The sequence below is a fragment of the Megalobrama amblycephala genome, linkage group LG14 (assembly GCF_018812025.1).
Source record: "Megalobrama amblycephala isolate DHTTF-2021 linkage group LG14, ASM1881202v1, whole genome shotgun sequence".
NCBI lineage: Eukaryota > Metazoa > Chordata > Actinopteri > Cypriniformes > Xenocyprididae > Megalobrama > Megalobrama amblycephala.
This window is the reverse complement of record NC_063057.1, coordinates 38,378,705-38,522,883: the sequence shown is the minus strand read 5'-3', so window position 1 is coordinate 38,522,883 and position 144,179 is coordinate 38,378,705. Positions and strand designations below refer to the sequence as shown.

The window sequence follows — 144,179 nt, the reverse complement described above, 5'->3', positions numbered from 1 at the left end:
AAAGTTAAACTAAACATTGCTGTATAGTTTACTGCACTGTCACAAATGTTATGTTTGTCAAATCCTGGTGTCTCCTTTACCGCCTCAATGACCTTCATAAAGTTGCTTGGTTTTATAGCATCCTCTAGAGACTGGATTGAGGACTTTCTGCACAAAGTCTGTAAGAAACGTCCAAGTTGGCGGGTTTTTTGACGTATATAGTCATGCTTTGATGCCTCATGACCATGTTTGCTATAAAGAGACTCTGCAAACCCTAACAGGCAAATGTTGTTGCGAACAATACCTGAAATCTCGTCGTCATGCAGACGACTTAATTTAATATTAGTTTACTCATATTTCAATTTAATAACAATTAAAATGTATGAGTACAAAATAAAAATCTTCCCGTTCTGCTTTGAATTTCTTAACTTGGATGCCCTGGAGGTAAGCAGATAAACATCAAATTTGAATTTTTGGGTGAACTATCCCTTTAAATATTTGTTTATTCCTACTAGGATTCTTAGTATTTTCTTACCGAAGTTGTTCCTCTGTAGTGATTTGTGTTTTATAGCATTTGCCTGTTTTAGAGACTGTTGGAACTTTGTTAGTACCATGACCTGCCATCTCAACCAAACCTTGCCATTGAGTGTCCTGGCATCACCCCAGATCCTGTCACTGGCACCAGCTGGATCTTGTCATTACCAGAAGATCCCTGTTGAACTGCGTTTTCACAACCCATAGCTAGCATAGTGCTGATTGTGACACTGACCACTCACTGGTTGGGCATAAATGTATGTATGAGGGCATGAAGAAAGCCTCTGGCCCAAGTACCATCAAGATCGCTCCCCTGAGGTCCACTACAGGCGTCGTCATCACGGACTGCGGTAAGTAGATGGAGAGATGGGTGGAGCACTACCAGCAGCTATACTCGTGGGAGAACGTTGTCACTGACACTGTAATGGAGAGCACCACCTCCTTGCCTGAGATGGAAGAACTTGATGCTTTGCCCACTGTGGACGAGCTCAGTAAGGCTACTGACCTTTTAGCATGTGGCAAAGATACTACATTGTCTCCAGAGACAGAAGGATGCCAGACAGAGTTGTAATTCCACTTCGTCAGATGAAATAAATATATATAGTCATGTGAAACTATTAAAGTTTTAGTGGAATATCTGGAAAACAAGACATAAAAACTGAGGATGAACAAAACGTTCTTCCAGTTATCTGGGTTTTAATAATGTTCTCAAAACATCGGCAAAAAAAACAAACAAAAAACATTAAGTATACAGCGTTCTTGGTTTTCCGAAATGTTATTGTCGATGGTCTGATGTTTTTAGTCCCATAATGTTTGAAGAATAGTGAATGGAGATTCATAGGCCTGTCATCACTCCTCTATTACAATAGCCATATTATTCTCCCACTTTTCCAGACACTGACCCATTGAATATACATGTTAAATGTACAGCCTCTTTAAATGGTTACATATAGTGAAAAGCACAACACAAATACCCTGCGTATAAAGTAATCACACAGCCATTGTGTAACATCATGTCAATTATGTCTTGAGGTTTACTTGACAAAAGTTCTAAAAAGGTCCAAAATCGGTCACATGTACATCACACATAATAACATTTGTAGACTTAAGCAAATCAAGAGTGTTCTGATTTAGCATATTTTATTGTGGATATAACATTTTTGAACAGAAAAATTTTTTCTTCGGTTTTACATTAATTTTTAGCATCCGTTAACCAAATAACAAAATAAAACTACAAAAACAAAGATTTTTTTTTTTTTTTGATGTAACCTCATTTATTTTTCCCATTCCAGGGTGTTAAAAAAAACCCATTTAATATACTTTTTTTTCTAAATTAAATGTGATGTTAAAAGTTGACATTTATCCCTGTCAGTTTAAACATAAACCTTGAATGTTTATATATATATTTATAGGGAGTAATAAATAATTAAATCTAGAGTACACTGTTACACAATCTGTGTAAAATAATTCACTCACTTTTGAAAGTGTTACATGGACACTGGTGGGACTCATATATACACCAGAAAAGAGTGAAATTTAACACCTGTGGAGTTTATAATAAGATAATTAATGTGTTGGTCAATTTATCGATATTAAGATTTGTGATTATTTAATGCAACCAATATATATAACATGAACATTTAATAGAGTTCTCTGACAATTGCACTTCGTGTACCCCAAGTGGGACAGGTTGAACATGTTAAAGTAGTATTAATACTATATTAGACAATTATTTCACAACATTTATTATATGCACCTCTGAAAAATCCCAGAGTATCCCCATAGTTAGGGCCATGACAGTGATAATAAAGAGAACGATAGTTGATCGCTTTCTGTATGTAAATGATCACCATATAGGAAACAGATGGCTTTAGGGACACACTTAAACTCAGGACATTAGTACACGGTGACAATAAAAAACAACAACAATGGACCAGAATGGAAGATCAAACTGCAAGTTACCATATAGAGAAAAGCTCAACCAGGAAGCAAAGGAGCTCAATCTGTACGAACACAAAGAGTGGTCTGGTGATCTCAACAAGCAACCACACGTAACATTCCCCAATGTGTTTTCCTATCTTGTTTGTGGTATAATCGCTTACACATTTAAGCAATTAAGAAAATCTCTCAAGGCCCACCTACTGTTTACAAATGGATGGGTGCAGGACCTGCAGATTTTCTGTATAAATGACCAGAAAACCATAGTTTGCACAAAGGTACAGTACAGTCCAAAAGTTTGGAACCACTAAGATTTTTAATGTTTTTAAAAGAAGTTTCATCTGCTCACCAAGGCTACATTTATTTAATTAAAAATACAGTAAAAAACAGTAATATTGTGAAATATTATTACAATTTAAAATAACTGTGAACTATTTAAATATATTTCACAAAGTAATTTATTCCTGTGATGCAAAGCTGAATTTTCAGCATCGTTACTCCAGTCTTCAGTGTCACATGATCCTTCAGAAATCATTCTAATATGCTGATTTGCTGCTCAATAAACACTTATGGTTATTTTCAATGTTGAAAACAGTTGTGTACTTTTTTTTTTTCAGGATTCCTTGATGAATAGAAAGTTCAAAAGAACAGCATTTATCTGAAATACAAAGCTTCTGTAGCATTATACACTACCGTTCAAAAGTTTGGGGTCAGTAAGAATTTTTATTTTTATTTTTGAAAAGAAATTAAAGAAATGAATACTTTTATTCAGCATGGATGCATTAAATCAATCAAAAGTGGCAGTAAAGACATTTATAATGTTACAAAAGATTAGATTTCAGATAAACACTGTTCTTTTGAACTTTCTATTCATCAAATAATCCTGAAAAAAAATATTGTACACAAATATTTTGTACAATTGTACACATTAAATGTTTCTTGAGCAGCAGATCAGCATATTAGAATGATTTCTGAAGGATCATGTGACACTGAAGACTGGAGTAATGATGCTGAAAATTCAGCTTTGCATCACAGGAATAAATTACTTTGTGAAATATATTCAAATAGAAAACAGTTATTTTAAATTGTAATAATATTTCACAATATTACTGTTTTTTACTGTATTTTTAATTAAATAAATGTAGCCTTGGTGAGCAGACGAAACTTCTTTTAAAAACATTAAAAATCTTAGTGGTTCCAAACTTTTGGACTGTACTGTATGTAACAAACACACCTGTGTCACTACCTTATTTTTCATTACTGCAGCACCTTTAGTCATGACAGTTTGTTTTTTTTTACTTGCTGTTACTTTTTCTTGCTGTTGCTGATGTTGTTTAGACTAATCTGGGATTATGTTATTGTTATTATTAATTTTATTTTTATTTTAGGTAACTGTGATGTTCCAGCCTACTGGACAATGCCCACTAGTGGTTCAAATGGAGATGGGCTACAAGATTGACTTCTCCTCTGGTGCAGCTTAGGCTGGACACAAACTTGATGATTTTAAGGACAATTATGAGCCCGATTTGCACCCCCCAGTGATCTGGGGGTGTAGCCCGATTTGAGGCTTGTCGCAACTGACTTTTTGTCCACAAAAAATCTTCAATTATGTGGTGTCATTACGGTTATTTTACTGCCCCGATCACGTGAAAACCTCCACAATCCCAAATCATAAATATCACACATGTTTCATATTTACAACTCTTCATCGGGCTAATCTCTGCCTCCTTTTACTGTAAAACAGAACACGCTCCAGGAGAACCAGCTGACAACGTCTATTGTTCTCCATTTGTTTTTTTTCTCTCAAGTCACATTTGATCTCACCTCACTGTGAAATCATTCCTACAGTCAACAAGTGTGTGGTCTCGTTGCCCCGCCTAAATTATCAGGGGCCAGTTGTTCAAAAGTAATCTGATTAAGATTGGATTAAATCTTGAAAATTGGTCATTTTAAAGGATTCTAAAATCCGATTAGATCACAAAATCCAATCTTGGCTTTGATCTGGATAAAATCAGTTTGTGTTCAAAACTTTTTAGTAACATTGGGATACCTTTGATAAAAAAAAATAAATTAAAAAAAAATCTGGATTATACTGATTCCATCAGAAGGGTGGATTTCAGGAACAAAAATTTAATAAAACTTTAAAAAAGGTAAAACAAATATAACATTTTTATCATGTATTCTACATTGACATTTTTTATTTTGCTCTTGATTAGTTTAACTGTTAAAGTAATCAATTAGAAGTAGATGTTAGGCTGCGTACTGTTTTATGTTGCATATTTAAAATCCCTTCACCTAACTTTTATCATTCTTAGGCTAGTTAAGTAAGTAGAGTGTGACCTAAATTACAAGCATTATAAAATACAGAAGACTTCTCTGTGGTCTGTTCTGGTTCAACATCATAAATAATACCATGGGAGGCAAACATTGTTATAAAATATAAGTCAGTTTATTTACTACTATTACTATTTTGACCAGTACATGTATTCTACAAACATATATAAGATATACAACAAGTATTAAATAAAGTATAAATATTAAAAATGTCTTCAGTCAAGACAATATCAGCAATGGTTCTGGTGCCAGAGAAGCTCTCCAGATGGTCCCGAAGCATCATCTGCTGCAATCTTCACATTTCTGCCTTTTATAGACGATCTGAATTCTTGGTCATCAGCTTTAAAAATCCCCTCATAATCTCAGTCTTTTATAGACAATTTGTCAAATCTTGAGGTGTCATGAGATTTTGGAATCCCCTCAAGACTTGTCTAAAGCCGTTCACCCTTTTTGTTTCCCTTTTTCTGACCCTTCTCCTTTGCTGTCTTCTCTGACTTATCTGCAACATATCATCCGAAGGTAATATCTACGGTGACCGGGAGGGGACATGTTCGGTTCACTTAGTTTTGTCGTGGCCACAACATATAAACTCGTGGGAACGTGATAATATGTCGTGGCTACAAGATATTATTTCGTGGGAACGTGATAATAAGTCGTGGCCACGAGATCGTTTTGTCGAGGTAACGACATCCTTATGTCGTGGCCACGCGATGTAAAGTCGTGGCCTCGAGATCATATGGTGAGGCAACGAGATATTTTTCTCGTGGCCACGACTTCATTATGTTGAGGGAACGACATCTATTTCTCGTGGCCACGAGTTACATGTGTAAACAACGCGCGCTACCATAGCAACCTGAACTATCAGAAATGGATAAGATTATAATAGGCCTACTATTTATTTTTAATTAAGAAAAAGCGCGGAATTAATAAGTTATTATTAACATGCCTATTGTGTTGTGTGCGATGCCTACAGTAGAATTCTAATGAAGTTTATCAATAAATATTAGAATATGCCGTGTATATTTTTATCACATCCAACAGTCTTTTAAATCCATTCACTTATTGTTAATTTTTTTATTTCATATTTTTACATAATTTATTATTATTATTAGGCTATCATTATCAGTTAAATGTTTTTTATTCATTGTTATGTAGCCCTGTTTGCTTTATTTTCCCCTTTTCGTGTATCCTTTCTGTAGGCCTATATTATATGTTGTTAGCTATATTTTGTAAATACTTTAAATGCCAGATCATGCCAATAAAATGTGACTTTATGACTGTATTGTAGCCGTGAATATAGGATAAATGAGCGTCTGTTATCATTTGTAGACCCTCGTGCCCATGACAGCATTTGAATGAAGTTCGAATAATTTATTATTATTAATTGGTTGTTAAAAGAATATTTAAGCTAAAAAAATAAAATAAAATCCATTCACTGATATAGCCTAGACAAAAACTTAATTTTGTTCATCATTTTATTTAGGTTTAATAGGCATATTAATAATAATAATACTAATTATTATTATTATTATTATTATTATAAAGACACGATCAGAAGGCTGTGAGATGGGATGGATAAATGTTCATTATCATTAAATAAAGTTTGTTATCAAATTGATAATAACAAACTTCATTTGAATGCTATAGTGGCAACATCTCGCGCAATATTATAGTTTACATTGCGCGCAATGTTGACTATATAGACAGCATTCAAATAATAATAATTTCTTAATTCCGCACTTATTTTATCATTCTTAATTCCAGGTTGCTATGGTAGCGCGCGTTGTTTACACATGTAACTCGTGGCCACGAGAAATAGATGTCGTTCCCTCAACATAATGAAGTCGTGGCCACGAGAAAAAATATGTCGTTGCCTCACCATATGATCTCGAGGCCACGACATAAGGATGTCGTTACCTCGACAAAACGATCTCATGGCCACGACTTATTATCACGTTCCCACGAATTAATATCTTGTGGCCACGACATATTATCACGTTCCCACAAGTTTATATGTCGTGGCCACGACAAAACTAAGTGAACCGAACATGTCCCCTCCCGGTCACCGTAAATATGGAATGCTTGCCTCTCCTCTGTCTTTAGCAAAGCTCTTTCTAATACAGTTTTTTCCCTCTCTACTCTACTTGCTGTTGTAACTGGAGTATGTTTGTTGTCTTTCTTAATAAACCACTTTCTTAAAAGCTTTTAAACAAAACAATTCTTGTCTTTTCTTAACATATTCTTAATAAAACATACAACATAATATATATTAGCTATTCTTATGCATATTACATACACAAAAATATTAACGTTTTGGTAACCTACTGTAAAGTAAAAAGAGATTTTGGTGCCATAAAAAAATTATTTGATTTAAAGCGTCTTTTTTTTTTTTTTTTCTCACTGTTTTTAAACTACATTGGCATGATCATAAGAGATGAACCAGTCAAAAGTTCAGAAAGTTTCTCAGGTGAACACTCCTGAAAAAGTGTGTATCTGGTTCAGGGTGATCCAATCCCAATTTTGCTTTGAAAACCAGCACAAAAGTAAGATGGATTACCTGATCCTGGATAGCAAAACATGGGATTTCCAAATCCAGATGATCCTGATCCAAATTAAACTTTTTGAACAACTGGCTCCTGGTTTGTGTGTTCAGAGAATTATAAAGGTAAAAACGGTAATTATGTTTGTGGTTTTCCACAGTTTTAAATCGGTTAAGATTTGAAATTCGTCTAGTGTGCATTGTGCATCAGTGGGGAGAGATGAATGCCAACAATATGTACTTGTGTTGGCTGGGCACATGCCCACACTCTCAGACCAGTCACCTCTGCTTCAGGTTTTGCATATTCACAGCAAGGCATTTTGTCTTTCTGTGATGGAGTATTACCATCATTACACAGACCCTGTTAAGTCATATTTAATGCCAAAGTCCCTACTGTACCTTTGTGATGCAGGAAAAGGATGGATGCAAACTATCTGTCCTGCTCCAGCATTGCAACGTCCTCACACTCCTGGTAGCACTAACAGAGACACTGGCAGCTGCACTGGAAGCTCAGACGAGACTGCAACATTGATTGCATGCTTGGTACACATCAAAAGCAGGACGATGAATATCAGCATCCAATATGCATGCCTTTGTGTCCACTAGTGTTGACAAACCAGCTAGACCAACTGTGATAAGAGAGTGCTATCCCAAAAAAAAACAACAACAGTAATCTCAGCTACCATCATATTGGGGGATAGATATCACACTGACAGCACAGGAACCTGAAAGTAGAGCAATTGGATTCATAATAAATCGATTATTTCCTGGAGGAGGGGCATCACCTGACAGGCTCATTCACTGCACATGTTGTGGGAACGGCTGTCTGGAAATGAAATGCGCATTTAAGTACCTCAGCAACTCAGTCCTGCAGGCCTGTGCAGATGACAGCAACATCTGTCTCCAGCTAACTGATGGGAGGTCACTCAAGTACTACAGCCAAGTAGAAACACAGATCTTTGCTACAGTTTTGTGACTTTGTTGTGTGAAGTGTTTGGATGACGCTGCGCTTGAATGTGAATTTCGCCAGTACATGCCCAGCAAGCCTGCCAAGTGCTGCATGAAGTTTTGTATCACCTGCAACATCACAACGTCCTACGTTAGGAAGATACAAATCTACACTGGGAAGTCTCCTGGAAGTCCTGTGGAGGGCTCCTGGGAAACACTGTGACCTGCAACAGTTTTTTCACCGCCTATGCACTTAGCTTATGAAGAGGAAGATGCCTTAGTCAGTACAATTCACAAGAACAAGCCAGAGCTTCCTCCACAGCTGCTGCAGACAAGGCTGTTCTCCCTCCTCATAAATTTAGTTAGCTAACACCAGGGGACGTCCTTCTTCAAAAGACTGTACATCAGAACAAGCAGTGTTGAGAGGTTTGTCAAGAACTGGTTATAAAAAATTAAACAGTCCCAAATATGCTTTCATCTCTGTTACTTTTCAACCGCAAACCACACTCCTCCAACACTTGATCCAGTGACCTCAAATGCTCCTGATCATCTCGTCCTGTCAGCAAGATATTGTCCAGATATACAGTTTCCTTTGGAATGTCTTTCAGGACCTCTTCCATAGCCCTCTGGAAGATTGCTGGACTGGAACTAACCCTGAAAGGTAATCTGGTGTCTGTGAACAATCCTTTATGTGTATTCACTGTCACATACTGCTTTAACTTCTCATCTAAAAGAATCTGTTGATATGCAGGACTCATATCTAACTTGCCGTGCATTTCTCCTCCAGCTAAAACTGCAAACATATCTTTCATTCGAGGAATGGGATACTGATCCAGCGTTGACTCTCTGTTGATGGTTACTCTGTAGTCTCCACAAAGTCTCACACTGTAAACCTGAATGTTGTCTTTACTTAAACAATCAAGTCATTTTGAGTAAACATTACTTAAAATTTAGCATTTTGGCCCCATTACTTAAAAATAGTTATAACTTCTTACCTTCAAAATGCATAAACGTAAGATTTAAAGTGTTGTGTGCTCAAAATCATGATTAATACTTTGCAAAAATAGGTCATTTTCACAAATGTTGTTTTCTTGACTGTAAAATTCTAATACATTGTGCAATCTTCAAGTGCAAGGTCTTTTTTCCCCAGAAAACAAATGGATTTCATCATATTACAATTATTTGTAATGATGGGTCAGTAGACAGTGGATCCATTTGCAGCTTTTATTAAAAGGCAATGGTAACAGACAGGGGCAAGACAGTACCGTAACCAGGGACAGGCAAATGTCGAGGCTGGCAGCAAAGGGACAGAGTCGGGTCACAGGCAAGGGTCGAGACAAGCGGCAAACAATCACAGAATCAGAGAACAGGCAGTAATCAAGGCAGGCGGCGGTGGTTCGGCAGAGATAAACAGTCCAGGTAATAACAGAAAATCAATCCACAAAGAAACGCTCAGAAATGATCACTTACAGCAAATCAAGACTTCGCGATGGTGTGTGTGTGTGTGAGTCTTAAATAGTGTGAGTGTGATCGGATGCAGGTGCGGAAGTGATCAGTCCCAGGAATGCGGGCCTATGGGTAATGGAGTCCAGATAGCTGTGAGTCAATATTCGGGTGATGGCTCCCTCCGGTGGCCCGGAGGATGCACCGGGGGAGCTGTATTCGTAACATTATTGATCATAATGGGAATAAATTTACTGATTTTTATTTAGAAAAAAAACTAAACACTTCAAAGTTGATAAACGAATATATATACATATATAACTGTTTTTGTGAAATATGTAATAAATAGACAACGCAGCCATAATTACAATATTTCCCAGTCAAACTTTGCTAACGTAGCCATTAATTAATGCTATTTTATTGATAGTTTTGTGATGGTATGATAACTGAGGTATCAAATGATTCTTTATTTGATTTGTAATACTGAAACACCATTTTAGTTAATAAACTTAATCATAGTGTAATTATGTATTTCATAGCAGCCACTTCTGAGACCAATTAGTGATTGTCAAACTTTGCCTACCCCACCATTATTTACCGCTATTTTCTTCATGATTTTGTGATGGTATGATTATTGAAATGTCAACTTATTTCTTACATTACCTGTGAGATATATACATATATTGATGGAAGTTTTAGGCCTAATCGTTTTTCTGTACAAAAAAGAACATGGCAGCTACTGGTTAGACCATGAGGGTTATTTTTCCCAGGCAAACTTTGTCAGTGTTCATAATAATTTTCTCAAGGTATTATTGTGAAATCAACTTATTTGATATTTTGACTTGTAAAACTCAGTATTTCGTAAAGTATTAATCATGGGTTAATCATGTGTTTTAAGAACATTGCTACTAAAGCTGAGGCAAATTAGTGATGTTTCGTACTTTGTGAAATTACAGTCCGTCTTCACACTCGCAACACTAATTAGTTACAAAGTGATTTACTTAGTTAAAGGGGCTATATGTAAGATTTTTACTTTAATAAAGAATAAAAATACCCCAATATGTTTGCAGATATTTAGGAAACATGCCAAGTTCACCTACTTATTCCTCAGAAAAACAATGCTACAGCCAGATATTCTACTTTGAAAATGTGTGTTCCGTGTCGGAATGTCTGTCTTTGTTTTGGTCTGTGTGAAACCGTGTGCTGCCAGTTTATCCAATAGTATTTCGACATCACAGGTTGCCAGTTGGCGGAAAACAATGCGTTTTGCAGCCATGGAAGCCAGCAAACAAACTGGGTTGGAGAATCGCAGATTCTACCTGACCTAAAAAGCCCTGCATCCATCTAAATATCTCTATGAACGACAGCATATTAAAACACAGATAAATCAACTCATCAGCTTACAGTGTGCAAGTCTCCTCAGCTTTTTATTGTCAATTGCGCTCCCTCTTGTTGTGTGTCCTCAAGCTGGCCACCAGCGTTTTTGAAGGAGGGGGTGGGGCAAACAATATTTTGAATTTGGACTGCAGTACCTATTTCGACCACTGGGTGTCATTATTACATAGAGCCCCTTTAATAGCCATATCTGTCTGATCTACCTTCCAGGATATGATTGTCACTTTTATTGCCTGCGACCTATATTTGCTTGTTTTATTGGATTTTGGATAACATTGTAAGATTACCATTGTATCCAATCTGTTAGGAACATCCAGCGGTAAACAAAATGTGTGCAGTTTACTGGGTTTTGGCAAACATACCTGTGAAAAACAGGTCAATGTTACGATATTTCCAACTTGGTCTTCTCTGTAATGCTGGTATAGTAAAGGAGTATGACTATGAAAAAGTCATTCAACAGGCTGGTTTATTCATTGATCAGTTGGGAGCAACTGTGAAAGGGACTGTCCTATACAGGTCCTTCTCAAAAAAATTAGCATATTGTGATAAAAGTTCATTATTTTCCATAATGTAATGATAAAAATTAAACTTTCATATATTTTAGATTAATTGCACACCAACTGAAATATTTCAGGTCTTTTATTGTTTTAATACTGATGATTTTGGCATACAGCTCATGAAAACCCAAAATTCCTATCTCAAAAAAATTAGCATATTTCATCCGACCAATAAAAGAAAATGTTTTTAATACAAAAAAAGTCAACCTTCAAATAATTATGTTCAGTTATGCACTCAATACTTGGTCGGGAATCCTTTTGCAGAAATGACTGCTTCAATGCGGCGTGGCATGGAGGCAATCAGCCTGTGAGGTGTTATGGAGGCCCAGGATGCTTCGATAGCGGCCTTAAGCTCATCCAGAGTGTTGGGTCTTGCGTCTCTCAACTTTCTCTTCACAATATCCCACAGATTCTCTATGGGGTTCAGGTCAGGAGAGTTGGCAGGCCAATTGAGCACAGTAATACCATGGTCAGTAAACCATTTACCAGTGGTTTTGGCACTGTGAGCAGGTGCCAGGTCGTGCTGAAAAACGAAATCTTCATCTCCATAAAGCTTTTCAGCAGATGGAAGCATGAAGTGCTCCAAAATCTCCTGATAGCTAGCTGCATTGACCCTGCCCTTGATAAAACACAGTGGACCAACACCAGCAGCTGACATGGCACCCCAGACCATCACTGACTGTGGGTACTTGACACTGGACTTCAGGCATTTTGGCATTTCCTTCTCCCCAGTCTTCCTCCAGACTCTGGCACCTTGATTTCCGAATGACATGCAAAACTGAGCAACAGTCCAGTGCTGCTTCTCTGTAGCCCAGGTCAGGCGCTTCTGCCGCTGTTTCTGGTTCAAAAGTGGCTTGACCTGGGGAATGCGGCACCTGTAGCCCATTTCCTGCACACGCCTGTGCACGGTGGCTCTGGATGTTTCTACTCCAGACTCAGTCCACTGCTTCCGCAGGTCCCCCAAGGTCTGGAATCGGTCCTTCTCCACAATCTTCCTCAGGGTCCGGTCACCTCTTCTCGTTGTGCAGCGTTTTTTGCCACACTTTTTCCTTCCCACAGACTTCCCACTGAGGTGCCTTGATACAGCACTCTGGGAACAGCCTATTCGTTCAGAAATTTCTTTCTGTGTCTTACCCTCTCGCTTGAGGGTGTCAATGATGGCCTTCTGGACAGCAGTCAGGTCGGCAGTCTTACCCATGATTGCGGTTTTGAGTAATGAACCAGGCTGGGAGTTTTTAAAAGCCTCAGGAATCTTTTGCAGGTGTTTAGAGTTAATTAGTTGATGATTAGGTTAATAGCTCGTTTAGAGAACCTTTTCATGATATGCTAATTTTTTGAGATTTTTTGAGGTTTTCATGAGCTGTATGCCAAAATCATCAGTATTAAAACAATAAAAGACCTGAAATATTTCAGTTGGTGTGCAATTAATCTAAAATATATGAAAGTTTAATTTTTATCATTACATTATGGAAAATAATGAACGTTTATCACAATATGCTAATTTTTTGAGAAGGACCTGTATATATCGGCTGATAACCTTGGTGCTCATCATATGGCAGGATTCCTTGAGGGTTTTACTGCGGATATATTCTGCCGTTTTTGCATGGCAACAAGAACTTCACAACAAGTTTCAGCACACAGAGGGCAGTCTCCAGCAACTTTGAACCTCGCACTAAAGACACTAATGACAGGCATGTTGAGGAGGTAAGGCAGGATCCTTCTTTGAGTAAGTTGTATGGAGATGAAGCTGTCCACTATGCAACATTTTCATGCTGTCACTGGCTACCCACCAGATGTTTTACATGACCTACTAGAGGGCATTGCACCAGCTGAACTCTGTCGCTGACTTTCGGAGATGATTGAAAAGAAATGCATCTCTCTTGAATCAGTGAACCATGCAGTAAAGACCTTTGCTTACATTTTCTGATAAAACCAACAGACCTCAGCCAACTCCAACGGCTTTTGCGACCAAAGGAACAATTGGTGGCAATGGCCACGAAAACTGGACATTACTTAGACTTCTTCGAATTTTAATTGGGGATGATGTCACAGAACGAGAGAGTTCATGGGAAATTTTGATGCTGCATAAAAATATAGCTGAATTGTATGTTTTGATGCCACAAAACAACCAGAGTCCATTGATTTCTTGAGTTGCAAAATAACGGAACACAGAACTGCTGCAATTAACATTCACTGGTTTTGGATTGAAACCAAAGCATAATTTCATTGAGCATTACCCCCAGCTGATAAAAGCCTGTGGCCCACTGTCTGATGTTTGGACAATGAGTTTTGAGGGCAAACACAAATTTAAAAAAAAAAAAGTAATTTGTGAATCTCAAACCTTCAAAAATGTGGCCCTCACACTGACTGTCCAACATCAGAGAATTATGAAATACTATCTGGACAACAGCTCATTTTTCAGACCCCCAATTGAACTTGAGCATATTCTATCATACGAACTTTGCAGTGTGGATATCAGAGCTCTATGAGGTTTTCCCTTGTAACGTCTGGATGGATCCGTTCAGAGTCAATAAACTTTGGAGTTTTCAGAACGCTTTTAACCTGATGAACTTTGTTTGTTAATCACTAACTCGGCTCCGGACGACTGTGACTTTCAGCAGGTTTGTGGACCTGTGAGGGTAAACAGAAAACTGCAACTTCCTCACTTTGGTGACTTCAAAAGGAGCACCCCCCCCCAGAGACTGACCAGATCCACATTCCAACACCCACACACACGGGCACACACACAAAACACAAACACAGACGCATACAGAAACACACAAACATACATTTTTGACTGTATATGTTAGATACAATTATGCCAACGTATACCCATCCTGTATTTTGAAGCGTATGCATGTTTCCTAGTGTTTAAATGAGGGTATTTGTGCTAGTGTTCATTTTAATGATAGAATTCTGTCTGTAAACCATAACTTCTTTTATAGGCATTTCTGATGTACCGAGTTTGATCTCTCCGTAAAGCTCCGGACACAAGCTATTCACTGAGATATGTCACACAGCTGACAAATGCATTTTTCTATGTGTTTAATGATACTGTGAAGAACGCACTCCATTTCGAAATCTGATCTGATAATCATAAATCATGCAGATTAAGTCGTGAGGCCAAACAAAGGGAAAGCTTTCCCGCCAACTTTGCACCCATGTTATTGGCTACCCCACCTCAAGGAGGTGTGTCGGCTTATCTGTCATAAAAGCAAAGACGCACAATTTCTTGGTGTGCTCTCCCGATTGTCTCACGAGCATCTCGTGCGCGTTTTTCCCGGACATCTCCGGTGACCACGCGCTGCCATCGCGCTCAGCTTCGGGACTGCCATCTTCCAGCGAAACTCACTCTCAAGTCCTCAGTTCAAACCTTCCCGCGGAACGGAAGAAGCCAACGAACTGCACCAGCGCTAAACTGAAATTCGACACGCCCAACCAATGCAAGTATACTGCCGTTTCTCAATCTTAGATGATGAAACTGATTTCCGCGCTGGCCTCAAGGACTGTTTTGTAAGTTTGCATATATTAAACACTTAATTCCTGCTCGATTGTTCTGTTTGTTCTTTCAACTAAAGACCAAGTCACTTTAACGTTTTTCGATCGTTTTATGCTTTGATGCTATAATAGGAATTTATTCTCATTGGCCAGAGAATAACTCCGTTCCTAATATTCTATAACATTCTGAGGAGCTGCAGTTTGCTGGACAAACCAACAGTTTCTCTAAATAATTAGTAAACCAGAACTAAACATATATGTAATTGATTATAATTCGTTGTAATTAATGCACAATATATGTTTAATTCCCCGTTGGGTCGATATATGAATCATAATTTATTCATAAGGCTTTATGAATTATTATATTCATATTTCATCCATAAATTGATTAATAACCGCTACATTCGTTACACCCTCTATCATGTTACACTGTAAAAGGCAGGATGGTGGTGACACCTAAATGTTATATCTTGAGTTAAGTGAATGATTCAATGTTTCATGTTTTTCCTGTTCTCTTTTTTTCCTTGACTTTTGGTTGCGGTGAAGTCCTAAAAACCCCTCGGGGGTTGTCATCAATCTTCATGTGGAATTTATGGTCATTCCAACTTAAAGGATTAGTTCACCAAGCCATGAAAATTATGAGTTATGCCCACGTCGGCACGCTGTTCGTCTTGCCTTTCTCGTAAGGGCTTGAGCGCTCAGTGCGATGTGTCATCAAGCTGCCGGCTGACAGCACACGTTGCCATGGCAACCAGCGCATTGTCTGGCGCTCTAGATGCACAGTCAAGACTCGAGTGCCTTAATTGAGGTGGAGTCCCCTCACTTATTCCCCGATCTAGTTTATTTTTCTGAATCAGAAAAATACTACTTTGGCGAATAAGCCTGGGTGACCAGAAGATCACAGTGGGGCAATACCCACCGAGCCATTCTCCGTGGGCCCCCCACTCCTCTAGTGCATCGCAAACATGTTGTGACTATGTTCGTGGGTGGTTCATGTTTAGTACAACATGGCCACGTCGGCGCCCAGTGCGCCGTGTGTCGTCCAGTTGGATGACCACGTTCACTGTCCAACATGGCTGGTAGCTTCTGGGTGGATTGCTGGTCCTTCTCATGGGGGACCTAGCATCTAGTCAGCGCTCCAGCAGAAGATCAGATGTCGACTGCTACATTGGAGAGAGGGTTGTTGGGCTCTGGACATGAAGACAAGGCTGAGCGTTCCACGGTTGTGATGTGCTCAGGCTGAATCAGATTCAGACTTAACAACCGTGCTTCCCGTGCCCCTGGGGGCGTTGTGCGACGTATGCTCGCCTTGCCCCGCCCCCTGTCTTTAGCCCGGATGTGCATTAAAAACTTGGCAGTTTGGAAGCCTTTTTTGGTGTCAAATATGGAACGCCAAAAGGGCCATAATCTGCATTAAGCTTTTTCTCTCTCACTACCCTCTGTGGTGGGGTGGCAGTGCTACGGGCACACCACCTCTGCCCCGCATGGGTCTTGGCCCCCGGCAAGTCCATGGATGGCCAAAGCACTCATTGCATATGGGTAGTTCTGAGTCGGGGTTGAGCTACGCATGATGCAAGTCATAGCGCAGGCCACTGGCCAGACACTGTCCACCGTGGTGGTCCAGAAACACCCCTGGCCAGTCTTGCAGAGGTGTGTCATCGTCAAAGTACGCTTTCTTGATGCTCTCATCTCTCAAGCTGGCCTAAAACCCAGGCCGCTCAGCCAACCCAGTTGGCAAGCGAGAAGCGGTCCTGGAGCAATGGCGACCTGGAGCTCAGGTAAAAAGTTCTTCGGGGGATGATGCTCGCATCGCTCCCTCCCCGGAGGAGGGCCGGGTGGAGAATTTTGGTCTGTTCCGCCGCTGGCTCTCCGGAGTCCAGCGGTACCCACGAAGTAGAACTGTTATCTGATTCTCCAGGTCCCAAGAGGGTGTGGCTGGCAGTGTGCAAGGCGCCGCCTCGCCACTCTCAGCCCCCTCTCACCAGGTTTCAGTGTGATGGTTCAGGCTGCACCCCATGTGCCATCTCCCATTCACAGTGCTACCTCACAGAGTCTGACCACACTCTGGGCCGCAACCATGCCGTCCGAGTCGGGTCCCCGTACTCTGCTTGCGGCTGTCAGCGTGCGAGGCCCTGCCTTGCCATGCGCAGCCCCCTCTCACATCGCCAGCAGGTGCCAGTGTGATGGTGCAGGCCGCGCCCCATGTGCCGTCTCCCATACGCACTGCTACCTTGCAGAGTCTGACCACACTACGGGCCGCTTCCATGCCGTCCGAGTCGGGTCCCCGTACTCTGCCTAGCTGCCCCACCCCCGGTATGTCTGTGGTGCCTTTGGTCCCACTGGTTCGGTGTCTAGAAGCGTGGACAGCGCTTTCCAGCCCGTCCCGCTGGCTCATTCGTACTATCAGACTGGGCTATGCGATTCAGTTCACCCGGCGTCCCCCGGTTTTCAGGGGTGTCCACTACACTCAGGTGTCACTGGACAATGCACCTGTTCTTCAGGCGGAGATTGCTGTCCTCCTGGCGAAGGATGCAATCGAGCCGGTCCCTCCAGCCGATATGAAGATGGGGTTTTGCAGCCCCTACTTCATTGTACCCTAAAAGGGTGGTGGGCTACGATTCACAGGCTGCCGTTCAAGATGCTCACGCAGAAGCGCATTCTCGAATTATAATTATCTGCCAAATTTATCCTCGATAATTAAATGTTGTTTTGGTTGAGTTTAATGATAATGCTGTCCTAAACCTATAGCGGACAAAAACATAACAGACTCAAAGCCCTAAAGAGCGAGCACACGCTTTCGACATGCAATTTTGAGAACACTAAGGAAAGAGCGCGTTCTGATGGACACTTCAAACACACGTTTGCACTGCCTGTTTGGTTTACCTGTTTACACATTCATAACGAGCGTTTTGTCTGACTCAAAACGCATGTATTCAACAGCAATTTTTGTTATGATAAACTCAGGTCAAAAACACGCATTTTTGGTCACTCCAAAGCGCACGTCAAAAACGCACGTTTTAATAGCAAATTACACATCGAGAATGCGCGTTTTGGTACATAAAAAGAACGCGCGTTCTTAGCGCAAATCACACGTCGAGGACGCGCGTTTTGACAGCAAAACGCACGCTTTTGACCCGTCAGTGTACAATCAGACGTCCGACCAGGCGTTTGTGAGTACTTTGGCTTGCCATACGAAACAGATAGCAACGTGCGCTATTTAGGTCTCACCTGCACTTGCGCTCTATCAATACCTGGGTGATGACCGCGTAAACGACTGGACATTAGAGCATACGACACTCGCAGTGAACCAAGTTTACAAAGAGTGACTGTTTTGTCCGCGCTTTTTGATGATCGTTGTTGTAACGTTTTGGGAAGCCAGAATGTGCATCCATCGACATCCATAATGAAACATACATTATCTGAACTCTGTCTGTCTTCCACATTGCTATTTTCAAGAAACCATATTAGATGCGTTGTCATTCGAACCGTAAGTGGAGAACGGTACGGATTTTTTTATTTATTTTTTTTTAACTGAGAACCGTTGCACCCCTAGTTCTCACTACACTCCCCTCCAGTGGACCCTTATCGTTGCTTATCCATTTCTTCAATATGAAAAATGAATATTTTGCAAAACTGGAAAGGTTTTTTTTTCATTTACAGATCACTTGGTGTAAGTAAAAATCACATGATCCTTCTTTAAAGATGGTGCAGTATGTTTGTGATGGAAGACGAGAGAGTTCTTTCTTAAACTCATAAAAGAGAAAAGAATTATGAGAATACTGGGTTATAAACAACTAAGAAATGCCACAATTTATTAAAGGTTAGTCTTTACTATCTGATAAAAGACTATTTATTAGGTGCACTGAAAGGAATAATATTAATATACATTATCTGTGCACAAGGTAGGGCCTTAAAAACATCAGCCAATCATTTATGTGATCATTGCATAAACAATTGGCCCTCTGGCTTGTCAATCACTGCCATTACGCGGATTGTCCCTCTTGGCCAATCATGGCAGTGATTGACAAGATGAGTGATTGACAGTGAGATGACTTGATGAGTAGCCTATCAATGTTCCTATAATTGCCGATACCTAATTTTACTGAGAGAAAAGTCATGAAAAACATCTGTGGTCGAATATTATGTCAGAATTAAATAAACGAGAAAGCAGGGATTCTTTAATTAATTCATCTCATTATAATGGTCGGGGGATGGCGCTAAACGCACATGATTAATTGTCTGAAAAGTGCTTGGACACGAGAGTTAAAGATACTAAAATGAATACAATACTTAAAAAATGCATACAATGTACAATTAATGTTATTATTGGTGTGAGTTTTTTTATTACGTTGATAGATTTTTTATACGTTGATAAGGTGACTGAGAGATGAATGAGTAATGATACTGTCCTTTGTGAATTGCAGGTGGTTATCCGTGGGAGATCGCTGGAGCTGTGGAGAGCTGGAAGACTGGAAACACTCACACACACGATGGATACACACAAGGTAACTGGGATGCACTGGAGACAGGTAAGTAACAACAGGAGTCCTTGAGGTAAGCATTCAGGAAGAGTCCTTTGTGCAAACGAGACCAAACAGTGAGTGAGTGAGTGTGTGTGAGTGTCTTTTATGTGTGTGCTGATTGCTGAGGTGATTGCGTGCAGGTGTGAGTGATCAGTACTCAGGAGAGGGAGTGCGCTGTGATTGGCTGATGTTGAAGCCTGCCGTTTCTGTGACATTAGGTCTATTTTCTTGACCTGGCCTAAGGACACTGCACATTTTGTATAGGTGCATTCCATTCGACCGTAAGTGGACTGCCAAGTGAACTTGACAGGGTATATCACCACAAAGAATCTGATTATTGATGCAGATCTATGTATTTCTTGATTAATGGAAATATTCTTGAGACTAACTATATTCTATTATAGTTGATGTAAGGATGAATCTATTATAATTAACATGAGGTCTATGTCATATCTCATCTCTAAATAGATGTGTTTTAAGGAAGCAACTGTGTGTATTTGTGTGTGTGAAGGTGTCTGTGGTTTCATGTGCAAAATGACCTCACAAATGTAAGAATATATAAAGATGTGAGATTCTTGTTTCTTCTGAAAGTTTGTGGCTTATTTTATTTTTACTCTTTCCTGCCTTCAGACTCACTCAATTACTTCAAACATGAGGCCAACAAAGACCTATAACTATACATAAATAAGCCATGCAGTATATAAACATAAAGCGGTCTAAAATGTTTTTGATTTATGACTTGTTTGATCGTTTTTATTTAAAGAATATTTGACCCCACACCACCAATATAGTCCTGTTTGATTATTTGCTTAAATATTGCTTAAATATGGGGGGAAAATTACAGAGATGTATCATGAAACAGGAAGTTGGAGTTTCAGAAAAGTAAGAGCTAACATGAACTAAAAAAAGAAAAGGAAAAAAAGAGCCATGCCATGCCAAAACAGAGTCGTGCCATTAGTGAGTGAGAACCAGTCATGATGGACCATTTATATCTTTTCTTCTTTATGATTCAATTTAGTACTGGTAAGTTGAGACGTTTATTTTATTTTTTTTAATTCATGAGGAACTGGTGTGAGATCAGTGTGATGTAGTTGTAGTTATTTAAAACATCAGTTTAAAACATATCTAAAAACAATTTTAAAAAAATAAAGTATAATAAACCATCTTTAAAGAAATTTGTGTTTTGTAGTTTTCCTAAGATAATTATCTTATCTATTAATTTGTCAATTGCAGAGATACTCAAACTTTGAATTCCTAAAGGATGAAATCAGGAGGGCTGCTTCTTTTCTTAAACAGTGAAATAATGCACACAGAAACTAAAAAATGTATTTGTGTACACAAATGAAAATAAATAAATAATAATAAAACTGAATGTGATGAGATTTGAGCAACATTGTCTTTCTGTGTTCATTAAAAGTTGCTAAGGTTTGAATAAAGGCCCTCACAACATTTTCAAAATCATGTTAATTTACATGAACATAACTTACATTGCATTAAACTACAAGTTTCTGATCAAAAATCCTTCAGAGATTAAGTTGTTGATATTAAATGTCCAGTTCGTTCAAAGAAGAGAATTACTGTGAGATCTAATAAACACAATAAAGTGCTGCTCATGAACACAAACCTGAAGCTCTTCTCAGCTTTTTCCTGATTATTATATATTCCAGTAAAGCCCATTTGTAAGTTTTTGACAAGCTCTCTTGTTTTCAGGCTGTATTCTTTCAAATGAGCGTAAGACAACACGCATAACAGGATACACAGGTGGATCAGTGGTGCTGCCCTGCTCCTGCGCTCATCCTCAGTCTACAGCCATCACATTCACATGGCAATTTCATCGCAGTAGACAAGGATGGATTAAAGTATTAGAGGATGAGAAGTACAGCGGCAGACGTGTGCTTTTTAATGAAAATACTCCACAAAATCTGTCTCTTTTCATTTCTGAACTCAGACAGGAAGATGAAGGGTACTATATGTGTATGACTGAACACGATAATATTACTATAACCATTTATTTAACAGTGAAGGGTAAGTGATGCTTCTTCTAGAAATATGAATCGCTCTTGTTAGACATGATTGACAGCTCAGGAATAGACATTCAATTGTTCTTTTTTCCAAAATTTATTTGAAAATGAAAAAAATAAACTAAGAAATTTGGAGAACCAGTGACAGTCTTTAAATTGTACATTCATTGACCTTTGAGTTTCACTTGTTCTCACTATAATGTAAGTCATTCATGGCTTTTTTCTTGTATTAATATTTTTTTAGGCTGTAATTTGGTTCAGAACACAAAGGCAACGATTGCGTTGACTGGATATGCAGGAGAGTCTGTGGTTCTGCCCTGCTCATGCTCTGAACTACTGACTAAACCTAAACAGATGCGATGGATGTATTTTGTAGAAAACACTTATAAGGAAATTTACCCAAAAGAAACGATTGAGAAGCACAAGAACAGAGTCAAACTGTTGAATCAAACATCTCCAGGAAATCTCTCTCTACACATATCAGCACTGACCGCAGAGGACGAAGGAGACTATTATTGTTCTGTCTCGTCTCAAAAAGTCTACTTCAGACTTCATGTTGAAGGTAGTTTTGTCCTGTTGATGTTACTTTGATCATCATTACTACTGATTTTATGAAGAATCTAAATATGTAGAGGAATGAAGTAAACTCGTAGGATGACATGCTGTTTACATTGTTATATTATCATTGACAGTTACTCTCGGGACAGAGAAACCACACATCCATACAGTTACTCTCAGGACAGAGAAACCACACATCCATACAGTTACTCTTGGGACAGAGAAACCACACATCCATACAGTTACTCTCGGGACAGAGAAACCACACATCCATACAGTTACTCTCAGGACAGAGAAACCACACATCCATACAGTTAATCTCGGGACAGAGAATCCACACATCCATACATCCATCAGTTTATCAATACTTCAACCTTCACACAAAACACAAGAACTTGAACCACCTCAACAACCACACGACACATCTCAATGTAAGTCATAGGCTTGATTTGCTTCTCATTATTCAACAATGATGATTACAATAATGTATTTTTCCCATGAACATGTCAACAGCCCTGTATGTTTCTCCACAGATCTCTTCATTCTAGTGGCAGTGTTTCCCTTAGCAGTTATTCTGACATTTCTGGCTTTATCTTCTAGATATGCAAAGGTACATAAACACATTCTTACAGTATATTGTAAATGACACCTAATGGACCCTAGCAAAATTCTGGTTTAAAAACTATTGGTTACTTTTTTTTGCCAAATGCGCATGCCTGTCTCCTTATTACAGTTTACTGCACTTTGATATTCTTTTCTTTAAAAATGCAAAAGTTTGCAAAACACTGTTGTCGTGTAAATTAATGGCAAAAATGCATAAAAAGTTTTCCATTTTTAGTTGAAAACAGTGTCGTGTAAACAGCCCCTATGAAAGTGGGGATTAAACACCAACACCTGACTTGAATGAACTTAACAAATGAGTTGGGGCTAAAGCAGTTTCATTAAAGATCATTGACGTTCATGCAATCCCACTAATTTGATCCAGGTTAACCTAGACAAGATAATTACACGTGCACACTTTTCTTAAACAGCCCTAGAGGTCGATTATGGATCATATCTATCCACCATAGGAAACAGCATATATTTTGTGCTATTTTAATGCGTTTGAAACATGGTGTTTTCCTCAGTGCATAACTTACATTTCACAGGTTTATTCTCCATCTGTAAATGTTAGAGAGTCATGCAAATATTTCAATTTCCCATGTGCACCAAACGGATGGAACGCAATAGAATAGGAGAACAATAATTCTGATTATTTTGCTAAAATATTTGTTGTTGGATATTAACTGTAAAGGGACTATTATAATGGGGTAAATCAAATGTAGTTTAATATAGCCTACTGTAGGCCAATTACTCAGCTCAGATTCATCTTACCAATTAAAATTTAGTCTGCTTTTGTTATTATTTATTTTAATTTTGTGATTTAAACTTCTGCAACTTTTTTTTATTATTATTTTAATGTTCTAATGTTCTTCTAATAACCATTGAAAGGTACTACAGCTGCCAAACAAAACCAGAGAGAAATGTATTCATATATTTTAAAACAATCTAATTAAATCTTTGGCACAAAACATTCAGCCAGTAAGAAAAATAAATCTGTATATTACACACACACACACACGCACGCACGCACGCACGCACGCACGCACGCACACACACACACACACTCACACTCACACACACACATTTCTCACCATCTGCTTGAAGCGGCTGTCATGGCTACACATACTATGCTTGTTGTACCACAAACTGTAGTTAAGAGTTTTTTTTAGGCGAGAATGTAGTTGTTTAGATATGAAATATGTGACTCCTATTATAGCACCTATTTTACAATTTAAAAGAAAAAATAATAAATGAAACAAACAAAAACATCGTGAAGAAGTACTCAACACAAGAAGGGATTGGGATGATTTTTTACAAGACTTTAGAGAAGTATGAGCGAGACTCTTTGACGTGGTGTGTGAATGTAGTTTTAGTGTGGACAAAAACCATGCATGTCACTTCTGCAGGCTGCTTCTTACTCTGTGAGATAAACAGTCACTCTTTTCATAGCTTTTGCAGGCTCTGAGACACTCGCTTGGTATTTCTCCTGCTCTACGTCTAGCAAAAAAATCCCTCATCACTAAATGAAAGCTAAAAATTAAGGCCTGATTATTTCAGGGGCCTTGTCACAAATACATTGTTTTTGAATTCCTGTGTTACTTTTGCTATATTTTCATACTTAAAACAATGATTTGGTAATCCTCTCGTACCACTGTCCTCTTTTGTGCTAGGAAATAAGTCTCCTAACAGTTCTCTTCCAAGTGGTTCCATTGTTGTCAGCATTAAGTCTGAGAATGATTCAGTGGAATGATTCAGTGGGCTATATAACACTTTTAATTGTCAAGAAATTACTTCTCTTTAAATGTTTTGGTTCAACATACTTACCTTTTGATCAAACATTGCCTTAAACTTACACCAGAAATTTTTTATTTAGTAACTTTTAAGAGGGTGTATTCATTTTTGCAACATAACATTTTATCACCTTGATAAGAAAATCTCATTTTCCTGAATAATTTTGATCATTGGTAATTGATTAAGCAGACTTGCTGGAAACATTATATCTCTAAAGAACCCTTACATGTCTTCTAAGTAACTGAGTAATTGCTGACTTTATATTATAAAGTCTATAATGATACAAGATAGACCTACAAACGTGTTCAATTATATTGTATAGTATCGATTGTTTATGTTAATATTTATTACAACGTTAACAACATTTGATATACAATTAAATTGAACATGTTTGTAGGTCTACATTGTATTATTTATCACTGTAGCCTTATTTAAGTTGATTTTCTATAAACTGTATATTTATTTTTGGACTGATAGTGGATAATAAAGTCAAATAATTGTATGTGAGAGAGTCAGCTGTAATATCATTGCGTTCCTATTGGTCAGTGTCACAGGAGCTCAGCTTTAGCCTGACAGTTAGCCTGCCCCGGACCAGGGAAACAGAATCCACTGACAATAAGTCTGACCAAAATAAGAATTTCTTGTATTCTAATGTTGTTTTATGGAACATCCCTCGGGATAAGATGGTTTTATTCTTTTGTTTTTGAAATAGCACCTCATTCTGAGTGGCAGAATTTAAGTTTATTTGAAGATATAAGACGTTTTAAGTTGAATTCTGATGTTAGAATGTTTCAAAACTTCCTGTCTGAGAATATTTATGGAAGCTTGTTTCTGCCACAGAATAAAAAATAAAACTGCAATTACAACCGGTTTCATGCAATGCTGTCTATGCAAGTGTAAATTCTGGTACGAACACTGTAAGAAAAAATTATGATGACGTTGAAAATCTTGATGAAGAAGTTTATTGCAGCGTAGCAGTGACAAAGTACACGTATCACCTTGGGTTCATCAGAGTCGGAATGAACCCAGAACATCCAAATCTCAAACCTTTTATCCTGTTTACAGTTTACCACTCTTCATGTAAATGTAGTTTCTTATGTTTTACCAGCTGTGGTCTGTATGTTAATGAAGTTGTGACACCTCATTGTCTGAGATGGTTCTCTGTGTCCCACACATATTCCCATTCTACAATTGATTACCATTTGCTCAGGATTTGATCAACCAAATGGTACATAAACAATATACCAGTTGACTTTCTTCTTCTCTATGATAATTAAGCCATTTTGGGGATGAGCTCATTCTAAAATATACTTTGGAGTGGAATCTGGGTCGAGGCAGACTACAATTTCTTACAACACAATCTTATCCTCTTTCTCCAGGATGAAGTGGCATGTTCTGCTATAGTCTATGTTGAAACAGCATTCCCACCTGATAACACACAGAATGACGCAGTGGAGCTCACCGAGTGTCAATACCAATGCTGAACGGACTTAACTTTTTTTTTTTTTTTTTCCCATTTTAAACAGAATTCACATTCAGTAATCAAGCTTATGTCCTTTACATGGTACATGGGCAAATGGGGAGATGATCTTCTAATTAACATGTCTGGCTATTACAGTAATTTCTGTTAGAAAAAGTCTTAATCTCTTTTCCTGTATGGATGTTGATGTGCTGGAACAGAGGAAGAACCTCACCAAACTGTTGACACACAGTTGAAAGCATAGTAAAGTGAGACACTGTTCATTTGTCATTGCATGCTAGTTTTATGATTGCCGCTGTATTTTTTTTCTTTTTAGCTTGTTTTTTATTTTAGTCCTCATTTGACTAATTTAGTCCCTCATACTGCTAATGAGCATTATTGATTTATGTATTGAAACAGCCTTGTACAGTATTTTTTGTGCAACACATCTAAAACTGCTAAAAAAAAATACTCATCACTCATAAGTCATACTCATAATCACTGTCATGTCATTTTTATTGAGAAATCCTGCTGTTAAAAGAACTATTGGATGAAGGAAGGAAGAAATGAGAGTCAACAAGAATAGAGGAACAAGGAAAATATTTATGTTTCTGGCACTTTGTGTGTGTTTTCATCAAACCATGAAGTTGGTTTTGTTGTACATAAAAATTTAATTGTTTTGTCAAGAGCAGATGGACTCTTTACACCTCAATTTATCATGGTCACATGATCAGATTCTTCTCCTATGCCAAAGACTTTTTTCTTAAATTGTTCAAATAGCAAATAATAATCAATAGGCTCTTTTGGTGTGTACTATAAAAGGAATACAAACGATTGTCCAATATTTTTTTTTAAGATTAGTTTGTTTAATGGGAATGAGTGACAGACAAAACTAATCATAAGAGGAATCATAAAGTGGTGGTGCAACTTTATTGAGTTGGCATGTGTGTGATAAACATCGGTTAAATTGGGATTTGTTTTGTCATCTAGATGCTGGCAGTGTGCAAATCTACATCTGATGACAATAACATTTTCTTATTTTCTGAGTCAGTATCAAATATAGAAATGATTTTTTTTTTTTTTTTTTTTTGTGTAAATATAATTTATTCTGCAATATTCTCATCAGTATTGTATTAGCTTTTACATATTTAAATCCACACATTAATGATATATTTACCATGAGGGCATTTTTTTCCTTTATAAAGGCCATTTTTCCTTAATCTTTTTAATGAATGCTTCATCTTTTATTTCAAATTCTTACATTTGTTCAATAAATTAGAATCAGTAAATTAATATCAAATTAAATCATTTACACTGAAAAACTACAAAAGTATTAAATAACATTATTCTTTAAGTATATTTGAATATACGTTACCAGCCAAAAGTTTTTTAACGGTAAGATTTTTTTACGGTAAGATTTTAATTCCTGTAGTTATGAGATTCTAGCTTGTAAAAAGCGTTCATGTCCTTGTAGAGCTCGTAATTACAATTTGTAATCTGGGAGTTTTCTGAAAGCTCCCAGATGTACCATGTGGCCGTTGTACCACCTGACCCCTGTAGATTAATTTAGGCGTTGATAGTGGTGTGTCACAGACACGCCAGGCTCTTCACTCACCCAATCACAGCGCACTCCCTCCCCTGAGTATTAACAAGCTCCACCTGACACTCATCACAGCCATCATCAGCAGCACTACAAAAGACACTCCAGTACAGTCAGTCACTGTCCGGTCTCGTTATTGCATACCTACCTGTTATGCTTACCTTAAGGACTCCTCTAATGCCTGCTTACCTGTCTCCAGTATTCTCCGTGACTCCTAGTGTCTCCGTGTCTCCGGTGAGTGTCATCGTGTCCTGTCTGCTCCATGTTCCCTTGGAAAGATAAGAAACATCATCAGATCCAGTCACAGCTACAGTCATGAACTTATCCTGCCTTTACTCACATGCATTCTGCCATTCATCCTCTGGTTGTTAAATAAACACTTCTTAACTATTACCTGTGTCTCCGTCCCCTTCTGTGTGTCAACACTGTCAACAACCAAGATGAGCCATTCGGATCCATTTCAAGACCTCGATGTACTTCGTCGCACTCTAACCAGCACTCCCACTCCGGCACATTCAGCGACCACTTCTGCATTCCCCGCTGCATCTCCTTCACCCGTTGCAGTCGCCAGTCCCATGGCCAAACCGGCGCCCTTCACCGGCTCGGCAGAGGACTGCAACGGATTCCTCCTGCAGTGTTCGCTGGTCCTGGAGATGCAACCACACCTGTATCCTGACGACAGCACTAAGGTGGCGTACATAATCTCTCAATTCGAAGGGGAAGCTCTCTGCTGGGCAGAACCGCTCTGGACACAGAAAAATCTCATTGTCAAGTCATTCTCAAGCTTCGTTAACCATGTCAAAGAAATGTTCGGGAAACCAGCCTGGGATTCATCAGTTGGTGAGAGATTATGTCAACTGAAGCAAGGTTTAATGTCTGTGTCTGATTATGCCCTTTAGTTCCGAACCTTAGCTGCAGCAATTGGCTGGAATTAACAAGCTCTTACTACCACCGATCGTCAAGGGCTCGATCCACGTGTGCATACAAGGATTCCATCGGGCTCGAAAAATTCATCCAGTTATCCATCAGGTTCGCCACTTGTATGCAGCCAGGGCCGTGCACAGACCTTTTGAGGGGCATGTGCCGAAACTAAAAAAGGGCACCCCCCCCCTCCAACCCCAATAAATAACACAAAATAATAGTATCAAAAGCTTTATATTTATTCACTATTAATGACAGTTATATAGATTTTATATATATAATATATATATATATATCAAATACTTAACATCGTAAACATTAACCATACTGTGTGACCATATATAATATGATTAAATGTTAATGAACTAAGTGTATCAGCAGATAGCCATCATAAATCAAATAAGAAATTTCTTAGAAATATATTTTACCTAGCTGACGAGGATCACTCGCTTTGTGTCAAAGTCAAATGCAGTTATATGTGTGGAAATGTGCAATGTGCAAAAACATCATCACATTAGGCTACGTCATCATCATAGGTTATGAGCGCTCAGTTTTTCCTGTTGTAAAATACGTTTGGCCAAAATCTCAATTTATAAAAGATGTAATACTACTGTTTTCACAGGCTATTTAAGGCTATTTGTATGCTATTGGCTATGACTAACTTAGATGGCAAATGCTAGCCCCTCTCTCTCTCTCCGCCGCCGGTCTCAGGCCTCAAATGCATAAAATATGAAACTTTATAGACATACTAGTGTTTCTTTAGTAAAGACAACGACTTGTAGCCTAATTATTCAAACAACAAGATATTTATTTACCGTTGCAAGACGTTCAGCTGCTCTGCTGTGGAAGTGGAACTTCAGTTCGCGGCACTCAGGGGGCGGAGTTAAGAGGTTTGACTGACAGTTTGAGCGGAACCAAAACGATTTTGTCACAAGCTCTTTTTAATACCTTTTATTAGGCTAAATATATTTGTAAATCAGTCAGACATGCTTAAAGGGTGACGAATAGCATTGATTTATTGAAGAAAATGAATAAATAAAATAAAACACCTCCAAAAAAAGGGCACTTCGGAGTGTAAGGACAAAAAGGGCATGTGATCTGCACAGGTTGAGCCCTACCTGTGCACGTGCCTGTATGCAGCTGTGTCTCGCCAGCTGCTATTTCCATCCATCCTCCACCAGCCAGAATCCATCAGCCACCCAGAACCAGCCAGCGAACCCATACATGTTGAGTATTCACATCTTACGTCTGCTGAGCGACAGAGGAGGCTGACCCAGAATCTTTGCATCTATGGTGGCCGTGCTGGGCATTTCATCTCTGAATGCCCCATTCGTCCAGTGCGACCAATGGTCAGTGTTATCATGCCTACGCTGAATAAGATGAAACCACTCACTATTGTTGTAAACCTTACTGCTGCTGATCTGTGTTCCTCGATTCTGGGTCAGCCAGAAACTTCATCTCCGGAACCCTCTTTTGCCAACTCAAGCTCAAAACCACTGCCAAGCCGAAGATTTACCAAATCCACTCAGTAACTGGAAAACCTCTTTGTCAAGTTCGCTTCAGTGTTGGACCTCTTCACCTCCAAATCGGTGTTCTCCACATGGAGGAAATCCATCTGCTGGTTCTGGAGGAATCAACGGCTGACGTGATTCTAGGGCGCCCCTGGCTTGAGCAGCACAACCCCATCACAACCCCATCATCTCCTGGAGGACAGGAGAGATCCTGAAGCGGGGTAACCAGTCCTTTAATGACTGTTTTCCTGAGTTTCCTGTTCCAAGTCCTGTTCCAAGTCTTCCAAGTTCTGAAGAAGTTCCAGTCTGCGCTACTTCGGTGGAAAGTCCCCTTGAGAAACGTTCAACGGACATCCCTGCCTGTTACTCCCACTTCAGTGATGTCTGAAGCCTCCAAGCTGCCTCCTCATCGGCCATGGGACTGTACAATCGACCTCATCCCCAGTGAGCCAGTGCCCAGAGGAAAGATATGCTCACTATCAATCCCTGAGGAGAAGGCCATGGAGGAGTACATTAACGAAGCTCTGGCACAAGGCTACATCCGCCCGTCTACTTCCTCTGCTGCTTCAAGTTTTTTCTCTGTGGCAAAGAAGGACGGAGGCGTGCGGCCATGCATCGATTACAGAGCTTTAAATAAAATCACCGTCAAGTTCAGGTATCCACTTCCTCTCATCCCATCAGCGTTGGAACAACTACGCGGCACCACTGTGTTCACCAAGTTGGACCTCTTCAGCGCCTAAAACCTCATCAGAATACATGAGGGGGACAAGTGGAAGACAGCTTTCGTGACCCCTACGGGCCACTACGAGTATCTTGTCATGCCGTATGGACTTGTCAACGCCCCCTCCATATTCCAAGACTTCATGCATGAGGTGCTCCGGGAGTTCCTCCACAAGTCAGTCCTGGTCTACATCGAAGACATTATGATATACTCCCGGAGCATGGCCGACCATCGCCGCCACATTGCGGAGGTCCTCCGAGAAGTGTACCTTCCACCAGTCCTCAGTGCATTTCCTGGGTTACATCATTGATCGCAGTGGCGTCCGCATGGACGAGAGGAAGGTCACTGCTGTCAAAGACTGGCCCATTCCTACATCCGTGAAAGAATTACAAAGGTTCCTGGGTTTTGCAAACTTCTATCATTGCTTCATCAAAGGTTACAGTTCCATCACCAGTTCTCTCACAAGCCTCCTCAAGAATAAGCCCAAGTCTCTGTCCTGGACTCCAACCACCACGCAAGCCTTCAACACCCTCAAGGAAGCCTTTACAACCGATCCCCTCCTGGCCCATCCAGATCCAGAACTCCCTTTTGTCGTCGAGGTAGACGGCTCAACCACAGGAGTGGGAGCGGTATTGTCACAGCAGCAGGAGAATCCCCGTAAGCTCCATCCATGTGCCTTCTTCTCCCACAAGCTCAACCTGGCGGAGGTCAACTATGACATCGGGAACCAGGAGCTTCTAGCCATCAATCTTGCCCTGGAGGAGTGGAGGCATTGGCTCGAGGGAGCTAAACACCCATTCACGGTTCTGACAGACCATAAGAACCTTGAGTATCTAGGGGACGCTAAGAGGCTGAATCCCCGCCAAGCAAGATGGGCGCTGTTCTTCACAAGGTTCAAGTTCACCATCTCATACCTCCCTGGATTTAAGAATGTGAAAGCTGATGCTCTGTTCCGTATCTATAGCCCTGAAGAAACCTCCGACGACCCCAAGCCAATCATCCCTGAGAACCTCTTTGTCAGCCCCATCACTTGGTCTGCTGAAACGCTCCCCGAGCCAAGTGCCTCCACCAACACCCCGCCGGGTTGCCCCCAGGGATTGTAGTATATCCCACGGACATGGAGCACTCCCCTTATTCATTCCACGCATTCATCACTGGGCACTGGCCACCCAGGGGTCAATGAAACCCTCTCACTGCTCAAACAGCACTTCTGGCCCAACATGGCATCCGACGTCAGGAGGTACATACAGGGGTGACGGGAATGTGCCATCTCCAAGAGCCCATGACATCTTCCCTCCGGGAAACTCCAACCTCTGCCCGTTCCCAACCACCCCTGGTCACACCTAGGAGTAGACTTCATAACAAGACTTCCAGTCTCCAACGGTTGTACCTGTGTATTGGTGGTAGTGGATCCACCACAGGTCTTACTCCGTTCCAATGCGTACTCGGTTTCTAACCCCCACTGTTCCCCTGGGATGGGGAACCATCGGACGTCCCTGCAGTAGATTACTGGTTCCGGGAGAGTGAGAGGGTCTGGGACTCAGCTCATCTCCAACTCCAGCGGGCCCTACGCAGGCACAGGACGACAGCGGACCTTCGGCGTTCCCAAGCACCTGATTACCAGCCAGGACAGAAGGTCTGGCTGTCGACCCAGGACATCAGGATGCGCCTGCCCTGTAGGAAGCTGAGTCCTAGATTCATTGGCCCCTTCACCATCACTCGGAGGCTCAACCCTGTCACCTATCACCTGCAGCTCCCTCCTGAGTATAAAATTCACCCAGTCTTCCACGTTTCTCTGTTGAAACCTCACCATCCCTCTGTTCTTCCCTCCACAGAGCCTGGCGAAGCCGAGGAACCCCCACCTTCTGCTCATCGTGGACGAAGGAGCGGCCTACACAGTTAACGATATCTTGGACTCCCGGTGCCGTGGTGGTCACCTGGAGTACTTGGTCGACTGGGAAGGCTATGGTCCCGAAGAGCGGTCATGGGTCCCCAAGAATGGTATTCTCGATCCCAGCCTTCTCGATGATTTCCATGCCAGACATCCTACCCGTCCAGCTCCACGCGGCAGGGGTCGACCACCACGACGTCGGGTGGGGGGTTAAGGGGGGTTATGTCACAGACACGACAGGCACTCCCTCCCCTGAGTATTAACAAGCTCCACCTGACACTCATCACAGCCATCATCAGCAGCACTACAAAAGACACTCCAGAACACTCAGTCACTGTCCGGTCTCGTTAACACATACCAACCTGTTATGCATACCTTAAGGACTCATTTAATGCCTGCTTACCTGTCTCAAGTATTCTCCATGACTCCTAGTGTCTCCGTGTCTCCAGTGAATGTCATTGTGTCCTGTCTGCTCCACGTCTGCCTGCATCCATGTTCCCTGGGAAAGATAAGAGACATCATCAGATCCAGTCACAGCTACAGTCACGAACGTATCCTGCCTTTACTCACCTGCATTCTACCATTCATACTCTGGTTGTTAAATAAACACTTCTTAACTATTACCTGTGTCTCCGTCCCCTTCTGTGTGTAACATGGTGCCATGGAAGCGCATAATTCCCAGTCCAAGGACGTGAACAGCTCCGAATATAACATCACGTGTTGTCATCTCAAGATTCTGGTAAATACGAGGTGGCGTGAACATACCATAAGTGTCTTCTGCTCACCAAGGTTTCATTTATTTGATCCAAAATACAGTAAAAACAGTAATATTGTGAAATATTTTTAACTAACTATTAACTGTTTTCTATTAGAATATATTTTAAAATGCAATTTATTTCTGCATTGGCAAACCTGTATTTTCAGCATCATTACTCCACTCTTCAGTGTCACATGACCCTTTAGAAATTGTTCTAATATGCTGATTTGCTGCTCAAGAAACATTTATTATTATTATCAATGTTGAAACAATTCGTTCAAGGGTCAAAGACAAATAGGGGGTCAAAGCGTTTCAGCGGTTTCAAGCGTCAAAAAAATAAAAGTGTAATACAGCTTTAAATGTAGTTTTTCCCTGTACATTAGAATGTGTCCTGTTTAATTTTATATTTTCTGAGCAAAAAATAATGACTTTGAATGACATTTTAGTGGGTGTTTTCTTTAAATCATGCTTAAAAAAAATGTATTAGTGTAACAATTTTTTTATATATAAAAAAATCATGTTCGGCATATTTGAACAATGATGTGATGACATATTAAAAGACTATTTAAGCATCACCACTAGGTTTTACACATTTGCAACAAGAAGTTTTTGTAGGGAATGAAAAATTATTTAAATAATAATAAAATGTAATATGATCACATATTATTGTAATAAGTATAGATCAAAATAAGTATATTGTTTAATTTTTACATAAATATTTCCATTACACTGAATGACTATGTTTTTTTTTTTTTGCCAAAAAGTGAGATACTATTGTTATTGTTCCCATAATTGCAATGTTTTTAGTATTAGTCTGTTAGTTTTAATAATATTCCTTTAATATAATTTGGAATATAATAATTTAATATTAAATATAAGCAGAAGCAGATGTTGAAAGATAATAAGCATTTTATTCTACCATTCTGTTCCTGCTCCTCTCATGTTAGCTTAGCTTGTCACTTGGTTTTGCCCCAAAAAATTGCAGCATTCAGCTATGTTTATGAATACTTTATGTTTGCAAACACAAGCAATGTTATTAAGATGAGTATTTTAGGTGATTAATCCCCTCAATGGTCTCTTTTGAACTTGTGACATAGGCTACTGTAGTGAAGGGGGAACTCTCTGTTCAGAAATATTAGATGATAAAGATATTATTCTGACAGTCACAATCCTGAATACCTTTCTCTTTTCCTTGCTAAAGGCCTGTTCATATGATAACTATAATGATAATGATAAACATATAGTTAAAAAAAATCATTCTAATTATTCTAAAGCAAAAAAAATTGTAAAGAATAGCAGTATCCACAACACACATCGATAACGGCACAGAGGAACAATATTGGAGTTCAGAGCGTTTTTTTCCTGCTAATGAACAATAAAACCATTGACAGCCAAGCAAAATCTATTACGCTTTAAAGAGCTCCAGCATTTAAAGTGGCAAATGACAAAACTGCAGCGCATGCTTACGGGTCTCTTCGGGTTTAGGTATGAATTTTTGGACCCGTGAAGACCTCTAGTTCAGGGTGTTATTTGATGATGTCACAGACTGTTGAATGACTATCAGTTTTTTTTTATTTGATTTCAGAATGGCTTCTTGATCCCGTTACATTGAATGACCTCTGACAAACTGAATATTCGGGACAAAAGTCCCCTGGTTATTTAAATACTTAAAAAAACAAAACAAAAAACAATATAGTCCTTTTAATATGTGACAGCCAACATTTGAAAATGGCAAGAACACAAATTTTAAATTGGTATTTTATGTTTATTTAAATATGTAATGGTAAAATCAAAGTCCAGACATTAAAGGTGCCATAGAATCAAAAATTGAATTTACCTTGGCATAGTTGAATAACAAGAGTTCAGTATATGGAAATGACATACAGTGAGTCTCAAACACCATTGTTTCCTCCTTCTTATATAAATCTCATTTGTTTAAAAGACCTCCGAAGAACAGGCGAATCTCAACATAACACCGACTGTGACGCAACAATCGGGATCATTAATATGTATGCCCCCAATATTTGCGTATGCCACCTCATGTTCAAGGCATTAGACAAGGGCAGGCAGTAATAACGTCTAGATCTGTGCACAGCTGAATCATCAGACTAGGTAATCAAGCAAGGACAATAGCGAAAAATGGCAGATGGAGCAATAATAACTGACATGATCCATGATTACATTATATTTTTAGTGATATTTGTAAATTGTCTTTCTAAATGTTTCGTTAGCATGTTGCTAATGTACTGTTAAATGTGGTTAAAGTTACCATTGTTTCTTACTGTATTCACGGAGACAAGAGCCGTCGCTATTTTCATTATTAAACGCTTGCAGTCTGTATAATTCATAAACACACTATCAAACTCATTCAGAATCAAATGTAAACATACAAATAAATACTATACTCACATGATCCGATGTATGCATGCAGCATGCATGACAAACACTTTGTAAAGATCCATTTGAGGGTTATATTAGCTGTGTAAACTTTGTTTATGCAATGTATTATAGAGTTGAGAGCTGGTTGAGGGCGGGGAGCGCGACGATTTAAAGGGAAAGCAGCCTGAATCGGCGCATATTTAATGATGCCCCAAAATAGGTAGTTAAAAAAATTAATAAAAAAAAATCTATGGGGTATTTTGAGCTGAAACTTCACAGACACATTCAGGGGACCTTAGACTTATATTACATGTGAAAAAGCGTTCTAGGGCACCTTTAAGCTGAATGATAATTTTACACTTTGGAACATTATTTCCCCCATATGTTGATATTTTATTTTATTTAAAATGTTAAGTAAACACACTGCTTGCATTTAACATGTTTTTTTTTTATGTACATAAAAAGGCTTTTGTAAATTTAATTTGATGCAGACACCAAAATGGTGGCATCTCAACTTTGACCCTCAAACTGCTGATTCATTCAAGAATGAGGCAGTTGTTTATGAATGAGTCATTGAATCTTTGACTCAACCGCTTTTTTCAAAATGCTGAATCATTCAGTAATACAACAATTGCTGTGAGAAATGGATGGTTCTGATGTGATCTTTGTATGGAACTATGCCTGTGTCTCAATGTGCATACTATCCATCCTAAACAGTATGTCACACTAGTAATATTCAATAATATTTAGGGCAGATAGGGTGGATAGTATGCACATTGGGATGCAGGGTATATTTTTTGCTGCTGAAATAGAGGCTGTGTCCAAAATCGCCCCCTATACCCTCATTCACTATTCCCTACATTAGTCCACTAACATAGTCCACTTGAAGAAGTGAATAAAACAAGAGTGAGTGAATTCGGACACTCAGTGCACTGGGAGGGCTGGCTGTTTAATAATCATTTAAAAATGTGCAAACAGCTCCAGTACTAGTAATGAAAAAATTATATTGAGCTCTGTCATGAAAACCAGCATGTATAAACCTTAATTAAACAATTTAATAAGAAAGTTAAAACAAATTTATGATATGTCACAAGATTTTCCTTTCAATATGCATTCAATACTGTTTTACAATTGTGCATACCAATGTTTCTAAAAATACATTAAAAAGGGTCTGCAAGGAGGTGATGGTTAAGTTTATACTGTTGTGTTTAATGCTCTTAAAGTTTAAGCGTATGGAGTTACTGCGATTTCTCCGTTTCTGTCCTTTTTGGCTTGTCTGTCTTCTCCGTCTTTCTCCCGAATGAAAGAGTGTTACTGATGTGTGAGCTGAGGCTGCCGTGAAGGCCTGTCTATATAAAAATACATTCTCTGTGCAGACCCAATCCGGCGATCTCCTGTCGTTCTTCACTCATTTTCAACACATTGCAGACCACAGAAACATATGGTTACAGATACACTGTAGGGAAGTGGATGGATGATTCAACTGTGTGCACCATCTTTGCCCCCTATACCCTTAAATAGGGCACTATTTGAGGGAACAGCCATTTGTACTGGTGTACAAAACCATAGTGCTCATTCAATCCCACAATTCACCGCAGTAACGAGTGTACAACCGGTGCACGCTCAATGGCTGGAGAATACCCACAATGCACCGTGGTTTCACACCGCATGAGTAAGCAGCGCATATATTTTTCGCCACCCATGTTAGCAGATGAGAGCATTCACACTGCATGTAGCAGGAGCAGTGCAGAAGTGACGCGATCGTTTTGGCGCTGGATCTATTTTGTGCTGTTAACGCTCAATTTAAAGTGAAAGACACCTTTGATGGACAAAATAAATTGGAGAATTTGAGTAGGAAAGAAAATTAATATTCAAACATATGTATAGAAGATTTACTCATTTAAACTTGTTTTTGATTATTCATTTTGGGTTAAAGTATGGCGTATTATAAAAAAGTAAACGAGCCAGAAAATATGATATTTAAACATTATTGTAGTTATTACACAGACAGCTGTATAGCATACCCAAATCAAACCCGAGTTTGCTGGCTTTTTTTGCCGAGTTTGCTGTCTTAACATGTGCACGCGGCAGATGATGTAAACCACAAATCTTACCTCATTCGTGTGCAGCAATGGATAACACAAGGCTTTTATTTATTTATTTATTTTTACGTTTATATGCGTGTTGTAGGCTACACATCCCCATGTTAACAAACTTAAAAAATCTTCATTTTGTTGTTCTCTCACCTATAATTTGAAGAAGAATAGATATAATTTCATGAAAGCACGACATAGTGAAGCAGCAACTCTTGCTAATACTAATTTTCGGGAAATACTCGTGAAGGTGTGTTACATAAAGAAATCACAACCATACTGTCCGATTTTTATTTTATTTTATTTATTTAACCAACAAGCAAAACACAAAGACAAAAAAGCATCACATCCGGCGCACTCAGTGTCCGAAGAGCGCTTGGAGATTATACGACATGCTTTTGATTCACTCTCGCAGTACTTTGATGCCATACGCTGATCAGTCTGCACAGCGCCGATGCACCTCAAACAAGCCTATTCTCTAGCTGTTGAATGTACATCGGTTGTACACTCGTTATAGCGATGCATTGTGGGATTGAGTGAGTGCACTCAATAACATCCACTATGGTTTCTGACACCACTAAAAATGGCTGTCCTCTCAAATAGTGCCCAATTTAAGTGTATAGGGGCTGATTTTGGACACAGCCAGAGAGTCGGTACATTGTTTCTCAAGCGTGCACGAGTCCTAAAAAAGTGAAGCCAAAGGCTCTCGATCGCCCCCAGGTGGCTGGAAGCAGTATAGGTCATAAACCCCGACCTCTCCACGAAATATAATGGAACATGAGACAAACTAAATCAATTTACACTTTAAACATTGTTTTTTCTAAAGACATTTTCTGCTATTTTAGGCACTAACACTGGTGTTAGTTATTTGATGATATAAAAATGACAGTGAGATTGACAGTTTCTCTGAGTGAAAACAGACTTTTTTCTGGATCTTTTCTTTTTTTTTGTGATGAGACTGGAGCTTTAACTTTAATTTCTACATTTCCATAATTGTAACACTTTAACACTTTATTTCACACTGGCATAATGAGTTGTTCTGAGTTTGGGCGAGAGCTTGATTATCTTGGCTCTACTTCGTGTTCACTACTGCACAGACTCGAGACTCAAGAAGCTGGACCATATTGACACACTGGCGGCTTCAGTTACTTCAATGGAAGAGAGTGAAGGTGCGTTGTTTATATTTTTTAATTTTTTTTGGTGTTTTTTGTCTGGTGTTTTTATTGAGCGCTTACAGGACATATTTATTTTATAAACTTATATTACTTTTACAGTTAAAGAATTTGAAAGCACTGAATAAAAAATAGTAAGACTGACATAATATATAGCTGTAGCTTTATCAAAAGCAAAGTGTCTGTATAAAAAAACTGCCTATGAGCACACCTTCAAATGAAATAAGGCGTAAAAACAACAATAAACAGTATTAAATTATAAAAGTGCCACAATTGTCCCACTGTCACGTGCAGGGGTGGCATTTTGCTCCTATAAATGGGTCATAGAACTACAAAAAGAATTTTAAATTCTTGATTTAAGTTTAATGATATTTTAATTTGTTATATTTTAATTATAGGTGTTTATGTAAATGATGCATGACGTGATGTTTTAAAGGGAACCCCTGATATTAAGACCTGTATGGCTTAATATAACGTAAATTATGTCTCTTACTGAAATATGTTGTAGAAAACCCATGAAAGATTTATGTTATTTAAAAAATCCATGACATATTTGGACAATGGGGGCACCATTTTGTCACTATCCTGTTGTTATTTTTACCACAACACAACTCTGAATACAATATATGATGCCACATTGTGCAGCTTTTGATTGTAATTTTCAGTTGAAGGGCAACGAGAGAAGCGATTTAAGTCTTTACTGCTTTACTACCGATGAGAGGAGAAAAGAATGGGAAGTTGTGCAGAATGTGGATGAACAAAACTTCCTAAAGACCGTGTCTTTGTTTTCTCCACTTAAGCTCTGATGCCTTTGATACTTTTTTTTTGCCGATGGATATAAGTGAAATGCTTTAACCAAATGCAGCGCCTGTCGTGGAGTCTGATGAGGGCAGCCCATAACACATCTCGACTGAGACAGACTGCCTCAAAGCTTGTGTGTGCTGATGAACGAGATAACTGTGATCGCATAGAACAGTAGCATCTTCTCTGCATGTTATCTGTGTGTAATGCATTCAGGTGATGGCTCAAACTGAAAAGGCCGATCTGGTTTTAAAAGTAACCCCACAGATATTAAGATTACTAGATTACTGTTGCACCAAAAGTATCAAAGGCATCAGGGCTAAAGTGGAGAGAACAAAGACACAGTTAGGATGTTTTATCCGTCCACATTCTTCACAACTTCTCATTATTCTCTCCTCTTATTTTTCTCCCTTGTAATGTTTAAGGCATTAAATGGTCTTGCGCCTCCATATCTGTCTGACCTACTCCACTCCTACTCTCCTGCCCGGTCCCTCATTCCGCTCTTTCGGCTGTCCACTGTAGGTGGTAGATCATTTAGTGTTAATGCTCCTAAATTATGGAATTCGCTACCTCTTAAACTTCATAACATATCATCTTTGCCTACCTTCAAGACTCAGCTAAAAACATATCTTTTCAATATGTATTGTGGATAATGTGGCTAAATCTGGCCTTATGTGTTTGTATTGTGTTCGTGGATGTGCAAATGCATTGTATAGCACTATGTGAAGCGACCTTGAGCTATGGAAAGGCCCTATATAAATAAACCTTATCGCTAGTAAAGCATTAAAGACTTGCATCGCTTCTCTCGTTGCCCTTCGACTGGAAATTACAACCAAAAGCTGCACAATGTTGTGTGGTTACTATATTCTGAGTTGTGCTGAAGTAAAAATAACAATATGACCGTGTCGGTAGAGCAGTGGAACCATTTGATGTCATCGACGTAGAACGCACTGTGTACCTAAACAAAATGGTGCCCCACATTGTCCAAATATGTCATGGATTTTTTAAATAACGTAAATCTTTCATGGGTTTTCTACTACATATTTCAGTAAGACATAATTTATGTTATATTAAGCCATACAAGTTTTAACACCAAGTTCCCTTTAAGGAAGCAACTGTGTGTATTTGTTTGTGTGTAGGCATCTGTGGTTTCATGTGCAAAATGACCTCACAAATGTGAGAAAATATAAAGATGTGAGATTCGCATGAGCTAATGATCTGCTTCACTCAGGCTTTTTACACAACAAACATGGCAAAGATGAGCTCATAAAACAGAGAATAATAAATGAAAAAAACAGGGGCAAGTTTTCATGAGAACCTGGAGAAATAACTGTGGCTTGTTTTAGTTTTAGACATGAGGCCAACCATGACCTATAACTACAAATAAATAAGCCATGTAGTATATAAACAAAGCAGTCTAAACTTTTAAAGGGAACCCCTGGTGTTAAGACTTGTATGGCTCAATATAATGTAAATGGTGTCTCTTACCGAAATATGTAGTGGAAAACCCATGAAAGATTTACATTATTTTAAAAAATCCATGACATATTTGGACAATGGGCGGCGCCATTTTGTTTGGCTGCACAGTGCATTCTAAAGGCCCCGATATATTTCAAACGAAATAGAAGAACGAACTGATGTGATGTCATTTCGAACAAAATCAGGCCAAAACGAAGTTTGTTTTATGTTCTTTTTGGAAGTTCGAAGCGGCTTGCCAAAGTGAACTTTCAGGAAAAGTTTGCTCCAGCTGCAAAACACCTTCGTACTACCATTGGTCAGTGGTGATAACGTAACAGGAGGTGTGCGCTGAGGCTTCGCCTTCACTCGCGTGGGACGCGTCTTTGACTCATTTCGTGTGTTTGAGTTCGTCGAGGTAAGAGCTCCGTGGGTGAAAACATGAGCCACTGTTTACTGTAAAGCTGCTTGATTTTAAGCAATCTATTGAATAAAGTGCTGTATGAAGACGTGACGTGACTGGAGTGCTAATTTGCAGAGCTCGTGCTAACATTCCCCTGCTGTTATGATCAGACGCTTTTCTTATGCTTTCTATAATAGATGCTTGCTGTTTTCTCATTTTTGTTGTGTTTATTTTGTTACTGAGAAGAAAGTGCACAGCACATATTTACATGTTCATGTAACCATCGCTCTCAGCAGTGTGGGCGGCGTCAGATGTTCGTTTACAGTATATCGCAGCTCACGCATTTTGAACTTCATTTTACCCCTAAACGAAGAACGAAAAAGAACTTTGTTTGAAGTATACCGGGGCCTTTAGTCGATGACGTCACTCTGTCAGCTACTTACATTACTCTATGGCTATTTTTACCGCAACACAACTTAGAATATAATATACGATGCCACATTGTGCAGCTTTTGGTTGTAATTTTCAGTCGATAAGCCACAAGAGAAGCGATGTAAGTCTTTACAGCTTTACCAGTGATAAGAGGAGAAAAGAATAGGAAGTTGTGAAGAATGTGGCACTCGAGACGGATATAAATCCGATCACTCAAACCACTTCAGGAGGTGGTCTGAGACGCATTCCAGTCAAAACTGAGCAAATCTAAGGCTACGTCCACACGAAGCCGGAGCTTACCCTAACCAATCTTTTTTTTTTTTTTTCTTGTCTCAAAATATCTGGGTCCACATGAAACCACTGAAACGACTCAAAACGATGTAGTATACATGCCAGACCAGTATGTGGCACTGTAATTCTGTCACAGAGATACAATTAAAACAGCGAATAAGACTTGGAGCATGCGCATAATCCTTGCGCGCTGAATACAAACTTCAGTAAAGCTTAGAAATAACGCTTTATTTTGGTTCAGCAGCTTCTGCAGCACGAACACAAGCATCTAGAGTCTGCTATTGCTGTTGTTGCTGTTTTGTGCTGTTAGCACGTCTGACTAGGGTCAACACGTGGGGTGATGACACATCATTTCAGATAATATATGGATATGCTGTCCACACGAAAACGCAAAGACATTTATCCACTCTGGGACCCGGTTTCAAAAAATAGCGGTGTCACCTTTCGAATACGCCAGATCCGTGTGGACGAAACGCCTGTCCGATACAAAATTTGTGCGTATTCACAAAAACGCATCTCCGTGAGGACGGGGCCTAAATGCATCTGTTTGTTGAAACTACATAAAATAACTCCTCTCAAAAAAATACTAAAAAATAAATGTGAGAGAGCGTGTTATAGGTTAAATAATGTTATAGTCAGATATGACAGCACTACTGCAGCACGCATCAGTGCAGATGTGCAGCTGATTTTCTATTCAGCAAGACAACGCACAAAATGCCGCAAATCAAAACTGAAAGTAAGTCGCAGGCGCTCAAAACACAATCATCTTCATCAAAAGTAATGAGACTGAATGATCTTACCGGTGCTGTTGCCGCTCTCTCTGACTGCTGTCTTGATTTTGACATTAGCTGATAATCAATATAATGCAGCTCATATTTGTTGCTTTCGGTGACGTGAACTCCATGATATCTGCATATAGCGCGGGAATTGAAGATCGGATATTTTGCGGAGACACATTTATGTGGCCAAGTGTAAATACAGTAGTTTTTATAAATAAAATATGATGTGTCACCTGAATGTATACACACAGTTAAACATGCAGAGAAGATGCTACTCTTTTATGCGATCACAGATATCTTGTGCATCAGTGCACACAAGCTTTGAGGCAGTCTGTTTCAATCAGGATGTGTTATGGGCTGCCCTCATCAGACTCCACGACAGACGCTGCATTTGGTTAAAGCATTTCACTTATATCCATCAGCAACTGTAAGCTTTTTCAGCTGTGGTCTTCTAAAAGCTTTAAAGGCACCAGGGCTAAAGTGAAGAGAACAAAAACACGGATCTTTAGGAAGTTTTATTCATCCACATTATTCACAACTTCCCATTCTTTTCTCCTCTTATCGCTAGTAAAGAATTAAAGACTTACATCGCTTCTCTTGTGGCTCATCGACTGAAAATTACAACCAAAAGCTGCACAATGCATCGTATATTATATTCTGAGTTGTGTTGCGGTAAAAATAGCCATAGAGTAATGTTAGTAGCTGACAGAGTGCAACCATTTGACGTCATCGACATAGAACGCAAACAAAATGGTGCCCCCATTGTCCAAATATGTCATGGATTTTTTAAATATCGTAAATCTTTCATGGGTTTTCTACTACATATTTCAGTAAGAGACATCATTTACTTTATATTAAGCCATACATAAGTCTTAACACCCTTTAAATCTAGATGATTTTTTTTAATTTATGACTCATTTGATGATTTATTTCAAGAATATTTGACCCCACACCACCAATATACTTCTGTTTGATTATTTGCTTACATATTGCTTAAATATGGAGGGAGGGGGATACAGAGATGTATCATGAAACAGGAAATTGAAGTTTCAGAAAAGTAAGAGCTAACATGAACTAAAAAAAGAAAAAGAAAAAAAGACAGCCCACACAAAACAGAGTCGTGCCATTAGTGAGTGAGAACCAGTCATGAGGGACCATTTATATCTTTTCTTCTTTATGATTCAATTTAGTACTGGTAAGTTCAGACTTTTGATTATTTTTTAATTTATGAGGAACTGGTGTGAGATCAGTGTGATGTAGTTGTAGTTATTTAAAACATCAGTTTAAAACATATCTAAAAACAATTTTTTTTTTTTTAATAAAGCATTTTAAGAAATTTGTATTAGATAGGATTGTCTGTTCACATGTTCAGAAATATTCAAACTTTGAATTCCTAAAGGATGAAATCAGGAGGGCAGCTGCTTTTCTTATAGTGAAATAATGCATACAGAAACTAAAAATTGTATTTGTGTACACAAATGAAAGAAAAATAAATACATTTAAAAAAAAAAAAAAAACTGAATGTGATGAGATTTGAGCAACATTGTCTTTCTATGTTCATTAAAAGGTTTGAATAAAGGCCCTCACAACATTTTCAAAATCATGTTAATTCACATGAACATAACTTACATTGCATTAAACTACAAGTTTCTGATCAAAAATCCTTCAGAGATTAAGTTGTTGATATTAAATGTCCAGTTCGTTCAAAGAAGAGAATTACTGTGAGATCTAATGAACACAATAAAGTGCTGCTCATGAACACAAACCTGAAGCTCTTCTCAGCTTTTTCCTGATTATTATATATTCCAGTAAAGCCCATTTGTAAGTTTTTGACAAGCTCTCTTGTTTTCAGGCTGTATTCTTTCAAATGAGCGTCAGACAATAGAAATAACAGGATACACAGGTGGATCAGTGGTGCTGCCCTGCTCCTGCGCTCATCCTCAGTCTACAGTCAACACATTCACATGGGAGCTTTTTGGCAGTGGACAACGATGGATTCCAGTATTTGAGTATGAGAAGTACAGCGGCAGACGTGTGCTGTTTAATGAAAGTTCTCCACAAAATCTGTCTCTTCTCATTTCTGACCTCAGAAAGGACGATGAAGGGATGTATCAGTGTAAGACTGAACAATCTACATCCATTCATTTAACAGTGAAGGGTAAGTGATGCTTCTTCTAGAAATATGAATCGCTCTTGTTAAACATGATTGACAGCTCAGGAATAGACATTCAATTGTTATATTGGTAACACTTTACATTAAGGACCCTTTGTAAAGGGTTTATAAAGGTGTTTGTTAATGAGTAATAAGTCATTTACAAATGCATTATAAATCCTTAATAATGCAGTTATAACTGCATGAATAAAAAGGGTGACTTTAATGCAATACCTGCCAAATAGTGAGCCGTTTTTAACTCACATGTTATAAATGCTTAATAAATGTATTTATTAACACTTATTTAACTCATAACCAGATTCCTGGTTTATTTCATTATGCAGCAAAAATTGACTATCATAATTAGACTGAAGGTTGTTGTATTTGTGCTTTTCTTATTAATATCTCATGACTGCCACTTTTCTTACTATGTTACTTACCAGAAGTTTCTGTCTTACCCATGATACTCTCCAAAAAGGTCATGAAAAAGTTTAAAGGTGCCCTAGAACGCTTTTTCACAATATATAAGTAAATATAAGTCTAAGGTGTCCCCTGAATGTGTCTGAAGTTTCAGCTCAAAATACCCCATAGATTTTTTTATGTTTATAATTCATTAATAAATGGTTTGCAGGTTTCCACTTTACATTAAGGTTCACTTTCACAGGTTATTAATGTTTATAACTCATTAATAAATGGTTCACAAGTGTCCACCTTGCATTAGGGTTCACAGTTAACTAATACTGGAATTACATTTTTCATTATTAATATCTAATCAAGTTATGGTTATTATATTTTGTTTTATTTTGAAAATAAAGTTGAAATTTCATCTTTAAAAAACAAGAAATCAGCTTTTATACACTGCTGTGGATAGGCATCATGACCTTTTTGAAGAGTATCATGGGTAAGACAGAAACTTCTGGTAAGCAACATAGTAAGAAAAGTGGCAGTCATGAGATATTAATAAGTTATTAATAAGAAAAGCACAAATACAACACCCTTCAGTCTAATTATGATAGTCAATTTTTGCTGCATCATGAAATAAACCAGGAATCTGGTTTTGAGTTAAATAAGTGTTAATAAACACACTCTGAGGTCTGAAGGTATCGCCGGCGATACCACCGTGGTTTTTTCTTATCAGTGTGAAAGAGACTCAAAATACTCCGTCAATGTTGCACATACAATTAAGAGTTATACACCATTTTAATCTGTGGAATATCTTCTTTCATTTGTGTACACTCAGAGTAAAAACAAAATGTTGTGCTCTTTGTAAAATAAAGAAAACTAACATGATGCGTTATCTCTCCTCTCCCTCTGAACGAAGTCCAATCTGATAGTTCTTAGAAAATGAACTGTAACTTAGTGAATACTAATGACAAAAAAATTACACTTATGTCTAAAAAAACGTTAAGATGTCAGGTTTTAAAACATGTAAGTCAAATCGAAAACAAACCTTCTGTGTTTATGTAATCTGTATGAAAAGAGAGCCATGTCAGAAGTCCGTGATTCAGCTCATTATCCGCTAATGCGGCCACGCTAGTGCTGTAGTACTCGAGTCCGGACTTGGACTCGAGTCCGGACTCGAGACGTTTTTCTGTTGTCTCGGACTCGTCTCGGACTCGTTGGTATTTGCACTCGGACTTGTCTCGGACTTGGTCATTGGTCTCGCCAAAAGTTCTAGTTGGTCTCGACCCAGTCCAGCAGGTCAGTCTCACTTCTTACCGATTCCGAGCCGATCTTTTTTGTTACCAGCGGCGACGCACAGGCAATAAAGTCAGCTGCGCATTCTCGCTCTCTTCTCTCACGGTGAAGTGACACACACTCGCGCGGGCGCCTCCTCTCTCTCTCACACTCTTCTCATTCGCTCCGGTTCCCGCAGGTTTCGCGCTCACGCCGAAAGCGCGCGCACCACTGATCATCACTGATCAGTGGAGCGAATAAGCCACGCTCAGTCTCAAACAGAGACAGAAGTCAAACAGAGTCACAACAATTACCAAAATGAGTGGCTTACTGCGCTTAAAAGATCAAATACATACAAAATTATGTAAAAATGCTCGTCTTGGCAATTATTCAGATAAACACAGTCAGTTTTGGATCGTTATATAGCTAAGAAAGAGAACGCATGTTGTGTAACAGTATTGAGTCCGTTTATAAACTCTTAAAAGGACAGCAGTCCAATATTCCTGCAGCTGTCTGTCCTGTTATTTAAAGAACAAAAGACAAAGAAATTCACTTTATGCTCTTGACTGAATACGTTTTTAACTTTAATGGTAAGAATAAATCTGTATTTAATATTTACAATAAAAAATACAGAAATTAAGGTAAACAAACGTGGATGTGTTATTTTACATTTGATTACTTTAATTTCTGTAGTATTTCTTATCTAAATAAAAACCTACTTAACCTGAAAAACTTATACTCTCTTTTCTATTGCATTTATTTGCTGTTTGGATTTTTTTTATTTGTTCTCATTTTATTACTGAGTTTTACTTTTTTATGAAAATAAAACTTTGCGTTGAAGAAAGGTAGATTTTTGTTTGTATATGCTGTTAATTATAGTTCTTAGAAAGAAAATCAGAATCAGAAAAAATAGGTATCAGCAGATCACACTATCCAAAAATCGGAAATCGGAATCGGCCAAGAAAATTGCAATCAGCGCATCTCTAGTTCAAACAAAAGCCACAGCAGAACTGAGACTCATATCGATGTTTTGTGAACGAATCTGTGGCTGTGTAAAAACCATGAGAGTCAATGATTCAATTACCCTTTCAAAAATACATCCACTTGCTTCGCTACTGAATGAATGAATAAATGACTCTGATGACTCACTCATTAAGATAGTGACTTACCGCCACCTACTGGCGGTTTTAGTTCAATATTTAAAAGTATCACACGTTTTAACATCATTGCTTATTTCTCTTTTGGACATTTTTAATTTAAAACATTTATTTATTTATAAAGGTATTTATAGAGGTAAAAATAAAAGCACTTTAATGCACAATCAGTTTAAAGGGGAGAATAATGTCCCTTAATGGAAAAGGTGTGATTGCAGCAGTCTAAGTGGAAGAGAAGGGGTATGCAGAAGAATGTTAAATGCCTCAGGGTGTACCCGACTGTAAAATGTTTGGGAACCACAGTTGTAGAGAATTTAAAAACAAGTAGGCCTAATAATGCAAAAAATAATAATGCAAAATTATTATTTTAGAATCTAAGATATGCTGTCTCTCTCATCACATAAATGATCAATAGTTATGTACGTGGTCTTGAAGAGGATTCTTTTTTTTCTGTCTCTGTCTGGACTCGGACTTGACTTGGACTCGAACCTTTTGGACTTGGACTTGACTTGGACTTGAACCTCTTTGGACTCGGTCTTGACTTGGACTTGAACCTTTTGGACTTGGACTTGACTTGGACTCGACAAAGGTGGACTTGACTACAGCCCTAGGCCACGCCCACGGAGCCAGCGCTATTCAGACGCAAATTCAGTCAATACATGCATTCATCATCTCAATCGTGTATTTAATGTCTTCAAAAGTGTTTTGAATAGCCATATTTAGCGATCTCTTGCCTCTGTTAGTTCCTTGATTGTCAGATGATATTCCTCTTCTTTTACTGAGGCATTTGTGGACAAAAGGGGCAGAGCGCCCTCCGGCTGCAAGTATGTATGATGAAAACACAGTATCCAGCACTCATAGTAATGACGATAATAGAATAATAAATATTACTCCTCTGTATAGAAAATTGATATAAACATATGAGAATCCATCAATATTTCTCCAAATGTGTATGCTTTTAAGCATATTAAGAAATTATGGTCAATATAAGATTTTAAGAGTCAAAATGTGAAGCTTGAGTCTTAGATCTTTTTAATGATTTATAGTTTGTCAACTGCACATCAACATTTAGGCTCTATAATATAACAAATATAGTAGCCTATATGAAATGCCCTAGAGGTAGGAATGTTCAGACGCTTTGCATCACAGAAATACATTATATTTTAAAGTATATTAAAATAGAAAACCATTATTTGGTTAGAGACTTGAGACTTCTTTTAAAAACATTATAATGGCATTATAATGTGTTCAATCTTTTGACTGGTAGTGTAATTTAACATAGGCCTATACAAAATTTTCTTCATATCATGTGCAATAATACGTGCATGCATGAGATCACAAAAATCATGTTTTTTTTTGTCCTGAGTGGACTTTAATCCTGTTATTAGCATGATCACAGAGGGTTTTTTCACAGCCTACCTGACTGAAAGGCCTCATTAATATGCAAGTCATTTCAGGTCATTATTATTCAATTCTTTTGTCTTCGCAGGTGAGAATCACCCATTATACATGAGGATTCCCGCCTCCTCGCATACTGTGTTTCTTGACCAAAAGTGTCTTAGAAAATTTAAATCTCTCTATTGTTTTATATGAAGGAGTAGGAAGGATAATTTTTACTTCATTCTGAAGCAAAAACACTAGTCTACAACCTCCAATACCCAGAAGTCTTATGAACACAGATTTAATATACTTTTTTTGGCCTTATTTCAGTGACTTAAGTTTTTTGTTTTTTCAATAACCACGCATAAACGTTATTCCTTCAAAAACACAAACATGTACATACATGTTCCTCACATATTATTGTAGCCTAGTTTGTGCTGAATACAGTGTAATGACACTTTTTCCATTAATATGTTTATGAACAACTGAAAAAAGCACAAATGTCAGGGCATGTCAAAACTTCTCCAGGGCCCCAAAAATCCTCAGACCTCTGAGGGTTAAGCATTTATAACATGTGAGTTAAAAACGGCTCACTATTTGGCAGGTATTGCATTAAAGTCGCCCTTTTTATTCATGCAGTTATAACTGCATTATTAGTGATTTATAATGCACTTATTGACTTATAATGACTTATTACTCATTAACAAACACCATTTACAAAGGGAACCTTTTAACAAACCATTTACAAAGGGAACCTTAATGTAAAGTGTTACCATTATTTTTTACAAAATTATTAGATGAGAATGAAATAAACTAAAATAAACTAAGAAGTTTGGAGAACCAGTGACAGACTTTAAATTGTACATTCATTGACCTTTGAGTTTCACTTGTGTTCTTACTACAATGTGGGTCATTCATGGCTTTTTTCTTGTATAAATATGTTTTTAGGCTGTGATTTGGTTCAGAACACAGAGGCAACGATTCCGGTGACTGGATATGCAGGAGAGTCTGTGGTTCTGCCCTGCTCATGCTCTGAACTACTGGCTAAACCTGAACAGATACAATGGATGTATATTGTAGAAAAAGCTTTTAAGGAAATTTACCCAAATGAAAAGTCTGAGAAGCACAAGAACAGAGTCAAACTGTTGAATCAAACATCTCCAGGAAATCTCTCTCTACACATATCAGCACTGACCGCAGAGGACAAAGGAGACTATTATTGTTCTGTCTCGTCTCAAACAGTCTCCTACAGACTTCGTGTTGAAGGTAGTTTTGTTCTGTTGATGTTACTTTGATCATCATTACTACTGATTTTATGAATGAGGTAAACTTGTAGGATGACATGCTGTTTGCATTCTTATATTATCATTGACAGTTACTCTCGGGACAGAGAAACCATACATCCATACATCCATCAGTTTAGCAACACTTCAACCTTCACACCAAACACAAGAACTTGAACCACCTCAACAACCACACGACACATCTCAATGTAAGTCATTTTCATTATACCACAATTACAATATTTTATCATTATCTGTCATCATTTTTATTATTTTAAAAGTTCCCAATGTAACTTTTTAAAAATTACCAAAATTTAAATAATGGGTCAACACATCATCAACCCTTACATAAAGTGTTTCTATCTTACCCTGATTCACTATGTTAAGCCTATTATAAATGTTAATATTTTAGAACTGTCTGGATGGATTTCACTGATTTCATCAAGTAAAACATCTTTGTTCATCCTGGAACAACTGTCAAGGGTTGTTTTCTGTCTTTTTTTTTCTGCTGTTAAGTTGGGCATTTAAACATGGGGGTCAATGAGATTCTGCTCTCTTTTGGAGCCTGTCCCTAGCGGCCAGTCGATGAATTGCAGTTTAAGTCATGTCCGTATTGGCTTCAAGAGAAACTAGGGGAGGTTGTCACTTGGTATAACCTGGCAAAATCAGGACGTGCCATTTACAAGTCACTCGCTGTTGTATGTCTCCTCATATCCGTAAATAAAGAAAAGTTGCTTCGGCTACTTTGACACATGTACGGTGTGGAATTGCCATAGGTTAGTTATCACAACCAGCGAGCAAGTTTGACATGGAGCACGCTAAATCTCTAAACTCAGAGGAATTAGAACAGAGGAGTCTGCTGCCAAAAAGAGAATGAGACAGACAGGGCTTGACATTAACACCCGCCAAATGCGGGTAGATTTCAGCTGTGGCGGGTAAGACAGCCACTCCCACTAGCCACTTTGGCGGGTTGAATATAATTTCAGTTTACAGCCAAATGATCGAAGATCGTCTTAGCACAAAATTACAATCCAATCACACAATTCGTTATTTACGTGCAGTTAGTGAAGGAGGGATAGGCGGAATTGCGCTGAATGACACACAACAAAAGCGTTCTGTCGCGCGCGCGATCAGTTCTCCTCGCGCCTGAGTAGTCAAATACACGTGCACACAGATGTCTAGATCCATCGTGTGGAGTATCTCGCGTGAATACAGTCGGTTATGGCTTAAGTTGACGTAAACAGGTGGGTAATAACTGAATATGCGTCAGTATATTACGACCATGCATTCAGCAGCCCAATTAAATAGGCCTACCTGTCTGTCATTGATGTTAATCAAACAACAGAAGATGTTAAATAAATGTAGGCTATATGTTAAATAAACCTACTGTATCTGAAAAAAATATAATTTTAATTTACTATTGTTTTTGTAATTTGCTTCTTTGTTCTTTTATATAGCCTAACACAAATAACTTAATAAATTTCTCAAATTAGCCCATGCTTATATTGTCTACCTCTTGCCCAGTTTGAAAGGGTTTTAAATCTATTGAATCAAGTAAAATGACTCAAAATAAAGTAAATTAAGCATAACAAAGTCATCTTTAATCATATAATTTACCAACATCAAAACTGTGGCCAGTGAAAATGCTGAGTGGCTAGTAACTTTGGAAAACCACTAGCCACAGTGGCTGGTGAGCAAAAACGTTAATGTCAGGCCCTGGAGACAGAGTTCGTAATAGAATGAGAATCAACATGGGCTTGGCTTTTCGGAGAGCCAAAATACAAATACAACAATGTTCTTACGCAAAATGCATGCATAGCCTAGTTTTGTTTCTAACCATAAGTTAAATAGTGTACATTTAATTGTGTGTGCAGCTTTTATTATATCAAATTGTAAAATATTTGTTCTGATTTTGAAAACAAAATTGCATTTGTCATGTATTTCTGTTTTCTCGACAGATGTTTTCATTTTGTTGGGGGTGATTCTCTCGGTGCTATTACTGGCATTTATCTACTGGAGATTCAGAGGTATGTGAACACAATCACACGTTCTTCACAGATATACTCGTAAATGACCAGCTAATGGAGCTGTAAACTCTCGAAACACTATAGAATAATAGGTACAAACTACTGATAACCAACATAAGATGAATTTCTCTGATGATATTAAAACATTCTGGCTAAAATGTTTTATGTTGTAGGAGGCAGAAATGTGAAAAAGGTGACCAGGGATGAAGTAGAACTAAATAGAGAACAAGACAATCGGGTAAGCACAAACTCACTATTGCACAATGGTTGCACAACTTTTTGAATACTGTGCCAGCAATCACCCCATCTTTTCCTCTTTCTCCAGGATGACGTGACGTATTCTGCTGTAGTCCATGTTAAAACTGCCGCCACACCAGCTCACATAGAGAGTGACCCAGCAGAGCACACTGAGTACGCCCCAATCAAAGTTAAACGCTAAACGTCAAGAAAGAATATAGTCAATTTAATGGTGAGCATTTTAAAGAGATTGAAACAACCATGTACATTTTATTATTGAGGGTTTTGTGTAACTTCAGTTTAAGAAGAAAACCTGTTTATTGTTTGGAGGAGCTTTCAGAATGATTGTATTTTAAAGCAGGACTAGTTAAGGAGTTGCATGTTTTCTAGTTTCAGAAAGCTGAGCACTAATAGAGGAAAAAAGAAATGAGTCACACCATGTGCATACACTTTCACCAAATGATCTCATGCACACGGTGTGACTCATTTCTCACAAACCATAGTGTCGGATTTAGCAGCTGACATATTTGATGTTTATATTTGCCATGAAATGAATATTGATCTCATAGTGAACAATTCATCCATATGTTTTAAATTTTAAAACATTTTAGAGCTTATTTCTAAAATGTAAATTTAAAATTTTTTAACTTTGTCTTCTAATTGTTACATATCCTGTGTCTCCCGGACTCCATTTCCCACAATCCTCCTGTTCTCCACACCTGCACTTCCCTCGTCATCTCCCCATCATCACAGACCATCATCACCTGGACTCCCTCGTCAGCACTCCCTATTTATATGGACTCACTCCCTTCACTCCTTGTCTGTTCTTGTGTATGTTTAACCCGTGTTTGGATGTTGTTCTTCTCCATTGTACCAATAAAACCTGTTTGCTTTTGGAAGTCCATGAACGCTTCATCTCTGCAACACCAAACCATTACAGAAGAACAGACCAATACCGCTGGACTTCCACTCAAGCATAATGGGACTGTTTCTCCATGCTGTGGCTCCTGCTCCTTTACCACCTCTCACACCGACATCAGCGGCTGAACAACTCGTCGGTCTCTTCCAGGTTGGACGTTCACTGGAGAGGTATGTGGAGGAGTTCGTAGAGCTCGTTTATTTGACAGATTGGTCGGAAGCTCATTTGATCGCCCTGTTTCTGGATGGACTGGACGAGGACACAATCCGTTTTTATGAACCTGACGATTATGTTTCCTTAACTGATACCATAAATTTAATTTTGTATTTAAACGGCTCCAAATTCTTTGTCCAAGAGGTTCAGGATTTTAAGTGTTCCTCTCGTCCAGTCCTTCCGGAAACACGGGCAGCCTGGCCAGTCTGTCAAGCTCCATCTTCCTCCTCATACCCCTCCAGTGAATTTCCTTCCTGTGTCACCCTGGGCTCACACACCTCCGCTGGGTCTAGAAGGCGGAGGAGGAGGAAGAGAAGGACCGCTGAGCTCTCTTCAGTCCCCGCTGAGTTCTCTTCAGCTTCTTCTGAGCCCTCTCCAATCTCGGCCGAACCCGCTCCCGTTCCTGTAGGGATTTTAATTGTTTATGAGGGGATGGACTGGACCCCTCTCCAAGTTTCTCCAGTCTCAGCCGCCGAGCCAGTATCCCCAGCCGCCGCCGCCGCCGAGCCCTCTGCTCCAGCCGCCGCTGAGCCCTCTGCTCCAGTCTCCGCCACCGAGCCAGCCGCTCCAGCCGCTGCCGAGCCTGCATCTCCAGTCTCCGCCACCGAGTCTGCATCTTCAGCCCACTCCTGCCCACAAACCCACGCCATTCCTCAGACTCCTGAAGACCCTCCTTAACCTCCCCAAGTATTTTTTTGGGGGGGCCAAGTACCCGTGGGCGTCACACATGTGGGTGGGCGTCACACATGTGGGTGGGGGTCACACATGTGGGTGGGGGTCACACATGTGGGTGGGGGTCACACATGTGGGTGGGCGTCACACATGTGGGTGGGCGTCACACATGTGGGTGGGTGTCACACATGTGGGTGGGGGTCACACATGTGGGTGGGGGTCACACATGTGGGTGGGGGTCACACATGTGGGTGGGCGTCACACATGTGGGTGGGCGTCACACATGTGGGTGGGCCTCAAGGAGCACCGTGGCCACCCACGACCTCTGACCCTCCATGGCAGCCCACGGCACCTGACCCTCCATGGCAGCCCACGGCACCTGACCCTCCATGGCAGCCCACGGCACCTGACCCTCCATGGCAGCCCACGGCACCTGACCCTCCATGGCAGCCCACGGCCCCTGACCCGCCATGGCAGCCCACGGCCCCGGACCCGCCATGGCAGCCCACGGCCCCTGACCCGCCATGGCAGCCCACGGCCCCGGACCCGCCATGGCCGCCATCGTCTCCGGACCCGCCATGGCCGCCATCGTCTCCGGACCCGCCATGGCCGCCATCGCCTCCGGACCCGCCATGGCGGTCTGGGCTCAGAGACTCGTCCTGGAGACCTCCGGTGATGTCCGTCCCTCTCCCTGCACCGGCGTGAGGTCTCCAGGACGCCCATCCCCCCTCCCCGGTGTTACATCTACGGCGCGCCTACCGGGAGGGGGAGGTTCTGTTACATATCCTGTGTCTCCCGGACTCCATTTCCCACAATCCTCCTGTTCTCCACACCTGCACTCACTTCCCTCGTCATCTCCCCATCATCACAGACCATCATCACCTGGACTCCCTCGTCAGCACTCCCTATTTATATGGACTCACTCCCTTCACTCCTTGTCTGTTCTTGTGTATGTTTAACCCGTGTTTGGATGTTGTTCTTCTCCATTGTACCAATAAAATCTGTTTGCTTTTGGAAGTCCGTGAACGCTTCATCTCTGCAACACCAAACCATTACACTAATAGACTTCTAATCTTACTTTTCCATTAATTAGTTTCACTCTTTCATAAAATGAATAAGTGACTTGTTTACCAATTTAGCCTCATTGTTTGTTTTTGTTTTCATTTTTTAATTGTATTATTAAATGTATTATTAGTATAATATTATTACTAATATGTTATTATTGACAGAAACAGAGTTACTGTCCAATGGGGAAAGAAAGTATATTAGAATTAGAAATAATAATAATACACTATTTATTATAAATGGAAAATTATTTGATAAAAATTACTAATTTTGTTCTTTAATTAAGTCACTTATATTTTTTCACACCTCCCCACCACACATACATATAACTAAAATAACTAACCCTTAATACTGTAATTTAATTTCAAATGTCTTTATTATTTAATAATAACTGACTGAAGTTTATTACATAATTCTAGGGGTTTTATAGAATATAATACAATTTTATGCAATCTGAAAAGTGCAAAATGACGAAAGATCCCTTTTGTGCAAGGTAACAAGAGGCCAGCTGGAGATACATGCTGCGTCCCATTTCGAAGGCGATATTTATTTAAATTTGATTCAACACCATTGTATTAGGTTTCTGATTTCTGTTTCTGTTTAATTGTTTCATGTTAAATTGACGTGAAACAATTACTTTTTGACTTAACTTGATGTTTTTATATTACAATAACATGTTTCAATCAAGTAAACTCAACCAGGGACCCATTCTTCGTACATCGCTAACTCAGCTGATTTGATTGATGACGATTTGGCATGATCTTGGATTGTTCGGAATGCTCATCCTGGACTTGCTGCCGTAGCAACAGGTCCATAAGCTTAAACCTGCTCGGGAGCAGCTTATTTCATATAAACAGGATTAGATTGCATCTTTTTAAGCAGAGTTGATACTTAAAATTTGCCCCAGCCACTGCTATTTAATTTCAAGAGTACTCTACTTATCCAGGGACAATAATTTAAAATTATAATTAATTATAATTATAATTATAAAATTACAAATTAATTTGAAAATAATATTATAATGTTGTGTAGTCTATAACACTATAGACAGCCAATTTTACTTATTGAAAGATTTATTTATGATGGAATAATTGCTTTACAATTGTATTGGAGTGTTACACACTTGCTTGTACAGTTATTCTGAGCCGTGCATTAATTTGAAAGGTGACAGCTATTATGGGAGTGACTTGATGCAGATAACTTGATCCTGACTTTAATTAATTTTTAATTAATGCTGTTAATAAATCTACTTTAAAGATAAAATTAAATTAATTGCGAATTACAACACAAATAAAAATTATGTGAATCTAAATAATTGGGAATCATGTAAAAAACAGTGCACATTATATTTATCTATTATAACATTTATGTTGTTCTGTCATTTGTTCGCTTTGTTCATTTCATTATAAATGTGCAGAAATTCGTCAAGTTTTTTGTCAGGTGTCTTTTCTAATTATATGATGTCATTACTTTGCTGTCTTGCCGCCAGCCAATTGCTGATCGTGGATTCCACTATCGATACATCTGCCCTTTTCAAGGAACACGAGAACATGCAGTAATCTCAGACAATTTAATGCTGATATTTTAATCCATAACACAAAGGTGTCGAGGTACGAAGAATGGACCCCAGGACTCAATCAAACAGGACTTTCACTTCCCATCATGCCTGGCAAATGAGCTGATCTGGGAGATTAAATGTTGAAATAAAGTGTTATTTTAAGCAGTTTTTAGCAACATGAGAAAATGGAGAGACTTTTTAATGTTCCCTTTCTATTATGTTGTTATTTAAAAGTTCCTGTTATATTAATAGTTTTTGTGGTGTACCTGCTAACAACAATTAAAGTTGTTTTTATTATAAAAACAGTTATTTTGGACATGCCATAGATGGAATACAACTTCTGGCTCCTAACAATACCTAACAACACCTAACTATAAGAATCTTCACAAGGTAAAGATTTTGTAAAAGTTGTGAAAATTCACTAAATAAACTAATCAATTAAACTTGGATTCATTGTTTTAATTTATGTTTGATATTAATTTTAGGATAATTAAACTTTTAGGACAAAATTAAGAAGGTTAACCTTATGTAATACATTTAAGTAAACCGAAATAAATAATGTTAATTAATTGCAACATAGCCAAGTTACGTGGAACCTGTTGATATAAAAAAAAATTAAGTAAATCCAATGTATAATATTTTTTGAGTGTAGGCTGCTTACGTCATCGAGGATGCTTTATTTAAGAAAAGAAAACATGATAAAATTGACTTTTATTCTTCTTGAGGTATAAAATACTGTCATTTCTTTCTTACTTTGCAATCTAATTGTTACTTTACTTAAATGAGTCATATGCAGCTAACAAATGCGACCTCCAGTGGATGCAGCCTTTGAAATAAGACACACACACCCACTCCATACATGTAACAGGATCACTCTGATGATGATATTTCCACCTCCTAATTTGGATCAGGTGTTTATCATCTCTTCTGCCACCTACAAGACAACTGAGAGAAAAACGAAAACAAAAATAAATAAATATAACACCCACACACAATAACAATGAACTAAGAAATTGTTGATCACTTTTTATTAAACCAATCTTTTATATAAGTTAAAATGTGTGAGAACATTGTATTAATTCGTTCTCATGATTTGAAAAATGAATAAGTAGACTAAAAGTTAGCCACAATTGAACTTAAACAATGAAATTAAAACACAGGGACAAATTAGCCTAATAAAATGTCCTCATGTTTTAACGAATGGTTAATAAAACATGCTTGTGAGTTGATATCTTATTTTCCCGCATTTCATGCATGGGGCTCATTTTCAGTGTAGGCCAACATAAAGTCTGGGGTGTAAAATTAGAATTAAATAATATATTTAATTATTATAAAATATAAATATTTAATTATATTAAATATTAATATTTTTGTTTAAAAGCCAAAATACTTAATTCATGGAATTCGTAAATAAGTTGTTTTGGCATTAGGGATGGTTTGATGGGAAAATATAAAGAGTTCAGATGCAAAACCCTCTAAATCCATGAGACTTCTTTTCTTTTAAATTAGCATTTTTTATCAGGCTCCTATGATCAAGTTCAGGAGTTTCATTTTAAAGGTAATGATAAGGTTATTAGTTAGTGAATAAAATAACTTTTTTTCAAAATTGTCACTTTAGACAATTCATTGTTTTTTAACAAGTTAGATTTTCTTTTGCGACAAAACCAGCTAAATCCACTTGTGCTTTGGGACAAGACATAGTAAATAGTTAAAAAATCACTAAAGATGCAACTAGAAACCCTGAAAATGATGAGAGCACAATCATTTCAAAACTAAACTGTAGACAAACCTCTTTACACAGGGATCTAACACATGTCTCTTCTCTTCAGCCTCCATTTTTTGCCTCCTCCGTTTACATGGCACAGCTTCCATATGAGACGGAAGAATGGCATCTTGTTTGACTTTGTCTTTGGTGAAATAGAGCTGTTGTTTGATGTATAATAAATCCGATTCCTTCAAAGTAACAGCACTGCACGAAGAACTGTTATGAGTGCATGCTACACTTGTAACCAAGCCATTTCCACTGTAGGCTATTTTCTTTTGCCTTATGACAGGCAGAGTTTTGAGGTAAATAATGTTTTCTTCTGCCATTCAATGTCAGTAGGACAGGCTCATCAATTTCATCGTACTCCATTTTTTATTTTAAAAATCTGAATCTAAAACAATCAACACAAAAATCTACTCAGCGCCACTATATTGAAACCGCTCAAAATCATATGATTCGATTTGTGGTTTCTGATTGGTTCTTGGAACATAGCGGCTTTTGCTGCCAAAGGGAAGTGGCGTCTAGAGGCTTTTGCCAACAAACCGATATTTCTGAATGGGGACTTAGAGGATTTGAAGCACTTGATTTGTTGAACATGTACTACGTGCCGTAAGCATTCGCTCAATGTCATTATCTCATTTTTGACAGAGGTGGCGTTTAGCGGCATTTGCATCTGAACTCTTCATATAAATTAGCTAACACAACCTAAGAGATTTGTTGTTTAATGATGTAGCAAATTATCTCAAGAGGGAAATATGAATAATTAATTATAACTTGTTATAATTATAAATATTTGGATCAGTTAATAGAATTAATTTGATGTAGTTGAATATTACAATCAATTAATCTGTTTATCCAGCAAACACTTAGTATTGATCGTCTATTAACTCTCAGAAAGGATATATACCGTTAGAACCCTTATGCTCACCAAAGTGAGTGCTGACTGTGAAGGCTGTGCGATAAATCATCCGAGTAAGCTGCAACATTTATGCTTGTTTGAGCCACCCACATACTTTTTCAACACCCACTTTGACGGGCTGACCCGCAAACTGTTCAAACCTGATCTACGAACTATCATAGCCTACGCCCTACACCGGTATGTCTCATCCTCAGTGAATTCAAGGAACAGCCGGAACTGTTCTGTTCTGTTTAAAGGTCATTACAAAAGACAAACGACTGCATTACTGGAAAAAATGATCCAAGATGCACCCGATTCGGATGATGATGATGATGATTGTGAGGAGGATACCAAACGTGAATCAAATCTCAAGTAATACATGTGTCATATAAGAGGACTGGCAGATTCATTGGAAGATTTGACAAACATATGTGTTAAAGGGAACGAACCATATTGTGAGATGATACGAAATGTTCTGGATGTGATGACTCAATGTAGCGACGCCACGGTGACATCCTCTGTATCTATACATATGTAACAGATGTTTGTGTGGAATTGGCTAGAAAACGTATCTTGATAATTTTACCATGCGTGATATTGTTGAAACAACGGTCAACTATGTCCTAGACCATGATTTGAAGGCATGCTGATATTTTCTTTTCTGGCTAGACTATCACCAATGTGAAGCAAAACGTATCAATTAAGAGAACCATATTCTAACGTGGCATTAGGCCGTGTGTCCACCAGAGCGTTTTTTCCAGCTCCGAGCGTACTTTTTCAATTGTTTTCAATGGGAGCGCCGCGTTTTTTAAATGCCAGGAGCGTAACGAGGCGCTGAGCGTCTTTTTCACGCTCAAGCACTGAGAGCTGGGCGTTTTTTACTGGTCGCCTCGAGTTGAAGAATGTTCAACTTTGAGTAAAACGCTGCGCTCATCACTGTCACTTTTTAGCCAGCCGTCTAATCAGAGTGGAGGAGGGGCGGGACAAATACAACACCGGCCAACTGATATTCCGTATCATAGCAACAAAGCGTCTCAACGGAAAAAAACGCTACGCTGCAGAAGCGCTCTCAAGCGCTCACAGACGGGCGTTTTAAGCAGAGCGCCTAGCATTTTCATCTGGCTAAAAACGCTTTAGTGGACACACGGCCTTACTCCACCGCATGTCAGCAGAATGTATAAAGTCTGAGTTGGATTTATTTATGGTTCCTATGACGCAAACGGTTATTGTGAAAAATGGCTATTTTTAAATTTTTTATAGCTGGAACTTGGAAAGATTATGTTGATCTAAATAACACATTGTTGTATCTACGTCTTAAAATCACAAGACCTAACGGTGCAGATTTACCAGATGATGCCAAGGTCGGACTAATAAATTAAACCCGGGGATACTATATTTTCACAAGTCGATGTTAGTCTTGGTGATCGATTGATATCTCAGAGTTCGAGCACATATGCTTATCGATGTATCATTGAGAGTGTCATCAACTACAGTAAAGATGTGCTGGAATCACTTTTCTCCGCAGGGCTGTTTTACAAAGACACAGCTGGTCATATGGATGTGACTGACCCTAGCAAAGAGGGCTTCTTACACAGCGAACAGCCGAGTGGTGGAACTGCTGGCTCCTATACACAGCTATATCTCTATTCAAGAAAAATTAACATATAAAATACATATGATCATATAAAATACATATGATCAGAGCCAAAGACAAATTCTGCCTGATGAGGGATGGTGATGTGGCGTACAAATTAAATATTCTGTCAGCGAGTACCCCATAGATTGAGTTTGTTTAAAAAATTTATCCATACCGGGTGGGGCTCGTGTTTCAAATCAAGAAAAATTTGTTTTTAGGAACACTACCAAAATCTATCATCCTGCGTATGGTCGATAATGACGCATTCACAGGTACCTACGATAAAACCCCATTTGCATTCAAACATTACAATTTGGAGTTCCTTGCAGTCTACATTGATGGTCAGCAATTCCCTGCCAAGCCACTACAACTGAATTTTGAATAAGGGTTGGTGGTACGAGAATTTGTACAAGCTGTTTATTTACAAAGTTATGGTAGTGGGTAATTTTTCTACAGTTTTGGCAATCCTCTGACAACGGCCGCTTTCCAACCACCATCAAAAACTTTCTGCTAACCAATGCTGTTGAGACTATATATTCTGACAGACGTGTCCAGGATTTTGAATCTGACACTTGTGGACAGCACTGTGTTTTTTTCTATATAATTTGGTCAGGGGTCATGGCTATAATGATGTGATGAAACTGTATAGCGATGATTATATTAAAAAGGATCAAATGGTATCATACTTTGTGAAAAGATTAAAACTGAATGTTTGTATTGAAAAATTTTCATGTATTCATGTATTAATCCTTTGTCTAACATGATGATTATGTACTGTAGAAAATGGAAAGTTTAACTCGGCAAATGACTGTAGAAACTCTGATCATTCTAGCGGTCTTCTGTCATCCCAAACCTTTGGTGAAGCTGCAAGTCGAGCATGTGTGAACCAGGTATAGCTTTTCCCCTGAACACAAACTCCCCCGACTCGTTCCAGTCCTTTAGCTTTAGACATTTTGTCCAATATGTATCTACTATTTTTCACGCTTCTTGACGGTACATTCTTCAGAACTTCACTCACAATGTCATCCACACAACCGTTGTCTTCAGGTATAGTTGGTGGTTGTTCTTTCAAATAAATTTTGGACGATATATATTACGCTGAGATTATGTATGATGAACATATTATGTGAAGACTTCTTTGTCACCGCTTGCTTCTTGCATCATATCATCGATAATTAGAAGATTAGTTTTGTTTACAGGTAGTAAATCATCACTATTCAGACTCTCGGTATTTCTCAAATTTACACAAATTTAATGTCATACAATTTAAGTAATTCATCATACAGAGGTTGTCAAAATCAGAGACATCCCGCAACCCTCTGTGCAGCATCAAATCAGTAGCCATAAGGTAATGTGGTGAAATCAGACAACAGTCTGCGTTTATTATACACCACCTTAAACCTTTTAATGACCGTTTTGTTGTGCAATGTGAGTCATTTTATTCCTCACAATGTTTTCAGTGTGGGCCAGGATGCATTGTGTAGTGTCACGTGATGTCACATACCCATCAACCAAGTCGATCTAATCTAATAGGATAATTTGTCCATGAGTTTGTACGATTCCAGACAGCCATGCGCTGTTGTAAATGCACCAACAAACACAATGTCACGAGTCTCGCGCTCATCACCTTCTGGGGTATTATACTGGACAAGTGCAACATCGTCTGAGACGAATGTGAAAAATTTCAGACCCTTGGTTTTACAAAAAACAACACCGGTAAATTATTTTGGGTCTCTCATCGAGTCTGCCCCCGCAGACTGTTTAATATTAACTTGTTGATTGACCTCTGAGCTGGGTTGTGGCTGATTTTTTTGGGGTCAAGACAAATCCCCTCTTTTTTAAAATATTGCTGAATGTAAGTTGCTTTGTCACCATCAGTGACAACGTTTGACGGGTAACCAGAGGCCTGCTGTTTCAAATGTAAAAATGTCTTTACATAATAAAAGAATAACGTATCCGATTGTTGCGGAAAATGCCAAACTTCATAGATCCTATCCACCACATAACCCTTATCGATGGCTTTTAAAAGCTCAATGTTGACCCAACAACCTGTGAGTGACCTCTCTACATCAGTGTGGTTACAACTTGTTGTTTGGTTTTCAGACTGAGCACATGTGTGACATAACAGAAACAAGTTTTCCAGAGCATCTGAAAAGGAGAACCGGATGTAGTAATTTGCGAGGAGGATACATGGTAGCTTTAATATGATATTAACATCAGCATACAATGTAAAACTGTGAGAATGACATGAGATGAACATTAAAAACATCTGGTGTAAAACAGAGAGTAAAAAAAACAGCATACAATGTAAAAAACAGTGGATAAACATTAAAATCAGGTTGTGTAGTAAAGAGTCTAAACAATAGAAGCAAATCACATACTAGCATACAGTGTGATAAACATTAAAATCAGGTTGTGTAGTACAGAGTCTAAAATATACACTACACATAAAATGATAATGATATAGTAAACCATAGTGCGAAAACAATACAAGATTAAAATATATTGTAATAATGCATTCAATTTTTACAAAATAGATTGAAAAGATTACTCATAGATACAATTTTTTTTAAATACAATGTAAAGAAGATACAAGTTACTCAGGAATACCTTTTTTTTTTTTTAAAAGTGTGAAAAAGATACAAGATTAAAATATATTGAATTCAATTTTTGAAAAGATACAACCTTAATAGTGGGTACATTTTTTTTTTTTTAATCTGAGAAAAAGATGCAAGGTTATACATGGAGAGATACAAAGATACAACATTAAAATATACTGATTTCAGTTTTTGAAAAGAAACAAGGTTACATGGATACAATTTTTAATACACTGTGAAAAAAAGATACAAGACTAAAATATATTGTCTGTTACAAATTTCATTATGCTGTTGATGAGAATTTGGTGAGAATTTCTTCACGTTGACTACTAAGACAATTTCTCATTTCCACAAATAAATTTTCAATTTCACCTCGTCCATCCACAGATTTTTCTACCACTTCTTCCTAAAATGCAAACGGTGTCTGTCGACCTCTTGGTGCCACTTCATAATCTCTCTCACTGGTCCAAGACGAGTGTTCCCAAGCATTCAGCTGTGTAGTTGTCCATCTGCTGACATCATTCAAGTTGGTATATATATATATATATATATATATATATAGCCCACCTCCATAGCCCACCTCCACCTCAATATAATTTGTTTTAATTTTTATCTTTATTTAACAATTTATATATATATATATATAAGCATATTGAAGTCAAATTGAGATACTAAAATGAGACATTTAAATTAGAAACTAAAATAAATTAAGTTAAATTAAGATAAAAAATTAAATTAAGACAAAATATAACAATAAGAAATAACATTTAAAAATTAGAAACTAAAATAAATTGTTAAATAAAGATAAAATGAAAACAAATTAAATTATGATAAAATATCACATTAAGAAATAACATTTAAAAATTAAATTAAGATAAAAATAAGATAAAATAGCACATTAAGAATTAACATTTAAAAATTAGAAACTAAAATAAATTGTTAAATAAAGATAAAATATTAAATTAAATTAAGACATATTATTTAACTAAAAAATATAAAAAATAACCACATAGTGAATAAAAATTATTAAATAAATGTATCATATCTCTGTTATTTCCTTCTATCTGTCCAGCATGACCTCCATCAACTGGAATCACACATTGTCCTGATGGAAGTTCAGAAGTGTCATAGCGATCCCTGGTGGTGGTCTCTGGCGTTACTGCCTGTTCAATAGATCCATCTTCTCCAGTGCATTGGTTGTCAGAAGATTGTGTTAGATCCACCACAAAACCCAGCTGAGTCAAAAACGTTTGGTTTTGTGATATTGACAAATTTCTATGGTTTCAAAAAATTGCCTTAAAAAGACCTTTTTAAAACAAAAATAACTATATTGTGATATGTATATTATATATATATATATATATATTGTATATTATATTATATATATCTTACTGTGTTATTGCATATGCATAGTGCCCTACTGAAACATATTTAACTTTTGGTTTTACTTGTTTTTCAGTGCTGTTGCAGTTTTGATGATGTGCTCAGATCAAAACAGACAACACAGCTGTATGTCTTGAAAGTCGGGACTTCGAAGAGTTGCATCCATGAGTATTACATTGTTGTGGATGGGCAGCTCATTCCCTGCATGACTAAGTCCTCTCTGTCAGCCTTTGATGAACATTTCAAAGCACATTATGTGTTTGGCATTTCATATGATGCTGCTTTGGCTTTATGGTATGGCTTCATTTGCGGTTTGGCTTTAATGCTATCTTGGATCTCACTGACTATAAATTCTTGGGACCTCTGGAAATAAATTGCCAATCGTATCCAGTACATGGTACTATACCTCAAGTAACTGGAGATAATTCAGGAATGCACACACTTATTGGGATTTTAGAATTATTGACTCAAATTATTTTTGTAGGTTTTGTTTGATTGACAAGTCTGCTTTGCTGAGCATCTTCACTAATGACCACCCAGACAATAAGTTCTACATGTTGAGCACTGTCAAAGGCTATTTTCACATTTTTGATGTACACTGTAAACCTTAACATTCAAAATAATTAATTGTTTTGAGTAGGACAAACTTAAATTAAACAAATTAGTTCAGTCAAATTAACTTTTATTAGTATTTAGCACTTTCTTTTTCTTTCGAGTTGACAGAACTGATATATTTTAAGTAAACTGAACTGTTTCATTGTTTTGAATTTAATGAACTAATTTCTTTTAGTTTAACTAAAACTGGGCTAGGACTTCTATTTCCCAGAATGCTTTGCCCATAACACTTAAAAGGGAGAGTAAATGTTAAAATTAAGTGTTATATTATGTTTTTTTGTTGTTGTTTTTTTTGTGCTATATTAACGTTATGTAGGAGATTCAGTAGCGATTGTTTTATTATGCTAATTTAGAGTTTATTAATGTGTAACATGGCGGCTTGCCTTTACTTGAATAAATAATTTCTTTTTCAAAACATCGGGCACCAGACAGTTTTCTTAAAACTGCCAAAACAAAAATTAACAACCCAGATAGCAAAGGAAACCATCAATTACACAAAGAAACAAACAAAAAAAAAACGCTTCAATTTAACAGAATTTTATTCCTTAATGTCCATAAACATAATAACAAATAAAAACACTTGTTTAAAGAGAGAAAGGAAACACCAAAATCCAACAAATAAATAAATAAAAATAAACAAACGTCATGAGCCAGGATGTCAGCAGCATTCCCTGCATCTCCAACGGTGATTACACCCTCGAGGTAGTGGATGACTTTACATATCTCGGTTCCGCTATCTCCAGCAACCTCTCTCTGGACAACGAGCTGGGCGCAGATACTCCATTGTCTCCAGAGACAGAAGGATGCCAGACAGAGTTGTAATTCCACTTCGTCAGACGAAATAAATATATATAATCATGTGAAACTATTATAATTTTAGTGGAATATCTTCAGTCATTTTGCTTTGCCAGTAAATGTATCTTGATGTAAGAATGTATACAGCGTTCTTGGTTTTCTGAAATGTTATTGTCGATGGTCTGATGTTTTTACTCCCATAATGTTTGAAGAATGGTGAATGGAGATTCATAGGCCTGTCATCACTCTTCCATTACAATAGTCATATCATTCTCCCACTTTTCCAGACACTGACCCATTGAATATACATGTTAAATGTACAGCCTCTTTAAATGGATACATATAGTGAAAAGCACAACACAAATACCCTGCGTATAAAATAATCACACAGCCATTGTGTAACATTGTGAAAGGCAATCAATTATGTCTTGAGGTTTACTTGACAAAGGTTCTAAAAAGGTCCAAAATCGGTCCAGCCGGACATGAACGTCCATAAAACAGTTTAATCACATGTACATCACAAATAATAACATTTGTAGACTTAAAGGTGCCATCGAATGTTTTTTTACAAGATGTAATATAAGTAAATGTAAATGATCACCATATTGGAAACAGATGGCTTTAGGGACACGCTTAAACTCAGGACATTAGTACACGGTGACAATAAAAAACAACAACAATGGACCAAATGAAGATCAAAGTGCAAGATACCATATAGAGAAAAGCTCAAAGGAGCTCAATCTGTACGAACACAAAGAGTGGTCTGGTGATCTCAACAAGCAACCACACGTAACATTCCCCAATTCATTTTCCTATCTTGTTTGTGGTATAATCGCTTACACATTTAAGCAATTAAGAAAATCTCTTAAGGCCCACCTACAGTTTACAAATGGATGGGTGCAGGACCTGCAGATTTTCTGTATAAATGACCAGAAAACCATAGTTTGCACCAAGGTATGTAACAAACACACCTGTGTCACTACTTTAAACTTATTTTTCATTACTGCAGCACCTTTAGTCATGAGTTTGTTTTTTTACTAGCTGTTACTTTTTGTTGCTGTTGGTGATGTTGTTTGGACTAATCTGGGATTATGTTATTGTTATTATTAATTTTATACTTATTTCAATTTTATTTTTATTTTAAGTAACTGTGAGATTCCAGCCTACTGGATGATGCCCACTAGTGTTGATGAGGTTCAAATGGAGGTGGACTACAAGATGCAGCTAAGGCTGGACACAAACTTGAAGATTTTAAGGACAATTATGAGCCCGATTTTCATCCCCCCCCCCCTTTTTGGACTTTTTGTCCAAAAAAAATTATGTGGTGTCATTACGGTTATTTTACTGTTTCCAATCACGTGAGAGCCTCCACAATCCCAAATCGTAAACATCAAACACATTTTATATTTACAACTCTTCATCGGGCTAATCTCTGCCCCCTTTTACTGTAAAACAGAACACAGAACCAGCTGACGACCTCTATTGTTCTCCATTTGTTTTTTTTTCTCTCAAGTCACATTTGATCTCACCTCACTGTGAAATCATTCCTACAGTCAACAGGTGTGTGGTCTCGTTGCCCCGCCTAAATTATCAGGGGCCAGTTGTTCAAAAGTAATCTGATTAAGATTGGATCAAATCTTGAAAATTGGTTGTTTGAAAGGATTCTAAAATCCGATTAGATCACAAAATCCAATCTTGGTTTTGATCTGGATAAAATCAGTTTGTGTTCAAAACTTTTTAGTAACATTGGGATACCTTTGATAAAAAAAAAAATGTAAAAAAATCTGGATTATACTGATTCCATCAGATGGGTGGATTTCCGGAACAAAAATGTAATAAAACTTTAAAAAAGGTAAAAAAAAATATAACATTTTTATCATGAATTCTACATTGACATTTTTTATTTTGCTCTTGATTAGTTTAACTGTTAAAGTAATCAATTAGAAGTAGATGTTAGGCTGCGTACTGTTTTATGTTGCATATTTAAAATCCCTTCACCTAACTTTTATCATTCTTAGTCTAGTTAAGTAAGTAGAGTGTGATCTAAATTACAGAAGACTTCTCTGTGGGAGGCAAACATCGTTATAAAATACAAGTCAGTTTATTTACTACTATTACTATTTTGACCAGTACATGTATTCTACAAACATATACAAAACATACAAGTATTAAATAAAGTATAAATATTACAAATTTCTTCAGTCAAGGCAATATCAGCAATGGTTCTGGTGCCGGAGAAGCTCTCCAGATGGTCCCGAAGCATCATCTGCTGCAATCTTCACATTTCTGCCTTTTATAGACGATCTGAATTCTTGAGGTCATCAGCTTTAAAAATCCCCTCACAATTTCAGTCTTTTATAGACAATTTGTCAAATCTTCAAATCTTGAGGTGTCATGAGCATTGGGAATCCCCTCAAGACTTGTCTAAAGCCATTCACCTCTTTGTTTCCCTTTTTCTGACCCTTCTCCTTTGCTGTCTTCTCTGACTTATCTGCAAAATATCATCCGAAGGTAATATGGATTGCTTGCCTCTCCTCTATCTTTAGCAAAGCTCTTTCTAATACAGTTTTTTCCCTCTCTACTCTACACACTTTCTTAAAAGCTTTTAAACAAAAAAAGTGTGGTCTTTATTTAACATATTCTTTATAAAACATACAACATAATATATTAGCTATTCTTATGCATATTACATACACAACAATATTAGCGTTTCGGAAACCTACTGTAAAGTGAAAAGAGATTTTGGGGCCATAAAAAATTTTTGATTTAAAGCCTTTTTTTATTTTTTTTAATCACTGTTTGTAAACTACATTGGCATGATCATAAGAGATGAACCAGTCAAAAGTTCAGAAAGTTTCTCAGGTGAACGCTCCTGAAAAAGTGTGTATCTGGTTTAGGGTGATCCAATCCCAATTTTGCTTTGAAAACCAGCACAAAAGTAAGATGGATTACCTGATCCTGGATAGCAAAACATGGGATTTCCAAATCCAGATAATTCTGATCCAAATTAAACTTTTTGAACAACTGGCCCCTAGTTTGTGTGTTCAGAGGATTATAATGGTAAAAATCGATTGAAACTGTCATTATGTCTGTGGTTTTCCACAGTTGAAAATCGTCTAGTGTGCATTGTGCATCAGTGGAGAGAGATGAATGCCAATAATATGTACTTGTGTTGGCTGGGCACATGCCCACACTCTCAGACCAGTCACCTCTGCTTCAGATTTTGCATATTCACAGCAAGGCATTTTGTCTTTCTGTGATGGAGTATTACCATCATTACACAGACCCTGTTAAGCCATGTGTAGTGCCAAAGTCCCTACTGCACCTTTGTGATCCAGGAAAGTATGGATGCAAACTATCTGTCCTGCTCCAGCATTGCAACATCCTCACACACCTGGTAGCGCTAACAGAGACACTGATGCTAACACTGACAGAACAGGAACCTGAAAGTAGAGCAATTGGATTCATATAATAAATCGATTATTTCCTGGGGTAGGGGCATCACCTGACAGACTCATTTAATGCACGTTGTGGGAATGGCTGTCTGGACATTAAATGCGCATTTAAGTACCTCAGGAACTCAATGCTGCAGGCCTGTACAAATGACAGTAACACTAACTAATGGGAGGTCACACTTGAAGCAGACACACAAGTACTACAGCCAAGTAGAAACACAGATCTTCACTACAGTTTTGTGACTTTGTTGTGTGAAGTGTTTGGATGACGCTGCTTTTGAATGTGAATTTCGCCAGTATGCCCAGCAAGCCTGCCAAGTTTTGAATAAAGTTTTGTGTCACCTGCAACATCACAACATCCTACGCTAGGAAGATACAAATCTACAAGGGGAAGTCTCCTGGATGTCCTGTGGAGGGCTCCAGGGAAACACTGTGACAAGCAACAGTTTTTTCACCTCCTATGCACTGGCAGAGGAGCTTATGTACAGGAAGATGCCTTAGTTAGTACAATTCAGAAGAGCAAGCCAGAGCTTCCCCCACAGCTGCTGCAGACAAGGCTGTTCTCCCTCCTCATAAATTTAGTTAGCTTACACCAGGGGACGTCCTTCTTCAAAAGCCTGTGCATCAGAGCAAGCAGTGTAGAGGTTTGTCAAGAACTGATGAAATATAGCGTGTACACTCATATAGCGGTACGTTACTATAATAAAAGACAACAGAGCCATAATTACAATATTTCCCTGTTAATTAAACTTTGCCATTAATTAACAATATTTTATAAACATATAAACATATTTGATTGTTTTTCTGTGCAAGAAAGAACATGGCAGCTACTGGTTTGAACATGAGGGTTATTTTTCGCAGGCAAACTTGGTCAGCATCGCCATTAATTAACAATATTTTCATAATTTTCTCAAGGTATGATTGCGAAATCAACTTATTTGATATTTTGACTTGTAAAATGCAGTATTTCGTAAAGTATTAATCATGGGTTAATCAGTGATGTTTCGTACATTGTGAAATTACAGTCCATCTTCACACTCGCACCAATAATTAGCTACAATGTGATTTACTTATTTAATAGACATATCTATCTGATCTACCTTCCAGGATGATTGTCACTTTTTGTTATTGCCAGAGACCTTCATTTTATTGGTGGATTTTGGATAACATTGTAATGTTACCTATGGCAGGATTCCTTGAGGGTTTTACTGCAGAGAGATTCTGCTGTTTTTGCATGGCAACAATAACTGAGGTTCAGCACTAAAGACACTCATGACAGGCATGTGGAGGAGGTAAAGCAGATCCTTCTTTGAGGAAGCTGTATAGAGTGAGAGGAAGCTGTCCACTTAGTGATACTTTACAACATTTTCATGCCATCACTGGCTACCCACCAGATGCTTTACATGACCTACTAGAGGGCATTATGCCAGTTGAACTCTATCGATGAGATGATTGAAAAGAAATACATCTCTGGAGTCAGTGAACCATGCAGTAAAGACCTTTGCTTACATTTTCTCTGACAAAACCAACAGACCTCAGCCAATTCCAATGGCTTTTTCAACCAAAGGAACAATTGGTGGCAATGGCCTTGAAAACTGGATATTACTTAGACTTCTTCGAATTTTAATTGGGGATGATGTCACAGAAGGAGATAGTTCATGGGAAATTTTTGATGCTACGTAAAGATATAGTTGAATTGGCTGTGGCATCAAAACATACAGAGAAGTCCATTGATTTCTTGAATTGCAAAATAACAAAAAATTAACATTCCCTAGTTTTAGATTGAAACCAAAGCATCATTTCATTGAGCATTACCCCCAGCTGTCTGACGTTTGGACAATGAGTTTTGAGGGCAAACACAAAAAAAAAAAAAAAAAAAGTAATTTGTGAAAGTCAAACCTTCATAAATGTAGCCCTCACACTGGCTGTCCAACATCACAGAATTATGGCATACTATCTGGACTATAGCTCATTTTTCTGACAACCAATTGAAATAGACAAAGTTAAAACCACACTGATTACATAATTTCTTGATCATATTCAGCAGGTGTTTCATCAAATAACACTAGAGCTAAAGACAGTGCTGACTGCTTCCTCTGTGACAGCTGATGGAATTGAATACAGTGCAGATATGGTCATCTCTGCTGGATCATGGTCTGGTCTCCGAGAATTCAAGCTGATATCACAGACTGTAGCAGTGAACTTGAGCCTATTCAGTCATAAGAAATTTCCAGCAGCCAAGTCACTTCCCTCTGTGCAATTTGGATGTCAGAGCTCAACGAGGTTTTCCCTCTATCATGTTAAAAGGCAGGATAAATGTTATATCTTGAGTTAAGTGAATGACCCAATGTTCCATGTTTCTTCTGTTCTCTTTTTTCCTAGTCTTTTGGTTGCAGTGAAGTCCTAAAGTCCCGAGGGTTGTCATCAAACTTCATGTGGTATTTATGGCCATTCCAACTTAAAGGGTTAGTTCACCTAGCCATGAAAATTCTGTCATTTAGACCAGGAGTCTTTATCTACCACAAGATTACTGTAATGGACTGGAATCAGAATTTAATGCTTTACCTTGATTTTTATAATTTTTAAATCAGAGTCTTTATCTACCACAGGATTACTTTAATCATGTCTTTACTAAAGCACTGGGCAATTTTTTCAGTGAATTAGAATTTAATGCTTTGCCTCAATTTTATTATTTTTAAATTGAGAAATCACAATTTTGAATAAAATGTTAGCAAACGCTTTATAAACGTAGAATAGATTGCTAGTCTTAAGTGGCTGTTCTCTCAGAAATGCAGTATTGCATTGAAATAAAAAGAGATGTGGGCAGTGGAATGGGAAAAATACACAAAAAAAAGAAAAAACTTTAACTGGGAGCAGAAAATAGCAGGCAAAGATTGGCTATATGGCCCACCAGAATTTGTGTGGACTCCACAGGCCATTAGTCTTTCTCAGGCTGTGGGGTTCAACAAGCGAAAGATTAATGCGTTCTTTGATGCATATGAGGAAGAGCTGTGGAACCTAAGACTGATCTCACATGCCTGTGGAATATGGATGAAACGGTGCCATAGCGTCTGAAAGCCACAAACCATCATTGGCATCAGAGGGAAAAGTAGAGGTCTTCACGGGTCCAAAAATTCATACCCGAACCCGAAGATACCCGTAAATGTGCTACACGGAACCGACCCAGCCCGACTATTATTTTGAAAGTTGGACCCGAACCCGTGCAGAACCGAGAAATGCCATAAATGTACTACCCGGACCCGTCTAAGCTGGACCCGAACCCGACCGGACCCGTCTGGACCCGATCGGCACATAGGTCTATTCCACAGCAAATTGCTATTAATAAGTCAATAAACAAGTTGCGAAAATAAAACGTGTTGTCTTACCTAATATTAGTAGGCTATAGCTTTCTCCCTTGTACCTGACTGTGATGCACTTGCCAAGAAAGTTCATCCGTTATTCCTCTCTTGCCGATTGAAATGCTTAATCCACTCATTATTCCAGCTTTAAAAGTTCACTTGCTGTCACGATGACAAATGCAACTTTGCAGTTTTGCATTATTTCGTTGTATCTCGAGACTCGAGTCAACTCACATAATAAAATAACTTTGACTGTTTGCCCTTTTGAACTATAATAACGATTGCTTGTTCAGTGACATGGCCGCTGACGTTAGCATTACTTATTTGCGGTCATTTCTGTGCTTTCTGAGCCGAGTCTGACCAAAACTTTAGATATAACAAGACGGCATAATGTTATTATAAAAACAGGAGAAAGAAAGTGCGCTCGCATGAGACATGCGCGTTAGCTGGAGCAACCTAAAACATAAGCTTTAAGCGTCACAGAAGACATTCCTGTGATAGTTCATATTTTGTTAATGATTTGAAATAGGCTATGTTATTTAAATGCGAATGTGCAAGGCTACAAGCAGTTCTTGAGATTTGAAGTTTGTTTGCATTACTGTTGCACACGATAGGAATAGTAAAACGTGATGATCACCGTTTGCTTGCATTAACTCCGCCCGCTCTGCTTCTGATGGCTGGGGTCACTCGTGTTTTTTCACCTTATTTCCCGGCTCATACTTTTCAAGTTACAAAACACGCACAGCGCTGTCTGACTCCCAACACGGCCGGGTGATCTCCGAATCAAATCGGCTCGGGTATACACTAGTGATGGGAAGTTCGGATCATTTTACCGACTCAGACTTTTGAGTCTCGTTCAGCAAAATGAACGAATCTTTTTTCGAGTCATTTCGTTCATTTTGTTCATTTTAGCAAAATGTAATTAAAATGTTACGTGTTACTTCAACAACACATCTATTACTTATGCAAACGTTGATCACACTACAAACAATACAAAACTACAATGCTATAAGATTCAGAAAAGATTAATTCATTCTTTACCTGGGTCTTCATTAAGATTTAAGCTCACCTCACCTCTTGTCTGACAACTCTTCGGGTTTAAGTCATTCCTTAATGACGTGACAGACAGCCCCATAGCTATGCTAAACCAATGCAGTCTGAGCCGGAAAGAGAATTGATTAGTTCTTTCATGAGTCTTTCGGGTTTTTGAGTCGTTCCTAATCACGTGACAGACCCATACGCCAAACCTGAGCCGGAAAGAGAATTGATTAGTTCATTTCATGAGTCTTTTGGGTTTTTGAGTCGTTCCTTAATCACGTGACAGACCCATACGCTATTTCTGACATTTCTGTCATGTTTTTATTACTGTTTCTTGAGGATCTGTGGTGTGTTATTATTTTATAAATAAATAAATTATTATTTATATATAAATAAAATATTGATTATATTTATCTTTTTGACTGTCTATTTGTAAATAAACTGTAGGCTAGATTATAATATAATAATCCAAGCCTACAATACAAAGTATTTATAGCCTAGTTTGTTCATTTTTACTCCAATTTTGAGTTTGCTGGTATAATAATTGCTTTTCCTAGGCAGACTTGACATATTAGTCTAATATATGTATAAGAAGATTGCTCAAAAAGTACATAATGACATAAATTAAAAGCAAATAACATTTTGAATTTGAATTATTAATGTTAGTTTAAAACATTAAGGTTATGATAACTTCAGCTTTAACAGTTGTAACCCAAACTGAAATAAAACTGGAGAGTTAAAGTTATTTACTTAGAAATATAATATGCTTGGGTCACACAGCCTGACTGTATTGACTGCATTGGTTTAGCATGGGTCTGTCACGTGATTAAGGAACGACTCAAAAACCCGAAAAACTCATGAGATGAACTAATCAATTCTCTTTCTGGCTCAGACTGCATTGACTGAAACAGGTGAACTACTACTAGCAGTACAGAACCTATAGAATATTGCGCATGCGCGACTGAACGAATCACCCCCCGAGACGACTCGTTCTTCCCGAGTCACATTAAAGATTCGTTCAAAATTAACGAATCGTTCAAGAACGACACATCACTAGTATACACACAATGTTAATCAGACCCGGGAACCGAAGTAATAGATTAGGACCCGACCCGGACCCGGCTGACCATTTAAAATATAGTCCCGAACCCATACGGGTCCCGGGTCGGGTCCCGGGTCCTCGGGTCTCGGGTCTTCTTTGTAGACCTCTAGGGAAAAGGCAAGCGGCCAGGATGACCAATGCAGAGAGAGACTTTATGGTAACAGCTGTCTGTGCCATGAGTGCTGCAGGCCAGTGCGTAATGATAACATCGCAAATGAGTATGAAACAATGTATGAAACAAGTATATTCATTGTCTGCGGTTCTTGATTGCTTTTGAGCTGGTTAAGGCTTTTGAGCTGTAAGGCTGGTTTTCCTGAAGACAGAACACAAGATCATCCTGCAATAAAACAAACTCACTAATCTGGAGAGAAGATCTCAAAGAAATAGCATAGGACGCCACCTTGCCCAAACTTCTCTCTTATCTATGCTCTGTCACATCTTGTTTTGGTGTTATGTTTTATGTTCATGTTTCATGGTTTATTTTCAGGTTTACTTTGTTTCATTGCTTTGTTTATGTTTGTCATGTGCTCCCTGTTATGTGATTGCCTGCTCCTCATGTGATCATGTCATGTGCTTCCCTTGTCTCATATGTTATGTTCTCATTAGTTGATTTATAATGTGGCTTCTCAGTTCTGTCATTGCTTCATTGTCTTGATTGTTCACAGTGTCACAGACAGAAGGGTAGGTTTGCAGTAGGGGTGGGCGGATCGATCTAAATATCGATAGTATCGATGCCAACACTGGTATTGGTATCAGATCGATACAATTGTAATTGAATCGATATTTTAATTTAAATATCTCTCCTCTATGTTCATTATACTTTGCTCGTGTCTTCTACCTCTACAATCCTGAGCAAACGCTGCTTTCACATCCTGGCCCACTTTGCTACTCCTCCCCCTCCTGCTGCTCTTCTGTGATTCATTGTTGTGTCGTCACGTGACTCACTGACACAACGCGCAGAGGAGCAGCGAACTAAGTGAGCGAAGCTGATAGCACATTGAATGAGAGATCAGGATGGCAGAGAGGAAGAGAAGCGTTGTGTGGAGCTATTTTACGGCACTAAATGATAATACTGCAACTTGTGATACGTGTAAATTCGATACTGTGGCAACACTACAAACCTATACAAACACTTAAAAACACATGATAAGGAAAATGCTGAGCTACAAAAACAAAGAAATGAGGAGGGAAATCACTCACCTCTGTTACATGCTCCCAGATATGCAACCCTTATCCTTGCTTATGATCTGTTTTTCTCTCAAAAAACCATGCTTGTGCATTTTTTTGTTGTTGTTGTTGTTGTTGTTGTTGTTTGATTCAATACAAGGAATATTTTGCAAAACTGCAATGGAATATTTTTTAGCATTTATAGGTCACTTAAAGAGAAAATAATTATTAGAATACTGGATTATAAGCAAAATTATAAGAAATGCCACAGTTAAGACCTCAAAGCAGATATGAGGGAGAAGGGCTTCCAGAAGCCGTGGCAAATATTATGCTCCAAATGGAAAGCTCACAAACAGAAGTTTCTTTTGGAAAGGAGAAACATCTGCAAAAGGAGCGCTGGTAGGAAAGGGAAAATAAAGTATTTTAATTATGCCGTCCAATGTTTTGAGCACAACAGAGTCAGTTGAGCACCATGCCTGTGCACTCGAGGCTATGGCTGGAGCGAAGCACCCCTTTGCCCACCAGTAACTCCTTTAGCTCCAGCAACATTCCCCTATTTACCAGCAACAGCGGCTTTGACACCTCAGGGTGCTTCTCAATATCACTCCTCCGTCCTCTTATCCTATGACCCAGAAACCGATTGAGCTCAGCCATCTTGAAGGATATCTCAATTCTCTAATTGCACCACTAGGAGGCGAGGATCGAGGAGTGAGGAGGCTTCCTGAGGAGTCATGAGCGAGGATACACAGGTGCATCCTTTGCAGAAGTCTTTCTCGTCGAGAAACCTGACGCACATATACATTATTCTCCCCCTTCATATCTGTCACAATAATTGAAATGTATGATTTACTTTTACAGTTTAAATTCACTTTACATCTCACATATTACTACGGGGCATCATGTTTTATTAATATATTATATAATCAAACTTTAACAACATATGGATAGATCCCTCGAGTGCAGCTGATGACTCTTTGAAGTGACGCTAAAGGGAGCGAGGATATCATTTCACTTGATTCAAATCCTCCATCCCCGAGTCTTTTCCTTGCGTCACATGCACACCTCATTACAAATATGCCTTTCTCTGCAAATCACTCACACATACACTAGAAAACTTTGTTTGTTATCTTTTCCATTGTTCCCTATTGTTATGGTTAATGGCAATTTTTTTTTTTCTTACAGCAAGTTTACAGATGCTAGGTCCAGAAAGATACTATATGGCCATTGCTTTTAGTAGAATTTGTGTCCAAGAACTTTGAAATAAAGGGATTATTTGAAAGAACATAAATGGCTCTTACTCTATTATTCAAATTGCAACAATAGAAATAAAGGTAAATGTTTAAGGGTGTTTTTTAGGCAGGTGGGTTACCTAATGAGGCCTGATCAGATAATTCACCAGAACCTGCCTGATTTCATCCCGGTTGTGTCCCTGAGGCTGCATGCAAGATTTTGTATACCAAATTCTGATGACACTGATGAAACTTAGACAGAACTTTGTCACTGCTGACATGGCAAATGCTTTGAAAGGTCACATAGTCAAATCAGCAATACAGTGAAATTTAAATGATAAATTTTTTGTACAAGCATACCAAGAATTTTATTCCATGGCTGCCCCGTGAAACAATCAAGACCACTCTGCAACAGGCTTTGTTTATACACTACTTGTATAATTGACTGCACAGAAACTGTCCTACAGAAGGCTAAAATTTAGATTCAAGAAGTGAATCATACAGTCACTATTATGCCAGTAATACTCTGAAGTACAGTATTCTAAGTATTCAGACCCTTTGCTGTGACACTCATATATTTAACTCAGGTGCTGTCCATTTCTTCTGATCATCCTTGAGATGGTTATACACCTTCATTTGAGTCCAGCTGTGTTTGATTATACTGATTGGACTTGATTAGGAAAGCCACACACCTGTCTATATAAGACCTTACAGCTCAAAGTGCATGTCAGAGCAAATGAGATTCATGAGGTCAAAGGAACTGCCTGAAGAGCTCAGAGACAGAATTGTGGCAAGGCACAGATCTGGCCAAGGTTACAAAACTGCTGCACTTAGGGTTCCTAAGAGCACAATGGCCTCCATAATCCTTAAATGGAAGACGTTTGGGACGACCAGAACCCTTCCTAGAGCTGGCCGTCCGGCCAAACTGAGCTATCGGGGAAGAAGAGCCTTGGTGAGAGAGGTAAAGAAGAACCCAAAGATCACTGTAGCTGAGCTCCAGAGATGCAGTCGGGAGATGGAAGAAAGTTGTAGAAAGTCAACCATCACTGCAGCCCTCCACCAGTCAGGGCTTTATGGCAGAGTGGCCCGACGGAAGCCTCTCCTTAGTGCAAGACACATGAAAGCCCGTATGGAGTTTGCCAAGATGGTGAGAAATAAGATTCTCTGATCTGATGAGACCAAGATAGAACATTTTGGCCTTAATTCTAAGCGGTATGTGTGGAGAAAACCAGGCACTGCTCATCACCTGTCCAATACAGTCCCAACAGTGAAGCATGATGGTGGCAGCATCATGCTGTGGGGGTGTTTTTCAGCTGCAGGGACAGGACGACTGGTTGCAATCGAGGGAAAGATGAATGTGGCCAAGTACAGGGATATCCTGGACGAAAACCTTCTCCAGAGTGCCCAGGACCTCAGACTGGGCCAAAGGTTTACCTTCCAACAAGACAATGACCCTAAGCACACAGCTACAATAACGAAGGAGTGGCTTCACAACAACTCCGTGACTGTTCTTGAATGGCCCAGCCAGAGCCCTGACTTAAACCCAATTGAGCATCTCTGGAGAGACCTAAAAATGGCTGTCCACCAACGTTTACTATCCAACCTGACAGAACTGGAGAGGATCTGCAAGGAGGAATGGCATCTTTCCCAAAAAGACTCATGGCTGTATTCGATCAAAAAGGTGCTTCTACTAAATACTGAGCAAAGGGTCTGAATACTTAGGACCATGTGATATTTCAGTTTTTCTTTTTTAATAAATCTGCAAAAATGTCAACAATTCTGTGTTTTTCTGTCAATATGGGGTGCTGTGTGCACATTAATGAGGAAAAAAAATGAACATAAATGATTTTAGCAAATGGCTGCAATATAACAAAGAGTGAAAAATTTAAGGGGGTCTGAATACTTTCCATACCCACTGTATGTGGTAGCAACTTCTTCATCTGGATTAGTTCATTTCGGAGGCTTATTTGTGGCAAATGTAGCGACAGGCATAAAGGAGTAGTACTACATGAACACTTACTATTAATGATCTATATAAGAATTTCAGAGATCACATATCTTGAAAACTAATTATATAAACCTGTACAGATATTGTTAGTGTACTGTGGATCCACAAATTAATTTGCATGCATTTATTTGTTACATGTTAGGTCAGTGGTCTCAAACGGCCGGCCCGCGGGCCATTTACAGCCCGCCCACCCCCTCTACCCGGCCCGCAACTGATCTCAAAAATAAAACATAATCCGGCCCGCTAAATTATTATTATTATTCTCTAGTTGCTACCTGTCTGATATGCAAAGAAAAAGTCGCCGTTCTAAGGGGCATTCACATATCGCGTCACATAAGCGGCCGCGCCGCATTCTCCTTTCCAATGCGCTTTCGCTCCAGTGGCGTCTGTCGTTGCTATGCAACCATGAGCCACGCTCTCAATCGCTTCTATTATGAGCGCGCTTGCCTAAATAGGTTGGTTTCACGTGACGTCACATTGCTGCTTCGCGAACGCACGAAATTCAGATGGAGGGCAGGAGATGAATTAGCGAGGATCTGCCGTCTGTAAAAATGCCAATGTTTTGTGCAGTTTACGGCTGCTCCAATCGTTCTAACCGTGAAAAAGGAAAGGGTTTTTTCAGAGTTCCAAAGATTGTCGTTCATAAAGGTGAGAAATGTAAAAAGCTCACAGAACAACGACGTAAAAAGTGGATTTTAAACGTACGCCTGCGGTCGGGAGGAGCAGAGTCTGCTAATGCCCGTGTCTGCAGTGACCACTTTGTCGGAGGTATGTTAGCTAGCTAACTTTTTTGTGGCTGTGTTTATATATCTATAGGTTGTCGTTAAATGCAAATTTACTTAGTAATGATTATTAAGTTACCAGTAGTCTAATATGGACTTCATTGTGACTGTTTAGGCTGCCCTAGTGCTTTGGTTGACGTTGAGTCGGTAGACTGGGCTCCGACAGTCAACCTCGGTTACCAAAAAACTAAGCCCAAATCAGAGGCATCTCTGCAACGAGAGCAGAGGATGAAGCTCAAGGAAGACAAACAAAGACGGTCGGAATGTGCAGAGGCTATGTTGAATCTCCAACAGACAGCTGAGAGCCCGGATCTAACGCAGACAGCCGAGAGCTCCTGAACCGAATCAGTCAGCTGACAACTCACAGTCAAAGGACATCAGTGGGAATGGGACATTAAATGATCAAGGTAAATTATTGTGCTAAGATGTGTAACTAGCATTATTATTAAATGTTACAAATGTGATAGTCAGAAAATCACCCTGTGTAATTGGACCAGAGAACTTGCATGTTTGTAAAAAGGTTGTCAAAAAGATAACTTCACATAAACGCACATAATTCATATTCATGAATTTCAGGTGAAACTCGAGAAATTAGGATATTGTGCAAAAGTTCATTTATTTCAGTAATTCAACTTAAAAGGTGAAACTAATATATTATATAGTCATGCAAAGTGAGATATTTCATGCCGATATCTGTTATAATTGAAATGATTATGGCTTACAGCTTATGAAACCCCAAATTCAAAATTAGAATATTGTGAAAAATGTTTTGCCTTTTAAGTTGAATTATTGAAATAAATTAACTTTTGCACAATATTCTAATTTTGAGTTTCACCTGTTATGTTTCATCTGTGAGTTTCACTAATTATGCTCCCGACTGCTATATTGCAGACTATGCAGATGCCGGATGCCAGACTGAACTAACGATGGATGACATTGAGAAGATGGAGGATGTTCTGAGACAGAACACAACAGAGCTGGGAGATCTTCGGACCAAAGCACTGGACGCACAGTTCAACCAGGAGTCCTTTGAAAAAAATGAAGACAAGACAAAGTTCTACACAGGGCTTCCCAACTTCTTGGTTTTAATGCAGATTTTTGAGCTGTGTGAACCCTACATCACATGTGGTCCTATGTCTGTGCTGTCTAAATTTGAACAGTTCATCTTAGTTTTGATGAAGCTGAGACTAAATCTCCCGCTGAAAGATTTAGCTTTTAGGTTCAAGATCTCTCTGCCCACTGCTTCTAGAGTTTGGCATAAAGTAATTGACATACTTCATGACAGGTTAGAATTTCAAATTGAGTGGCCAGAGCAGCATGTACTTCAAGCTACAATGCCAATGGCATTCAGACAGGCATTTGGATGTAAAGTTGCTGTGATAGTTGATTGTTTTGAAGTTTTTATTGAGAAGCCCTCTAATTTACTAGCCCAAGCTCAAACGTGGTCAAATTACAAGCATCACCATACTGTAAAATTTCTGCTTGGTGTTGCACCCCAAGGCTATGTCACTTACATATCTTGTGCCTGGGGAGGGAGAGTCAGCGATAAACAGATCACAATAGAGAGTGGCCTCCTAAAAAACCTGTTACCTGGAGATACTGTTCTAGCAGACCGTGGGTTCAATATTGGTGATAGTGTGGGATTTTACTGTGCTTCACTACAGATACCTGCATTTACCAAGGGGAGAAAACAGCTGTCAGCGTATGAGGTGGCAGAAACTAGAAAAATAGCGAATTTGCGTATTCATGTTGAGAGAGTCATCGGTTTAGTCAGAAGAAAATATCAGATTCTGCAAAGCAGGGCTATGCCCATAGAGCACATGGCAACAAAACCAGGTGAGGCACTAGCAATGATTGACAAGATTGGGGTTATTTGCTGTGTCTTGTCTAATCTTTGTGAGTCTGTTGTCCCATTAGAGTAAGGAGAAAGGGAAGGAGAAGAGGGAGGGACATCATTTTGTTAATATGTTTTAAATGTAATATTTTTATCCAATAATCCAATTGTACTGGCGATATGTATTATATGTAATGAAATAGATTCCAATTTATTATTGCACACCATGTTCTTGTAGTTATTATAACAATTGTTGAAAAATCTAATCTTGTAAATAAACCACCATGTATTATTCTGTATTCTCAATAGCATTTAATCATAACAATATTCAAAATGTCATGTCTCATACAACAGTATTGATATAACGGCAATGTATCACACAGCCCACTTTCAAGAGTGCCTGGAACTAAGTACATAACGTTTCATCATATTTTACACATGTAAGTTTGTAACTTGCTGTCCCAGTTTCTGGAAGTAAACAGTTTCTAAAAAAGCACTCAACTTTAGGTATCACATCATCCCAAAGTTCAAAATCAGGCAAAATCCTTTCCACAAAAATGTCATTACAGTTCCACACAACAAAGTCACAGTACTCAGCACCTACAATGTGAAGCTGTGCCTGAACTTGGTAGTAGTAGTCATGACTTCGGTCCAGTTTAACATTATCTCCATCATTGATGAGGCAGAAACTCTTTTCCCCTGCACACATGCGCAGATTGGCTTCATCCTGGTGAGAGTGTGGGCACTAAAATAACAGTGAGAAGGACATATGAACAATAGATTAAAGGAAAACACCATCGTTTTTCAATATTTTACTATGTTCTTACCTCAATTTAGAGAAATTAATACATACCTATCTTTTTTCAATGTGTGCACTTCATCTTTGCACAGCGCATCATGAATGTGTTAGCATTTAGCCTAACCCAATTAATTCCTTAGGATCCAAGCAGGGATGAATTTAGAAGCCACTAAACACTTCCATGTTTTCCTTATTAAAAGACGGTTACATGAGTAGTTACACGAGTAAGTATGGTGGCACAAAATAAAACGTGGCGATTTTTAAGTGGATAAAAAATGAGAACTATATTGTATGGCGGAAGAGCACTTAGTTTGCAGCACTTCAACCTCAGCACGCAGTAACATCATCTCCTAAAAACCCACCCTCCCCACTCAAACTTCTGAAGTCAGGAGTGATGTTACTGAGCGCTGAGGTCGAAGTGCTGCAAACTAAGTGCTCTTCCGCCATATGATATAGTTATTTTTTTATCCGCTTAGAAAATCGCCACGTTTTATTTTGTGCCACCATACTTACTCGTGTAACTACTCATGTAACCGTCTTTTAATAAGTAAAACATGGAAGTGTTTAGTGGCTTCTAAATTCATCCCTGTTTGGATCCTAAGAAATGAATGGGGCTAGGCTTAATGCTAACACATTCACAACGCACTGGGCAAAGATGAAGTGCACACATTGAAAAAAGACAGGTATGTATTAATTTGTCTAAGTTAAGATTCGTTTTCCTTTAACAAAGATAATTTCTGCCTTTTTGCTCAGTTTAGGACTTGAGACTTGACTCATACTAGAGATATAGGGAATTTACTACAACAGAGACTGTAATGTTACCTTAATCTCGCAGATGCCAGTTCCGTGACAGTCACAAGCGACAATCCCATCAGGGGAGGACCCCATATATGGCCACTTGGGGTTCAGCCAGAGACCACTGTCCATACAGGAGAAGCCTGCATGCTGCCGAACCATCAACTAATGGTTTGTTAATGCATAATTATGTCATGACTTTACTTGAGGGGGCACAATCATAATTAATTCACTGTTAACTACTTACCAAATTCAGCTCATGATTATCATTAACTTACTATCAAATACACTTGTACTAACACAACTATATAAGTACTCAGCCCAGTTAAGTGATGTGTGACTTTTCAAAAAGTCAGAGAATGGAGGTAAAGTATGATCACGGCCTGCGAGTGAATGGAGAGTGAACTTCTGAATCTGATCCCAGCAAACGCTCCCTGACCTTAGTTCATGTTTCCTGTTTGGTTATTTTTTTTATTTTTTCGATTCCTCAGGAACTGATGTAAGTCACAGTAGTTTAGTTTGATAGGAAAGAATATCACAAAACAGATTAAGACCTTTTAAGATAAATAGTGTATTTAGTATTTTATATGTTTGATAGGGAGGGTCAGTGAAAATAATTACAAACTAATCCTGTGCCTTTCAGTAATGTTTATAATGAAGCTGCTGATGTCAGTAGTTTAAATTCTGACAATAATAAATTGTTTACATTTATTTCAAAGTCCAAATATGTATTATTCCTTCTTATAGAGACTGTTTGATTTAGTTTACCCTAAATGTTAATTAATGCATTAATTATCAAACATGTATTAACGCGTAGTTAAGGCTTCTGTTTTCATGCATGAATCCTTATGACTCCTGTCGTAGTAAAGGATCACTCTTCATTAGTTCATATCTTAACTAATCTTGAGTTCATGTTGAAGTAACTATTAACTCAGGTATTAGTTCATGGTTATTCATGTACTGTTATTGTAAAGTGTTACCATTATAATTAACATGAGGTCTATGTCATACCATCTCTAAATAGATGTTTAAAGGAAGCAACTGTGTGTATTTGTGTGTGTGAAGGCGTCTGGTTTCATGTGCAAAATGACCTCACAAATGTAAAAATATATAAAGATGTGAGATTCGCAAGAGATACTGATCTGCTTCTCTCAGGCTTTTTACACGACAAACATTGCAAAGATGAGCTCATAAAACAGAGTATAATAAATAAAAAAAACAGGGGCAAGTCAGAAGCATTTTCATGAGAACCTGGAGAAATAACTGGTCATCTGTGTGCCCTCGATGAGTGAGCATCTGTCTCGTCTTCAGAGCTTCTCTTCTTGTTTCTTTTGAAGGTCTGTGGCTTATTTTATTTTTACTCTTTCCTGCCTCCAGACTCATTTAATTACTTCAGACATGAGGCCAACAAAGACCTATAACTATAAATAAATAAGCTGTAGGAAACCCCCCCATCACCCCAAAAATGGAATCCGACGGCCTGGGCGAAGGTTTAATGCGTGTATGTCTTTTCAGTCTTTTCATTTAGTTTCAATTTTACTTTAGCTGCTGGTTTAATCTGACTCCAATTTCAAATGATAATTACTCTTAGATGGTGTTTCAAATTAGAAATTAATCATTGGTTATGCATTTGATTATTCTGATTACCTTATCTCTTCAATTATTCGTTCACTGCGGTCTCGATATCACTTTAGAAAAGTCACTTTGGCTGACTGAATGCTCTTCTCGGACACAAACTCATCAGTTCTGACCTTAAACATTGGATGCAGGGCAAATATCTACCTATAAGTCGGTCACGCTCTGCTTACTCATAACAAAAAGCATAGTTTTTATATATGGGGGTGGGGGGGGGTTTGGGCAAGGCTGTGTAGATCTTCTCTCCAGATGAGTTTTGCTTTATTGCAGGGCATTTGATCTCAGTTTTTGTCTTAGCAGGAAAATCAAGTCTTACAAAGTCATGTAGTATATAAACATAAAACGGTCTAAATAGTTTATGATTTATGACTCATTTGATGATTTATTTAAATAATATATAGTAATACTAGTATAGTTCTGTTTGATTATTTGCTTAAATATGGAAAAAATACAGAGATGTATCATGAAACAGGAAAGTAAGAGCTAACAGGAACTTAAAAAAAAAAGAAAAGACAGAGCCCACACAAAACAGAGTCATGCCATTAGTGAGTGAGAACCAGTCATGAGGGACCATTTATATCTTTTCTTCTTTATGATTCAATTTAGTTCTGGTAAGTTCAGACTTTTATTGATTTATCTTTTAATTTATGAGGAACTGTTGTGAGATCAGTGTGATGTAGTTGTAGTTATTTAAAACATCAGTTTAAAACATATCTAAAAACAATTAAAAAAAATATATATAAAGTATATAAAAGTATAATAAAGCATCTTTTAAGAAATTTGTGTTTTGTAGTTTTCCTAAGATAATTATCTGTCTATTCACATGTGCAGAACATTGAATTAATTTGTCAATTGCAGATATTCAAACTGAAATAGTCTTTGAATTCCTAAAGGATGAAATCAGGATGGCAGCTTCTTTTCTTAACTAGTGAAGTAATGCATACTGAAACTAAAAACTGTATTTGTGTACACAAATGGAAGAAAAATAAATTAATAATAATAAAACTGAATGATTTGAGCAACATTATCTTTCTATGTTCATTAAATGTTGCTAAGGTTTGAATAAAGGCCCTCGCAACATTTTCAAAATCATGTTAATTTACATTAACATAACTTACATTGCATTAAACTACATTTTGCTGATCAAAAATCCTAATAAACACAATAAAGTGCTGCTCATGAACACAAACCTGAAGCTCTTCTCAGCTTTTTTCCTGATTATTATATATTCCAGTAAAGCCCATTTGTAAGTTTTTGACAAGCTCTCTTGTTTTCAGGCTGTATTCTTTCAAATGAGCGTCAGACAACACGCATAACAGGATACACAGGTGGATCAGTGGTGCTGCCCTGCTCCTGCGCTCATCCTCAGTCTACAGTCAACACATTCACATGGCGGTTTTTTGGCAATGGTAAACAATGGATTCCGGTATTTGAGGATGAGGAGTACAGCGGTAGACGTGTGCTGTTTAATGAAAGTTCTCCACAAAATCTGTCTCTTCTCATTTCTGACCTCAGACAGGAAGATCAAGGGTTCTATGAGTGTAAGACTGAACACGATAAAATTACTATAACCATTCGTTTAACAGTGAAGGGTAAGTGATGCTTCTAGAAATATGAATCGCTCTTGTTAGACTTGATTGATATCTCAGGAATAGACATTCAATTGTTCTTTTTACAAAATTATTATTTGAAAATGAAAAAAGAAATTTGGAGAACCAGTGACAGACTTTAAATTGTACATTCACTGACCTTTGAGTTTCACTTTTGTTCTCACTACAATGTGGCTCATTCATGGATTTTTTTCTTGTATAAATATTTTTTAGGCTGTAATTTGGTTCAGAGCACAGAGGTAACGATTGCGGTGACTGGATATGCAGGAGAGTCTGTGGTTCTGCCCTGCTCATGCTCTGAACTACTGGCTAAACCTGAACAGATACGATGGATGTATTATGTAGGAAAAGCTTATAAGGAAATTTACCCAAATGAAAAGACTGAGAGGCACAAGAACAGAGTCAAACTCTTGAATCAAACATCTCCAGGAAATCTCTCTTTATACATATCAGCACTGACCGCAGAGGACGAAGGAGACTATTATTGTTCTGTCTCATCTCAAAAAGTCTCCTACAGGCTTTATGTTGAAGGTAGTTTTGTTCTCTTGATGTTATTTTGATCATCATTACTACTGATTTTATGAAGAATCTAAATATTTAGAGGAATAAAGTAAACTTGTAGGATGACATGCTGTTTGCATTGTTATTTTATCATTGACAGTTACTCTCGGGACAGAGAAACCACACATCCATACAGTTACTCTCGGGACAGAGAAACCACACATCCATACAGTTACTCTCGGGACAGAGAAACCACACATCCATACAGTTACTATCGGGACAGAGAAACCACACATCCGTACAGTTACTATCGGGACAGAGAAACCACACATCCATCAGTTTATCAACACTTCAACCTTCACACCAAACACAAGAACTTCCACCACCTCAACAACCACACAACACATCTCAATGTAAGTCAAAGGCTTGGTTTGCTTCTCATTATTCAACAATGATGATTACAATAATGTATTTTTCCCATGAACATGTCAACAGCCCTGTATGTTTCTCCACAGATCTCTTCATTCTAGTGGCAGTGTTTCCCTTAGCACTGATTCTGCCATTTCTGGTTTTATCTTCTAGATATGCAAAGGTACAAAAACACATTCTTACAGTATGTTGTAAATTACTGCCTAATGGGCCCTAGCAAAGTTCTGGTTTAAAAACTATTGGTTACTTGTTTTTTGCCAAATGCACATGCCTATCACCTTATTTTTACAGTTTACTGCACTTTGATATTCTTCTCGTTAAAAAAGTTTGCAAAACACTGTTGTCATGTAAATTAATGGTAATTGAAGTTCACACAGTGCCGCTAATTTGATGCAGTTTAACCTAGTCAAGATAACTGCACGTGCATGCTTTTCTTAAACAGCCCTAGTGGTCGATCATGGATCAAATCTATCCACCATAGGAAACAGCATATATTTTGTGCTGTTTTAATGCGTTTGAGACATGGTGTTTTCCTCAGTGTCATTAAACAGAAACACATGATCCAAATGCAAGTGAACAGTCTTTATTTAAACCACTGCAACGAGACAATAGCAGAACTGTAGCAGGTGCAGTATAATCCAGCGGTGCATAGTCTCTAGTTCAGGCAAGAAAATAACCAGTCCAAGCGATCCAGAAGAGAACAGTTTCCAGGCGTAGAGATGCAGGAACTAGGAGGACTGCAGAGAACCAGGACAGGACATGAACAACAAGAATCTGACAACACTCCATAGAAACGCCAGCCAGATAAAGGCAGTGCATGCAGAAAATAGGGGATAACACATCGAGCTTGATCTTCTTGGAGCCCGGGCGATAAGAAATAGAAAAATCAAAACGACCGAAAAATAAAGCCTACCGGGCCTGCCTAGAGTTCAATCTTTTAGTGGACTTGATGTACTCAAGATTTTTATGATCAGTCCAGACAACAAAAGGAACCCCCGAACCTTCTAGCCAATGATGCCATTCCTCCAAGGCAAGCTTGACTGCCAGCAGCTCTCTAATACCAATATCGTAGTTACGTTCAGCGGGAGACAAACGGTGAGAAAAATACGCGCAGGGATGCACCTTGTCATCCAAGGAAGAACGCTGGGATAGGATGGCACCAACCCCCACCTCTGACGCGTCAACCTCCACCAGAAACTGCCGGGAGGGATCAGGGGCAAAAAGGATTTAGTTCATGTGACCCCACCCGTCAGTAACCTCTTATCTACTGACGGGCCCTGGCTTTTACGGGACACACTGCTGCGATGTGACCAGCCGCTCCACAATGCAGGCAGAGACCCTCATTATGGCGCCTGCGTTTCTCCTCCAGTGAAAGGCGAGATCTGCCCATTTGCATGGGTTATGGTTCGAAACCAGAGACGTCCGTGTCGCAGGAGGTGATCGCAACTGAGGTAAACCAAAATGTAAAGGGAAAAAAATATATAAAACAAACAAACAAAAAGACTTATACAATAAACATGAGTCACTGCATTTGCCTCTTAACTCCCCGAGGTCTGAAAACGCGTCGGCGCGTTTTGCAGGATTTTTTTCACATTGCAGCAAAACAGACTTAAAATACTCTGTCATTTCTTGTCATAGAGACATAAGTAATATATCAATTGAAACTATAGAATGTCTTCTTTTATTTGTATACACTCAGAGTAAAAACACAATGTTGTGCTTTTTGTAAAATAAAGAAAATTAACATGATGCGTGATCTCTCGTCTCCCTCTGAACGAAGTCCAATCTGATAGTTCTCAGAAAATGAACTGTAACTTATGAATACTAATGACAAAAAAAATGACACTTATGTCTAAAGAAACACTGAAATGTCAGGTTTTAAATCGTGCAAGTCAAATCGAAAACAAACATTCTGTGTTTATGTAATCTGTATGAAAAGAGAGCCATGTCAGAAGTCCGTGATTCAGCTCATTATCCTCTAATGCGGCCACTCCCACGGAGCCAGCGCTATTCAGACGCAAATTCTGAGGCAATACTTGTATGCATTGTCTCAATCGTGTATTTATTGTCTTGAAAAGTGTTTATTTGGATGTTAAAGCCATGGTTAGCGATCTCTAGAAGACATGCCGTTAGTTCCTGGTTCCTGTTCTTCTTTATATGAATTTGTGGCCTAAAGGTGTACAGAGCGCCCTCCGGCTGCAAGTATGAATTGAAAACACAGTATCCAGCACTCATAGTGATGACAATAAATATTGAATAAATATTACTCCTCAGTATAGAAAATTGACAAATATATAAGAATCCATCAATATTTCTCCAAATGTGCATGCTTTTAAGCTAAAAGCCTATATGAAATGCCATAGAGGTAACATAATTGTTCAGACACTTTGCATCACAGAAATATATTATATTTTAAAGAATATAATAGAATACCATTATTTTAAATAATAATATTTCATAGTATTGCTGTTTATGATGAGCTGAGACATTATTACAGAGGGTTTTTTTCACAGCCTACCTGACTGAAAGTCCTCATTAATATGCAAGTCATTTCAGGTCATTATTATGTGATTCTTTTGTCTTCTCATGTGTAAATGACCCATTATTCATGATGATTCATGCCTCCACGCATACTGTGTTTCTTGACAAAAAGTGTCTTACAAAAACTAAATCAATATATTGTTTTATATGAAGGAGTAGGCAGCATAATTTTTACATAATTCTGAAGCAAAAACTCTAGTCTACAACCTCCAATACCCAGAAGTCTTGTGAACACAGATTTAATATACTTTTTTTGGCCTTATTTCAGTGACTTAAGTTTTTTGTTTTTTCAATAACCACGCATAAACATTATTCCTTCAAAAACACAAACATGTACATACATGTTCCTCACATATTATGGTAGCCTAGTTTGTGCTGAATACAGTGTAATGACATTTTTGTCATTTATATGTTTATGAACAACTGAAAAAAGCACAAATGTCAGGGCATGTCAAACCTTCTCCAAGCCCCAAATCAGTCTCAGACTCCAGAGGGTTAAAATACAGAGATCTAGGGACTGCAGGACTTGTTCTCCCCAAAACGACACTAACTACTAGTGATGTTACGGTCTGTGCCGAGGCTTTGGAGCGTGTGTCGAGAAATCCCGGAAGCTTTCAGTGAAGCGCGTATCGAAGCTTGTATCGCTTTAGTTCAGTGACGTCATTGATGACGTTCGAAGCCTCGCTTCTGCCTAACTGGTTCGAATGGTTCGACTGGATGCGGTTCGAATCTTGGCGCGACATTTTGACAGATTTATAAACCCTTGGGATCCCCTCAGAATGTGTGGTTTTAGAATAATAATATCACCCAAAACAGGAGGATAATGGGTAATGGAGTCCGGGAGACAAGGAAACTGTGACATTACTTATTACAAGCTAACTCTATGAACTCCTCCACATACCTCTCCAGTGAACATCCAACCTGAAAGAGCCCAATTAGACAATCTGCTGCCGACATCGGAATGTGAGGCACGGGAGGAGCGGGAGCCTCGGCGAGGAGAAACAAACCCATGTTTGTTTGATGGATCTCCAGCGGTATGGGTCCGTTCTTCTGTTACGGTGCTGTTGCAGGAGAGATGAGGCGTTCCCAGAGATCCACTAAACAAAGGTATTTATTACAATAAAGGAAGCAGGAACAACTAACACACATAAACACAACAGAGAACGGACAGGGAGTGAAGGGAGTGAGTCCATTAAAAAGGCAGTGATGATGAGGGAGTCCAGGTGCAGGTGATCCGTGATGATGGGGAGAAGACGAGGGAAGTGAGTGCAGGTGTGGAAACAGGAGGATAATGGGTAATGGAGTCCAGGAGACAAGGGAACTGTGACAGTAATATCATTGGCTGGTAATATTCGCTCTTACAGTTATTTTCCATGATATCATCTACGGGGGCTCTTCTCCCACACCTCCTTCCCATGTACTCCCCGACCTTTCTGCCATAGTCATTAAAACTTCAGGTGTTGCTTATGTAAGGGACAATTTTCTTAGTAAGGGTGGCTGACTGCCAACTACTGTACATCTTTTACCTTAATCTCTCATGGCCTTCTGCCAATTGATAGTCAACATTGTATCAAAACATTCAATACACCCCAGAGGCAAGATGCCTTCATATGACACAGTTAACAATGATCTTGTTCATTTCACAGCCACCTGTTGTCTGGTGGAAAATTACCAACGAAATATGCTCAGTGGCCAAGTAAACTTGTTTGACCCTTACAGTTACATAGGCCAAAAGGGCCTCACAATACTTCTAGCTTTTATAGTAAGCAAACAAATTCTACAATTGTATTGTAGAATTTGGATGGATAAAATACTCCATCAATAGTCAGAAGCGTATCTCCCTTTGTCACGATGATGACGAGGGGACCCTGGATTTAGGTACTGGATGTCCTTTTGGGGTCATGACATATAGCGTCTGCTGGACTAGCAGAGTGCCAGTTGTCCACCAGTACAAGGGACCTGCACAAAACACTTAGCGCAGATACACGATTCACAGCTTCTTCAAGGTTGAAGTTGATCTGAGCTCTGCTCTGAGCAGGAAACGTTACCAAAACATCCTGATAACATGTTCTTTTCTCTCAGTGAGGGGTACAAAGGAAAATAAATGCTTTAACATACGTTGAAGAAGTCATTCAAATAATATAAATGTTGATTAATAAAGATATGTATTGAAGCAGCAATGGATTCCAGAATCCATCCCTTTAATAGAAAAATCCGTTCTGCTCCGATTCCCCTGCCATAACTCAGCCACGAAACGAGCCGCCTCCCTGCCCGAAACAGCTCGATCAAAAACCTTCTTAATCTCCTCCGTAAATGACTGAAAAGAGGTGCAGCATGGAAGCTTCTGTTCCCAAACTGTAGTCCCCCAGAGAGCCGCCCGTCCAGAAAGCAGCGTAATGACAAAAGCTATCTTTGATTCCTCAGTGGGAAAAGATGATGGTTGGAGAGAGATGTAAAGAGAACACTTGGCAAGAAAAGAACGACACTGCTAGGGCTCACCTGAGTAGAAAGCTGGAGGCGGAAGATGGGGTTCGGTGAAACGAACGGCCTGATCCGAGACAGAAGACACAGGTGGAATAGACACAGCAGGTTGTTGGACGGACTTAATGTGAATGGAGATGCTGTATCTGGGTGGTAAGCTCTGAGACCTGAGAAACCAGAGCTTGAACAGCGCGATTAGAGGCTGCCATCTATTCCTCTTGGCGATCCATGCATGAATTACTATGAGTCAAAAAGTCTCTTAAATCTGAAGCACTTGCTGGATCGATAATGGTCGCATCGTTCTGTCATGAAACAGAAACACAAGATCCAAATGCAAGTGAACAGTCTTTATTTAAACCACTGCAACAAGACAATAGCAGAACTGTAGCAGGTGCAGTATAATCCAGCAGTGCATAGTCTCAAGTTCAGGCAGAAAAGTAACCAGTCCAAGCAATCCAGAAGAGAACAGTTTCCAGGCGTAGAGACGCAGGAACTAGGAGGGCTGCAGAGATCAAGGACAGGACATGAACAACAATGATCCGACAACACTCCATAGAAACGCCAGCCAGATAAAGGCAGTGCAGATGAGGTATACCTGTGACCGCAAGATTGACTCGTCAGGTGCGCTGTAATTAGGCAACGCTGACAATGCAGGAGCGGACGTGCACACACACACACAGACCCATGAACACTCTAACATTTCACTGGTATATTCTCCATCTGTAAATGTTAGAAAATCATGCAAATATTTCCATTTCGCGTGGATGATATGAGAATCAGTGTCTATCATTTTGCGAGCAACTGATGCTAAAGAAAAATGCCACGTCGCAATATTGAAAATATTTCCATTTTAAACCATGAAGGCGAGCCAGTTGATATCACACAAACAATGTGCATACTTTGCGTGAGAGTTATGCGGGTGAAGAAGTCTTAAACTCCAGTCAATTAGGACTATTCACTACAGAAACTGAAAGTAAAAACGTAATGAGCTTTTGGCATCCGACGTTGCAATAACGGTGCATATTCTCTTAGAGATGATGTGAGATGAATCTAATTTATTTTCTTAATATTTCTCTTGTGGCCCATAGTGAGTGGAGAAGTATTTCATGTTAAACAAGTTGTTCTTTAAATGAGGAGTAAGCTAACTAATACTTTATTGTCCTTGCAGCGCATCGGTTATGCAGTGATGTGCTATGATATCACGGGGCAAATGAATTGCAATATTAATTTAATAATAAAAGTAGCATGATAATAAGAAAAATAATTCAATAGCCCTGCATGCCCATCAACTAGACGCCACTGTGAAGGGATAAACGGCGTTCGGGCACGGAATCAAATTGATTAACTGTTTTATCCAAATCCACATGCATGGACCATTCAGTACTGCAATGTCTCCTGTCTCATGCTGTTTCTCGTGTGTTTTCAGTCGGCGCAAGCAAGAAACTTTTACTAGACTGTGGACTAGCTTTGACTCTCCGCGCAGTCGAATTTTTATGACCACGGATGGTGCGCGTTTGCATGCGCCGAATGCGTCTTTCCGCGCTGATGGGTAAAGGAGTATCTTTGAAAGGCCCGCGCGCTCAACTGTGCGCAAGAAGGAGGGGAACGTGGGACATGAAGTATACCCGGGCCTTAACCACTCCAAATTGTAGTGGACTGGAGTTGACGGTTCACATCGGGAAAAATATGTCGCCCAATAAGTCTGACAAAAATATTGTCGTGACAATAAGTCTGACAAAAATAAGTCTGACTTGTAATCTAATCTTGTTTTATGGAACAGCCCTCGGGATAAGCTGGTTTTATTCTTTTGTTTTTGAAAAAGCACCTAATTCTGAGTGGCAGAATTTAAGTTTATTTGAAGATATAAGACATTTTAAGTTAAATTCTGATGTTAGAATGTTTCAAAACTTCCTGGCTGAGAATATTTATGGAAGCTTGTTTCTGCCACAGAATAAAAAATAAAACTGCAATTACAACCAGTTACATGCAGTGCTGTCTATGCAAGTGTAAATTCTGGTATGAACACAATCTTTTCCTCTTTCTCCAGGATGAAGAGGCATGTTCTGCTATAGTCTATGTTGAAACGGCATTCCCACCTGATCACACACAGAATGATGCAGTGGAGCTCACCGAGTGTCAATACCAATCCTAAATCCTTTTTTTTTTTTCATTTCAAACAGAATTCACATTCACAGTGTTTATTCTAGTAATTGAGCTTATGTCCTTTACATGTTACAGTACATGGGCAAATGGGGAGATGGTCTTCTAATTAACATGTCTTGCTCTTACAGTAATTTCTGTTAGAAAAAGTCTTAATCTCTTTTCCTGTATGGATGTTGATATGCTGGAACAGAGGAAGAACCTCACCAAACTGTTGCCACACAGTTGAAAGCATAGTAAAGTGAGACACTGTTCATTTGTCATTGCATACTAGTTTTACGATTGCCGCAGTATTTTTTTATTTTTAGCTTATTTTTTTATTTTAGTTCTCATTTTACTAATTTAGTCCCTCATACTGTTAATGAGCATTTTTGATTTTATGTATTGAAACAGACTTGTACCGTATATTTTGTGCAACATGTCTAAAACCGCTATAATGGCCTGCTTGCTGGCAAAACAAAAAAACTGTCATAATCACTGTCATGTAATTTTTTTAGAGAAATCCTGCTGTTAAAAAAACTACTGGATGAAGGAAGAAATGAGACTCAACAAGAATAGAGGAACAAGGAAAATATTTATGTTTCTGGCACTTTGTGTGTTTTCATCAAACCATGAAGATGGTTTTGTTGTACATAATTTAATTGTTTTGCCAAGAGCAGATGGACTCTTTACACTTCAATATATTATGGTCACATGATCAGATTCTTCTCCTATGCCAAAGACTTTTTTTCTTAAATATTCAAATAGCAAATAATAATCAATAGGCTCTTTTGGTGTGTACTATTAAAGGCATACAAATGAATGTCTAATATTTTTTTTTATGATTAGTTTGTTTAATGGAAATGAGTGACAGACAAAACTAATCATAAGAGGAATTATAAAGTGGTTGTGCAACTTTATTGAGTTGGCATGTGCGTGATAAACATCGGTTAAAGGATTAGTCCACTTTTAAATAAACTTTTCCTGATAAATTTATTCACCCCCATGTCATCCAAGATGTTCATGTCTTTCTTTCATCAGTCGAAAAGAAATGAAGGTTTTTGAGGAAAACATTCCAGGATTTTTCTCCATATAGGCCTGGTGTATTTCAGTGGCTACCAAATGGTTGAAGGTCCAAATTAGTTTCAGTGCAGCTTCAAAGGGCTTTAAACGATACCAGACGAGGAATAAGGGTCTTATCTAGAGAAACGATTGGCCATTTACGAAAAAAATACAACCGTTTATGCTTTATAAACAAAATATCGCCTTGAACGTACTTTCCGTTTCCGCATTCTTCATAACGCTTACGCTGAATGTTCTACGCCTTCCCTATTCTACTTACGGAAAAAAACGAAACAGGCGCCGCGTTCGTTCCGTAAGTAGAATAGGGAAGGCGTAGAACATTCAGCGTAAGCGTTATGGAGAATGCGGAAACGGAAAGTACGTTCAAGGCGATTTTTATTTTTGGGTGTAAATATAATTTATTCTGCATTATTCTCATCAGTATTGTATTAGCTTTTACATATTTAAATCTGCATATTTATCATATTTACCACAAGGGCATTTTTTTCTTTATAAAGGCCATTTTTCCTTAATCTTCCTAAATGAATGCTTTTGAATGAAATCTTTTATTTCAAATTCTTAAATTTGTTCAATAAATAAATATCAAATTAAATCATTTACACTGAAAATCTACAAATGCATTAAATAACTTTATTCTTTAAGTATATTTGAATATACATTACCAGTCAAAAGTGTTTGAACGGTAAGATTTCTTAATGTTTTTGAAATGTGTCTTCTGCTCACCAAGGTTTCATTTATTTGATCCAAAATACAGTAAAAACAGTAATATTGTGAAATATTTTTACAATATAAAATAACTATTTTCTGTTTGAATATATTTTAAAATGCAATTTATTTCTGCATTGGCAAATCTGTATTTTCAGCATCATTATTCCAGTCTTCAGTGTCACATGATCCTTCAGAAATCATTCTAATATGCTGATTTTGCTGCTCAAGAAACATTTATTATTATTATCAATGTTGAAACAATTAGTTCAAGGGTCACAGACGAATAGGGGGTTTCAAGCGTCAAAAAAAAAAAAAAAAAAAAAAATGTGTAATACAGCTTTAAATTTAGTTTTTTTCCCATACATTACAATGTGTCCTGTTTAATTTTATATTTTTCTGAGCAAAAATAATGACTATAATACATTTTTTTTTAGCATGATTTAAAGACAACACCCACTAAAATGTCATTCAGTGTAACAATATTTAGAATGATTAATGATTAAGCAACAGAGTGCAGCAATCGACTACTTATTAACTGTAATTTTTAAATCTTTATACTTTGCCACTATCCTTCAAACCACTAGGTTTTACACATTTGCAACAAGAAGTTTTTGTAAGGAATTAAAAATAATTTTAATATGATCACATATTCTTTTGTATATTTTAATAAGTACAGGTCCAAATAAGTATATTGTTTAATTTTTACATAAATATTTCCGTTACACTGAATGACCATGGTTTGTTACTCTGAATGATGTTTTGCCAAAAAGGGAGATAATATTGTCATTGTTCCCATAATTGCAATGTTTTTAGTATTAGTCTGTATCATTACATTAGTTTTAATAATATTCCTTTAATATAATTTGGAATATAATCATTTAATATTAAATGTAAGCAGAAGCAGATGTGAAAAATAATAAGCATTGTGACAAGATATTATTCTGACAATCGCAATTCTGAATACCTTTCTCTTTTCCTTGCTAAAGGCCTGTTCACACCAAGTATGATAACTATAATGATAAACATATAGTTAAAAAAAATTATTCTAAAGTAAAAACAAAATTCTAAAGAATAGCAGTGTCTACACCACAAATCGATAACGGCACTGTCACAGTGAGGCCCTGTGACTAGAGACTTGGATTATAAAAAGGACTCTTATTTTGACAATGGACTGTGAAAACACATGCATGCATACACTTCGTTTTGTAACATCATACACAGTTATCTGTTTTGTGCATATTGAACATCAGTTAACGCAGATATGTTTGTATTACTGATCATGTGTTGTGTTGTGTTGTGTTGTTCACGTCCTCATCATGCCATTTCTTCATCTGTTGAATGTTTAATGGTTTATACATTTTCCTATGTTGATTTGTGTTGTGTTGATTTTCAGAGTAGTCGGGTCACTGTTTTTTTTACACTGCATGACTATCTTGGCCAGCATTCAGTCGCTGCTGTGTTCAAACTGCACGATGGATCGGCGACAGAAGGTTTCACACTGCATGACTTTAGAATAGGAAGAATCGCCGACAACTCTGTCTGGCACACACTTTTCACAACCAAACACACGCGAGATGTTTATTATTAAAAATAGTAGCCCGCAAGAAGCTTGCAATACAAATTGCCTGTGTGCTGATTTGCAGCGAAAACAAGAAAAAGAAAAGAAGAATATGGAGGAGGAAATGGTTGGGGAGACTGTGGATTGTGTGTTCTGCAATGAGAGTTGGAGGTAAATACATAACTTTTCAATGTGCTGCTGTTGCGGATGGTCAAGCAAATGTTTGTGCTTTGGTTCTGTTTGATAGAATTGTAATGTTTATGTGTATGAAGCCATGTTTGCTGATATTGTGGTCTATAACTCCTCCCCGAGCTCCCCGCTGCTCTGTATCTTGCTCTCTCATTGGCTGTCGGTCATCGCCGATGTAGTTTTCAGTCAGAACACTTTTCACACAGCAGGATTTTGAATCGCCGACAGGTCCAGATATTTAGCATGCTAAATATCTCATGGGTGTCAGCGACTCGTCGGCGATTCTCTCAGATCGCGTCTTTGCTCATTCACACTGCGTGATTGTCACTCTCGTAAACGAGCACCGATTTGCCTGTGATTTCAGGCATTTGTCGCGATTTCTCAACCTGTCGGCAAGCCAAATTCGGGGCTAAAATCATGCAGTCTGAACTCGCTTTTAAGGCTGGTTCACACTGTGCGATTTTGGCCACGATTTAGTCATCTGAGACAAATTTTGCAAATCCTAAAAGATTCCTATAATCCTAGCCTAAAATCTGTAGTCTTTGATCGCTAGTTTGACATGTTCACCGACAGCCGGTTAATGACCATTGCGATCAAATTTTACCTCCGATGAAATTCCCCACACAGCAAAAGAACTTCATGGCGGATCAGCCACGGAGGTATCGCGGCTTTCGGACCGTATCCGCGAACGGACCCGTATCAGCGTCTACTTGCGCGCAGTGACAGATCCGCAAAGAAGACCCGCCGTGGCTCCGTGCTGCATCCGCAATTAAAACCTTACCTTCGCGGCGGGTCCACTTGGGACCCCCAAATTGATACAACCGTTACAGTAAAGGCGTGTGCGCTTCATCGGATCCGACATGGGTCCACTCAGGATCCACTGATTTACAGTAGAATTTACGGTGCTGCCTGGAGACAGAGCTGATCCTCTGGGCCTAGTCACGCGGGTTTGGCGACTTGAATGCGGATCCGCCTAGGAGTCTCCTGCTGTGTGGGTCTGGCAGTGTCAGAAGATTTGGTGCACAATCCTGCAGTGTGACTTCACCTACGACAAACGTCAAATTGTCTTCATTTTTCAAGACAAGCCGTGACTAAAATTAATGATAGAGATGTGTTTGTTAGCCTCCATTTCAGTCCCGTGTGTAATGCAGCTCACTGTCATCGAATGTGTATGTTTTGATGATGTAAAACTCCAGACAAGTTTTCATGCGCGCGTCCGTTTTTAACACGTCTTGACTGTTGTACAGTCTGACATTAACACTCTGAGATCTGAGGGTATCGCCGGCGATACCACCACGGTTTTTTTCTTATCAGTGTGAAAGAGACTCAAAATACTCCATTAATGTTGCACATACAATTAAGAGCTATACACCATTTTAATCTGTGGGATATCTTCTTTTATTTGTGTACACTCAGAGTAAAAACACAATGTTGTGCTTTTTTGTAAAATAAAGAAAACTAACATGATGCGTGATCTCTCGTCTCCCTCTGAAGGAAGTCCAATCTGATAGTTCTGAGAAAATGAACTGTAACTTAGTGAATACTAATGACAAAAAAATTACACTTAAGTCTAAAAAAAAACCTTGAAATGTCAGGTTTTAAATCGTGTAAGTCATTCTGTGTTTATGTAATCTGTATGAAAAGAGAGCCATGTCAGAAATCCGTGATTCAGCTCATTATCCGCTAATGCGGCCACACCCACGGAGTCAGCGCTATTCAGACGCAAATTCAGTCAATACATGCATACATCATCTCAATCGTGTATTTATTGTCTTGAAAAGTGTTTTGAATAGCCATAGTTAGCGATCTCTGGCCTCTGTTAGTTCGGTTAGTTCCTGGATTGCCTATTCTTCTTTAGTTCTCAGGCATTTGTGGACTAAAGGTGTATAGAGCGCCCTCCGGCTGCAAGTATGAATTGTTGAGTATAAATAAATGTATAAAGTATAAAGTATGAAATAAATATTACTCTTCTATATAGAAAATTGACAAACATATGAGAACCCATCAATATTTCTCCAAATGTGCATGCTTTTAAGCTAAAAGCCTATATGAAATGCCATAGAGGTAACATAATTGTTCAGACACTTTGCATCACAGAAATACATTATATTTTAAAGAATATAATAGAATACCTTTATTTTAAATTGTAATAATATTTCACAGTATTGCTGTTTTTTCTGTATGTTTCATTTACACCATGATGCGATTTGAATCATGATCACAAAGGGTTTTTTCACAGCCTACCTGACTGAAAGGCCTCATTAACATGTCATTTCAGGTCATTATTATGTGATTCTTTTGTCTTCTCAGGTGAGAATCACCCATTATACATGAGGATTCACGCCTCCACGCATACTGTGTTTCTTGACCAAAGATGTTTTAGAAAATTTAAATCTCTCTATTGTTTTATATGAACAAGCAGGCAGCATAATTTTTACCTCATTTTGAAGCAAAAACTCTAGTCTACAACCTCAAATACCCAGAAGTCTTGTGAACAAAGATTTAATATATATTTTTTGGCTTTATTTCAGTGACTTAAGTTTTTTGTTTTTTCAATAACCACGCATAAACGTTATTCCTTCAGAAACACAAACATGTACATACATGTTCCTCACATATTATTGTAGCCTAGTTTGTGCTGAATACAGTGTAATGACACTTTTGTCATTAATATGTTTATGAACAACTAAAAAAGCACAAATGTCAGGGCATGTCAAAACTTCTCCAGGGTCCCAAAAATCCTCAGACCCCTGAGGGTTAATGACAGCTGAGATCCTACAGTGTGACATGAGGATCATGTTCGTACAGTCTGACAAGTAACCATCGTAAAGGACTATTATAAATCGCTCAGTGTGAACCCGGCTTTACGCTCATGTCGGATACAACTCAGTTTCAGATTTCACTGCTGTCCTTCAGAAAGGTCTGCATTCACTTACCTAAGTGTGCAAGGTACTTTTGATGAAGCAAGTACTGGTGACGCCGTAATTAAGCCTTTTTACCTGGCAAAGCTATGAGTCGCGTGGAGAGTGTTGGGTGTTCCGTTGCGGCGCGTGGCTGGGCTGCGTGACGATCATGGACATGTTTGTTCATCCTGAGTGTGTCTTCAGAGGTGTTTTTATCAGTCAGAAGCATAACTGCTCAGCACAATCATTGCTTAACAACAGGAGTATAAGCCTAGTAGATTCATTGCAGTGCGGACATTCCACTCTATGTAATGGCACTACTACATGCCAATTGCCAAGACAAGTAGTTGTTTGCACGCTCCTGTAATGAGAGCCAAGCTATTGTGCTCAATACATTGTTTGTGTTGTGTATGTGTGTGCGTGCGTGTGTCTGTCTGTCTGTCTGTGTATTTATATACGCAATTTTGAACTACTGGGTAATTCTGGGTAATGAAATGATTTGTATGAGAATTTAAATATTGCTATGAATAGCCATTGTTGCGTATGCCATTAAATTATAAATTATATAATGAATAATAGGATAACGATCAAATAATAAACTATCAAGTCATGTATGCATAAATTATCAGGTGGCACTGGGCATCCGGGTATATTAAATATTATATTCAGATACAACTGCAACGACATGTATGCGGCATTTTACAGTAGACGAATCCTCAGCTAGTGGAGGGGCTGCAAGATTTGAGTTTGATGCAGGGGACCGGGGACAAATGTTCTGGAGCAGTCACAAATAAAAAAACAGCATACCATACACTGCATTAGATAAAACCAATCACATTCTATAGGCATGTTATTTATGCATATGAGCTCTGGCTCACTATCATTCTAGTTTAGGCCACTAGTTCAGATGCATATTTAGGTAAGCTCAAGTGTTAAGCCACTCGGCAAAGCAGGCCCAGGCACACATAGATAGTCATACACGCACCTATTAGCTCTACGGAGCAGCAGCAGTACACATATTTTGGCGTTCAGATCTGCTGGGTGGGGGTATCAGGCCGAAGCTACTCAGCCGCTTGCTTAACTTGGGTAGCACGGACCATGCGGTCCAATGCTTTGAGGGGTTCTACCATTCTTGCAGCAGCCTTTTCCTTGTTTTATTTGACTAAGCTGAACAAATTTGTATTTGCTCAGCAGCAACAGCAGCAGCGTAGCAGATCTCGTATGCCAAAATCAAGCCATGTATACTTCATGCCAATAAATGCTGGTTGAATTTAATCCACTCCGAGAGTTGTCATGATTGAACTACAAAAAGAGTTTTAAATTCATGATTTAATATTAATGGGATTTTTATTTATGTAATATTTTAATTCTAGGTGTTTATTTATGTAAATGCTACATGATGGGATGTTTTAAGGAACGCCTGGTGTTAAGACTTCGCATAACCTGATATTACTGAGTTCAACATGTTCCTGGGTCAACATTCAGATTTGAGGGACAAGTTTACAGATTATGTCAAGTTTAGGCTTAAAATCATGAATTGGTGCTTCTACATCAGTGTTATTCATCTATCATTTCCCTCTGATTTTTGGGATAACTATGGGTAGGGTTAGGTTTAGGGGTAGGAATAGGGTTAAGACTAAATTTTCAGACTACAATGTTGTTCAGGATCAACAAAATATGTTGAACCAGGAACGCATCTAACTCAACAATATCAGGACATACTAAGACTTGTGTGGCTTGTATGTCCACATTCTTCACAACTTCTTATTTTTTTCTCCTCTTATCGCTAGTAAAGCTGTAAAGACTTAAATTGCTTTTCTCGTTGCCCTTCGACTGGAAATTACAACCAAAAGCTGCACAATGTGGCATCGTATAATATATTCTGAGTTTTGTTGTGGTATAAAAAGCAACAGGATAGTGTCAGTAGAGCATGAGTGCAAGCATTTGACGTCATTGACATATAACGCACTGTGCAGCTAAACAAAATGGTGCCGCCATTGTCCAAATATGCCATGGATTTTTTAAATAACATAAATCTTTCATGAGTTTTCTACTACATATTTCATTAAGAGACATCATTTATGTTATATTAAGCCATACAAGTCTTAACACCAGGTTCCCTTTAAGGAAGCAACTGAGCATATTTCTGTGTGTGAAGGTGTCTGTGGTTTCATGTGCAAAATGACATAATGTGAGACTATATAAAGATGCGAGATTGGCAAGAGCTTCTGATCTGCTTCTCTCAGGGTTTTTACACAAACATTGCAAAGATGAGCTAATAAAACGGAGTATAATAAATAAAAAAAAATATAGGGGCAAGTCAGAAGCATTTTCATGAGAACCTGGAGAAATAACTATAGCTTGTTTTAGTTTTAGACATGAGGCCAATCATGACCTTTAACTATAAATAAATAAGCCATGCAGTATATAAACAAAGCAGTCTAAACTTTTAAATCTTTTAAAAACTTTTAATTTTTTTAATTGACTCATTTGATGATTTATTTAAAGAATATTTGACCCTACACCACCAATATAGTCCTGTTTGATTATTTGGTTAAATATGAAAAAATACAGAGATGTATCATGAAACAGGAAGCTGAAGTTTCAGTAGAAGTAAGAGCTAACAGGAACTAAAAAAAAAAAAAGAAAAAAGACCGAGCCCACACAAAACAGAGTCGTGCTATTAGTGAGTGAGAACCAGTCATGAGGGACCATTTATATCTTTTCTTCTTTGTGATTCAATTTAGTTCTGGTAAGTTCAGACTTGATTTATCTTTTAATTCATGAGGAACTGGTGTGAGATCAGTGTGATGTAGTTGTAGTTATTTAAAAGATCAGTTTAAAAATTAAAACATATCTAAAAACAATTTATTTATTTATTTTTTAAAAAAGCATCTTTTAAGAAATTTGTATTTTGTAATTTTCCTAAGATAAGACTGTCTGTTCACACGTGCAGAATGTTGAATTAATTTGTCAATTGCAGAGATATTCAAACTGAAATTGTCTTTGAATCCCTTAAGGATGAAATAAATATTATATTTGTCTACACAAATGAAAGGGTCCCACTTTATATTAAGTGGCCTTAACTACTATGTACTTACATCAAAAAAATAAATTAAAAAAATAAGTACAATGTACTTATAGTTAGGCCACTTAATATAAAGTGGGTCCAATGAAAGAAAAATAAATAAAACAACATTGTCTTTCTATGTTCATTAAAAGTCGCTAAGGTTTGAATAAAGGCCCTCACAACATTTTCACAATCATGTTCATTTACATTAACATAACTTACATTGTGTTAAACTACAAGTTTCTGATCAAAAATCCTTCAGAGATTAAGTTGTTGATATTAAATGTCCAGTTCGTTCAAAGAAGAGAATTACTGTGAGATCTAATAAACACAATAAAGTGCTGCTCATGAACACAAACCTGAAGCTCTTCTCCGCTTTTTCCTGATTATTATATATTCCAGTAAAGCCCATTTGTAAGTTTTTGACAAGCTCTCTTGTTCAGGCTGTATTCTTTCAAATGAGCGTCAGACAATAGAAATAACAGGATACACAGGTGGATCAGTGGTGCTGCCCTGCTCCTGCGCTCATCCTCAGTCTACAGTCAACACATTCACATGGCAGTTTCATCGCAGTGGACGAGGATGGATTAAAGTATTTGAGGATGAGAAGTACAGCGGCAGACGTGTGCTGTTTAGTGAAAGTTCTCCACAAAATCTGTCTCTTCTCATTTCTGATCTCAGAAAGGAAGATCAAGGGTACTATGAGTGTAAGACTGAACAATATACATTCATTCATTTAACAGTGAAGGGTAAGTGATGCTTCTTCTAGAAATATGAATCGCTCTTGTTAGACATGATCGACAGCTCAGGAATAGACATTCAATTGTTCTTTTTACAAAATTATTATTTGAAAATAAAGAAATTTGGAGAACCAGTGACACACTTTAAATTGTACATTCATTGACCTTTGAGTTTCACTTGTTCTCACTACAATGTGGCTCATTCATGGCTTTTTTCTTGTATAAATATGTTTTTAGGCTGTGATTTGGTTCAGAGCACAGAGGTAACGATTGCGGTGACTGGATATGCAGGAGAGTCTGTGGTTCTGCCCTGCTCATGCTCTGAACTACTGGCTAAACCTGAACAGATACAATGGATGTATATTGTAGAAAAAGCTTTTAAGGAAATTTACCCAAATGAAAAGTCTGAGAAGCACAAGAACAGAGTCAAACTCTTGAATCAAACATCTCGAGGAAATCTCTCTCTACACATATCAGCACTGACCGCAGAGGACGAAGGAGACTATTATTGTTCTGTCTCGTCTCAAAAAGTTTCCTACAGACTTTATGTTGAAGGTAGTTTTGTTCTGTTGATGTTACTTTGATCATCATTACTACTGATTTTATGAATGAGGTAAACTTGTAGGATGACATGCTGTTTGCATTGTTATATTATCATTGACAGTTACTCTCGGGACAGAGAAACCACACATCCATACAGTTAATCTCGGGACAGAGAATCCACACATCCATACATCCATCAGTTTATCAACACTTCAACCTTCACACCAAACACAAGAACTTTCACCACCTCAACAACCACACGACACACTTCAATGTAAGTCAAAGGCTTGGTTTGCTTCTCATTATCAACAATGATGATTACAATAATGTATTTTTCCCATGAACATGTCAACAGCCCTGTATGTTTCTCCACAGATCTCTTCATTCTAGTGGCAGTGTTTCCCTTAGCACTGATTCTGCCATTTCTGGCTTTATCTTCTAGATATGCAAAGGTACATAAACACATTCTTACAGTATATTGTAAATGACACCTAATGGGCCCTAGCAAAATTCTGGTTCAAAAACTATTGGTTATTTGTGTTATTTGTGTTTTGCCAAATGCACATGCCTGTCTCCTTATTACAGTTTACTGCACTTTGATATTCTTCTCATTAAAAATGCAAAAGTTTGCATTTTTAAACAACCAAAACACTGTTGTCATGTAAATGAATGGCCAAAACGCATTAAAAAGTGAGGATTAAACACCAACACCTGACTTGAATGAATTTAACAAATGAGTTGTGGCTAAAGCAGTTTCATTAAAGATCATTGACGTTCATGCAATCCCACTAATTTGATCCAGGTTTACCTAGTCAAGAGAACTGCACGTGCACACTTTTCTTAAGCAGCCCTAGAGGTCGATCATGGATCAAATCGATCCACCATAGGAAACAGCATATATTTTGTGCTGTTTTATGTGTTTGACACATGGTGTTTTCCTTAGTGCATAACTTACATTTCACAGGTATATTCTCCATCTGTAAATGTTAGACAGTCATGCAAATATTTCAATTTCGCATGTGCACCAAACAGATGGAACGCAATAGGAGCTCAATAATTCTGACTAAAATATAAATTTTTCTAAAATATTTGTTGTTGGATATTAACTGTAAAGGGACTATTATTATGGGGTCAATCAAATGTAGGCTTATATAGCCTACTGTAGGCCAATTATTCAGCTCAGATTACCTATTAAAATCTAGTCTGCTTATTATTTATTTTAATTTTGTGATTTTTACGGAAGCCCTAAACGGCCATGGATTATTATTTTTTTCTATCTTGTTTTCTCGTGATCATGACTTAATTTTCTCATGATCTCGAGATAACAAAAGTTGTTTTCTCGTGATCACGACATAAAAGTTCTTTTTACAATGATTGATTCTGAAACACCCTCCCTATAAGCGGCTACTTAGGGCCCTGCTCCCACCAGGGGGCCCCCAAGAGCAAATTAAATGACAGCTTGATTTTGACATTGCGCAATCTATCAGTTGCAGTTCTGGCGCATCCGTCTCAATACTGTAAAACTTGATGTATATTTGCATCACATGTTACACTCACACACAGGACACTGCACTTATTCGCAATCACAAAAGTTCATTATTTGCATTTGCTTTAAAGCATTGCTGGTTAAACATTTCATTTGCGTGCTGTTCTTAACCAGAAGCACGCGCGCACACTAAAAGCCTGTCAAACAGCCTCCGATTAGTGGACTTTATCTTTTGCATCTGCACTGTCAAATACACACAAAGTTTAAATAAACAGAGTTGGTTATGTCTAAAGTGAAAGTAATCAGTTGAGAGAAAATCGGATGTATTTAGATGCGTGCCGGTCTTAAAGAAACAGAAGCCTAAAGCCCCGGGTATACTTCACATTCCGCGCTCGGGCGCGTCTTGCGCGTCCTTCAAATGCCTTGTCCAAATACCCACATTTGCGGTCTTGGCCACTTGAGAGCTCGCGCACGCGAATAAGTGCGCAAGACTGTCCCATATCTAAAAATGCCCAAGTGCAGTGCCCTTAGTGCACACTAAACCCACACTACCTTGAATACCGCTTCTTGAGGGCTATTCGAGGCTAAGCGTATCCCATCATGCATTATGTTTGGAACCTCACATGCCCCGAAATCGTGAGATGTCAAGGAAAACATATGACTACAAGTTAAATTATTTAATACATATAATTTGGTAGTAAAATATAAAGTGTTGCGCATTTTATTTATGCAAAGATGAGTGGGATATGTGTATTTTGTAAATCATTTGCAACTGCTTTTTATTCACTAAGCAGGATCGGAGCAGAAATATAGTGCATCCACCATTGCAACATAGTTCAGAAGATACACCAAGAGAACAAGAAACAAAAATGATGGAGAAGGCATGCTTCTGAGTAATAGTAAACATGCTGCCCTTGTTCTTAAAGGGATAGTTCACCCAAAAATGAAAATTCTGTCATCATTAATTTTACACATTTCTCACATTTCTTTCTTCTGCTGAACACAAAATAAAATAAGATATTTTGAAGAATGTTGGTATAACCAAACAGTTGGTGGCTTTTTCAAAATATCTTATTTTGTGTTCAACAGAAGAAAAAACTCATACAGATTTGGAACAATATGAGAGTGAGTAAATGATGACAGAATTTTAATTTTTGGGTGAACTATCCCTTTAATATTAATAACATATTTATTATTGTTATCTTCAGTTCTTACAGGTCCATCTAAACTGTTCATTTTATGTAATTATTTAAGTATTTATTTTGTCCATTCTAGACATTTACATTTATTTTTTATATAAAAAGATACTGTTTATCATAAGTTATTTTAACCGAGGGGCCCCCAAATGCAATTCTGCTTAGGGCCCCATCAAAGCTAGGGCCGGCCCTGACCTGGCTTCTACTGTTGCTATAGTAACGAACACAACTTTGACGCGCATCTGATCGACGGATAAAACATGCGCTCTTATATCTTGCTGATATTTCAGCTAAATGTTTACTTCACTTAATAATAAAGTTTACAATAAATAAATACATATAGGCTAATCAATCACTGTTCAATAAATGTACGCTTAACATATTGTTTGTGTAACATAATATTCAACAGAGCATCTCACCTTTTAGATTAAACCAACTTTATTTTCCATACTCATTTAAATATATATATATTACATAATGTGTTTGTTATTTTTATTCGTCATGTAAGATAGGCTGTGTGATATCATGTGCGTTAAACTGTCTTTCTCCTATCTTCCATTAAAAAGAGGTGCAATACTCCAGATTTCCAAAAAAACAAAACAAAAAAACTTTAATTCAGTTGATATAGGCTAAAACAATCTTGCTGTTTGAGAAGCGTGTTTATGTGTATGTGTGTTGTTTCCTACAAAGAAATGTAGAAAATACAATAGGTCATATCTCTCAATTAAATGACATAGGCTATAAATCATATTTCTTATCAATATACATTAAGTGACATATTTAGGTAAACGAACACTGAAACTGCAATGATTAAAATAGCGTCTTAAAGATACACAATAAGGTTCAAACAGAATACTATACAGTGACATCAAAATTAGTTTTAATAAGCAATAAGTTTAGTATCACACTGAACTATTGCGGTCATGAAACTGTGGTGAGGCAACTAGTCAGAACGATAACAGATACACTTTCAAGCAAAATAATTATAATCAGTTAAGTTAATCATTTAAGGCACACAATACTGCACAAAATAAAGCGATCACGAAAACTATCTCTGTCTGAAACTCGTACTGAGCCAATATGAACTAATAAAGTAAAGTGGATATTTACAGCGCATCACTAGTTACTGCCATCTGTTGGCACATTTGTGTAATTTAGAGAAGAGATTAAGTCATGATCACGAGAAAACAACTTTTGTTATCTCGAGATCACGAGAAAATTAAGTCGTTATCACGAGAAAACAAGATAGAAAAAAAATAATAATCCATGGCCGTTTAGGGCTTCCGTAGATTTTAACTTATGCTATACATTTTTTATTTTTTTTTTTATTTAGATTTTAATGTTCTAATGTTCTTCTAATAACCATAAAAGGTACTACAGCTGCCAAAAACCAGGAAAAAAAACAGATAGAAATGTATTCATATATTTTAAAACAATCAAATTAAATCTTGGGCACAAAACATTAAGCCAGTAAGAAAAGAAAATCTGTATGTTACACACACACATTTCTCACCATTTGTATCGCTCAGCTTGAAGCAGTACTACATACTACACTTGTTGTACCATGAACTGTAGTTTTAAGATTTTTTTTAGGTGAGAATGTAGTTGTTTAGATCTGAAATATGTGACTGATATTTAATTACAGCACCTATTTTACAATTTGTTTAGATGTGTTCAGAGATGCGAGCTCCAGGTTATCAGCGGCCGTTCAGTGCTCGTGTACCCGCCAAGAACAGCTTCATCTCGGGCAGTGCTTCTGGGATTTGCCGCTGGCTCTTATAGTGGTTAAACATGAGATATAACTCATTTTGGGTACATAAAACGGGCAATCTTTGGTTTTATTAATCTATTACTTGTTCAAGAGCAAATCAAATTGGGCTATATTAAATTTAACAATTTAATATTAATTATTAAACCGTCTGTGTCGTTGGCAACACATCAAACCAAGCTGTATTCATGTTATCGTAACTCTTCAACCAACTGAACATTATCAAAATAATTCAAATTGCTCCTGACAGTAGACAAAATACACTTTTCAGTTATATACGGCTTATTACAGTAATTTCTTGTTTTCCATCATGAAATTACGGCAGCTTTCTGGGAGAGCGGGAAGAAAGGATTTTAACAGAGAGATACGGAAGCGTGGCAGGTTAGAGAGTTCTGGATTGCATAAAATATTAAAAGAAACAAACAAAAACATTGTGAAGAAGAAGTACTCAACACAAGAAGGGATTGGGATGATTTTTTATGAGACTTTAGAGCAGGTTGAGCGAGACTCATTCACATGTGGTGTGTGAATGTAGTTTCAGTGTGGGCAAAATCATGTATGTCACTTCTGCAGGCTGCTTCTTACTCTGAGAGATAAACAGTCTCTCTTTTCATAGCTTTTGCAGTTCTGAGACACTCGCTTGGTATTTCTCCTGCTCTTTGTCTAGCAAAAAAATCCCTCATCACTAAATGAAAGCTTAAAATAAAGGCCTGATTATTTCAGGGGCCTTGTCACAAGTCCATTGTTTTTGAATTTCTGTGTTACTTTTGCTGTATTTTCACACTTAAAACAATGATTTTATAATCCTCTTGTAGCACTGTCCTCTTTTGTGTCTCCTGACAGTTCAGTCTGGGAATGATTCAGTGAGCTATATAACACTTTTAATTGTCAAGAATTGCTGAATTTAAGTTTCAGAGGTTATGCTGTGTATATACATATTTAGGCAGTGTATATATATATATATATATATATATATATATATATATATAATGTTACAATGATAAATGATACAAGATAGACTTACAAACGTGTTCAATTATATTGTATAATATCAATTGTTTATGTTAATATTTATAACAACGTTAACAAACACTTGATATACAATTAATCTGAACATGTTTGTAGGTCTACATTGTATTATTTATCATTGTAGCTTTATTTAAGTTGATTTTCTATTTACTGTATATTTATTTTTGGACTGATAGTGGTTAATAAAGTAAAAGTTTATTTGAAGATATAAGACATTTTAAGTTCATTTCTGATGTTAGAATGTTTCAAAACTTCCTGTCTGAGAATATTTATGGAAGCTTGTTTCCATATAAAAAAATAAAACTGTAATTACAACTGGTTTCATGCAATGCTGTCGATGCAAATGTAAATTCTGGTGTGAACACAATCTTTTCCTCTTTCTCCAGGATGAAGTGGCATGTTCTGCTATAGTCTATGTTGAAACGGCATTCCCACCTGATCACACACAGAATGATGCAGTGGAGCTCATTGAGTGTCAATACCAATGCTGAACGGACTTAACCCCCCCACCCCCCCCCACCCCATTTTAATCAGAATTCACATTCACAGTGTTTATTTTAGTAATCGAGCTTATGTCCTTTGCATGTTACAGTACATGGGCAAATGGGGAGATGATCTTCTAATTAACATGTCTGTCTATTACTGTAATTTCTGTTAGAAAAAGTCTCAATCTCTTTTCCTGTATGGATGTTGATGTGCTGGAACAGAGGAAGAACCACACCAAACTGTTGCCACACAGTTGAAAGCATAGTAAAGTGAGACACTGTTCATTTGTCATCGCATGCTAGTTTCATGATTACGCTGTATTTTTTTCTTTCAAGATGTTTTTTTTATTTTAGTCCTCATTTTACTAATTTAGTCCTTCATACTGCTAATGAACATTATTGATTTATGTATTGAAACAGCCTTGTACAGTATATTTTGTGCAACATGTCTAAAACTGCTATAATGGCCAGGGGTCTCATTTATAAAACTGTGCGTAGGATCCCTACTAAAAGTGTACGTACGCGCAAAAGCTAGATTCTGCGTACGCACAAAAAAAAAATCAGATTTAAAAAACCATGCGTACGCCAGAACCTGCGCACAAATCCCTTTATAAATCCCAGTCAGCGGAAGATTGTGCGTACGTGCATCTCCACCCTGTCTCCTCCCCGAAATCACCATATATGGAGCTTACGATGCCTAGTTTTACTATGCATAACCTCATCTGCATATCATTTCCATACATGTTCCCATCCACGTGACATTCACGGTTAACACAGTCAAAGGTACAAGACATTGGAAAATATTAGATATGGACTATAAATGCCATTTGTGCCACACATTATATTGATAAAGATCATCCAATATCCTCTTTATGTTTTAGAATAAATATATCAAAATAGCCATAAAAACAAAATTGTATAATATACTTCAGATAAAGGTTTTAGAATAGAGATGATTCATTCATTTCCACTGGCCAAATAGTATTTGAATAGTTTTAAACAATTCAAATCAAATGTATGCAGTTTTGCTGATAAGGTGAACATATCTTTTAGGAAGTTTATAGGCTATTTTTAGTGGAAACAGATCGGCCTACCTATTTATTGCAGTGTAAATACAATTGTCTGAAACGGCGCGTCACTGACAAAGTATTTTAAAAAGAAAACATGCAAATCTTACCGTTTTCCTCAAATGATATCCTTCAAATAGTAATTGTTTGAAGATCCTTCACACGACATCAACACCTCCTGCAGCTATGGTTGTACAGTAAGATATTATTGGACCTATTCAAACTGGACAACGGACCGTTCGACCACCGAATCCAGCAGTGTCTTCCATAATATCTAAGTTAAGTGTGCGTCACTGATCGTCATTCTCGAAAAAATATTTTGTCATAACATCTGCAGTTTAGTTTAAAGAGGAATTATAGTGCTCCCAGTGCTCCTCGCTGTCATTAAAACAGCGTGTCACTGGAAAAGTGATCGAAAGTAGCACATCTACTATCTCAATTCATATCACTTTTGTCTCCAGAATGTGCGTACGCACAGCTCAAAGTTTGCTTAAAGGTGCGCACATTCTCCCGTCAAGTTTGGTTTTATAGATCACAACCTTTGCGTGGGAACTGGCGTACGCACGTTTCCATCCCCGTTTTGTGCGTACGCACGCTTTATAAATGAGACCCCTGCTTACTGGCAAAAAAAAAACTATTTCATCATCACTGTCATGTCATTTTTATTGAGAAATCCTGCTGTTAAAATAACTATTGGATGAAGGAAGAAAGAAATGAGAGTCAACAAGAATAGAAGAACAAGGAAAATATTTCTGTTTTTGCCCCTTTGTGTGTGTTTGATGAAGTGTGGTGCATGAAGTGTATGAAGTGGTGGTGCAACTTTATTGAGTTGGCATGTGTGTAATAAACATAGGTTAAATTGGTATTTGTTTTGTCACCTAGATCAGGGGTTCCCAAACTTTTCAGTCCACGACCCCCAAAATAATGATGCCAGTGAGTCGCGACCCCCACTATCTTCGGAGGTGGTTAAAGTATACAAACATTGTGCACAATGGCACACAACACCTGTTTCACACATAGTCTACTCTGTTTGCAGTGTGTATGCAGTCGCCCATATTAACGGTTAGAGCGTTCACACAGATGTGATTATGTACAGTCTATTTTTACTTCACTGCACCACGCTGAATTAAAACAGAAAAACACAAAATATTCTCCATTCATTTTAACCAATAAAAAAGTGATTGTAACGATCAGTTTCTATGGTTATTTTAATAACAAATGTCCAGAGCGCATCAATGTATTGCTTGAGCACAAAACTCTCAGCTCCACTTAACGCTGGGTTCTTTGGGAAGCAAGGTTATCTTTCCCTCACAATCAAAAACACACTTCTTTGGTGACATTGTTGATTTTGTGCAGTCATGTGACCTGTCGCTGCTGACGACTTCCGTAAACCTGAACATGTGTTGATGGGTGTGCTATTGCTTTCTTGCTATGGTCGGCGTGCGCCCTTCCGGGAAAAGTGCCCGTATAAGGAAAATCCGCCCTCGTTGACGTCACTCAGGACCACGCTTGAAAAAAAAAATCCGACACCTGTGACGATTTGGAAGAGAATTTTTGGAACAGAAATACTCCGTCATTCGTCCAACTCGTGTTTTGAAACTTTGGCCATGTTTAGCATGAGAATCCAACTCTTTAACAGAGTAAATAAGTCAGAATACATGAAATAGCATTATACCCCCCCTTTTAAAGTTGCTGTTGCACAGTCAACACTTTATTTTGCTTCGAGTAAAGCAAGGAAAATGACACCTTACCTGGCATTTAGGTGAACAAGGAGACATCTCGTCTCTTCGTGAAGGTGGAAAAACAAAGTTCTCCATGACCTGAGGGATTTCTTGTAAAAAGATTTAAAAGGAAAGAAAAAACGAGTCGCCTGTTTGTCTATTTTAATTTTTAATTGAACGTGTTTGTGATTTTCATAAAGCTTATGTTTAAATGTTTTGCCACTTGCGTGAGCAACATAAAATATAAATCAAAAGTATACTTTATATGGTAACACTTTACAATAACAGTACATGAATAACCATGAACTAATACCTGAGTTAATAGTTACTTCAACATGAACTCATGATTAGTTAAGATATGAACTAATGAAGAGTGATCCTTAACTACGACAGGAGTCATAAGGATTCATGCATGAAAACAGCAGCCTTAACTACGCATTAATACATGTTTGATAATTAATGCATTAATTAACATTTAGGGGTAAACTAAATAAATCAGCCTCCATAAGAGTAAACAAGAAGTACTCTGAATTTGAATTAAACGTGATTTAATACTGTCATAATTTACACGGTAATATCATAATCTGCCATCTGCAGCTTTGTGACAAATAATTGCAATGGCACATGATTATTTAGCCATTAATTACATAGATCTGTCTAATCAAATGTGGAAAATAGACTAACTACCACTAATAAATTTAATTTGATCTAAACCGTTTTCTGAATTTTATAGTTCATTTACATTTAGTTATAGCTAAATAGTCACAGTTTATTCCCGGAACTAAAGTATGTAGGGTTTGTTTCTGGCGGGACACTCATTAGTGGCGCACGCTAGGTGTTCTCTTGGCGCGTTTGTTGTGTTGCTGGCATTTTAAACTAATAAATGTTGACTGCTTTGGTAAGCCGAATTAATAATTAAAGACATATTTACATGTATGTTTTATTGGGATTTTCAGGTGGTTATGTGCAGTTATTAACTGCATTTTTATTTTTGTCGTTTAAATGTATATGCTTTGATTAGCATTAGCTTGTGGACGCACGCTATTTTACATGTAAATGTGCCTTATGTGTGTCTTTACAGGTATGTTTATGGCTTGCTTCAAGTCCATATATGTTTAATTATATAAATAAAAATAAAATACAAATACATTTTATTTTAGTTTTTTTGTACCGGGGTGTAAAGGAATAAGGATGGCACTCTATAGTGTTTATTCATATATTAGTTAATGATGTGTGATATGTGCATCATGTCATGACTTTACTTGAGGGGGCACAATCATAATTAACTCATTATTAACTAAGCATATACAAACATCAACTAATGGTTTGTTAATGCATAATTATGTCATGACTTTACTTGAGGGGGCACAATCATAATTAACTCATTATTAACTAAGCACATACTAACATCAACTAATGGTTTGTTAATGCATAATTATGTCATGACTTTACTTGAGGGGGTACAATCATAATTAATTCACTGTTAACTACTTACCAAATTCAGCTCATGATTATCATTAACTTACTATCAAATACACATGTACTAACACAACTATATAAGTACTCAGCCCAGTTAAGTGATGTTGTGTGACTTTTCAAAAAGTCAGAGAATGGAGGTGCAGTATGATCACGGCCTGCGTCTGGATGGAGAGTGAACTTCTGAATCTGATCCCAGCAAACGCTCCCTGACCTTAGTTCATGTTTCCTGTTTGGTTATTTTTTTGGGAACCGATTCCTCAGGAACTGATGTAAGTCACAGTAGTTTAGTTTGATAGGAAAGAATATCACAAAACAGATTTAAGACCTTTTAACATAGTGTATTTAAATAGTGTATTTAGTATTTTATATGTTTGATAAGGAGGATAAGTGAAAATAATGGCAAACTAATCCATGTGCCTTTCAGTAATGTTTATAATGAAGCTGCTGATGTCAGTAGTTTAAATTCTGACAATAATAAATTGTTTAAATTTATTTCAAAGTCCAAATATGTATTATTCCTTCTTATAGAGACTGTTTACCCTAAATGTTAATTAATGCATTAATTATCAAACATGTATTAACGCGTATTTAAGGCTTGTTTTCATACATGAATCCTTATGACTCCTGTCGTAGTTAAAGATCACTCTTCATTAGTTCATATCTTAACTAATCATGAGTTCATGTTTAAGTAACTATTAACTCAGGTATTAGTTCATGGTTATTCATGTACTGTTATTGTAAAGTGTTACCCTTTATATTAATATAAAGTAATAAATTGAATAAAACGTTTAAATGTAGAAAGTTTAAACGTGACATCTATTAAATACAGTGTATACAAAGAGAATCGCAATGCTGACACGCCATGTTCAGTAACAACTTTTGGATTTGAAATAAAAAAAAGTAAATGTTGTGTTTGTGATAAACAGCCACGGATCAGTTGCTCACTGCAAACACAGCATATGTGAAAACACAAGCGCGTGCTGCAAAGGCATGACAGTGGAGCTTCTCCGCTCTCTCTCGCGACCCCCACTTTGGGAACCCCTGATCTAGATTCTGGCAATGTGCAAATCTACATCTGATGACAATAAAAAAAAATTTCAGAATCAAATGTAGGAATAAATAAATACAGGAGAGAATATGAATACAAAATATAGGGCACCTTTAAGCCTTGTCTTGTGTTTGTCTGAGTAAAGTTACTTGTCCAGAGAATTTTTTTTTGGTGTAAATATAATTTATTCTGCAATATTCTCATCAGTGATGTATTAGCTTTTACATATTTAAATCCGCATATTAATTAATATTTACCACAAGGGCATTTTTTCTTAATCAGACAACATTACCCCTAAGATTAGGCAGGTTATTGGTGGTCTATCATCCTCTGATTGTGGTGACATTAGAAACTTGGGTGTTATTTTTAACAGATCAATGTGTCTTAACAGCCATGTTAAGTCTGTAGTTCGTTCCTGTTTTTTCCATCTCAGGAACATTGCTAAGATTAGATCTATGGTTTTGAAAAAAGAAATGGAGATGCTTGTTCATGCTTTTATTTCTTCACGATTGGATTATTGTAATGTTTTGTACACGTGTTTAAACAAATCTTCTATGGATCGATTACAGGTTGTACAGAATGCAGCTGCCAGGCTTTTAAAAAGATCCAGCAGAAGGTCACATATTACTCCTGTGCTTAAAGCTCTCCATTGGCTTCCTATTAATTTTAGAGTGCATTTCAAAATTTTAGTTATCACTTATACGGCCTTGCGTGGTCAAGCACCCTCATATATACAGGATCTCTAACATGTACACGCCCCTGGTTGGTCTCTGAAGTCTTCAGGCCAAGATCTTTAAACTATTCCCAGAACACGTCTTAAGACAAGAGGTTCTGTGCAGTCGCTCCAAGACTCTGGAACTCTCTTCCTTTAAAGTTGAGCACTATGGGTTCTAAAGACGCATCTTTTTGGACAAGCTTTTAATCGACAGTTCGATTTGCCTGTTTGTATGATGGTATTTATAGAGTATATTTTATTTTATTTTATTTATCTTATTTGTTTATTTTTATTGTAAAGCACCTTGTGACCCTCCTTGTCTGTGATAGGTGCTATATAAATAAACTTTACTTACTTATATTGTTCACAAGCTGTTTTATTGACGTTTTTCCGCGGTTGAAACACAAATAAAGTGATTACATGAGACGTGATACATTCTGGTAAGTTGTATTATACTATATATTTCAACATACCTTTGATGTTCATGCATGTTTTTCGAGATTATAACTATTGAAGAGGAAGAAAAGACTCACGCTGCCGCCTGAACTGAGGCATTACAGCAATCTGACATATCACATTTAAAAGCGTCAAAACGCCACTTATTGTTTGAATATCATGATAAAATGGACAGAATTTACAAACTGACACTTTTATTATTATTATCAGAAGTAACAAAGCACAAAGCTTTTTTGCGATTATTGGATGGGAGGCCCTACAAATAATATTTGATTTAGGGGAAAAAAAAAAAATGCAGACCTGGCACTGGCTTGAACTACGGATGATTCACAGGGTCAAAAAGAGCCTGCTTTAACATAACTGTTTAACATAACAGTATATATGAGTTGCAGTCTAACACGTTTTTCCGCACCCTTTTGATTAACAGGATATAATAGGCCCTGATTATCGGCAGTTTTTAAACAATCGGTCGATAGTGAAGATTTTATCGGCAGATATCGATTGTTGGCCGATACATCGGTGCATCTAATTTAAAATATTTTGACCTGTATTTAAATATATAAAAGAATATGTGATCATAATAAATTAATATAAGTATGTTGTTTAATTTTTACATAAATATTTCCTTAACATTGAATGACCATGTTTTTTTACTCTGAATGATGTTTTGACAAAAAGGGAGATAATATTGTTATTGTTCCCATAATTGCAATGTTTTTAGTATTAGTCTGTATCATTAAATTAGTTTTAATAATATTCCTTTAATATAATTTGGAATGTATAATTTAATATTAAATGTAAGCAGAAGCAGATGTTGAAAAATAATAAGCATTTTCTTCTACTGTTCTGATGCTACTGCCATGTTAGCTTATCACTTGGTTTGACGCAAAAAAATTGCAGCATGCAGCTACATTTATGAATACTTTGTTTGCCAACATAAACGACATTATCAGGATCAGGAAGAGTATTTTGGGTGAATAATCCCCTCAATGGTCTCTTTTGAACTTGTGACATACTGTAGTGAAGGAGATCTGTTCAGAAATATTGGTAAGATATTATTCTGACAATCACAATCCTGAATACCTTTCTCTTTTCCTTGCTAAAGGCCTGTTCATATGATAACTATAATGACAATAGTGATAAATGTCACGAGGTGACAAAAATTCCAGCTGTCAAGGCGGAACTAATGTTGGACCAATAACAACGGAACACCGGGCTAGTTCCGGTTTAGCGAAAAATCCCCGCGAATGGGGTGATTAGCGGAAATTCCCGGCAGCGGTGGACATTGGGACACGTTGCCCTTAGGGTAGGATAAAAGGAGAGAGGATGCACTAAAGGAGTGTTTTTTTGGGGGGACTGTGAATCTCGGAGGAAGAGTGAGCGGTGGAGAAGAGGAAGTGGGGCTGGCAAACAGGCACGGCATTGTGAGTTTGGGAGAAAGAGCACGTCGACTCAACCGGAAGGAGGAAATCGCTGGACAGTAAGATCGTTTGGGAGAGACTGTGAGTAGTTCAATCGATCTCCATCCTCTCTCTTGTTTATGGGACTCTCTGACGTGAATGCCAGGTCAGAAATGGGCGACGGCCTTCTATATATGTATTTCCCACTGAGTGTTGAATTGCAGTGATGAAGTGATGTGATGCACTGTTTTGATGTGTGAAGTGTGAACTTAAACTCGCCGGGTGTCCACTACTTACCTGAGCTTTCTGTCACGTTCTAAGACATAAGAAGAGGCTAACTCTGTTGTAATCCACAGATATTTGAGTGTACTATCTGACAGCCCATTGTGAAGAGGAAGTCATACCTGAATACTCACCTGATTGCTTTCCAGTGAAGCTCCTCCAGCTGTAAGTTCTCTGTCTGTCATTGTTGAAGAAGAGGATTACGTATCTGTGTATTTACCTGCCTGCTTTGCAGTGGACTTCTCCCATTGTAAGCTCTGTGTCTGCCAGCCCTTCAAGAGGATTTCATACCGGAATACTTCCTGGACTGCTTGGTAGTGGAGCTCCTCAGCCGTCAGTTTTCTGCCTGTCATCTGCAGAAGAAGAGGAGTACGTATCCAAAACACGTACCTTAACTGTTCCATCACAAACCCTCCGGTCGTAAGTCCCGACCCGTCCTCTCCCTGGGAAGAAGGGAGTACATCACCCGAAATACGTACCTGAACGATCCTACAGTAGTCTCCTCCCAGTGTGAGCCCCGACCCATCTCTCCCATTGGAAGACAGCGAAGCCACTCACTAGAGCACCCCCCTATATCGCACTCTGTGGGTCTCCGGCGGGTCCGCAGGATGGAACGACCCTGCCCAGAAGACTCACCATTTTTAGATTCCCTTTTTATACTCAATAAAATACGGTGTTACTTGAAGCCTTGTCTGTCGTCCTTGCCTGGCCTCTGTCCGACTCCCCAAGGGTGGTACGGGTTGTAGGGGTGGGTGCAGCCTGAGGGGCCTGCCCCGTGACATAAACATATAGTTTAAAAAAATCATTCTAAAGAATTTTTTTCTTTATAATATGTAGAATAGCAGTATCCACACCACAAATCGATAACGGCACAGAGAAACAATATTGTTGGAATCTGTTTGAGTGTTTTTGTTCCTGCTAATGAACGATAAAAACATTGACAGCCAAACAAAATCTATTACGCTTTAAAGAGCTCCAGCATTTAAAGTGGCAAATGACAAAACTGCACATGGTTAGAATGAACAGTGTTATTGTTGATTGGTGTGGAAACTATTGTTATAGTTATCTTTATAGTTATTGTTTGTGGTGTGAATGGGCTTTAAGAGTGCCACTACTGGCTCTGTATTTATTGCCACTACTGGCTCTGTATTTATTTTAATAGCTTTTTGGCTTTTTACAGTGCCTTTCAACTCTCTCTGTTTGTGGGCATCTAAAATGAATCAATAACACAAATTAAACAATACAAAAATGCACTAAAATATTCATATTTATTAAGGTCAGTGCTAAACATTCCTCATTTATCTGTAAAATAAATAAGATGCTAAAATATTTATTTATACAGTGCTACTGTCATTCAGTGTAATGGATGACACTGTGGTGTAACAGAGACTTTGCATTACTCTGATTGACAAACTTCTACTTCAGCTTATATTGCAGGCCATCAACTGGCCTCCTGTATCAAACAGTGAGCTTGACCAGTAAAGTTAATCACAATCATTCACAATATCTGTTTTTTTTTTTTTTTTTTAAATCGAACAATAGTGTTTTTTGCGTTTCACTGAAAGACATGCATTTTTGTAACTCAGGCCACCACACCATGAAAAGGTGAAATTATCAAATATTTAAGAGAATTAAACTCACTTTTCTTGCAGTACAACATGGTGTTCAGTGTCATGTTTCCACCCACTGCTGCTTCCTTCCACTTCCCACCAGAGGTCTCCGTTTCACCATTAACACTTCACTCTGGACTAATTTCCCACAATCCCTCAGCTAGGCACTGATCACACTCACACCTGTTTCCCATCAGGTTCCCTTTATAAGCTGCACTCCTTCACACTAGGGATGGGTAAATGAAGCCTCATGAAGCACTGAGGCTTTCCCCTGACTGTTCTGGGAAAAGATTCAAAGCTTCAAGAGTGTCGAGAACAGCGCCATCTGGTGCTTATTTAAAACATAGCAGCCAGAAGCTTTTGGAAGAAGCTCTGTCAGATGATGTAACCACCACACGCTCCACAGTTTCAATGTTATGTGTACAAATAAAAGCCTTACACGTGTGTGTTTCATTTGTCCATTAAATAAATTAATTTACCCTTTAATAAAATATAATATGACCTCACATGATTTAATATGATGTAATGTACTATTTATCTCTACACGCATTCACTAGTGAAAAAGGACATTGTGTGATAGGATCATCTGTTTTTAAATGTTCTTATGACACTTTGATAGTGCTTGTGTAACTGTAGGAAAGACAGAAAGGGGATAAAATTGTGTTAATTATTTTTATTGAGAAATAAAAGCTGTTTCACAGTGTTGGGGCTGAGTCTATTTCTCCTCTTAGACAGTACTTCCCCGGCCTTAGAGAACACTCTTTCACATGGTACAGAAGAGGCCGGGGTACACAGAAACTGTAATGCCAATGTATATAGAAGGGGGTAAACATGTTTCTGCGTTCTCCAGTATTCAAGTGGATCTTCAGCTCTTTGTATGTTTGTCTCTGTAAGGTATCTATCAACTTGTACGATCGCATCAGAAGTGGCATTTGAACTTTGTTTGCTGTGGTCTACAGCACTGTCCAACAGAAGCCAAAGATTTCCACCTAAGAAGTGTGAGGACAAAAATATATTTTCCGCTGTGTGTCTGTCTGGGAACTTCTCAACATCCAACAACACTGTATTCATCTTATCACTGTCATCAATGTAATGGCAGGTTATTGCAAGATATGCATCTGTGTTGATAGAAGTCCACATATCTGATGTTAGAGACACAGCAGTTGCTTTTTCCATCTCAGCCTTGGCTTTCCTCTTTGCTTCTTCATATTTTAAAGCCACCATTTTCTTTAAAGCCTTTTTGAGGTCACAAAAAAATAAGAGACAATTATACAATTATATTATTATAGATATAGATGTATTATATAGATTATACATCAAAATTGACCTCTTTTAAACTCACCTGTCTGTTTGGGATTATATAGGAAGGATCAAGGGCATGGATAAATCCCTGAAACCCTCATCCTCAACCACTGAAAATGGCTGAGAGTCTTTTATGACCATGTTGACCAATGCCTCATCAACCATTTGCTTGCGAGATGCTATAATGAATTGAATTAAATCATGATAATGAATTCACAATTATGAATAAAAATCATGAAGCAACAGTCCTACTTTGTGTGCTTGTAGGGTTGTTCTGGGGCTGTGCAGTCTCATGTAAAGAGGAGTTAGCATGGATGATGTGCTGTTTCCATACACAAGTTCCTTGTCACACACCAAGCATCTCACCTTCTGAATAAAGTTATATGAAATTAAGAAATTACATACAAGAACAAAATAAGTTTAAGCAAAAACTGATGTTTTTTTTTTAGAAAAGCATACATACATTGGTACGTATAAGCTCAAAATATTCCCAGGGGAAGTCTTTCTTTTTTTGGCTGTTGCCATTGCTCTAAACACAAATCCTTCACCAAACACCAACCCTATCCCCTCTCCCTTAATCCCACCCTAACCCCAAATACCAACACCAAGTTACCTAAAAAAAAACACCAAAAGTGCAAAGATTTTACAAAAACAAAAAGACAATAAAGTAAGAATAAATAAAAAAGAATGAACAAGTAGTGGCAAATACATTTTGTTGGTTATTTAAATGTAATATATTGATTAACTTTCAAAATACAGCACTCTCCTCACAAACCCATCAACCAGACTGAGCCAACGAGGACTCGTTAAGTAAGATCTGGGGTTCGAACCCTCTGACACGCAAAGCGAAACGCGCACGTGATTGGATAGAAAGTGAGGCTTCATTTGTCATCGATCACGTGACCAATACACACCCCGATATGGGGCTTCGCTAGAAATTGTGTCGCATGCGCGATACGCACATCGAAGCCTCAGTGTCATACGTAACATCACTACTTCACACACACTTTGCTTAGTATTGTTTAGCCTTGTTTTCGACCTTGTCTCCATGTTCCTTGCCTGTGTTTTTGACACTGGACTGTTTCCTTGGATGATGATCGTTTGCTGCCTGTCTTGACTTCTGCCTGTGTTTTGGATTACTCTTTTGCCTTGCCCTCTTGTATCTGTTTGCTGGTGTTTGACCCTCTTTCTGTAAGACTTTGCTCTTCCTGTTTTATTAAAGCCTGCATTTGGATCTCCAACTCTGTTGTCCCGCTCCCCATACGTTACATTCAGGGTATCATCTAATGATGTCTCAGACTGTTGAATGACTATCAGTTTTTTTATTTGATTTCAGAATGGCTTCTTGATCCTGTTACACTGAATGACCTCTGACAAACTGAATATTCAGGACAAAAGTCCCCTGGTTATTTAAATACTTAAAAAAACAAAACAAAAAAACAATATAGTCCTTTTAATATGTGACAGCCAACACTTACTTGAAAATGCCAAGAACACAAATGTATTTTTAAATTGGTATTTTATGTTTATTTAAAGATGTAATGGTAAAATCAAAGTCTGGACATTAAGCTGAATGACAATTTTACACATTGTTGATATTTTATTTTCTCAAAGTGATTTGAAATGTGAAAGCAGACACACTGCTTGCATTAAAGGATTAGTTCACTTTTAAATAAACTTTTGCTGATAATTTACTCACCCCCATGTCATCCAAGATGTCCATGTCTTTCTTTCTTCAGTCGAAAAGAAATGAAGGTTTTTGATGTAAACATTCTAGGATTTTTCTCCATATCATTCATTTCAATGGGCACCAAACGGTTGAAGGTCCAAATGGCAGCTTCATTGCAGCTTCAAAGGGCTTTAAATGACACCAGACGATACCAGACTATGAATAAGGGTCTTATCTAGCGAAACGATCGGTCATTTAAAAATTTTTTTTAAAAAGTTTAAGTTTTATAAGCACAAATGCTGGCTTTGCTCTTTTCTTAGATGCGCGTTTGTGACGTCACGTAATACGCAATTACGTTGAAAAGGTCACGGTTGACATAGGTGTAGCAACCACAGTTTCATTCGCTCAGGATTGTGTATAGGAAATCTCTGAAAAGTCACAAATTTCTGTCCTGACAAAAATGTTCTTTTAGGCTTTCTAATTAAAACACCCAGGATACGCACACCTTTCAAGCGTGAGTTTAAAATATTCTAACTGACCGCCAGAGTGAGTTTTTTTTAAGGCGACCCTTATTTTAGAACGTTTGCTCTTATTGTTTCCATGGCGACGCGTGCGTGTCACGAGCGCTGAACGTAGCCACAATAACACTGTATGAGAGATGGATCACTATTATTTTGTTTTTCCTTTTTTATTTAAAATATTCGCAAACTTGCTTACATGTCATCAACTATATGATATTCCGACTCTCAAATATGCGTAAGTGAGTGTGTTTTGTCGTTTAAAAACCTTTATAAATGATCTTTATCTTGATCTATAATGCGAGATGGGCGCCGCCATCTTAGTTTGCACTGCAGTTCACAGAGTCCTGTCAGTCTGATTTACAGCAGGTGAATACATCAGTTTCTCCTGAAATATATGCAAGTAAGTGGCTGGTGAACTGGAAGAATAAGAGAGTAAACTTTATAGTTACTTAGACCCATTATGTGTGTCTGATATGAATAAATGTCGGCAAATTATATTTGAATTCACTGTTTATTGATGCTTCCACTGACGTCTGACATCAGTGTGTATTTTATAAACTCCAAATGTATTGTTTAATGGTGCTTATGCGTATTTAAATGTCTGAAACCTTAAAAGAAACATTATGTGGCTGAAAACACTGCATAGCTGTGATGACAAGAGAGCGCGCGTCCGTCTCGCAGCCAGAGCGCGAAAGCACAGTTTGAATCTAGCAGTTATGTGACGTCGCTGAACAGTCTAAAGCCCATATGTGGAACCGTACGCCCAGGGGCACAGAAATAAACATCCCATATGTGGGAACGTACCGCTCAAAGGGTTAAACAATAAACTGACACAAAGACATTTGAATATGTGTATACGATCCTATAAACTTTTTTATTTTTATTTTTTTTAAATGACCGATCGTTTCGCTAGATAAGACCCTTATTCATCGTCTGGTATCGTCTGGTGTCGTTTAAAGCCCTTTGAAGCTGCACTGAAGCTGCCATTTGAACCTTCAACCGTTTGGTGCCCATTGAAATGAATTATATGGAGAAAAATCCTAGAATGTTTACATCAAAAACCTTAATTTCTTTTCGACTGAAGAAAGAAAGACATGGACATCTTGGATGACATAGGGGTGAGTAAATTATCAGCTAAAGTTTATTTAAAAATGGAGTAATCCTTTAAACATGTTTATTATGTACATAAAATGGCTTTTGTAAATGGACTATATGCACAGAGCGTTCTTTAGAACTTCCGCATTAATATAAGCTAGAAAACTTCCGGTTAGATGTCATTTGCTGGTGTGTTGAGCACCAGTAGTGTAATCTTAGTTTATAATCAGAATATAGTCACTTAAATAGTCAGGCATAGCATTCATTTAGTTATTCAAACGTAAGCATACAATATAAATAAATAAAGATGTATCTCATTGTTCCTCCTCGGCTAAATTCAATTCAACCATCAGTTTTCACACTTTTATGTGAAAAAAAGCTTCAAAAATTTAAATTTACTGTGCATTTTAGTTAGATTAATTGAATAAAATGTGTGTTTTTACAAGTGTGCTGAAATCATTGATCTTGCGCTGCACTGACTGACAGCTGCTGTGATTACAAAAGGAAGTGTGGTGCTCGCTTTCTGTGTCATTCATTCACAAGAAAAGTCATTTTTATTAGGATTTTTTCATACTTCACAGTGACAAAATGTATTTTCAAACCTAGTTATTTTATAATGTTTAATATTTAGTCAAAAAGCAGTGAAAAACGATTAGAGGAAATGGCTGATACATGTGCAAATAAATACTACTTTGCTGCCACCTGCTGGTTAAAGTGGTAATTATTGTCTTTTTTATTTTTAAATAAGTGTTTTCTATCAAATGTTGAATTTCCTACATTTTTACACACTCGGTTTTACAATGGAGACATTCTCAGAAGGATGAACAAATAATCTTTGTGTTCATCACATTAAAATATGTGTGTCTAATTACAGACAAGGCATTTTTAAACAGTCCGAATAGCTTCATCTTTATTACAATCAATAAAACTGGTTTATTGGCAAATTAGGTAAATGTGATAACTGCATTAAAATATGAATAACAACATTAAAAAGTCAACCACTGATGGTTTTGTGTCAGTGTACAGCGACTACAGAATGAACAGCTAACGGTTCACCGGAAATGCCAGAGCTTAACGACAACCAGGAAGTAACCGTGCATATAGCCTTATTTAATTTGATGCGGACACCAAAATGGCGACATCTCATCTTTGACCCTCAAACAGCTGATTCATTCAAGAATAAGGCAAGCTGTGTCCGAAATCACCCCCTATACCCTTATTCACTACATTAGTCCACTAATATAGTCACTTGAAGAAGTGAATGAAAAGAGTGAGTGAATTCAGACACTCGGTGCACTGGGAGGGCTGTCTGTTTAATAATCATTTAAAAACTAGCAGCTCCAGTACTAGTAATGAAAAAATTATCTTGAGCTCTGTCATGAAAACCAGCATGTATAAACCTTAAAACAATTTAACAAGAAAGATAAAACGAAGTGGATGGATGATTCAACTGCCTGCGCCATCATTGCCCCCTATACCTTTAAATAGGGCACTATTTGAGGGAACAGCCATTTGTAGTGGTGTACGAAACCATAGTGAACGTTGTCGAGTGCTCATTCAATCCCACAATGCACCGCAGTAACGAGTGTACAACCGGTGCACGCTTAATGGCTGGAGAATACCCACAATCAGTGGCGGCTGGCCAATAGAGGGCGCTAGGGCGCCGCCCTCCCTGAACCACACACGCAAAATAATAATCATATAAATTATTTAAATGTATATTTGTATGATGTAATATATTAGAAAATCATCTGTGGAAAATATTTTTTTCACAATCACCATATGTCCTCTCTGTGTGCACCACTCAATTTCAGCTGAGGGGCAATCGAGAAATCGCCCAAAGGAGGCGGGTCTTTGTAGAATTTAGTCAAATACCTATTCAATATATAAATATATTCAAGATGTGACATAAAATTTAGCCAATCAGCGTCCTCAATTCTTATCTGCAATGGGCGATTTTTTGTCGCCCCCAAACTGCTCAAATGAGGGCTTGGCCAGTAGTGGCGCGATTCAATGCATTCTCTTTGGGTTCCGGGAGGGCTCGCACTAACGTGCTTTCGTCATCATACGTAACCTTAACTTGTGCTGCGATTGGTGGACACAAACATACTTCTATTAATATTTTTTTTATGCTGAAGTGACATCCAGTAATTTCCTCAGTGCATTATTTACACTTCACAGATATATTCTCCATCTGCAAATGTTAGAAAGTCGAGAAAATATTTCCATTTTGCAGTCAGTCGTGGACGAGCCTTCAGCAAGCACAACCTTTCGTGGACGAGCGCCGCTGCGCGCATGCGCGCCAAACAGACGGAGTTCAATATGAGTAAAACAAATTTTGCTAAAAATATTTGTAGTTGAAAATTCGTTTTTGTGGCGAACATAATTATGCCATATGTAGAATTTTGAAAATACAACTAAGTGTATTTGTACGATAGCAGTAACTGTGTAAAGTGACTGTTGTGTATTTAAATAGACTGTTTAGTGTATTTAACTTCTGCTTTAAAAAACATTTTGTTTTTAGATTGTAAAGTTACAATTTTAGAATATAGCCTCTAATGTGATTTGATCCCTTTTTTGCACATAATATAGCATGTACTACACAGTTACATTCATGTTTGTTTTTATAGCCTTCAATATGAACATTGTTTCTAGGACAATATTGGGCAGGATGTAATTTTTTTTTTTTTAATTAAATACAGAATTTTTTTTTTAGATCCCAGCCCTATGGCATGCTTTAAATAATGAATTTTCCATGTTTTAGATAAGCGGTAATGATACATTATTATATCACTTGTTAAATGATTATTTAACAATTAGCCTATTCATTCCTGCATTTCTAAAACAAAAAATGTTTGCGCCCCACCAAAAATTTTTTGCACCAGCCGCCACTGCTGCCCACAATGCACCATGGTTTCACACCGCACGAGTCAGCAGAGCGTAAGCAGCGCATATTTTTTTCGGCGCCCATGTTAACAGCATGAGAGCATGGAAATTACAACCAAAAGCTGCACAATGTGGCGTCATATATTATATGCAGAGTTGTATTGTGGTAAAAATAGCAACAGGATAGTGTCAGTAGAGCATGAGTGCAATCATTTGATGTCACCGACATATAAAGCACTGTACCTAAACAAAATGGTGCCCCATTGTCCAAATATGCCATGGATTTTTTAAATAACATAAATCTTTCATGGGTTTTTACTACATATTTCAGTAAGAGACGTCATTTACGTAATATTAAGCCATACAAGTCATAACACCAGGTTCCCCTTAAGGAAGCAACTGTGTGTGTGAAGGCGTCTGTGGTTTTATGTGTAAAATGACACTGCATGAGCTACTGATCTGCTTCACTCAGGCTTTTTACACAAACATTACAAAGATGAGCTGATAAAACAGAGTATAATAAATAAAAAAACAGGGGCAAGTCAGGAGCATTTTCATGAGAAACTAGAGAAATAACTGGTCATCTGTGTGCCCTCGATGAGGAGCATCTGTCTCGTCTTCAGAGCTTCTCTTCTTGTTTCTTCTGAAGGTCTGTGGCTTATTTTAGTTTGACTTAAGGCCAACCATGACCTGTAACTATAAATAAATAAGCCATGCAGTATATAAACAAAGCAGTCTAAACTTTTAAAACTAGATGATTTTTTTTATTTATTCATGACTCATTTGATGATTTATATAAAGAATATTTAACCCCACACAACCAATATAGTCCTGTTTGATTATTTGCTAAAATATTACTTAAATATGGGGGAAAAAATACAGAGATTTATCATGAAACAGGAAGTTGGAGTTTCTGAAAAGAGCTAACAGGAACTGAAAAAAAAAAGAAAAAAGACAGAGCCCACACAAAACAGAGTCGTGCCTATTAGTGAGTGAGAACCAGTCATGAGGGACCATTTATATCTTTTCTTCTTTATGATTCAATTTAGTTCTGGTAAGTTAAGATGTTTATTTATTTATTTTTTAATTTATGAGGAGCTGGTGTGAGATCAGTGTGATGTAGTTGTAGTTATTTAAAACATCAGTTTAAAACATATCTAAAAACAACTTTTAAAAAATAATGCATCTTTTAAGAAAATTGTATTTTGTAGTTTTTCTAAGAAAAGTCTGTCTATTCACACATACAGAAAGTTGAATGAACAGCTCTGCAATTGACAAATTCTTAAAGGATGAAACAGACATTTTGATTGTATAATAAATCAGGAATGAGACTTTTTTAATAGTGAAGTAATGCATACAGAAACTGAATGTGATGAGATTTGAGCAACATTGTCTTTCTATGTTCATTAAAAGTCGCTAAGGTTTGAATAAAGGCCCTCACAACATTTTTAAAATCATGTTAATTTACATTAACATAACTTACATTGCATTAAACTACAAGTTTCTGATCAAAAATCCTTCAGAAATTAAGTTGTTGATATTAAATGTCCAGTTCATTCAAAGAAGAGAATTACTGTGAGATCTAATAAACACAATAAAGTGCTGCTCATGAACACAAACCTGAAGCTCTTCTCAGCTTTTTCCTGATTATTATATATTCCAGTAAAGCCCATTTGTAAGTTTTTGACAAGCTCTCTTGTTTTCAGGCTGTATTCTTTCAAATGAGCGTCAGAAAATAGAAATAACAGGATACACAGGTGGATCAGTGGTGCTGCCCTGCTCCTGCGCTCATCCTCAGTCTACAGTCAACACATTCACATGGCGGTTTGATGGCGGTGGACGATGGATTCCAGTATTTGAGTATGAGAAGTACAGCGGCAGACGTGTGCTGTTTAATGAAAGTTCTCCACAAAATCTGTCTCTTCTCATTTCTGGCCTCAGAAAGGAAAATCAAGGGTACTATAAGTGTGAGACTGAAGGACATTATATAACCATTCATTTAACAGTGAAGGGTAAGTGATGCTTCTTCTAGAAATATAAATCTCTCTTGTTAGACATGATTGATAGTTCAAGAATAGACATTCAATTGTTCTTTTTACAAAATTATTATTTTATTTTTTACTTTAAATTGTAGATTCATTGACCTTTGAGTTTCACTTGTTCTTACTACAATGTGTCTCAATCATGGCTTTTTTCTTGTATAAATATGTTTTTAGGCTGTAATTTGGTTCAGAACACAAAGGCAACGATTGCGGTGACTGGATATGCAGGAGAGTCTGTGGTTCTGCCCTGCTCATGCTCTGAACTACTGGCTAAACCTGAACAGATACGATGGATGTATTATGTAGAAAATGCTTATAAGGAAATTTACCCAAATGAAAACTCTGAGAAGCACAAGAACAGAGTCAAACTGTTGAATCAAACATCTCCAGGAAATCTCTCTCTACACATATCAGCACTGACCGCAGAGGACGAAGGAGACTATGTTTGTTCTGTCTCGTCTAAAACAGTCTACTTCAGACTTCGTGTTGAAGGTAGTTTTGTTCTGTTGATGTTACTTTGATCATCATTACTACTGATTTTATGAAGAATCTTAATATTTAGAGGAATGAGGTAAACTTGTAGGATGACATGCTGTTTGCATTGTTATATTATCATTGTTATCAGGACAGAGAAACCACATTATCATTGACAGTTATTCTCAGGACAGAGAAACCACACATCCATACATCCATCAGTTTATCAACACTTCAACCTTCACACCAAACACAAGAACTTCCATCAGCTCAACAACCACACGACACATCTCAATGTAAGTCATTTTCATTATACCACAATTACAATATTTTATCATTCTTTCATCTTTCATTTTTAAAAGTTCCCTATGTAACTTTTTTTTTATAAAAATTACCAAAATGTATATAATGCTGCGTTCACACCGAACGCGTCTGGGGCGTCTGATTTACATGTTAAGTCAATGTAAACGCGCGTCTAGATGTCCTGCGGCGCGAATCGGCCGTTGACGCACGAATGGCGCGGTGCGAATTGAGCGTTCACGCGGCTGACGCGCGAATTGAGCGTCTGACGCCCAAACGCCCGAGTTGAAAAATCTGAACTTTGGCGTAAATTCGCGGCGCGTTAACCAATCAGGGACTCTGCTTTGGTAGTAACGTGTTTATGATGTGATCAGTGGTGGAGACCAGAACAAAGATGTCGCTGTGTGTGGATGTGTCATTATATTTTTATCGAGATAGGAATAAAAAGGACCTTGCCTGGAAGAGAATAAGTGAATAAATCGGACAATCTGGTTAGTTGTAAAACTTTTTGCATGATTTTAGCTGTTGATACTAGGTCGCCTTCTAGCTAGCAAAAGTCGGCCGGCATAACCGAGTTAAATTGCCGCTACAGGTTTCCAACTGACGAGATTATGTGTTTATTCAGAGGATCTGTGCAGAAAGAGATGAAAGCCCCTCCCATGACGCGAATTCGCGTCTGACTTCAAAATGTTCAAGCGTCCAACTAGACGCGTCTGGCGCGAATTTGACGCCCCAGATGCGTTCGGTGTGAACGCAGCATAATGGGTCAATGCATCATCAACCCTTACAAAAAGTGTCTCTGTCTTACCCTGATTCACTATGGTGAGCCTATTTGTTCATCCCAGAACAACATTCCAATCAACCAATCAGATTTGAGGGACAATTTTCAGTCAAGTTTAGGCTAGGGTTAGGTGCTTCTACATCAGTGTTATTAACCTAAATATATGTTATAGGGTTAGATTTAGGGGTAGGGTTGTGGTTTGGATTAAATTTTTCGACAGGAACGTTCCTAGATCAACAAAATATGTTGACACAGGAATGCGTCTAACACAGACTGTAAAAAATATGGACGTAGTGTCCGTGACGTCACCCATAGATTTCTGTAGTGCTGTAGTACTCGAGTCCGGACTTGGACTCGAGTCCGGACTCGAGACGTTTTTCTGTTGTCTCGGACTTGTCTCGGACTCGGTGATATTTGCACTCGGACTTGTCTCGGACTTGGTCATTGGTCTCGCCACAAGTCCTAGTTGGTCTCGACCGAGTCCAGCTTTTCAGTCTCACTTCTTACCGATTCCGAGCCGATCTTTTTTGTTACCAGCGGCACAGGCAGTAACGTCAGCTGCGCATTCTCGCTCTCTTCTCTCACGGTGAAGTGACATACACTCGCACGGGCGCCTCCGCGCGCTCTCTCTCTCGCTCGCTCTCGCTCTCTCTCTCGTCTCATTTGCTCCGGTTCCCGCAGGTTTCGCGCTCACACCAAAAGCGCGCGCACCACTGATCAGTGGAGCGAAAAAGCCACGCTCATTCTCAAACAGAGACAGAAGTCAAACAGAGTCACAATTACCAAAATCAGTTGCTTACTGCGCTTAAAATATCAAATACATACAAAATTATGACAAAATGCTCGTCTTGGCAATTATTCAGATAAACACAGTCAGTTTTGGATCGTTAAATAGCTAAGAGAACGCATGTTGTGTAACAGTATTGGGTCATTAACTCTTAAAGGGACAGCAGTCCAATATTCCTGCTGCTGTCTGTCATGTTATTTAAAGAACAAAAGACAAAGAAAATTTAATGGTAACTTTAATGGTAAGAATAAGTCTGTATTTAATATTTACAATAAAAATACAGAAATTAAGGTAACCAACGTGGATGTGTTATTTTACATTTGAATACTTTAATTTATGTAGTATTTCTTATCTAAATTGAAACCTACTTAACCTGAAAAACTTAGTTTCATAGCTCTCTATTCTATTGCATTTATTTGCTGTTTGGAATTTTTTTTATTTGTTCTTATTTTATTACTGAGTTTTACTTTTTTATGAAAATAAAACTTTGCGTTGAAGAAAGGTAGATTTTTGTTTGTATATGCTGTCAATTATAGTTCTTAGAAAGAAAATCATAATTGGCAAAAATAGGTATCGGCAGATCACACTATCCAAAAATTGGAAATCGGAATCGGCCAAGAAAATTAAAATCAGCGCATGTCTAGTTCAAACGAAAGCCACAGCAGAACACAGCATATCAATGTTTTGTGAACGAATCTGTGGCTGTGTAAAAACCATGAGAGTCAATTATGTGAAAAATACTGTGTTTTTTTACACGCGAAACATGAACACGTGTTATATTGCACACTATAAACACAATCAAAGCTTCAAAAAACCACGAAAAACGGGACCTTTAAAAGTATCACACGTTATAACATCATTGCTTATTTCTCTTTTGGACATTTTTAATTTAAAACATTTATTTATTTTATAAAGGTATTTATAGAGGTAAAAAAAAAGCACTGTAATGCACAATCAGTTTAAAGGGGAAAATATTGTCCCTTAATGGAAAAGGTGTGGACTGCAGCAGTCTAAGTGGAAGAGAGGGGGTATGCAGAAGAATGTTAAATGCCACAGGGTGTATGCGACTGTAAAATTTTTGGGAACCACAGTTGTAGAGAATTTAAAAACATGTAATAATGCAAAAAATAATAATGCAAAATTATTATTTTATAATCTAAGATATGCTGTCTCTCACATCACATAAATTATCAATAGTTATGTACGAAGGTCTTGAAGAGGATTCTTTTTTTCTGTCTCTGTCTTGACTGTCTCATTTGGACTCGGACTTGACTTGGACTCGAACCTTTTGGACTTGGACTTGACTTGGACTTGAACCTCTTTGGACTCGGTCTTGACTTGGACTCGAACCTTTTGGACTTGGACTTGACTTGGACTCGACAAAGGTGGACTTGACTACAGCCCTAGATTTCTGAAGAGCATTTTTGAAGCAAAAATGAGGCTGCTGCCATCTTGGCAGGGCGTCACTTCCGGATAACTGAAAATGGGCAAAGAGGCGGGACGCGGTTGGGACTGAGATGCCTGATTACTGAAACCACGCCCGCCTAGCTCGACGTGATCATGTTATCAGGCAAAGGAGCTATCTGTTCATCTTAGATACTGTCTAAAATATTAATAAAGATAAGTTATATCATTAGAAAGATCTAAAGGTCAATCTACTGTGTCTTTTTTACAATATAGATGCTCCAGCTCCAGTAACTGTAATTTGTGTTGAATGTAAAAATAACACGTTCAATCAAAACAAGACTTCATACCTTTGTAATGAAATAGCGATCGCGAGATGAATCCAATCTGTGGCACTTGGGTAAAATGTCCACGAGTGTCGATTGAAAACAGCACTTTTTGTCCACAAAAGTGTTAAATCCAGGAAATATTGATATATTATCCATTGTTTGCATCACATTTCTTCTGAATGATCTGCTCTCCATCATCGTTCAAGAAATTATGCAACCTGAGCAGCGTTTATGTTGTAAAACTGTATATGATCATATATCTCACAAACAAATGAGCCGGTGTCCAAAGTATAATTTTTCAAAATGCAGCAGTTTTATTTCTAATATCCATTTTATATCCTCCCGCCCTTGTCATTGTAGTAAATCTGGTGAACAACTTCTAGCCAATGCCACAATCCAACAATGTGTTCTGTTTATCTTCCGCATGCGTGCACATGTACACAGATGCAAATCTCGAGTCTCAACTATTAACGCAGCAAACCATATTATTTTATAATTGTATAAAATAATCCCGAAAAAAGCACAAACACGGCAGAGATGCCAAATTCAATGGCTGGAATTAGCTGAGGTGACATGATGGCTCAGACAGCAGCAGCAATCCACCTGTCACTCGAGTGACCACGCCCTTAATTATGCAGAACTTTAAGGCTTAATATATTTAAAAGTATGAGTTATAAAAAAAAAGAAAAATCACCCCCCTCAAGGTGATGATACATGGGGCAACTTTTTGAGCAATGTTGATGAGCAACGTTGCTTGGGCACTTTCCCACTGAGAATGAGCAACAAATTTCTATCTGAATACGTTAGATCAGTCGTGGTCAAATTTTTGAGATCCTCCAATCAGAATGTTAGCAGCCGATCACGTGACCAGTTCTGAGATTTCAGAAACAATTCAAACAGATGGCGGCCTCTCAGAGGCAGTGGAGCAGAGAAAAGTAGCGTGAACCTATATCTTTTTAGTTGTCATGTGTCAACCCAAAACGGAATTTACCTCATATATTGCTGAAAATACCAACAATTGTCCAATTTAATGCATGTAAGCTGTGATTAAGCCATTGAATGTTTTCAGTTTAATACTAAAAAGACGAGATCTGTTTTACTGCTGTAGGGCGTATGGCACATGAATGTAGCTTTTGATGCGATCAACCCGGGTTCGAATCCGCCTTTTGCTGAACTCACTCTTCTCCCTTTTCCTATCACAAATCAGATTGGAAAGGCATTTATTTTTAATAAAAATGAAGAAAATATTTGAAAAGTTGAAATAAAGTGCATAAATGCAACTTTGACACATGTACAGTGTGGAAGTGGCATAGGTTAGTTGTCACAACCAGCACGCTGAATCTCTAACCTCAGAGGAATTAGAACAGAGGAGTCTGCTAGAAAAAGAGATGAGACAGAGCTCGTAATACAATGAGAATCAACATGGGCTTGGCTTTTCAGATTTGAAATGTTGTAAAAGCAATGAGGAGATGCCGTATTTATTACTCAACAGGTGAGTAAAGTTAGGTATTTTATTGAACAGATAAATTGCAATATGTAGCTCTCTAACAGAGTTCATTGTAAAGCATTATCTGTTGTAAAGGATCATATTAATTTGCACAGTCACGCAGAGCCAAAATACAACAAAAACAATGTTCTTACGTAATGCAATTTACACAAAGTTAAACTGCGTGCATGCAGTTTTGTTTCTAACCAGAAGTTAAATAGTGTACATTTAATTGTGTGTGCAGCTTTTATTATATCAAATTGTTGAATATTTATACTAAATTTGAAAACAAGAATGCATTTGTCATGTATTTCTGTTCTCAACAGATGTTTTTATTTTGTTGGGGGTGATTCTCTCAGTACTATTACTGGCATTACTGGCATTTATCTACTGGAGATGCAGAGGTACATGAACACAATCACACGTTCTTCACAGATATACTCGTAAATGACCAGCTAATGCAGCTGTAAACTCTCGAAACACTATAGAATAATAGGTACAAAACCAATAACTATTGAAAACCAACATTTAGATGAATTTCTCTGATGACATTAAAACATTCTGGCTAAAATGTTTTATGTTGTAGGAGGCAGAAATGTGAAAACGGTGACCAGGGATGAAGAAGAACTAAATATAGAACAAGACAATCAGGTCAGCACAAACTCACTATTGCACAATGGTTTCACAACTTATTGAATACTGTGCCAGCAATCACCCCATCTTTTCCTCTTTCTCCAGGATGACGTGACGTACTCTACTGTAGTCCATGTTAAAACTGCCACCACACCAGCTCACAGAGAGAGTGACCCAGCAGAGCACACTGAGTACGCCCCAATCAAAGTTAAACGCTAAACGTCAAGAAAGAATATAGTCAATTTAATGGTGAGCATTTGAAAGAGATTGAAACGATCATGTACATTTTATTATTGAGGGTTTTGTGTAACTTCAGTTTAAGAAGAAAACCTGTTCATTGTTTGGAGAATGATTTTCAGAATGATTGCATTTTAAAGCAGGACTAGAGAATTAAGGAGTTGCACATTTCTAGTTTCAGAAAGCTGAGCACTAATAGAGGAAAAAAGAAATGAGTCACACCGTGTTCATGCGCTTTCACCAAATGATCTCATAGTGTGACTCAATTCTCCCAAACCATAGTGTCAGATTTAGCAGTTGACATATTCAATGTTTAAATTTGCCATGAAATAATTATTGATCTCATAGTGAACAATTCATCCATATGTTTCATATTTTAAAACTTAACTAATTTACTAAAATGTAAATTAAAAATTTCTTAACTTTGTCTTAACTTCTCCTAATGAAAACAATAGACTTCTCTCTGGTAAGAACTTCTTGAGTCATTTTGTCCTCATAAATCCCTCTTTCTTACAATCGACTGCAAGCTTGCATCCAGATCCGCCTCCATCCAATCAACAACAAATAAATAGAACCATGTTCCCTCCATTCATTTATTTTTACTTTTCCATTAATTCGTTTCAGTCTTTCATAAGATGAATAAGTGACTTGTTTTACCAAGTCAGCCTCATTGTTTGTTTTTGTTTTCATTTTTTTAGTTGTACTTTTACATTTATTAGTATGGTATTATTACTAATATGTTTTTATTGACAGAAACAGAGTTACTGTCCAAAGGGGGAAAAAATTATATTATAATAAAAGTAATAATAATACACTATTTAATATAAATGGAAAATTATTTAATAAAAATGACTAATTTTGTTCTTTAATCAAGTCACTTATCTTTTTCACACCTCCCCACCACATATACATAAAATAACTAAAATAACTAACCCTTAATACTATAATTTCATTTCAAATTCTTATATATTACTATTTAATAATAACTGACTTAAAGCTTTTCCTCTTTGTCGCCATCGCTGTTTGAAACATGCGATTGCAGTCATATGCGGAACAGTTGTTTGTACGTGTGTTGTGTCTCAGCACAGCTCGTCAGCGCGGATGAATCTAGTGCTTGCTGTCAGTCACCGCACCGGTGCGGATACTGAACTTCAGAATCACAGATTCTACGTCTTGAAAGTATGACCAATATAAGAATTTTCACTGGAAAATATCATCTGAACAAGTAAGTAACATGTCTGCCACTTTTGTTTTGACCAACTGAGGAAAAAAGCATTAGGCCTACAATAAATCGCACTGCTAATGATGATTAAATCTAACGATTACTTAGCTCGGATCATGCCAAACCGTGCAAATTATTATTACTGTTATATTGTTCTCAAATTGTTAATGTTAACAACATCAGCATTGCGTGACTGTGTGTATATTAGCGTTACCTGTAGATTTCGATTTCTGTAGCCACTCCACAGTCCACAATCTTTTGCTGATGATTGCTGATGATTTGACAATCACTCATGTTGTCACTGATGATTGTCATTTGGATCTTTCTGGATTACAATCCGCCATCAAAATGATAAGCTTAATTATTTCAGCTGCTGTGAGAAAAGGCTATAAATGATCCGCTACCAGCTGCGTCCTCACATGATAAAACTGATTAGCCTCCTTCCTTTCTGTTTACAGACGTGACGTAATGACGCACAGACGAACTGCTGCATGCTCAAATTTCCCGCGGAAATCCACCATGTTGCTCTTATTATAAAACATTATTACAAGCTTACCGTTGTGAATCGAGACAAGATAATGAGATAGTTTTGAACAATGGCTGATTATGTACTTGCTCAAAAGTTTATTTTGGATCATTTTTAACCAAAAAAAGTTGCGAACTGCAGCTTTAAGGTTATTACATAATTCTAGGGGTTTTACAGAATAAAGTACAATTTTATGCAATCTGAAAAGTCCAAAATGACAAAAGATCACTCTTGTGCAAGTTAACAAGAGGCCAGCTGGAGATGCTTGCTGCGTCCCATTTCAAAGGCAGCATTTGTACACTCAAAAAAAAAACTTATTTTGATTCAACACCATTGTATTAGGTTTCTGGTTCAAATTTGCTTCATGTTAAATTGACTTGAAACGATTACTTTTTAACTTTATGTCTTCATATTACAATAACATGTTTCAATCAAGTAAACTCAACCACGACTCAATCAAACAGGACTTTCACTCCCATCATGCTTTGCAAATGGGCTGATCTGGGAGGGTAAATGTTGAAATCAAGTGTTATTTTAAGCAGTTTTTAGCAACATAAGAAAATGGAGAGACTTTTTAATGTTTACTTTCTTTTATGTTAGTATTTAAAAGTTCCTGTTATGTTAATAGTTTTGGGGTTACCATTGTGGTGAAGTGTAGAACATGTGCTTGGGTTGAGGACCTGCTAACAACAATTAAAGTTGTTTTAATAATAAAAACAGTTATTTTGGACATGCCATAGATGGAATAAAACCATCTTCTGACTCTTAACAATACCTAACAACACCTAAGTAAACTAATCAATTACTGGATTACTTGTAATCTAATTTCTGTTTGATATTAATTTTAGGATAATTAATCTTAATGGTTTTGGACAAAATTAAAAATGTTAACCTGATTCAACTAAATGGTATTGAGTTAAAGGCAGGGTAGGTAAGAAATTTTGTTCCAAATTTGTTTAAACTTTCTATATATATACATGCATAATTAAAATGTAAGAACTCTGATAAAAAGAGTATAAAAATCGAGTGACTCTAGACCGTTTAATCTGTATTAAACAGCTCATTATTTCCATCCGGGACGAAACATAGGATTGGCTTAGGCGACTGTCACTCTCTCGCAACCATGGCAACCACCCTTTTGCCACACATGACCTGCCCACTTGCGCGCGCACGTTTGATTTGGGGAATTCAAGAGGCATGGATCCTAGGAATACCAAAACAATGGCAGAGAAACAGCAAGCAAAATTCACAGTACCGGCCTATGCAGTTAGTGAAGGCAAACCAGGCAAAAAAGGAAGACAGTAACAGTACAAGAAAAGGCAATGAACAAAAAGTCTTTGGATAAACAAAGAAATAAAACGCGAGTTAATATCGGCGTGGCTCTCCAGCGATGGCGAGAACTGAGGGAACTCAAGGGGCTGAAAAGTGACTCCTTGATGGCTTTATTTCTGCTGGACAGGTAAATCTTTCTTTTTGTATTTTGATCATACATATTTTTTTGTTTATTTTTTCATGAAGCATGTGTCATTAGCACACGTAGCTGCGTAATATAGCTAACATAACATTACTTAGCGAGCCGTAGTAGAGACGACAAATAATCTATAGGCCTAGCTCAAGATGATAGCTATAGTGTTGAATTGTGCATAATTTTGCTTTAGATAACTAAATACATGTTTAACAGATAGTAGGCCTAACGTTACTCCGCATCTAGGAACTTTTCTTAGAACTATATTTACCCTCTGTCTAACTCTTTTACCATGTTCACCTGTAAGTTTACCTGCACGTTTTTTTCGCCTTTGTTTTGTTTTTATATTCTCTACCTATGTTTACTGATGTCTTTATCTTGTATCTGTGTGTGTCGTACACACTTTGTTGTATGTGTGTGTTATTATTTTGTGTCTGCAATGCAGTTGTGAGTTGATATTTGAGTGTATGTTACTCTGTTGATCTGTAGAACAACGTATATGTTATGAATCTTACACGAAATTCATCTTCATCACAGTGTAAATGATGGTAATGGAAAAACGTGTATCATGCAACCTGTTTTTAGCTTTGCCTTATAGATAACTAACTCGTTAGCGAATTAAATTATGTTTATCTTCATAATTATAAAGTTATTTTTATTACATGTGATTCTGACATGATGTCACTACATGCACTGTGCTCCTTCCTCTCCGCTCGTCTCAGGTAAATAATGCGTCTTCCAGCTCAGTGGTCGGAGTCGCACGTTCATGCGTTTTGGGGGCGTGGCTTTGGAAGGAGCCCAGAAGGGAGGGGGTGGAGTGAATGGAAATAATGAGCTGTCTTTAAAACAGTCGTGAGAGGTCTACAGACACTCGATTGTTATACTTTCTTTTTCAGAGTACTTACATTTTAAATATGTATTGATATATAAATAAAGTTTAAACAAATTTTGAAAAAAAAGTTTTTTATACATTTTTTACCTACCCTGCCTTTAAGCTTATGTAATAAATTTAAGTTAACTGAAATAAATGTTTATTAAATGCAATATTACCAAGTTACGTGGAACCTGTTGACATAAAAAATTAAGTAAATCCAACGTATCATTTTTTGAGTGTAGGCTGCATATGTCATCGAGGATGTTTTATTTAAGAAAAGAAACCATGATAAAATTCACTGTTATTCTTTTTGAGGTGTAAAATACTGTCATTTCTTTCTTACTTTGCAATCTAATTGTTACTTTTCTTAAATGAGACATACATGGCTAACAAATGCGACCTCCATTGGATGCAGCCTTTGAAATGAGACACCCACTCCATACGTGTAACAGGATCACTTATATTTCCACCTCCTAATTTGTATCAGGTGTTTTCTCATCTCTTTTGCCACCTACAAGACAACCAAGAGAAAAACGAATAAAATAACCACACACAAAAACAATGAACTAAGAAATTGTTGATCACTTTTTATTAAATCAATCCTTTGTATAAGTTAAAATGTGAGAACATTGTATTAATTAGTTCTTATGATTTGAAAAATGAATAAGTAGACTAAAAGGTAGCCACGATTGAACTAAAACAAACAAAAAAATTAAAACACAGGGACAAATTAGCCTAATAAAATGTCCTCATGTTTCAACGAATAATTAATAAAACATGCTTGTGAGTTGATATCTTATTTTCCCACATTTCATGCGCAGGGCTCATTTTCAATGTAGGCCAACATAAAGTCTGAGGTGTAAAATTAGGAATATATATTTTGTTTTGAAGCCAAAATAATTTATGTAATTCGTAAAGAAGTTGATTTGGCATTAGGGATGGTTTGGGGGGAAAATATAAATTAGCTAACACACAGAGATTTGTTGTTTAATGATGTAGCAAATTATCTCAAAAGGGAAATATGAATAATTAGTTATAACGTGTTATAATTATAAATATTCGGATCAGTTAATAGAATTAATTTGATGTAATTGAATTAATATTAAAATCTATTAATCTGTTCATCCAGCAAACACTCAGTACTGATCGTCTATCAACTCTCAGAAAGAATATATACCATTACAATTTTTTTTGTAAGAAGTCTCTTATGCTCACCAAAGTTTCATTAATTTAATCAAATAAATAGAAAGCCATGCTTTCTTTCTGATATTTTGTGATGTTCATACTACACATTGATAAAGGGTGATTATGTGATTTTGAACACTTTCTTTCACTGTTGAAGATCCATGACACA

At 37.7% G+C, this 144,179-nt stretch overlaps 2 protein-coding genes and 3 long non-coding RNA genes across 6 annotated transcripts; 4 read left to right on the top strand and 1 right to left on the bottom strand.

Annotated features, from left to right (window-relative positions):
- The first annotated feature begins 44,245 nt into the window (after positions 1 to 44,245).
- Positions 44,246 to 106,511, top strand: LOC125244920 (polymeric immunoglobulin receptor-like). 2 transcript variants are annotated; one of them, XM_048155314.1, is made up of 7 exons: positions 44,246 to 44,521; positions 87,833 to 88,147; positions 88,379 to 88,696; positions 88,827 to 88,930; positions 88,995 to 89,079; positions 89,182 to 89,258; positions 96,165 to 97,197. In XM_048155314.1, the coding sequence occupies exons 1-7, from the start codon at positions 44,473 to 44,475 to the stop codon at positions 96,267 to 96,269; spliced, it is 1,053 nt and encodes a 350-aa protein (XP_048011271.1). In that variant the 5' UTR covers positions 44,246 to 44,472; the 3' UTR covers positions 96,270 to 97,197. The 2 variants fall into 2 exon arrangements, 1 of the variants encoding a protein (XP_048011271.1); XR_007179401.1 differs by lacking the exons at positions 44,246 to 44,521; positions 87,833 to 88,147; positions 88,379 to 88,696; ... (2 more) ...; positions 89,182 to 89,258; positions 96,165 to 97,197 and adding exons at positions 87,075 to 87,166; positions 106,211 to 106,511.
- Positions 52,957 to 53,571, top strand: LOC125244952. The gene is made up of 3 exons (XR_007179408.1): positions 52,957 to 52,999; positions 53,173 to 53,237; positions 53,325 to 53,571. It is a non-coding gene; the product is annotated as an uncharacterized LOC125244952 (long non-coding RNA).
- A 717-nt stretch (positions 106,512 to 107,228) lies between the features above and the next one.
- LOC125244954 lies at positions 107,229 to 113,568 on the top strand. Its single transcript, XR_007179410.1, has 3 exons — positions 107,229 to 107,324; positions 107,426 to 107,502; positions 112,916 to 113,568. It is a non-coding gene; the product is annotated as an uncharacterized LOC125244954 (long non-coding RNA).
- Positions 113,569 to 123,450: 9,882 nt separating this feature from the next.
- Positions 123,451 to 140,522, bottom strand: LOC125244949. The gene is made up of 4 exons (XR_007179406.1): positions 140,175 to 140,522; positions 124,347 to 124,463; positions 124,135 to 124,273; positions 123,451 to 124,028 (listed from the first exon to the last, which is right to left on the bottom strand). It is a non-coding gene; the product is annotated as an uncharacterized LOC125244949 (long non-coding RNA).
- LOC125244921 (polymeric immunoglobulin receptor-like) lies at positions 131,173 to 139,607 on the top strand. The gene is made up of 7 exons (XM_048155315.1): positions 131,173 to 131,319; positions 131,972 to 132,277; positions 132,482 to 132,799; positions 132,961 to 133,077; positions 138,195 to 138,272; positions 138,455 to 138,519; positions 138,607 to 139,607. Exons 1-7 carry the CDS (start codon positions 131,271 to 131,273, stop codon positions 138,718 to 138,720), a joined length of 1,047 nt encoding a protein of 348 aa, XP_048011272.1. The 5' UTR covers positions 131,173 to 131,270; the 3' UTR covers positions 138,721 to 139,607.
- Positions 140,523 to 144,179: the final 3,657 nt, after the last annotated feature.

Bases quoted from the DNA above. Each gene is read 5' to 3' on its own strand.
- LOC125244920 (XM_048155314.1), top strand. From the start codon at position 44,473: ATGAGGGACCATTTATATCTTTTCTTCTTTATGATTCAATTTAGTACT. The intron at 44,522-87,832 runs GTAAGTTCAGAC...TCTTGTTTTCAG, and splicing joins TATGATTCAATTTAGTACTG to GCTGTATTCTTTCAAATGAG. The intron at 88,148-88,378 runs GTAAGTGATGCT...AATATTTTTTAG, and splicing joins CATTCGTTTAACAGTGAAGG to GCTGTAATTTGGTTCAGAGC.
- LOC125244921 (XM_048155315.1), top strand. From the start codon at position 131,271: ATGAGGGACCATTTATATCTTTTCTTCTTTATGATTCAATTTAGTTCT. The intron at 131,320-131,971 runs GTAAGTTAAGAT...TCTTGTTTTCAG, and splicing joins TATGATTCAATTTAGTTCTG to GCTGTATTCTTTCAAATGAG. The intron at 132,278-132,481 runs GTAAGTGATGCT...ATATGTTTTTAG, and splicing joins CATTCATTTAACAGTGAAGG to GCTGTAATTTGGTTCAGAAC.